The sequence below is a fragment of the Podarcis muralis genome, chromosome 2 (assembly GCF_964188315.1).
Source record: "Podarcis muralis chromosome 2, rPodMur119.hap1.1, whole genome shotgun sequence".
Classification (NCBI taxonomy): Eukaryota; Metazoa; Chordata; class Lepidosauria; order Squamata; family Lacertidae; genus Podarcis; species Podarcis muralis.
In genome coordinates, this window is record NC_135656.1 from 117,845,568 (window position 1) to 117,974,918 (window position 129,351).

A 129,351-nucleotide genomic window follows, 5' to 3' on the forward strand; every position below is an offset into this window, starting at 1 on the left:
CACAGGCGGAGCTGCGTGGGAATGTGCTTCAAACGCGTGGTGTGTACACAAAAGAACACCCGTGCAAAAGAATTTCACGCGTTTCTGAGTGGCAAGGGATTCTTTCGCAATTCCCATCAGCAAGAGAGAGGCACTTGTAAGGATCAACTGAGAGCGGAGGAGCCTCGATCTCCCGGGCACGATCCATTCATTCAAAAGCAAATAAATAAATAAGTGCAAAAGAGACCAGGATGTGAACCTAGCATAGCACAGCCCCCTTCCTGGTCTGGCTCCACCCTTGCCCGGAAACTGCCTTTTCAAAATACATGCATGGTCCCCCCCCTAACACCCCCAAAATCCTCCAGCAATATAAAGATTTAGGGTACCCCATCTGCATTGAGGAAGGATCTGGAGCGATCTGGTGAGTTGAAGGAGAGCTGGCTGGGAGGGATCCAAGGAGAATCGTCGCGTTGTCAAAAACAGGTTAAGAATGAGGCGTAATTATTATAATAACACTGAAAAAGCAAGGAGGGTGGAACATTAGAAGCCGCCTTAGACGGAGTCTGTCTAGCTCAGTGCTGCAGACACTGGCTGGCAGCGGCTCTCCTGGATTTCAGGCTTGGGATCTGGAAATGCTGGGGATCGAACTTGAGACTTCCCGCTGAGGATCCTGGCCCCATCGCTTAATAATTTCCCCCCACCCTGCCTGTTGTAGCAATTGTAATGTGCTGGGCTAGATGTCGTATGATTTTTAACCCAGTTTTTAATCACTCCTCTTATTTCTTACACATTGCATTTTATTGCATTGCTGTTTGGATTTCACGGGATCTCAGTTCTAGCCCCGCAGAAGAAATAAAAAAGCAATAAAAAATAAAATTGGGGTGGGGAGAAGAGTATTTGATGCAATGCAAAGAACAGGCTGCAGACCGCAGAAAAAGCGCTTGTGCACCAGAGCCCATTCAGTTCAATGGACGTGCTCTGAGCATGGCAAAGATTGCATGCTACCCAGTAGGATTTACTTCTGAGTAAGTGTGGGTCCGTCCAGTTCCTTAAACTGCATTTAAGCAGCACAGGAGGGATTTGGGCTGCACCTTCGGCTCTACATCCTAGCTTAGCACAAAGAATCCTGGGAATTGTAGTTTTTAAAGGGTGCTGCTGACGGTTGTTTGGAGACCCCTATCCCCCCCCCAGAACTACAATTCCCAGAGTTTCCTAGGAAGAGGAATTGATTATTAAACCACTCTGGGAATTGTAATTCTGCGAAGGGAATAGGGGTCTCTTCACAACCCTCAGCACCTTACAGCTCCCAGGGTTCTTTGGGCCGAAGCCAGGACTGTTTAAAGTTCTGCGATACTGCTTTAAATGTAAACTGCAGACGAGGCCAAGGATATTTCAGTAACACCCACCCCAACCCCACAATTCCCACCGTGGGTCATGGAAGCAATGCCCTTGCAGTGGGAGGGGGTTGGACTAGACTGCCTTTGACGTGCCTATATAATTCCAAATTTGATTTATGCATTACATTTATTTTATTTCTTAAATGTATATCCTGCCATTATTATTATTATTATTATTATTATTATTATTATTATTTGAATTTGAATTTATATACCAGGGCAGTTCACAGAATAAAATCAAGATATAAAACAAAATGCATAATAAAAATAAAAAAAACAACCCAATAGCCCCCCTGATCCCAAAGGAGAATATATGGGGAGGGGGGGAATGTATTGCTTCAAATTTGCATGTATTACATAATTTACATATTCTCTGCATATATTTAGCATAGGTAAAGGTAAAGGGACCCCTGAATTAGGTCCAGTCATGACCGACTCTGGGGTTGCGGCACTCATCTCGCTTTACTGGCCGAGGGAGCCGGCGTACAGCTTCCGGGTCATGTGGCCACCATGACTAAGCCGCTTCTGGTGAATCAGAGCAGCGCACGGAAACACCATTTACCTTCCCACTGGAGTGGTACCTATTTATCTACTTGCACTTTGACGTGCTTTCGAACTGCTAGGCTGGCAGGAGCAGGGACCGAGCAATGGGAGCTCACCCCGTCACGGGGATTCGAACCGCCGACCTTCGGATCGGCAAGTCCTAGGCTCTGTGGTTTAACCCACAGTGCCACCCGCCTTCTGCGTATTTAGCATACGTGGCCGTTATTTCTAGGAACAGTGCAGGGGTGGGGAACCTCAGGGCAGGAGGGAAAATTCAGCCCTCCAAGCTTCTCTTTCCAGCCCTGTAATGTCTCCCCAGTTCTCACCCCTCATTGCCCTGCCTCATACCCTCCCTGAGTGGTTTTGCCTGACCGGACTATGCCCTTGAATTCACGCCTCTCGCCTGTTTGGATGGAGAGGGGTTTGTGTAGATACTAGCTGACCATACGAGGGCAAAATCTACATTTGCCGCTCCAACCCCTGATGCCTCTGGGCCTGCTCAACACTCGCATGCGGCCCTCGGGAAGTTGCCATGAAAGGAATGTGGCCCCCGACTTGAAATAGGGGCTCCTGTGGGATCATTCAGTCTCCCATCCTCTTCTTTCCCCACCCCAGGGAGGAAACTCGACGTGACTATTTAGAATCTGCGCTCGCCCTTCTTCCTTCTAGAATTTCCTTCCCTGCGGCGCCCTCTTTGTGAGATCAGCCCGGGATGAAAATGGAGGAGCAAGACCCGGCGGGCGAGGGGACGAGGAGGAACGACCCCTGGGCGCTCCAGCCCGAGACTGTCAGGGAATTCCTTCCGAGGACACCGGGAGACGAGATTAAGCAGGAACCGGACGAGGGGTCCCTACAGCAGTGGGAGGCCCAGTGGCAAGAGTTCCTGAAGACAGTGGAATCCCCTCCATCCGGACGGGCGTCCCCATGTTTGCCGGAAGAGGCCTGGGACGACACCAAGGCCTTCCTGGCCTCCTTCGAGCAAGTGGCCAAAGCCTGCCGCTGGCCCAAGGAAGAGTGGGCAGCCCGGCTCCTGCCGGCCCTCAGCGGAGAGGCCGAGCGGGCCTTTGGCAACTTGGAGTCCGCGGACAGAGAGGATTATGGGAAAGTGAAGGCAGCCATCTTGCGAGGGGACGCCATGCGGCAGGAGGAGCAGCGCCAGCGCTTCCGGCGCTTCCGCTACCAGGAGGCCGAGGGTCCCGGAGGGGCTCACAGCCGCCTCCGGGAGCTCTGCCGGCAGTGGCTGAGAGTCGAGAGCTGCAGCAAGGAGGAGATCTTGGAGCTGCTGATCCTGGAGCAGTTCCTGGCCGTCCTGCCGCCCGAGATGCAGAGCTGGGTCAGGCCGCGCGGGCCAGAGACCTGCTCCCAGGCGGTGGCCCTGGCGGACGACTTCCTCCTGAGGCTGCGGGGGGCCAAGAAGCCGTCCAAGCAGGTGAAGCATGTTTGCTGTCGGGCTTGCGGTGCAGCGGCGAAACCACGGGCCCATTCAGCAAAGCTAAGCAGGGTCTGGTGAGGTTTCGAATTGGATGGGGGACGGCATGTTGAGATGGGGGTTGGACAAGATGGCTCCTGAGGTCCCTTCCAACTCTGTGCTGGAGCAGGGGTTGAGAAGGGAAGCTGCTGGCCATGGTATTATATTATTATTATTATTATTATTATTATTATTATTATTATGTGTCAGGGGCTCAGGAGCAGAGGCGCAGGGGAGAGAGGAAATGGAGAGCGAAGGGGAGGAATCTGAGGGCAGCGGAGAGCAGAATGACAGTGACCCGAGAGATTCCATGAGCCTCTCCAGTGAATCAGAAGATTCCCAGAAGGGGGCGCCGATGGCCAGGGCAAGGGGGGTCCCAGGGGGGACACACCAGAAGCAGGGGGCCAGCGGAGACTCCCAAAGCAGTAGCTGGAAATCAGGACCAGTTTCCCCACCGGAGCGTAGTGGGGGGGAAGAGTCCCATAGGCCAGGGCCAGCGTCTCCTCCAGCAAGCAGGGAGGAGGAGTCAAGCCCAGCTAGCGTTCCCGAAGAGGGGAGCAGTGACAGGAGCAGCATAACGGTCAGAAGGAAGGTGGCAGGCTGGGCGCGCGCGCCAAGTTCAAATGTGCAGGCGAGCGGGACAGCAGGAAGCCAGGATTGGGAACCAGGTCCTAAAGCTCGCCGGAGGGAGGGGGAGGACTCGGGAGAGTCAGCGTCGGAAGAGTCTAGAAAGGGGAAAGCCCCGACGGACAGGCGGACCCAGAGGAAAAGGGAGCAGAGGAAGAGGTGGAGCAAGGCTAGGGTCTTGAACTGGTGCCTGGGGGGAGGAGATTCAGACGGAGCTTCGGCGGTCTAGATTCAAGACGTAGAGCTGCGCGCCGTGGCTGTAAATGAGAGACTGAACTTTAATAAAGACTATTTAATATAACAACGGACTGGCGTTGGTCCTCTGTGAGCTGGGACCTGAGGCAGCCCTGACATTATGTTTTGCTGTTTGATGAGAGTTTGCCTAAGAACCCCATGAATGCTAACCTCCAGTTCCGTGATGAAGGAAAGGCAGGCTATTGGTGTATGTAGGGGCAGCCATTGTTAATATTAGTAGTATTAGTATTATTGAGGTATTGAGGTCCTGAGCTATGTTAGTGACTGATTTGTTTTTGGGAGGTGCACATATATGTGTACATGCAATTAAAAAGAAAGAAAGAAATTCAGCCCTTCTTTTCTTCTCCCCATAAGTTATAAAGGAGCAGCCATGTACTGGGTGTGAAAGAGGGTTAGGACGATCCTTTTATTTCTCCTCTGAATGGGTTTCCCTCTGCTGTTACAGGTGGCATTTGAGGAGACGGATACAAGCCGAGCCTTGTCTGATATCGAGCAGAAGCAACTGTGTGTGGAGGCAAAGCAGGAAGATGACAACAGGGAGGCAAGCCTGATGGGTAAGGAGGGGATGGTTTCTGGAACCTTCTGGAATGTTCTGGAACATTCTTAACCTCGGACCCCTAAGACTCTTCCCAGACCACATGCCCCTCTGCCTGAGGTCACACCTGTCATCATCATCATCATCATCATCATCATCATTATTTATTGAATTTATATACTGCCCTATACCCAAAGGTCTCAGGGTGGTTCACAAAGAAGCCACTAGCCTGGCTCCACATCTGCCTTGAATATTTTTGCCTACAATTCCCACAGTTCCCTGAGAGGAGGCATCGGGTTGTTGTTTTGAATACTTAAATGTATTTTATTCCATCATACATATGATACACACACACAAACGTAAAAAATACAGAAATATCAGAAAGAGGCCCATGTGTCTCTTCTCTTTATCTGCCAACAAAATTGGAAGGTGTGAGAAGACGTTTGTGAGCAGAAACATTAAGAGGTCCATTATTTCCCATATTGGTAGTGCCAAAGAATCCAGAATCTTCTGTCTTTGTGCTCTGCCAGCAGCCACGTTGCCAATTCTTTAGGTTGCAGTCTTTATATATTTAGAAGTGGAAGCTGCAAGGTCATTTGTCCAGTATTTCTTTAAGGTAATAGATACCTCCTGCTACACATTGGACCAGGATTTTTTTTACCAGTGGGCACTTGCAAAATAAGTGGGGGGAAATATTCCTCATGCTCAACATCCCCACCAGCAAAGATATGTCATTCTTGAAGGAATTGATTGTTAAACCACTCTGGGAATTGTAGCTCCGTGAGGGGAATAGGGCAACTCTCAGCAGCCTCAACAAACTACATTTCCCACAATTCTTTGCTACAATACTGCTTTAAATGTATAATACAGAGTAGGGCCTCTGAGTCAGCCCTAACCAAACCTCAGAGCAGCACAGCAACATTTATTTGTTTTATGGCATTGCATTTATAGCCCACTTTTTTTGTTCATGGAGCCCAAAATGGCATAATTTACCGTACAGTGGTGCCTCGCAAGACGAAATTAATCCATTCCGCGAGTCTCTTCGTCTTGCGGTTTTTTCGTCTTGCGAAGCACGGCTATTAGCGGCTTAGCGGCTATTAGCGGCTTAGCGGCTATTAACGGCTTAGCGGCTTTAAGAAAAAGGAAACAAACTCGCAAGAACTCGCAAGACATTTCGTCTTGCGAAGCAAGCCCATAGGGAAATTCGTATTGCGGAACGACTCAAAAAACGGAAAACCCTTTCGTCTAGCGAGTTTTTCGTCTTGCGAGGCATTCGTCTTGCGGGGCACCACTGTATTTTTCGCTCTATAAGACGCACCAGACCACAAGACACACCTAGTTTTTGGGGGAGGAAAACAAGACAAAAAAAATTCTGAATCTCAGAAGCCAGAACAGCAAGAGGGATCGCTGCACAGTGAAAGCAGCAATCCCTCTTGCTGTTCTGGCTTCTTGGATAGCTGCGCAGCCTGCATTCGCTCCATAAGACGCACACACATTTCCCCTTACTTTTTAGGAGGGAAAACGTGAGTCTTATAGGGCAAAAAATACGGCAATCCCCACCAGCTGAGAGGCAGTGACGGGCTCAAGGTCTCCCAGTTAGCTTCATGACCCAAGTAGGGATTTGAACTCTGGTCTCCCAGGTCCTAGTCCAGAATTTTAACCACTACACCATGCTGGCTTATGTGGTAGGTCAACATTTTCTCAACATCTTTGAGGTCCCCACATTCCTCACCCCTGCTTTAGAAGACTGGTTTGAGAGATTTAGTTTTCTCTATTGGGTCCTTTATTGAGTTCCTCCTCTTAATTTCAACAGGCGATGAGTGGAAAAGCAAGAATGAAGGGGAGCTGTGTGGGGATTTCTCAGGAAGAGCCAAGTACGAAGAGCTGAAAGAGAATTTCTGGAGCCAAGAGAGACCTGCGTCTATCCCTCGCCAGGGTGGAGACTTCCACGAAACCCTGGTCCAAAAGGAAAACCAAACAGAAAAAAGAGGGAGCGGTTTTCCCAGTGATCACTGGGGAATCCACACAGAGGAGAAGCAAAATAAGACCGCCATGTTTGGGAGGGACTTTATTGAGAGCAGACAGCTTACCAAATGTGCAACGCTCCAGAAAGAGGAAAACTCTTATATATATCTGGATGGTGGAGAGGGTTTCAGTCACAGTTCAGATCTTAGATCACATCAAGATGCCCCCAGAGGTGACGAACAGTATAAATGCTCGGACACAAACAAGAGCTTCTGTGATCAGTCCGACCTTCCTAAACATCCGAGAATCCCCAAAGGGGAGAAGCAGTACAAATGCTTGGAGTGTGGGAAGTGCTTCGGTCGGAGCGCACACCTCACTTCGCACCAGATAATCCACACCGGGGAGAAACCGTACCGGTGCCTGGAGTGTGGGAAGAGCTTCGTACAGAGCGCCCACCTGGCTTCGCACCAGATAATCCACACCGGGGAGAAACCGTACCAGTGCCTGGAGTGTGGGAAGAGCTTCAACAAGAGCACAAACTTCCTCAGGCACCAGAAGCTTCACAAAGGGGAGAAACCGCACCGGTGCACGGACTGCAGCAAGAGTTTCTCGGACAAGCCCAGCCTCATCCAGCACCAGCGAGTCCACACCGGTGAGAAGCCCTACAAGTGCTTGGAGTGCGGGAAGAGTTTCAGCCACAGGGGGAGCCTTAGCGCACACCAGAGAATGCACACAGGGGAAAGGCCATATATGTGCTCCGACTGTGGCAAAAGCTTCCGCGACCAGTCGAGCCTCATTAGGCACAAGAGGATCCACACCGGGGAGAAACCGTATACGTGCTCCGAGTGCGGGAAGAGCTTCAGCCAGAGCACCAACCTCACTTTACATCAGAGAATCCACACGGAAGGGAAGATGCCCTCCGAACCGGCCCACATGCTTAACGCGGGAATGGCCGTCTTAGTATTTTCCACGAATCCTGCCAACGGCCTGGTGGCATCGTAGAAGTCGACACGGTTATTGCGGCATGTTAATATGCCATGGACTAGAATTCCCTTAATCACATGTATGTTATTAGGACAACAGATGGATCTGATCCTTTCGGAGCCACACCCATCCTGGGTTTCTGAAGCTAGGAAGGTAGTTAGAAGCAACAGAGTCTTAACAGTAGTTGTTTTTAATGTTCTCTCTGGAGCTTTTCCCGTTGTTTGTTGGTGCATTTTGGTGGGGTGGCGTGAATCACTTCATGGTAATTAATTTTTATGTAAACTGAATAAAATAAGGATAAAACTGTGTAACTATTTGGAGCGAAAAGGGTTCCGGTCAAAGCACGTTTCTGAAATTCGCATGAAAGTACTCACATGGGGAAAATGAGTGAGATCTGCAACAAAGTGTTGCATCGTGGAGCGCCTCCTGTTCAGGGTGCCAGCCTGCCAGCCATGCCCTTTTGCAAGATACTCCATTCTAACCCTCTCCAACAGTCAGCATTCTGTGGTCCTTGAGCATTCCCAGTTTTCCAGTATATCTGAAGGAGCGTCTCCACCCTCATCATTCTGCCCGGACGCTGAGATCCAGCGCCGAGGGCCTTCTGGCAGTTCCCTCATTGTGAGAAGCAAAGCTACAGGGAACCAGGCAGAGGGCCTTTTCGGTAGTGGTACCCGCCCTGTGGAACGCCCTCCCATCAGATGTCAAAGCCATAAACAACTACCAGACTTTTAGAAGATATCTGAAGGCAGCCCTGTTTAGGGAAGCTTTTAATGTTTGAGACATTACTGTATTTTAATATTTTGTTGGAAGCTGCCCAGAGTGGCTGGGGAAGCCCAGCCAGATGGGCGGGGTATAAATAATAAATTATTATTATTTCATTGGGGTGTTTTGGGTTATCTCCTCCCCGGCCCCCTCAGTTAAGAGATTTTTCTCCTCTAAAGATACTTTGCACTTCTGCAGAATTTAGGATTACCTGAGCTTGCTTGGGCCTCCCTGTTGTGTGGTGAACCTTTGGCCCTCCAGATGTTGCTGTTTGGCTGCGGAACGGACTCCCTCATGAGGTGGTGGACTGTCCTTCCTTGGAAGTTTCTAAGCAGAGGTTGGATGGCCATCTGTCATGGCTGATCTAGTTGAGATTCCTGCATTGCAGAGGGTTGGACTAGATGACCCTGGGGTCCCTTTCCTTCCAAGACTGCAATTGTAGAAGCAGAGCGGGTGACAAATGTTCATAGGAAGTGGCCTTAGTCCAGGCCTATTTCTCATTCGAGCCTAGGACTTCCGCCTCTGGAGTGACAATGGAAGCTGGTTCGTGAGAGCCAATGGGGCACTGCCCCACCAAACTCAGTCTGCCCACAACTAGCCCACAAACACCTGTCATCCTGTCCAGAAGGTGGCCTTGGCTGTCACCTTCCTTTTCTTCACTGAGTGCTGCCCCTTTATGAACTTAACAGGGAAGCAGAAGATGGAGAGAAAACTAAAATTAGGTGCCATTGCCTCTGGTGCCACCTACTGCAGTGCACTCTATGGGGCTACCTTTGAAGGTGACCCGGAAACTACAATCCAGAATGTGGCAGCTAGACTGGTGACTGGGAGTGGCTGCCGAGACCACATAACACCGGTCCTGAAAGACTTCCATTGGCTCCCAGTACATTTCCAAGCACAATTCAAAGTGTTGATGCTGACCTTTAAAGCCCTAAATGGCCTCGGCCCAGTAGACCTGAAGGAGCATCTCCACCCCCATCGTTCAGCCCAGACACGGAGATCCAGCACCTTTTGGTGGTTCCCTCATTGCGAGAAGTGATGTTACAGGGAACCAGGCAGAGGGCCTCCTCGGTAGTGGCGCCCGCCCTGTGGAACACCCTCCCATCAGATGTCAAGGAAATAAACAACTGTTTGACTTTTAGAAGACATCTGAAGGCAGCCCTGTTTAGGGAAATGTTATGGGGAGTTTTTAATGTTTTGTTTTATCGCTTTCTTCTTCTTCTTCTTCTTCTTCTTCCTCCTCCTCCTCCTCCTCCTCCTCCTCCTCCTCCTCCTCCTCCTCTTCCTCTTCCTCTTCCTCTTCCTCTTCCTCTTCTGTTTGGAACTGCCCAGAGTGGCTGGGGATGCCCAGCCAGATGGGCAGGGTATAAATAATAAATTATTATTGTTGTTATTATTATTATTATTATTATTATTATTATTACTACTACTACTACTTATACTACTACTACTACTATTACTACTACTGTTGGGCTCCCAGTTTTCTACCCTATCAACCCCAAAAGACACCAGTCACCTTGACTGAGAAGTGGAATTCTGCTGGGTGGCCACATTCAACCCATACGCTTAAAGCGCTGTGATACCACTTTAAAAAGTCATGGCTCCCCCCCCCCCCCCACAAGAATTCAGGGAGCTGTAGGCTAAGGGTGCTGAGAATTGTGAGGAGTCTCCAAAATGCTTCAATTATTCTTTCCTCTTCCCAGGGAACTCTGGGAATTGTAGCACTGTGTGGGGAACAGGAGGTCTTTCCTAACAACTCCCAGCACCCTTAACAAACCACATCTCCCAGAATTTTTTCGTGGGCAGCCATGATAATGTAGTATCTTAGCGCTTTAAGGGGCGTATGGGGTGTTGGGGGGGCGGTACCTCTGGTGGAGGTCATGTCCTGCTCCTTCTGGGGTTGTTTGTCCATTTTTGGTCCCCACCTGCATTCAGCTCTCACCTGTGGCTCCTAGAAGCCGTCAGCACGCGACAGCGGCCACGATCCCAGGGAACGGCTTCGAATAGCCATCTAAACCAGGTGAGGGCAGCCGATGGGTCTCAAACCCTCAGTGGGTTAGGGACTTCCCCTGCATGCAGAGACAGACGGTGGCGGATGGAGCAGGTGAGATCAGTAGTGAGTCTCACAATCAAGAAGATGGTTTCTGCATGTGCTGCGGGTAGCCCACCTAGGAGAAGGAAAACTCTGATCCTAAAGCTCTGCTGCCTCACAGGATGCCTTCAGGAACAGAAAAGGCTAAGGAGTAAACCCTTTTACAAATCCAGAGGGGGGTCCCTAAGGTGGTTGGATAGTGCCTCGTTTGCCTCCTTCCAAGCTGGTGCCAAACATCTTGCTCTGCTTTCCTTTGGACCACATCAGTGAGGCGGGTGTGTGTGTGTGTGTGTGTGTGGGTGGTGGGTGATCACTGCCCAGGTTTGTGACCCGGGGAGGTCACTTCGGTGTTGTTAACGAAGCAGTTTTGCTTCACCCCCAGAGGCGCACTCCATTGTCCCTGGAGACAAACACAAGCCAACATAGAGCCTTAAACCCAGGGTGTGAATGAGGCCCAAGCCTTTCCCTTTTTTTAAAAAAAAAGATTTTTATTAAAGTTTTCAAAATTTATATAACAACAAAACAAAACAAAAGAACAAACAAAAACAAGTATAATTTCAAACCCTTATTTTCTTGTAACTTACTTCCCCGACTTCCTCATACCTCCCCTTTCTGTATTCTAATTTCCAATTGTTGATTCAGCAAATCCTCTCCCTTATTTTCCGTTTAAATTTTTTAACCTTTCATTTCTATACTTAACCATTACCACTGTAAACCACATATTTTCTAATCCAGCGTCATTCTAACATTCATTAATTTTACAATGTTTCTTAAGATAGTCCTTAAATTTCTTCCAATCATCTTCTGCTGTCTCTCTTCCCTGGTCTCGGATTCTGCCAGTCATTTCTGCCAGTCCCATATAGTCTATCACCTTCATCTGCCATTCTTCCAAGGTGGGTAGTTCTTGCAACTTCCAATACTTTGCAATGAGTATTCTTGCTGCTGTCGTAGCATACATAAAAAAAGTTCTATCCTTCTTTGGCACCAATTGGCCGACCATACCCAAGAGAAAGGCCTCTGGTTTCTTCAGAAAGGTATATTTAAATACCTTTTTTGGTTCATTATATATCATTTCCCAGAAAGCCTTAATCTTTGGGCATGTCCACCAAAGGTGAAAGAATGTACCTTCAGCCTGTTTACATTTCCAACATTTATTATCAGGCAAATGGTAGATCTTTGCAAGCTTGACTGGGGTCATGTACCACCTATAGAGGCCCAAGCCTTTCCCTCTTTCCCTTGCTACCCAATCTGTTTACAATGAAGATGGATGTTGGAGAAGTCGGAAAGAGAGAACTTTCCCCCACCTTTTTCTAACACTGGAACTTGCGGATATCCCACGAATGCTGAAGGTTGGAAGATTCAGGACAGATAAAAGAAAGGACTTCACATAGTGCACAGTTGAGTTGTTATTATTATTATTATTATTATTATTATTATTATTATTATTATTAATACCCCGCCCATCTGGCTGGGTCTCCCCAGCCACTCTGGGCGGCTTCCAACACAATGTTAAAATACCTTGTGGTACCTTGGGTTACATACATTTCAGGTTACAGATCTGCTAACCCAGAAATAGTACCTTGGGTTAAGAATTTTGCTTCAGGATGAGAACAGAAATCGTGTGGCAGCAGCAGGAGGCCCCATTAGCTAAAGTGGTGCTTCAGGTTAAGAACGGACCTCCGGAACGAATTAAGTACTTAACCCGAGGTACCACTGTACAGTAATGCTTCAAACATTAAAAGCTTCCCTAAACAGGGCTGCCTTCAGATGTCGTCTTAAAGTCTGGTAGTTGTTGTTCTCTTTGACATCTGGTGGGAGGGCGGGTGCCACCACCGAGAAGGCCCTCTGCCTGGTTCCCTGTAACCTCACTTCTCTCAGTGAGGGAACCACCAGAAGGCCCTCAGAGCTGGACCTCAGTGTCCGGGCAGAACGATGGGGGTGGAGACGCTCCTTCAGATATACTGGACTGAGGGACTCCCACAAGAGTCCCAACTTAGATAGCTTTAAGAGAGGATTAGACAAATACCTGGAGGACAAGGGCTATTGATGGCAACTAGCCACACTTGGAGGCCGTAATGCTTGCTGGAAGCTGCAGGAAGGGAGAGAGATGTCAGCAACGGTAGCCAGAACGCTGTCACGCACAGCTTCACTATCATGAGGACTAGCGACGAAAAACCAAAACCAAAAAGAAACTTTGATTCACAGGGAGATGCACGTATTCTCCCAATATTTGTTGTTCTTATGTAGTGCACACGGTGACATTTGCAATACATTGGCTTGATACAGCAGAAAAATCTTAAGGTGCTGGGGATTGAATTACTGCCTGGGAAATGCAGATCCTTTGAAAACTGCCACGCTCCCTTCTCCTTCCTGCAGTTTGGAGCCTTGCAGCCCTGACGGGGCTTTCCTCCAAAGGGTTAAGCTGACAGAGCGTTGCTTTCCTAGAAAGAGCAGGAAAGGGATGCCAAGGAGCATGAAGGAAGGGGGTGGGGAAAGGAGGGTGTCGTTGCTGCACCCCTGGCCTCCTTTGCAGCAGCAGGAGAGAGTGGAGGGCAGAAAAAATATCCTGGATTTTGGAAGGTGCATGGACAGCTGACCGGGTAAAAAGGATGGGGAGAAGCTGGTTCCAATAAAGGGGGTGGGAAGCAGAAAAGGGGAGGACCCCCAAACTCATCACACATCCCATTCCCTTATTTTTTTTGCATCCCAGCGTCAGGGGTCTACTTTTCCACTCAGCTGCTCCCTGATTTGACAAGCAAAGAAGACCCAAGTGGGTGGATAGTCCAGGCAGCGTTTATTTCTCTTAGGGCAGGTGGAAGGGTGCTTTAATTCAGCCCATGGGGTGCCACCCCTTTGCGGCTGCCGCCTAGGGGCCACTGCCAAGGGTGATGGGCAGGACCAGAGGGAAAGTAGATGTGATTATTTTTTTTATCTTTGTGTATAAGGGGAGGGGTGGTACCTGTGGTGGGGGGGCATGTCATGCTCCTGGGGCAGTTTGCCCACCTTTGGTCCTCAACCTGCACTCAGCTCCCACCTGTGGCTCTAATAATAATGATAATAATAATAATAATAATAATAATAATAATAATAATAATAATAATAATTTTTTATTTATACCCCGCCCTCCCCAGCTAAGCAATACAAGCAATAATAAAAACAAGAAGAATGATTACAACTTAAAAACAAAAATAAAACGCAACATTAAAATAATGGAACATTAAAATATTAAAATGCAGCCTCATCGCAGGAGGAGAAAAGAAAAAGAAGAAAGAAAGAGGGGGAGGGAATCAATTTGGCTCCAAGCCAAAGGCCAGGCGGAACAACTCTGTCTTACAGGCCCCGGGGAAAGAAATCAGATCCTGCAGGGCCCTGGTCTCATGAGACAGAGCGTTCCACCAGGCCGGGGCCAGTGTTGAGAAGACCCTGGCTCTGGTTGAAGCCAATCTAACTTCCTTAGGGCCTGGGACCACTAGGGTGTTGCTATTTATGGACCTTGAGGGTCTCCGTGGGGCATACCGGGAGAGGCGGTCCCGTAGGTACAAGGGTCCTAGGCCGTGGAGGGCTTTAAAGGTCAAAAGCAGCACCTTAAATCTGACCCTGTACTCCACAGTGCAGCTTGAAAAGTACTGGGTGAATATGCTCCCATGGCAGAGACCCCGTGAGGAGCCTCGCTGCAGCATTCTGCACCCTCTGGAGTTTCTGGGACAGCTTCAAGGGCAGCCCCGTGTAGAGCGAATTACAGTAGTCAAGCCTGGAGGTGACCGTCGCATGGATCACTGAGGCCAGGTCGGGGCGGGAAAGGTAAGGGACCAACTGCTTGATGCGGCGAAGGTGGAAAAATGTCGCCTTGGCTGTTGCTGTAACTTGCGCCTCCATGGAAAGGGAGGCGTCAAGGATTACACCCAAACTCTTAACGGAAGGCAATGGCACTAATTGGGCCCCCGCAAGAGAAAGGAGTTGGTCCCTCATCCCCATGCCATCCCGACCTAGCCATAGGACCTCTGTCTTCGAAGGATTTAGTTTCAATCGGCTCCCACGAAACCATCCAGCCACAGCTTCCAAGCATCTGGTCAGTGTGTTCGGGGCTGAGTAGGTGTGGCCATCCATCAGCAGATAGGATGTCCTGAAGCTGTCAGCGTGCATATATTTCATTCCAAAATTGTTTAAAAGATATGATGAAATATATGACGAAATCAAAAAGATGTTTAAAATATCTTTTAGTAAAAAACCGGAGGCATTCCTTTTAGGTATAATCACAAACGATGTTCCTGACAATCATAGGAAAGTATTCCTCTACGCGACAACAGCTGCCAGGATGCTCATAGCAAAAAATTGGAAAGGGAGAAAAAATCCATCAATGAAAGAATGGCAAATTAAATTTTGTGAATATATAAACCTGGCAAGACTCAGAGCATTCATAAGGGGACAATCGGACCAAAAATTATTAAAAGAGTGGGGATGTGCTAAAGAGTATATGAAAAAACATTGTTCTGGGGTAAGCACATCGGTATGTAATGAATGATGCTTTGCAGGGGTAAGGAAAGAGAAAAATGGTGTAAAAAGTATAAAGATAGAGGTAATCTATCTTTACAACAACCTAGAAAGAGTAAAAATTTTGAGGTCTTAGAACAAAGGAAGGACGTCAATATGTGTATATGTATGTAATGACTAGATTAGAATGATATCATTTTATTTGTAGATGTGGTTTTTTTTTGTTTTTTGTGTTCTTTTTTCTCTGTGTTTTGTTTTGTTTTTCTTGTTTGTACTGTTTTATTTTGGATTCAGTGTTTGTAATTTTTGTTGTAATTTTGCACTGAAAATAATAAGAATAAAATTTTTAAAAAGCTGTCAGCATGCAACAGCAGCCACAGACCTGGGAAACGTATTTGACTGGCCGACTAAACCAGGTGAGCGTAGCCGATGGGTCTCAAACCCTCGGTGAGTTAGGGGCTTCTCCTGCAAGTAAAGACAAGCTCCGTGGAACAGATGAGACCAAGAATGGGCCCAACAGTCAAGAAGGTGGTTTCTGCACGTGCTGTAGAGGGAAGTGAGGGGCAGATGGGGCTCCCCCACCTGGGAAGGCAGCCCATCTGGGAGAAGGAAAGCTCTGATCCTAAACCTTGCGGGAAATATTCAGAAGAAGAAAAGGCTCAAGAGCAAACCCCACACAAATCCGAAATGGAGCCCCTAAGACGGCTGGATGGGGCCTTGTTTGCCTCCTTCCAAGCTGGTGCCTTTCTTTGCTTTCCTTTGGAGCACATCAGTGAAGCCGAGAGACTGGTCTTGTCCTCTGGGCAGCCCAGGATCTTCAGACACGCTGCCCAGGCTTGCACCCCGGGGAGGTCATAGCTGTCAGTGCATAGCTGTCAACTTTCCCCTTTTCTTGCGAATCCTATTCGGAATAAGAGAATTTCCCTTAAAAAAAAGGGAAAAGTTGACAGCTATGCTTCGGTGCTGCTGACGTAGCAGTTTGACCTCACCCACGGAGGCGCACTCCATTGTCTCTCGAGACAGACGGGTGCCAACCAGCCACAGTTGCTTATCCTAACCTACCTCTGTTGGGGGGATAAAACAAAGGGAGGGGGAAGCTCATAAGCCCCCTTGCTTCTTCCTGACTCTTTAAGAATTCGGGGATCCGATGAAGACAATCTTATGTCAGACGCTGACATGTCACCTTGTGCTCGTTCTCCTTTTGCTTTCTCGTTGATCTCTTCCCCCATTTTTGTAGGTCGACGCACCTCTTTTGCGATTGGGATGGAAATGGAGGAGCAAGAACTTGCAGGTCCCACCTCAGCGGAAGGAAAAGGAAAAGCCCTTCACGTCCTCCAGGCTAGGGGTGCCGGGGAATTCCTGCAGAGGAGACCCTGGGGAGCCGTGAAGCAGGAACCGGCCGAGGACTCCCTCCGTCACTGGGAAGCCCAGTGGCGGGAGTTCCTGAGGACGGTGGAGACCCCCAAAGAAGTGTGCTGGCCATCCCCTCCCCCACCAGAAGAGCCCAGCCCCTGGGACGACGCCAAGGCCTTCCTGGCCTCCTTCGAGCAAGTGGCCGAAGCCTGCCGGTGGCCCACGGAGGACTGGACGGCCCACCTCCTGCCGGCCATCAGCGGAGAAGCCGAGCGGGCTTTTATCGGCTTGGAGGCCAGAGACAGGGAGGATTATGGGAAAGTGAAGGCGGCCATCTTGCGAGGGGACGCCATGAAGCGGGAGAAGAACCGGCAGCGCTTCCGGCGCTTCTGCTACCAGGAAGCTGAGGAGCCGAGAGGGGCTTACAGGCGGCTCCAGGAACTCTGCCGCCGGTGGTTGAGATTCGAGAGGCACTCCAAGGAGCAGATCCTGGAGCTGCTGATCCTGGAGCAGTTCCTGGCTATTCTGCCGCCAGAGATCCAGGGCTGGGTGAGGGAATGTGGCCCGGAGACCTGCTGCCAAGCTGTCACCCTGGCGGAGGATTTCCTGCTGAGGCAGCGAGAGGCCGAGAGGCAGGTAAACCAGGTGAGGCCACTTGGCAGGGTTCGTTGACAGGTTGCAGGTGAGACATATTGAAGTTAGTGGTGTTGAAAGTGCAACAGCAGTGTGGGACGACGTATGCTCCAGGTGAGGCACAACCTCACAACCTCGGAGAGCTAGCGTGGCGTAGGGGTTAGAGCAGGGGTCAGCAAACCTTTTCAGCAGGGGGCCGGTCCACTGTCCCTCAGACTTTGTGGGGGGCCGGACTATATTTTGGAAAGAAAAAAAATGAATGAATTCCTATGCCCCACAAATAACCCAGAGATGCATTTTAAATAAAAGCACACATTCTACTCATGTAAAAACACGCTGATTCCCAGACCATCCGCGGGCCGGATTTAGAAGGCGATTGGGCCGGATCCGGCCCACAGGCCTTAGTTTGCCTACCCATGGGTTAGAGTGTCAGACTAGGACCTGGGAGACCAGGGTTCACACCCCCACTCGGCCATGATGAAGTTCACTGGGCAACCTTTAAAATTCCTAACAGAAAAGCCTCTGCTTATTTTAAACATTTTTTTCAATTCATTATATATCATTTCCCAGAATGCTTTTATTACCTTACACATCCACCACATATGATAAAAGGTGCCTTCTTTTTCTTTACATTTCCAACAGATATTTGTACCTGATATTTGCTAACTTACTTAGTGTTCAATACCAACAGTATATATAATTTTCCTTCAACGTACAGCATGCCGTGAATTCACAGCACGTTTTCTGGGTATCCTCGGGCCAGTCACTGTCTCTCACCCTAACCTACCTCACAGGGTTGTTGTGGGGGTTAATTGAGATGGGGAAGAGCCATGCACACCACTTCAAGCCTCTTGGAGGAAAAGGTGCAATAAATAAAAACCATAAATTATAAATGCAATTACTCCATTAGGTTTTCCTTTATAAGGAGTTCTATTTTCTAGGAAAACTCAATCCTAATTTGTCCTTCAGGATTTTTTTTTTGGGAGGGGGGAAGAATAATTAACCCCTTATTACCTTCCTGACCCTGTTGCTTGCTTGTTTTTATTTAAGCCATTTATACAGTGGTACCTCTGGTAAAAGCCTCAGCGCCTAGGGCTTGCCGATCGAAAGGTCGGCGGTTCGAATCCCCGTGGCGGGGTGCGCTCCCGCTGCTCGGTCCCAGCGCCTGCCAACCTAGCAGTTTGAAAGCACCCCCGGGTGCAAGTAGATAAATAGGGACCGCTTTCTAGCGGGAAGGTAAACGGCGTTTCCGTGTGCGGCTCTGGCTCACCAGAGCAGCGATGTCACGCTGGCCACGTGACCCAGAAGTGTCTCCGGACAGCGCTGGCCCCCGGCCTCTTGAGTGAGATGGGCGCACAACCCCAGAGTCTGGCAAGACTGGCCCGTACGGGCAGGGGTACCTTTACCTTTACCTTTTTACCTCTGGTTACGAACTTAATTCGTTCTGGAGGTCTATTCTTAACCTGAAACTGTTCTTAACCTGAGGTACCACTTTAGCTAATGGGGCCTCCCACTGCTGCCGCTGGCGCACAATTTCTGTTCTCATCCTGAAGCAAAGTTCTTAACCCGAGGTACTATTTCTGGGTCAGCAGAGTCTGTAACCTGAAGCGTCTGTAACTTGAAGCATCTGTAACCTGAGGTACCACTGTATGCTGCTTAAATGCAGTAGTCTCTAAGTGGTTTTCTAAGATACAGTACAGGAAAGGTAAACATCAGTTAAAAGTATAAAATCAGACTTAAACTGCCTGCTGGAATTTTTTTAAAAATGTCTTCAGGGAGCACTGGAAGTTCAACAGGGTATATGTGCTGGCGGTAGTCTGTCCCCATCAACAGTCCGCATTTTACACCAGCTGGAGCCTCCAGACCAGGCCCAAGAATGTCCCCACATGGAGCACATTGAAATAATTGCGTCTGGAGGCTATCGACGCTTGGATGACTGTGGTCAGGCTACCCCTGTCCAAGAATGGCTGCAGTTGGCTTCCTGACCATAGCTGGTAAAAGGCACTGCTAGCCACAGAGGCCACCTCAGCTTCCAGTTCTCTAAATGAGCCTTTCTCAACCTGTGGGTCCCCAGATGCTGTAGAACTACAACTCCCATCACCCCTAGCTAGCAAGGCCAGAGCTCGGGGATGATGGGAGTTGTAGTCCAACAACATCTGGGGACCCACAGGTTGAGAACCGCTGCTCTAAATGCTCGGGGATGATGGGACTTTACTCTAGCAAAAACCAGAGGTTCACAGGTTCCTCACCCCTGATATAGGAGACTGAGAGGAGAGGAGATGTTGTTGTTGTTTAGTCGTTTAGTCGTGTCCGACTCTTCGTGACCCCATGGACCAGAGCACGCCAGGCACCTCTGTCCTCCACTACCTCCCGCAGTTTGGTCAAACTCATGCTGGTAACCTCAAAAACGCTATCCAACCATCTCGTCCTCTGTCGCCCCCTTCTCCTTGTGCCCTCCATCTTTCCCAGCATCAGTGTCTTCTCCAGGGAGTCTTCTCTTCTCATGAGGTGGCCAAAGTACTGGAGCCTCAGCTTCACGATCTGTCCTTCCAGTGAGCACTCAGGTCTGATTTCCTTAAGAATGGATGCATTTGATCTTCTTGCCGTCCATGGGACTCTCAAGAATCTTCTCCAGCACCATAATTCAAAAGCATCAATTCTTCGGCGATCAGCCTTCTTTATGGTCCAGCTCTCACTTCCATACATCACTACTGGGAAGACCATGGCTTTAACTATACGGACCTTGGAGAGGAGATAGCCACTTGCAAACATTTGAAGGTCTGTCCCATGGAAGATGGAGCAAGCTTGTTTTAAACTGCCCCGGAGGGTAGGATCCGAACCAATGGATTCAAGTTACAAGGAAGGAGATTCCAATGAAACATCAAGAATAACTTTCTGACAGTCAGAGCTGTTTGACAGTGGAACAGTCTCCCTTGGAAGGTGGTGGACTCTCCTTCCTTGGAGGTTTTTAAGCAGAGGTTGGGTGGCCACCTGTCATGGATGCTGGAGCTGAGATTCCTCCATTGCGTGGGGTTGGAGTCCCTTCCAACTCTACTATGATCTCAAAAAGGTTCTCTGCTGTTTCAGGTGGTCTTTGAGAAGGCAGCTCTGGGTTCCAGTGAGGCAGGCCAGGCCCCATCTGAGGTCGAGCAGAGACAGCTGTGCAGGGAGGCCAAGCAAGAATATGACGACGACATCGACGAGGCCGGCCTGCTGGGTAAGGAGGGACAAGCCTTGCTTGCGCCCAAGTTCTTCAGCACTCTGTAGTTGCTCCCTTGGCTGACTTCTGCATTGCAGGGGGCTGGGCTGGATGCTACAAAAGTAAAGGTAAAGGGACCCCTGACCATTAGGTCCAGTCGTGGCCGACTCTGGGGTTTTGGCGCTCATCTCTCTTTATTGGCCAAGGGAGCCGGCGTACAGCTTCCGGGTCAGTGGCCAGCATGACTAAGCCGCTTCTGGTGAACTAGAGCAGCGCACAGAAACGCCGTTTACCTTCCCGCCGGAGCACTTTGATGTGCTTTTCGAACTGCTAGGTTGGCAGGAGCAGGGACCGAGCAACAGGAGCTCACCCTGTAGCGGGGATTCGAACCGCTGACCTTCTGATCGGCAAGTCCTAGGCTCTGTGGTTTAACCCACAGCGCCACCCATGTCCCTTAAGTTCTTCAGCGTTCTGTAGTTGCTCCCTTGGTTGACCTCTGCATTGCAGAGGGCTGGGCTAGATGCTACAACAGGCAGGAAATTCATAAAGTGGTCAGCCAAGACCCGATCTTCAAGTGCTTCACAGGACAAGACGTTTGGGGAGTCACCCCTGCTTTATTGCTTTGTAGATCAGAATTGTGGAACAGATGTTGCTGGACTATAACTCCCACCAGACCTGACCACTGGCTGTGCTTGCTGGGAGCTGTAGTTCACCAGTATCCGGAAGGCTTTTCCATTCCTCACCTATTTGCTAATGATCACCTCTGCTAATTAGAGTCTCTTGGTTTGAACTCTTGATAGTTCTTTGCCTTTTTTTATATACATTTTTATTAATTTTTTTAAAAAAATTAATTCCAACATTCATACAGCTTAACTTCTCATCCTATACAATATTTTTGGACTTCCGTCAATGCCTCTGGTGATTTTCCGTTCTTTGTCACTTATCATGCATTTCTTAATTTCATATTACCTTTAATTATCCTTAACTAATAATTCACCTCATTGTCTTCTTTGCAATATTTCAAATAATTCAGCTTACAAAACTTCTTGCAAATCTACTAGCGTGATCTGTTCATCACAATTACTTTTCAAATAGTCCGCAAATTTACTCCAGCCTTCTGAGAATCTCTGGTCCCGCAGGTTTTGAATCCTTCCTGTTAGTTTATCTAATTCTGCATAGTCCATCAATTTCATCCTCTATTCTTCTCTCGTCGGTAGTTCTTCTTGCTTCCATTTTTGTGTCAGTGTGATATTCTTGCTGCCATCATTGCATATAAAAACAACTTGCAATCCTTTCTGTTTATATCATCTCCTACAATGCCAAGCAAAAATGCTTCTGGTTTCTTAATAAATGTATATTTCAACATCTTTTTCATCTCATTATATATCATTTCCCAGAAGTTTTTCACTTTTTTACATTCCCACCACATGTGATAAAATGTTCCTTCTTTTGCTAGTTCTTTGCCTTTATCCCAGCAGGAGCTGTGTGGGACGGCGAGATCGAGGTGGAGCCAGACGCAGCATCTTCAGAAACACTTCTGCATCAGGAGGTGGAAGAGCACTCTGAAGATCGAGGCAGGCCAAACAGGCAGCCGAGAAGGAATCTGGAACCAAACGAGAAGAGGAGGAATAAGTCTGTCGCCATTCAGGTCGGCAACTTCCACGAATTCCTCAGCCAGCAGAAGGGAAAGAGGCCGAACAAGTGCCTTGTGTGCGGCAAAAGCTTCAGCTGCAAATCGAGCCTGAAGGCCCACCAGAGAGTCCACACGGGCGAGAAGCCGTACAAGTGCTCCGAGTGCGGAAAGAGCTTCATCCAAGTGTCAAACCTTACTGCACACAAAAGAACCCACACAGGGGAGAAGCCCTACACCTGCTCGGAGTGCGGAAAGAGCTTCAGCCGGAGCGACCACCTGACTTTACATCAGAGGACGCACACGGGGGAGAAGCCGTACATGTGCGCCGAGTGTGGGAAGAGCTTCAGTCAGAGCACCGACCTCACCTCACACCAGAGAATCCACACCGGAGAGAAGCCTTACAAATGCTTGGCGTGCGGGAAGAATTTCAGCCGGAGTTACCGCCTCACTATCCACCAGAGGATGCACACAGGGGAGAAGCCGTATAAATGCCTGGAGTGTGGCAAGAGCTTCAGTCGGAGCGACCATCTCACTTCACATAAGAAAATGCACCCGGGGGAGAAATCATAAAAACGAAGCTTTCCCCACACATAGAACAGTCACAACTACCCTGTCTGAGAACCCTCTCACGGTGGAGAAACTGTATAAATGCTCAGAGTTTAGCAAAAAAAAATACCCCAGTTACAGTGGAACCTTGGTTTTCGAATGTAATCCGTTCTGGAAGACCGTTCAACTTCCAAAATGTTCGAAAACCAAGGCGCAAAGGGCAGCCTGCAATTTCAGCGGAGAAAATTAAAAAAAAACCTCAGCAGAAGCCGTTCAACTTCCGAGGCGCGTTCAAAAACAGAAGCAATTACTTCCGGATTTTCGGCGTTCAAAAACTGAAACGTTCGGCTTCCGAGACACTTGAAAACTGAGCGTACTTTAAATAAAGTCTGGCAATGCGTCTTGGAAGTTGGACGGTGTGTGTGGGGGGGTTGTTTCAAAAATTGGAATCGAAGCAGAACAGATCCTAAGGACAGCAAACATTTGAAAATATCCTCCGAGTTCTCCAGCAAGCAATTAAATTGCCAAAGGAGGCAGTATTCCAGCTGCTTTCCAGATATATAAAAGTTTTGTGTCAGCAGTCACCTTATGCAAAAACTACATAAAAAGAGAGTTTTCCTTGATTATTTTTTTTAAAAAAACATCATGTACTGTTATATTCACTTTGTATTTATTTAAGCAGGCAGCAAACTGTCCTATACAGATCTTTCTCCTCTGGATAGATTTGCATGCTGATATGTTAATGTGTTCAGGGTTGGTTTTAAGCAACAACAACAATAAACAATGTTAAAACATTTCTCAGAGGAGGTTGTGCTTGGAGTGATTCCCAGAGGCGGTAAGGCTTCTGAATACCAGTCGGTGGAAACTACAGGAGGGGAGATTTGCTACTACACTCAGGTCCTGCTTCCAGGCTTCCCATCAGGTCATTTGCTCAACCCCTGTGAGAAAGGGATACTGGACCAGATGGGCCCTTGGCCTGATCCAGCTGCCAGGCTCTTATGCAGTATGTGGTATGTGAACTGAATTCAGGTGGCCTGCGGCAGTATCTGTGGATATGTGGTTGAAGCCGGGAGGTGACACATTCCATCTCATTCCAAACATGGATACTAATAATAATAATTTTATTATTGTTGTTACGATATGGATGCAATGCAACCGCGAGCAGCAGGTGGCTTGAAAGCAGAACATAATGGGAATGTTGGAACTGTTCCGTGGGAACAGAGGGAGAGTCTTATTTCAGTGCAAAGCACCGGAAATAGCTCAGAGTGACCTGTACAGGAAGTACAGGAGGAGGAGTTTTGTCTCTCTTCTGATGGACGCTGATGAGAGAGGACGTGTTTCTCTGTAATGCTGCAAAGACAGAAATAAAGGCATGTAAATACATTTCTGTCTATCTCTCTTTCCCCCAGCCTGGGAGGGGGGGAAGAGCGGTGTGTTCTTCTCACGTTTGAGGAGGATCGCCAATCGCGACCTTGCCTGCATCTGCTGGGAATGCAGACAGGGAGGTCACAAGGAGATCGTGCCGGGAGCCTGGAGAGTGGCCAGTTTCTCCTGATATGGCTGGCAGATATCCTAACAATTTATACCCCACCCATCTAGATGGGTTTCCCCAGCCACTCTGGGCAGCTCCCAACAGAATATTAAAAACATGGTAAAACATCAAACATTAAAAACTTCCCTAAACAGGGCTGCCTGCAGATGTCTTCTGAAAGTCAGATAGTTGTTTATTTCCTTGACATCTGATGGGAGGGTGTTCCACAGGGTGGGTGCCACTACCGAGAAGGTCCTCTCCTTGGAATTGTAAAAAAAAAAGGTGAAAAGGTAAAGGACCCCTGGACGGTTAAAGTCCAGTCAAAGGCGACTATGGGATTGCGGCGCTCATCTCGCTTTTAGGCCGAGGGAGCTGGCGTTTGTCCGCAGACAGCTTTCTGAGTGATGTGGCCAGCAGGACTAAACCGCTTCTGGCACAACGGAACACTGACGGAAAAAGGAGCACATGGAAACGCCATTTACCTTCCTTGGAATTGTACAGTTGGAAGGTCAACCCATGCAATGCAGGAATAGGCATGGTTTCTGATTGCCTTTTAATATGACATTTTATGGTATTACTGTCTGAATGTTTTTATTATTGCTTGTAAGCCACTCTGAGCCCGGCCTTGGCTGGGGAGGGTGGGGTATAAATAAAAAATTATTATTATTATTATTATGAATACTTTAAAATGTAAATTAGAAAATTAATAAAAATCATAAAAAAGAAAAAAGTTAAAAACAACTATCTGAAACATCTAATAAATAAATAGCTAGCTAGCACCAAGAAGAATATGAAGACAGATCGAAACACATATTGACATCCTATGTATCTGGGTAAAAGGTAAAGGGACCCCTGACCATTCGGTCCAGTCGTGACCGACTCTGGGGTTGCAGTGCTCATCTTGCTTTATTGGCCGAGGGAGCCGGCATACAGCTTCCGGGTCATGTGGCCAGCATGACTAAGCCGCTTCTGGCGAACCAGAGCAGCGCACGGAAATGCCGTTGACCTTCCCACCGGAGTGGTTCCTATTTATCTACTTGCACTTTGACGTGCTTTCGAACTGCTAGGTTGGCAGGAGCAGGGACTGAGCAACAGGAGCTCACCCCATTGTGGGGATTCGAACTGCCGACCTTCTGATAACCAAGTCCTAGGCTCTGTGGTTTAACCCACAGCACCACCGGCATCCATGTATCCAGGCAGGATTGTCTAAACAAGAATGTTTTGAGCTGGAGCTGAAAAGAAAACAGTGAAGGCCTTGCCTGCCCAGTGTCAAGAGGCAGGGAGTCCCAAAGAGCCACACTGAAAGATGGATTTATTACAAGTGCTGAACGAGTGTTATGGGGCATTTGTAGCAGTGTCAGTGCCACAGGTTGAAGGTGCCAAGTGGGCATATATGGGGCAAAACGGTATCACAAGTGATCTGGTCCCAAGTTGTGAAGGGCTTTATATACTAACAGCAACACCTTGGGAGAAGAAATGGCTAAGGAGTAAACCCTAGACAAATCCGGAATGGAATACCTGAGAATGCTGGATGGTGCGTTTAGCAACTCCTGCTGGTGCCAAACGCCTTGTTCTGCTTTCCTTTCACACCGGAGGTCTGCCCAGATGTATTGCTCTGCTTTCCTCTGGACCACATCAGTGAGGCCAAGAGGCGGGTATGGTCATCTGGGCAGCCCAGGACCTCCATACACGCTGCCCAGGCTTGCACCTGGGCGTGGTCACTTGGGTGCTGCTAAAAAACACAGGAGGCAGCAGTTGCAAGTTACGTGTCTCTGCAGCCACAGCAGGCGCTGCGATTCCCCATCTGTTTGACTTCACCCCCGGAGGCGCACTCCATTGTCGACAGATGCCAACAAAAATTTCATTTTAATTCTTTGCATTCTGTGAGTTGCTCCGAGAGCCTTGCCAGAGCCCCAGAAAGTCATTAATTTTTTTGCAAAAGGAGCAAAACGCTGAAAGCTTGTGCGCGATCTCTCCCCCCCCCCCCCCCGGTACACGCGTCTTTACGCAGCCACCTTTCTCCCCTGTCTCTAACTAGGAGGATGTCAACACCAGACGCCCCTCCTTACGTCTCTGTCTCCTCCTCCGGAAACAGCCTTTTCACACGCTCTTTCTCTCTCCCATCCCAGCTTCTAAGATCAGTTTTTCTTCTCGAAAGTCTATTGTGTGTGTGTTTTGGTGGGGGCGCGCGACAGGTTCCCGGGGAAGAGCGAGCCGGGTTCTTGGTGAGTTACAACTCTGAACTGCAAGCGGGGGATGGAAAACAATTGATCCCCAAAGTGGGATGTGGGGAGGAAGAGGGGAATGTTGCATCGTTTCATGAAGCGGCCAGAGAGGGGCTCGATCGATGGGGCGGCGGGTCGAATCATTTCTTTGCATTGCCTCCTAATGTCACAACCTAAAATAGACGTGCGAGTCTAGGAAAGATTCCGGAAAGGATAACCAAAATGATCCGGACGATGGAACAGCTCTGCTGCGGAGGAAAGATTAGGAATACATCGAGGGCTTTTTTATTTTGGAGAAAAGGCGAGTCAGGGGTGTGGGACCTGGTTGAAGGGGTCTAGGACATAGCTGTCAACTTTTTCCTTTTTTTAAGGGAAATTCCCTTATTCTGAATAGGATTCCTCGCAAGAAAAGGGAAAAGTTGACAGCTATGGTCTAGGATTACGTATGGCTGGCTGGCTGGCTGTTGTAACCTTTCTCCTTCTAAACCAGGTTCTATTACTGCATACAATCAATGTACAATCTAAGTGCCCAAAATGCCACAAACATCAGTGTTTAAATAGTTACCGTAATTTTTAAAACATTTCTAAAATAAAACCATATTACCACTACAGAGCCGAATAAGTATTATAAATAGATGGAAAAGGTGCTTAATAATGGGAGCAGATACTTTGACGGGGCTCTGACTTGTTCTAGATTTCCTTTAAAGCTTTTTCTTGTCACTTTTCCTTAAAATGCATTCATTTTATGTCTTCAGAAATACATGCAATCAGTTCCCTGCCTTGCAACTCCTGACTCCCTTCGGATATAATAAGTTGCCAGCCTCCACTATTTTATACTTTTTCTAAAACTCTCTCCCTCCTTAAACATCTTTTAACATCATTTAACTGTCTCCCATGCTTTCCTTTATTAGATCTAATATTAGGCTTCTGATATTTCGATCTTGTTGACTTGCACTTGTCATTATTGTTGTTGTTTAGTCGTGTCCGACTCTTTGTGTCCCCATGGAGCAGAGCACGCCAGGCACTCCTGTCTTCCACTGCCTCCCGCAGTTTGGTCAAACTCATGCTGGTAGCTTCGAGAACACTGTCCAACCATCTCGTCCTCTGTCGCCCCCTTCTCCTTGTGCCCTCCATCTTTCCCAACATCAGGGTCTTTTCCAGGGAGTCTTCTCTTCTCATGAGGTGGCCAAAGTACTGCAGCCTCAGCTTCAGGATCTGTCCTTCCAGCGAGCACTCAGGGCGGATTTCCTTAAGAATGGATAGGTTTGATCTTCTTGCAGTCCATGGGACTCTCAAGAGTCTCCTCCAGCACCAGAATTCAAAAGCATCAATTCTTCAGCAATCAGCCTTCTTTATGGTCCAGCTCTCACTTCTATACATCACTACAGTTGTACCTCAGGTTACACACGCTTCAGGTTACATACGCTTCAGGTTATAGACTCTGCTGACCCAGAAATATTACCTCGGGTTAAGAACTTTGCTTCAGGATGAGAACAGAAATCGTGCAGCGGCAGCAGGAGGCCCCATTAGCTAAAGTGGCGCTTCAGGTTAAGAACAGTTTCAAGTTAAGAACAGACCTCCAGAACGAATTAAGTTCTTAAACTGAGGTATCACTGTACTGGGAAAACCATAGCTTTGACTATATGGGCCTTTGTTGGCAAGGTGAGGTCTCTGCTTTCTAACACCCCAGAGGACACGATCACACTTCAAAACGACCTTGTCAGATTAGAGAACTGGGCCAAAACAAACAAGATGAACTTTAACAGGGAGAAATGAAAAGTATTGCACTTGGGCAAAAAAAATAAGAGGCACAAATACAAGATGGGGGACACCTGGCTTGAGAGCAGTACATGTGAAAAGGATCTAGGAGTCTTGGTTGACCACAAACTTGACATGAGCCAACAGTGTGACGCAGCAGCTAAAAAAAGCCAATGCAATTCTGGGCTGCATCAATAGGAGTATAGCATCTAGATCAAGGGAAGTAATAGTGCCACTGTATTCTGCTCTGGTCAGACCTCACCTGGAGTACTGTGTCCAGTTCTGGGCACCACAGTTCAAGAAGGACACTGACAAACTGGAACGTGTCCAGAGGAGGGCAACCAAAATGGTCAAAGGCCTGGAAACGATGCCTTATGAGGAACGGCTAAGGGAGCTGGGCATGTTTAGCCTGGAGAAGAGGAGGTTAAGGGGTGATAGGATAGCCATGTTCAAATATATAAAAGGATGTCATATAGAGGAGGGAGAAAGGTTGTTTTCTGCTGCTCCAGAGAAGCGGACACGGAGCAATGGATCCAAACTACAAGAAAGAAGATTCCACCTAAACATTAGGAAGAACTTCCTGACAGTAAGAGCTGTTTGACAGTGGAATTTGCTGCCAAGGAGTGTGGTGGAGTCTCCTTCTTTGGAGGTCTTTAAGCAGAGGCTTGACAACCATATGTCAGGAGTGCTCTGATGGTGTTTCCTGCTTGGCAGGGGGTTGGACTCCATGGCCCTTGTGGTCTATTCCAACTCTATGATTCTATGATTCTATAAGATGCTGTCGAGGTTTGTCATTGCTTTTCTCCCAAGAAGCAGACGCCTTTTATTTTCGTGACTGCTGTCACCATCTTGTCATTATAGAGTCTCACAAACACAGTGGAGAGATCAGCCAAGGTGTCCCCAGGATGAAAAGGGAGGATCAAGACTCTGTGAACTGCATGGTGAAGACTGGGTTTGGAGGGGCAGGAGCCGCACCTCATGCCCCACAACCAAAGAGCGCCAGGGAATTCCACCTAAGGAGGCCGGAAGAACAGATCAAACAGGAAAAGGACGAGGGAAAGTTTAAGACAGGGGTCTGCAACCTGCGGCTCCGGAGCCGCATGTGGCTCTTTTACACCTTTGCCGCGGCTCCGGGACAGATACTAGCAAGGGGAGGAGGCGCATTGTGCGCCCCGACACTCCCCACTGTGGTGGGCGCTGTACTGGCTGTGACGTCGCATGGGGGCGGTGCGTGCGGTAGTCATGCACCGTCCCGACGTCACCTTCCCACCCGCTGTCAGATCGGAGGGCAGCGGCGCGCATGCAGGTCTATATTTGTTTTAAATGTCGCAATGGTTTTGTGGCTCCCAGGGTTTTTTTCTTCGGAAATGAGTCCAAGTGGCTCTTTTTGTCTTAAAGGTTGCAGACCCCTGGTTTAAGAGGTGGGAAACCCAGTGGGAGGAGTTCCTGACGACAGCGGAGTCTCCCCACTCAAGCTGGGGGACCCCACGGTTGCCGGAGGAGCCCACCCCCTGGGACGACGCCAAGGCCTTCCTGGCCTCCTTCGAGCAAGTAGCCGAAGCCTGCCGCTGGCCCCAGGAAGAGTGGGTGACCTGGCTCCTGCCGGCCCTCCGGGGAGAAGCCGAGCGGGCCTTCAGCAGGCTGGAGGGCCGGGACAGAGAGGATTATGGGAAAGTGAAGGCGGCCATTTTGTGGCAGGACGCCATGCGGAGGGAGAAGCAGCGCCAGCACTTCCGTTGCCTCTGCTACCAGGAGGCCGAGGGGCCGAGGGGGGCTTACAGCCGGCTCTGGGAGCTTTGCCACGGGTGGTTAAAGGTCGAGAAGCACACCAAGGAGCAGATCCTGGAGCTGCTGGTTCTGGAGCAGCTCCTGACCATCCTGCCCCGGGAAATGCAGAGCTGGGTGAGGGAGCACAGCCCCGAGACCTGCGCCCAGGCGGTGGCCCTGGCCGAGGACTTCCTCCTGAGGCAGCGAGAGGCCGAGAGAGAGGAGAAACAGGTGAGGCCGTTTCACAGCTACCTCACACTGTCAGACCATCGGTCCATCTAGCTCAGTGTTGTTTGACACGGGCTGGCAGCAGCTGTCTAGGATACTTATTTGCATGTTTTGTCTTGTATTTTATTCTGTGAACCACCCTGAGGTCTTTCGATGAAGGGCGGAATATAAACCTAATACAGTGGTACCTCGGGTTACAGATGTTTCAGGTTACAGACTCCACTAACCCAGAAATAGTACCTTGGGTTAAGAACTTTGCTTCAGGATGAGAACAGAAATCGTGCTCCGGAGGCGCGGCAGCAGCAGGAGGCCCCATTAGCTAAAGTGGTGCTTCAGGTTAAGAACAGTTTCAGGTTAAGTACGGACCTCCAGAACGAATTAAGTTCTTAACCTGAGGCACCACTGTAAGTAAATAAATAAATTTTCAGACTGGGAGTGGTTCCCAGCCCTACGTAGAGAGGCCAGGGATCAGGACCTGCACACAAGGCAGATGTAGAAGGTACAAAGTTCAGTCCCTGGCAGCATCTCCAGGTGAAGCTGGGAATGTCCGCTGCCTGAAATGGCGGAAAGCTGCTGCCAGCCAGTGTTGACAATACTGAGCTAGGTAGACCAATAGTCTGACTCTGTAGGAGGCAGCTGCCTATGTAGCCAATGTGGAGTTTGCCCCTGGCAGAACCGGCCCAATTGTGATCCCTAGCCACAGACAAATTAGTTCTTCTTTCCACCTCTCCTCCAACCCCCCCCATTCAATTCCCTCTCTATTATTATTATTATTATTAATAATAATAATAATAATAATAATTATTATTATTATTTATTTCTACCCCACCCATATGGCTGGGTTTCCCTAGCCGCTCTAGGCGACGTCCAACAAAAGATTTAAAAAACCATTTCTTATGAGGCAATAATCAATATTTATATTTATGAACATATTTTTAGCTGCTTTTGCCTAGCGCTTTTGCTTTTTACCTAGTGGGGGCCCACCTCACCACCCCCTAGCTACGGCCCTGCCTACAGGGCAAGATCTTAAATTTAAAAAGGGGGGGGAATAATTTTAATTCACAAATTTCAGTATCATAAAGCACAAAAATAGCAAAACAAACAGTTGCAGATCCTTGATGTGTTGCTGTGACAGTATATGATTGGAAAGAAGCGATGAGCATTAAAACTGGGTAAGCAGTAAAAAATACTGGTATCGAAACTGGCGGAAATGACTGGCAGAATCCGAGACCAGGGAGAAGAGTCGGTGGAAGAAGATTGGAAAAAGTTTAAAGTCTACCTACAGAAATACTGTAAAATTAATGAATGTTAGAATGATGTTGGATAAGAAGTTAAGTGGTTTTTAGCTATAATGCTATAAGGAATATGAAAAAATGGATTATTAATACGTTAAAATTTAAGGTTAAAATATTTTAAGATTAAAGATTAGGATAAACAAAGAGGGAAAGGATTTGCTGAATTAACAAATTGAATTGGAATACAAAAAAGGGAGGTGTGAGGAGGTCTGGGAAGCAAGCAAATGAAAGATAAGTAATGGAAAGATGGAATTGTTTTTAACTATTTTTATTTTGTATTTTTCTTTTTTCATTTTGTAACACTTTAAAAATCTTAATAAATATCTTTAAAAAAATAAAAAAATACTGGTATCGGACATAGCCCCTCCCAAATCCAGGGTGGGTAGTTGGACTTGTGGAACTCTCAAGAGGATCATTTATGTAAGTTGGGAATACAAACCATACTGTGTCAAATTGACTCAGTGCAGTTTGGCCTCTCGCTCTCCATGTATCAGGCAATTATTATTATTATTATTATTATTATTATTATTATTATTATTATTATTATTATTTATTGAATTTATATACTGTCATATATCCGGGGGTCTCAGGGCGGTTTACAGAATAAAATCAAGATATAAAACCACAAATTACATAATGAAAATAAAAGCAACAACCCAATGCCAATACACAATCACTAAGCCCTGTGCCCAACTCCCCATTCCCCTGTCATTTCCCCTACATTAATCCCCTAGTTTCCCCTTCCCACCTTAGGTAACTGTTGTAAGCTGCCCAGGAGGGTGGGGTATAAATAATAAAATTATTATTATTACTGTTGTAACTACTAAGCTCACTTGTCACCTTCCCAATCCCGTTTCTTCCTGCAAATCCAGGATGGTGGTGTGGCTCTACACATCCTCCAATGGGGGCTGCGTGATGACAGCCTTACTTTTTTATGTATATGGGGAGAAAAATCAGAAACCCATTTTCCAGCCACCAGCTACTGTTGAGCTGTCTGCAGCAGGGAGGGAAAATAGGAGATGATAGGAGACGAGGAGATTATGCAGATGACATAATCAATTTTAAATTTTGTATCCTGTATGCCTTCATAATCGAAAGTCACTCTGGGACGTTTTGTAGTAAATGACAAATAAACTCATGTCATCCCCATCCCCATCATCTTGCCCTTTGTCTTCCATCCAGATCCTGATGCCGTTTGTGGAGGTGGCTGTGAGTTTTTCCGAGGCAGGCCCGGCCTCGGCCAACCTCAAACCGAGGGAGCTGTGCCTGGAAACTAAGCCAGGAGGTGAAACCGTCCTTTTGGGTAAGTCTGCTCCCTTGCCCTCGAGTCTTCGGATGCTCATAGAATCATAAAGTTGGAAGGGAGAAAAACAGAAGACAGAAAAACAGTTAAAAACAACAGTTAATTGAATAACAGTCACAACAGAATGGAATGCCTCTCTCGTGTGACCCACAGTCAGCCAATCACATAAGAGCTACTGCCAAAGGAAAAACTCCATGCTAAAAACAGACAACATAATTCAACATAAGCAGCTTCTTCTTTGGCGATCACTCATAGGTGAGTAAGATTGTCTTCCAGAAACACGGTTGTAACAGTGAGTCCATAAGTGACTTTGGAGGCCAATTCTGGATCCCTATGTCCTTCCACAGTGGGAACATAGGTTTCCGGGCGGGAGTTGATCATGGTGAGGGTTTGCCAAGTATGTCTTCCTTTTAGCACATTTCTCCCTTTCCTCTTGAGTTTGAGCATCTTCAAAACCCATGACACCTTTGATAAAGGCTGTTCTCCAATTGGAGCACTCGCAGGCCAGTGTTTCCCAGCTTTTTTAGATTTGCCTTGAGACAGTCTTTAAACCTCTTTTGTTGACCACCAGCATTACGCTTTCCATTTTTAAGTTCGGAATAGAGTAGTCACTTTGGAAGACGATCATTAGGCATCCGCACAACGTGACCAGTTCAACGAAGTTGATGTTGAGAAAACATGCCCATTTTAGAAAATTAAACTGTTAACGTTATTTACAGTAGCTGGCTTTTTTCTCTCATTTGCCCCAGATTATGGACAAGGAGATGAAAGCAAAGAAAATAAATACCATCTTGAGGATCTAAAGCCCATGGAGCCTTCTCAAAGGAGAGCCAGAGAAAGCTTTCCTCAGGATCACGGGGAAGAGGGAGCCTTTGAGGATGAGCACAGACCTCGGGGGCAGCTGGCTGACCACTGCCTCGGGAATGCAATGATGGATCGATCCATTTCCTCCATGTTGGATGAAGAGGCTTTCCATGGGAGCCTCAGGTGGCAGAAATCAGACTCCCTCAGTGTCCCAGAGGAAGCTTTCCAGCAGGGCCCCATCACGCATGATGCTCAGGAGGGGTCCTACCAGTGCGCAGAGTGTGGGAAGGTCCTCAGCTGCAAGGACCATCTCAAGAGGCACCAGCAGATCCACACGAGGAAGAAGAAGGCCCACCAATGCTCCTACTGCGGGAAGTGCTTCCGCCAGAGGTCGGACCTCGTCTTCCACGAGAGGATCCACACGGGGGAGAAGCCGCACAAATGCTCCGCCTGCGGGAAGAACTTCCGCTGCACTTGCCAGCTGATCATCCACGAGAGGACGCACACCCGGGAGAAGCCCTACAAGTGTTCCGCCTGTGGGAAGAGCTTCAGCCAGAACGCCAACCTCACGGTGCACCTGAGGACCCACACCGGTGAGAAGCCCTACAAGTGCTCCGTTTGTGGGAAGAGCTTCATCCAGAAATCCCACCTCGTGAAACACGAGAGAATCCACACCGGGAAGAAGGCGTGCCGTTGCTTAGCTTGGAAAGAGCTTCCGCCGGAATGAGCTCCTTCCCGTCCGCAATGGCTGCTTTGCTGGAGGAGAGCTGGACCATAAAGAAGGCTGGTCGCTGAAGAATGGATGCTTTTGAATTTATGGTGCTGGAGGAGACTCTTGAGAGTCCCATGGACTGCAAGAAGATCAAACCTCTCCATTCTGAAGGAAATTAGCCCTGAGTGCTCACTGGAAGGACAGATCCTGAAGCTGAGGCTCCAATACTTTGGCCACCTCATGAGAAGAGAAGATTCCCTGGAAAAGACCTTGATGTTGGGAAAGATGGAGGGCACAAGGAGAAGGGGACGACAGAGGACGAAATGGTTGGACAGTGTTCTCGAAGCTACCAGAATGAGTTTGACCAAACTGTGGGAGGCAGTGGAAGACAGGAGTGCCTGGCGTGCTCTGGTCCAGGGCGTCACAAAGAGTCGGACACGACTAAACAACAACAAGAACTTCCAGGGAAGGTGTTTCTTACGGAAGCAGCCACAGGGAGGAGAACGGCACGAGCGCTTCGTCTGGGAGATGAGTTTTGGTTGTGATTTTGCCTTTAGCGAACCTCAGATAACCCACCAGGAAGAAATATCCACCCGGAGCTGCCCATTGGGGCTGGTAGGCTGGAAAGCGGGGAGGTCAACAGTAGGTGGCGCCAGAGAGCCAAAGACAGGCAGAGCCTGCTAATTCTAGCTTTGCTCCTCCCGCCCCCCCCAATCTTCTTCCCTGCTGAGTTTGACAAGGGGCAACACTGAGACTGAGAGAGCAGAAGCTGTAACTCAGTGGCAGACCTTTCATGTCCCAGGTTCAAACCCGCCGTTTTTGGGTAGGGCTGGGAGAGAGTCCGGTCTGAAACCCTCAAGAGCTGCTGCCAGTCAGTGTAGACAACGCTGAGCTAGATGGACCCCGTGGTGTGACTCAGTATAAGGGAGCTTCCTATCCTGTCAGACTGAGGAGGAGGAGAAAGCTTAAAGGCAGGGTCACCTCCTGGGCTGGGTGGTAACTAAGCCGGGTGCTGAAGGAGGGCAGGCTTAGGTTGCCCTAATCGACCAGCCTTCAGTGTGTGGGGTCAAATTGAACTCACAGCAGCCCTTATGTATTACAAAAGGCACAAAGCAAAGTGGAACCCTTCTGGAAAAGGTCCTCTCTGCGAGTCTTCAGTGACTCTGAATACCATCCAACTCGACTATGGGAAAACTATCCAGGGAGATGAATCTTCTTTTCCTTGACTCTCCCTGGGTGTTCTAATGGGATTTCAAATCTGGCTATTTGACGTGCTGGAAAGAATCTTTTTTTGTTTTCGTTTCACAAGTTCAGACGACTCCCCACTTACGCGCAGGTTTCGTTCCAGGGCCATGAAATCCTCTAAACACCCTTTAAATGCCCCCTGTGCCACACTCTCTTCGAATCCAGACGAATACTGTATCAAAAAATATCAGCAACTAGAGTTGAAGCTCTGGGGCTGGTTGAAGGCTGGAGGACGAGCAGGAAAGCAGCCGCTGATGTGGTCTCCTCTACAGCTCCCTGCCACCATTTCCGGGTTTGAATTGAATTGTTTGTTTCCCAGCGCCATATACTGTACAAGGTCGTGCATGAGTTGAACACACATAATGGGGGGGGGGTGCCTGTACTGACTTTGTAAGAAAGGTCCCACCTCCCTGCAGAGGGGAAGGGTCGCGGAGAAGTCCAGTTGCACCAGGAAGTGATCTGACCATGGCACTTCTTTTGTTTTGCTTTTACTTAATGTCAGATCACCAACATCCGTAGAGGTAAACACCAGGTCCAAGGCATGTCCGCGGCGATGGGTTGGGCCAGAGTTATTCAGGGACAGCCCCATGGAGGCCATGCTTTACACGAAGTCCCGAGCAGCCCCTTGTAAGGTTGTGTCGGCATGGATGTTAAAATCCCCCAGGACAACCAAACTAGGTGTCTCCAGGAGCACATCCGCCATGACCTGAAGCAGCTTGGGCAGAGAATCCTTGGCGCACCGGGGAGGTTGGTACACCAAAAGGAATCCTGTACTGCCCCTATTGCCCAACTTCCAGAACATGCACTCAGAAAACTGGGTCTTCCCAATAGGACGCCTGGTGCAGACTAATGACTTCCTTAAAATCACTGCAACCCCCCCTCCCCGCCCACATGACCTGGGTTGCTGTGCGTAAGAGAAACCTGGTGGACAAGCAGCGGCAAGGACAGGCCCATCTGCTTCATCCAGCCAGGTCTCTGTCACACATGCCAGGTCAAATCCTCCATCCACAATCAGGTCATGGATGGCAGTGGTCTTATTCATCATTGACCTGGCATTGCACAGCAACACTTTCAGGTCATGTGGGTTTCCCTTGCTGATTCTAGTATCCGTCCAGTCAGGACCAGACCTGGAGGCAGGGATAGTCCTCAAACAATGACTAAGCCTGCCTCCTTGGTAATGACATGGTCTGGTCTTAGCGTAACTCCTCCTCTTGCCCATGATCACTGAGATCAGGTGTCCCAGTACATCCCCCTCTGTGAAACCTGCCCCAGCCATTCTATTGGCTGAGGCCCACTCCCAGGCAGCCCTGACCCTGACCCTTAAAAAGCAAAATACAAACTATACAATAACTTAACAAAATAATGAAAGTAAAAACAAAGCAAGAAACAATTATGCTAAATTTAAACTACTCCCCACCCCGACTAAACATTCATCCCACCCCAAGCAGAAAGAAAATAATAAAGTAATATTGTAAAAAAACACCATTTGAGGTGCAGCAAATTAAGAACCCCTAAAAAATTTAAAACCATTTTTTGCCACTTGCTGCAGGGAGCTGCTCAGAGTATGTATGAGTGTAGGCCGTGGCCCTTGGGCCCAATGGAATTGGCTTGCAGGAGGGAGCGGTCTTCCCAAACACTCACCGGAGCAGCAACAGCAGCAATCTGTTTTTTGTACAACTTAGGTCCAGGGTATCTCAGGAGTCACCTGAACTCTTAGATCCCAGCTCCATCACTTAGATTCTCTGCAGAACCATTATTAGTCGTTCCCTTGGTTGTTGATGCAGACTTTCCATGCCATCATTACATATCTTTAGGAGCCAGGCGAAAACATTCCTCTCCAACCAGGCCGATTGATATCCAATGCCTTTTTAAATGTGTTCTGGAATGGGTAGAATTATTGTTTTTGTTGTTCTTATTTTTAATTATGTATTTTGTGGTTTTTGTAATTTTATGTTGTGAACTGCCTGAGATCTACAGATGATGGGTGGTATTGTAGCCTTTCCGGCCTTTCCCATGGGTCGGGTGAGTGTTGCGCCCGGGGAGGGAGGAAGGAGCCAAACGGACACCGAGGGTAGGTTCAGAGAAAGAGTTTTTTATTTCTGCTTCCCAGGCAGCAGAAAGGCACTTGCGTGGTTAGTTCACAGCAAGCAGCAGTTTTAGAGTAGACACAGACAGCCTATATTCTCTTTAGGGTCCCCTTTCCCCTCCCCAGGAATCCAGCCCCACGAGTTTGCACACGTATGTTGGCAGAAACAATCTCCATTCATGATGAATAGAAATTGCCTCTGCACTCTTATCTGGCACTCCTGGCACCATTCCCGGGGTCTGTGCGTCAGCGCAGCCAAGACAGTTGCAACCTGGTAAAATAGGTTGGATGCGCCATCCCGTCTCTTACTCGGGACTGACAAGGCCATCTTTTACGCCTTCATGGACTGAGAAGAGGAGAAGGCTTTGTTCATTTAGCTACTTTGTTTTATACAGCAAAAGCTAATACATTTTAAGTTTGCATCCTCAAAGAAAGAAATACAGCTCTAGCTAATGCATTTTAGCTACTGAATCCTCAAAGAAATAATTTGGGAAGTCTTGGGGCCTAGCTGGGGGTGACTACACAGTCAGGTTTTGGGTAACCTGTCCCTTCATTCCCCCCTCTTATTTTGGACAGCCTTCTGGCTCGTCCGAAGGCACTGGCTGGTATTCTCGGGCTAGTGCTATAATCTGAGGCCGAATCATTCGTGACACCATTTTATGCATCATATTTTGCAATCATTGCAATAAGCAAGGTACACAGGAGCAGAAAAGAAGCAAGATTATCAAAGGGCCTAGTAACATCTCTGGCAAGACTACTGGTGGGGCCTGAGTTTTCTTCCTGCTCTCTGCAGCTGATGGTGAAGGCTTCGCCAATGCTGGCAGCATACTGCCTGCAGGGGTCTCATCCTCGTACGAAGGGTAAATTTTATTTTATTTTTTAGGGGAAAAAGCCATCCTCCCATAAAACTATATATTCAAAGGGAAAGAAAAGAAAACGTCCTTTTTCAATCCATGCTGGATTCTTCTGCCATGCGTAGAGGTGCCAGCTTTGGGAAGTCTTGGGGCCTAGTTGGGGTGACTACATAGTCAGGTTTTGGGTAACCTGTCCCTTCATTCCCCCCTCTTATTTTGGACAGCCTTCTGGCTCGTCCGAAGGCACTGGCTGGTATTCTCGGGCTAGTGCTATAATCTGAGGCCGAATCATTCATGACACCATTTTATGCATCATATTTTGCAATCATTGCAATAAGCAAGGTACACAGGAGCAGAAAAGAAGCAAGATTATCAAAGGGCCTAGTAACATCTCTGGCAAGACTACTGGAGGGGCCTGAGTTTTCTTCCTGCTCTCTGCAGCTGATGGTGAAGGCTTCGCCGATGCTGGCAGCATACTGCCTGCAGGGGTCTCATCCTCGTACGAAGGGTAAATTTTATTTGTTTTATTGAAAAAAAGCCATCCTCCCATAAAACTATATATTCAAAGGGAAATAAAAGAAAACGTCCTCTTTCAATCCATGCTGGATTCTTCTGCCGTGCGTAGAGGTGCCAGCTTCCTGGGGGTGGCACCAGCAGGGCGGTCGTCTGGTGGGCGCCGAGAAATGGTGAGCTGAAGGGGCTGGTGTAGATCAGTTGTAATAGCCCAATCTGACACTGCCTTCTTTACACGAGTATGAATGAATGAACGTTATTACGGTCTCATACCAGAATTAAAAAAGCATATTGATAAAATAGCAGTTAGGATTTTTTAACCGATAATTGTTAGAGCAAATTAGGACAAGGAAACAGGCATAGGATAAAACATTTGGATAAAATACAAGATTAAACACGGATAATGGATGGATAAAAAACTGATAATTAAAACAGATAAGAACTAAAAACAAACAAAGACTCGCAGTTAAAACAACTATAAGAGGCTGCAGAGTAGAAGCTTCTTAAATAGAGGACACTCAACATTAGAAACTGCTGTGCAAATATGGTTAAAACAGACAATTAAAACAATGTACAACACTGAATTTAGCAAAAATGTACAATGATAAACTGTCCCAGGGAGTTGACTCAGAATCACCCATGGAACCGTGTTTGGGGCTTTTCATGCCGGACTATTTTGAATTGGGCGATGGTCTGCGCCTACAGATCTGTACACAGAATCTGGCAACCATCCAGGTCATCTTCTTGCCTTTGCCTAACAGCAAAAGGTCAAATTTTTGCTTTTGCGGGAGGTCGGCGAGCCTCACCAGTAGGGGATCCATGATCTTACTACGTGCCTCTTCATAAGAGGGAAATCTAAAGAACAAGTGTTCTGGGCTTCCTATCTCTCCCAATGGACAGGTGCAAAGTCTCTGAGCATAGGGGACTTTTCTAAAAGCTCCATCCAGGACTGGCGAGGGAAGAGCCGAGCTTCTGGCGAGTGTAAAGGCCCTTCTTGCAACCCTAGATACAAGAAAGAAGAGATATGCTGCCGGTGCGGCTATATATCTCTGGATTTATCCAATTCTATAGTCGGGGTACCTTGCGCAGTCCAGCTGTCTCTCGGTGTCTAATATTCTTTGCCTGACCATAGCTTTTGCCTGGCCCAAACTTAGAAGGGCTTGAGGGGCAAAACCCAGTTTCCGGAGGGTGTTCAGGACTGCAGTCTGCCAGCCTGACTGGAATTGGTCACAGAGGATCAATGGGGCTATCCCTTGGGGGAATCCTCAAAGAAAGAATTTGGGAAGTCTTGGGGCCTAGTTGTGGGTGACTACACAGTCAGGTTTTGGGTAACCTGTCCCTTCAGTATGCTACTACTACTGCTACTACTACTGCTAATAATAATTTTCAGTGGACCAATGGTTTGGAGTGATAGACAACAAAATTTGCTCCTTCTTTACGCTGTGCATGTAATGTGGTTTGCTGTTGGAAATACAGGGATTGCTGACTTTAAAAAAAAAGATGGGGCAAATTGATGGGGCCAGGCAGTCTGCCTAGCGATGGTTATAAGTTGCAAGAGCCCAAAGAGAACTTCCATATGCAGAGGCAGTGTACCGTTGAATGACAGCTGCTGAGCGATAAACAGTGAAGAAAGGTTTCTGGATGCATCTGACTGGCCCCAGTTGGGAGACAGAATGCTGGGCTTGGCGGCGATTCTCGCCACCAATGCGGAGAACGGGTTTGTCAGAGCAGGTTGTCGGATTTGTAACAGCAGGGATCATTCAGTTAGTCACCCAAGGGTTAATTCCCCCCCCGAGTCAGTTAACCAAATGGTTGCAGAGGTGTTGCTTAGCAACCAGCCATGATCTTTTCTGAAGTAACACGTACTCTGATTGGCTGTGCGATTCTGAGGGAGTTCCCTCCTGTACTTGGTTAGTCATTGTATGTCTTCCTGCTATGTACAAGGCCTGACCGAAACAAAACCCTCTGCTTATTTCTCCTCAAATTATACCCTGTTCCTATTCAGTTTACTTGATAAAATACTATCTTTTTGCTCTGGACTCCATCTGCTTTATTCAAGTCATTCCTCTAACACAGTGTTTCCCAACCTTGGGCCTCCAGCTGTTTTTGGACTGCAACTCCCATCATCCCTAGCTAGCAAGACCAGTGGTCAGGGATGATGGGAATTGTAGTTCAAAAACAGCTGGAGGCCCAAGGTTGGGAAACACTGCTCTAACAAGCTAACTTTTCATTAAAAGCCATACATGCGGTGATACGACCTCCGTCCCTGCAGTTGCACTTCAGCCACGAATCCAGTATTATTTTTATTATTACTTTTTACAACATCCAGGTATACAGGTGTCAGCGGCTGCCTCAGGTCCCAGCTCACAAAGGACCAACGCCAGTTGCTCTTTATAAACAAAAGTCTTTATTGTGGTTCATTGTTGGTTTGACATCCGTGGCGCGCAGCGCTACGTCTGAGTCCTTAGACCGGCGAAGTCCCGTCTGAATCCGCCCCTCCTTTACACCAGTTCAATACCCGAGCTTTGCTCCACCTCTTCCTTTCCTCCCTCTGCTCCTTTCGCCTCCGGGTCCTCCTGCCCTCTGGGGTCCCAACCCTCCTGGACTCTTCGGAGGCGGATTCTTCTGACTCCTCCCCCTGTCTCCGGCGGGCTTTGGGACCTGGCTCCCAATCCGGATTTTCTGCTGTCCCTCGCGCCTCTACATTTGAACTTGGCGCGCGCACCCAGCCGCCCACTTTCCTCCTAACGGCTACACTGCTCCCTTCACTGCTTTCTCCTTCAGGGAGGCTGGCCGGCCCTGCTCTCTCCTCCGCCCCTCCACTCTCTGACGGAGGCGTGGTCAGTCCTGCCTCACTCTCTCCTCCTGCAGGAGGAGGCTTTTGTTCTAATCTGTGGGATTCTTTCCCCCCCGCTGCGCTCTGGTGGGGAAGCTAGCCCTGATTTCCAGCTGCCGCTTGGCGACTCCCCACTGGCCCCCCTTGCCCTGACCCTGGGGGCCTCCTTCTGGGAATCTTCTGATTCGCTGGAGAGACTCAGGGAATCTCTCTGGTCACTGTCACACCCTCCTGCGCTCCCCTCCGATTGTTCCCCTTCGCTCTCCATCTCCTCCTTCTCCTGTGGCTCAGTCCCTGAGCCCCTGACAACAGGTTTATCCAGGGTTCTGTTGCATTCATAAAATAATAATGGGTGGTGGGGAAGTCCTTGCCCCAAGGAGCTTGAAAGCAGGGGTGGGGAACATTTTTGAGGCTGAGGGCCACATTCACTGCTGGGGAATCTTTTGGGGGCCACATGGCACTGGTATGGGGGCAGGTTTTTACATACATCCTGCAGGCAAGCAAGAGGCCTTACTGGAGTTCAAGGCTGCATTCCAGCCTAGTAAAAACACCCGAGGAGAGTGGGACATGCCAGTGAAGGATGTTGACTGGGGAGTGTTCTGAGGGCCACATGGAGATGACCGGGGGGCCGCTTTTCGGCCCGCATTAGAGGTTCCCCACCCCTGATTCATAGCATAAATCCGAAGTGTGGCCTAACCTTTTAAATGATAAAAACCGCAGAGTGCTTTCCTTCTGAGGCTGACTATTTTAAATTGCGAAGCGACACTGGATCTTAGCCAGAAGGCCGAGAATACACAGGCCCTGATAGCTGCAGGTTATGAGAAAGCTAGAGCAATAATCCGCCAACGAATTTGGGATGTGGAACTGCAATGCCACGTGAGCGAGATGAATAAACACCCAGCAATAAAAGATAATGGGAGAGGATTTACCCCAGCAAATTACCGGGTATTTGTCAAAACTACAAATACAGACGGTCATTTACCCTCACTAGATTCAACGTGCTGCCACCTGCCTTATTGCGGGGCAGATTCGAGGGTAAACCATACACGGAATGAGTTTGCCCCTGTGGCTTGATGGAGGTAGAAACTGTCTCTCATGTCTTATTATGCTGCCGTTTCTACGGGGATATACGCTCGGTATTTATCACTCCTGTTATACAAAAATCTCCAAATGGGTCTGAACTTCAATGTCTAAAACTCCTGGTAGAGGACAAGGATCTAGAGATTACGCTAAGGGTGGCCAAATTCTGTGCGAATGCCATAAAACTTAGGGAACAAGCTGTGCTACCAAAATGATTAAGGTATTAAATGATAATTTTAGGTTATATTTTAGTGATCAAGATTTAATATATTTTTTTAACTGCCGCTATATCTGAATTGTCTCTGTTATACCCAATTGCAATTCAATGTATCCCTGTTGTGTTTTATGATTTTCCCGATATTGTAAGTGACCTGGAACTGGTCTGTGACCGTAACAATAAAATTTCTAATTCTAATTCTGAGAAGCGACACAAGAAAATGCACGATTGCAAACAGTTCAAAGGGGACAGTGGAATTCCAGAAGTTCAGGATGGGAGCCTGACCTCTGCTGGGCTCTCTTCGGCGTGGTTTCTTTTGTGCAGCATGAGGAGCGAGATCTGGCAGAAGCTTTCGCCGCACTCAGAGCAAGCATACAGTTTCCTGCCGACGTGGACCCGCTGGTGCCGGGTGAGGTGCGACTTGCAAACAAACCCCTTCCTGCAGTCGGGGCAGCGGTGGGGCTTCTCGCCGGCGTGGCCGTGGCCATGCTGAATGAGGCCCGAGCGCGACCCATACTTCTTCCCGCAGAGGGAGCAGGCGTACGGCTTTTCCCCGGTGTGGATTCTCTGGTGTCGGGTGAGGTCTGACATCCAGACGAAGCTCTTCTCGCACGCGGGGCAGTCGTACAGCGTGTTCCCTTTGTGGACTCTGCGGTGGCTGGCCGAACATGTGCTTCTTGTGAGTGAACCTCTCGCTGCACTCAGTGCACTGGTACATGATGGCCCCGTCGATGTTCTTCTCCTGCTTGTAGAGGCCCGAGTTTTTCAGTGCCATGCTGATCACGACGCAGGTCTTGGGCTTATGCTCTGGCAGGGCTCCGGCAAATATCATCTTCCCTATTCCACAAGGAACAGGTTTGCTCCCGGACTGCCTCTGCGGCCTACAAGGATCCCCAGAGGCGTGGTCCTCACAGAGGTCCTCTTCTGTCCCACCTCCTGGAGACATCCCACATGGTTGATCTAGCCGGTCAGAGGTTTCCTGGTGACTGGGGCTCCTTCCATTCCCACTTGCCTGCCAAACACCTAGTGAAACAAAGAGAAAGAAAGAAAAGGATCCAGAGGGAGCCCTTTGGCCTTTTCTTTTTCTTTTAAATTGTTTTTCTTGAATTTTACATTACAAATTTAAATTCAAACATTAAACATCAGCATCCTCATTTAGGATTCTCTGAATGCTTAGACTTCCCTCCGGCCTTCGGTGGTTACCATTTTCAATCTTTTTATTTTCAACTGCTTCCCTTAATTTTCTCTAATTTTTTTCCAATAATCCATTTACAGTGGTACCTTGGGTTACAGATGCTTCAGGTTACAGACTCCGCTAACCAAGAAACAGTACCTCGAGTTAAGAACTTTGCTTCAGGGTGAGAACAGAAATCACATGGCGGCAGCGGGAGGCCCCATTAGCTAAAGTGGTACCTCAGGTTAAGAACAGTTTCAGGTTAAGAACGGACCTCCAGAATGAATTAAGTTCTTAACCCGAGGTATCACTCTATACCATAGTTTTCCGTACTTTACAAGCATTACTAAAATCCTGCCAAAGTCTTCAGTTGTTTACAATGTTCTCTTAAGTACGTTGTAAAATTTCCCCATTCCTTCTTAAAGTTATTCTCTTCCTGGTTTCTGACAAAGTCCTGACCAGAGACAAATGGCTGATGAAGATGTTGGACTACACCGAAATGGCGAAATTGACCAGGAAAATCAGAAATCAGAAACTCTGGTCTTTTCTAAGTTATAACAGGAGCCAATGTTGTGTTAGTGCTGCAAAGTGCCGGACTAGGACCTTCCGGAGCTGGGTTCAAATCGACAAAGCTCACTGGATGACCTTGGGCGCCACTGCCTCTCAGCCTAAACTACCTCACAGGGTTGTTGTGAGGAGTAAAAGAGGAGGGAGAGAACCACGTAGGCCACCTCGAGCTCCTTGGGAGGAAGGGACGTGGGATACAAGAGCAATAAATGCATACAAATACATCAACAAGTTGGATCCAGATTGGAGGAGACCCTCCTGAAAGCAACTGGGGAAGGGTTCCCCATCTTTGTCCTACACACCTCAGGACTGGGTTACTCGAGAGTCTGCTTTGATCCCTTATCTACCCAGAAGGTCCCTGAGGCCTGTAGGGTCCAAGGATCTCAGAAGCCTTCTCCACCGTAACTCAAAAGCAGTGCTTCCATTCTCTGCTGAGATACGACAGGTCACCCACTTGGCGGTACTTTCCGGAAACAGTCGGAAGCCATATTTGTTACGACAAGCTTTTCCACCTGGATGGGTTTCACTTCATTTCACTTTTAATTTGTATTCTGCAAGGAGGTGTTGTTGGCTATGGAGTCTAGGGGGTCACCATCGGTGTGAGACCCTAAAATTACTACCATTGTGCTGCTTGCCATGTTGTTTTTTTAAGTGGGGGCTTCATAGATCAGCCTACCATCAAAGCCTTAGCTTTAGATGACAACCCCACCTCGCCCTTCATGAAAATGTAAGGTTTTACATTTAGAATGTGTGTGCTGTTCGATATACTGTAATGCAGTCTTGGGCAACCAGGTTTTGAATTACAATTCCTGTCGGAGTGGTAGGAGTTGTAGTTCAAAACAGCTGGAGGCCCCACCCCAAAACCCTGAAGCTTTCCTTTTAGGGATTATAGGGATGGAAAAGAAAAAAAAAGATAATTAAGTGGTTTATGTACGCTACAGCAACAGCAAGGATTTTATATGCTCAAAAATGGAAGGAAGAAGAATGGATAAGTAAGGTGATGAACTATGCAGAAATGGAAAAGTTAACAGCTAAAATAAGAGAACCTAATGATGGCAGCTTTGTGGAAGAATGGAAGCCTTTTTTGGACTATTTAAAGAAATATTATAGTATGATGAATTCGTGAGCAGGATCTAAGGCATGATCAGCCGAAAGAATTAGGACTCGCTATACTACATTTTTACCAGACATTGACATTTTGAACAAGCCGCTACATTTTTAATCCTTTGAAAATCCTTTCAAGCGGCTGCTTCAAATTTACCTTTTCGGACAGAACTTCCCTCTGTCCACGTTCTTCACAAAGCCAGCCAAGCTGGTGGCCCTCATTGCCTCTGTGGGAGGGAGTTCTGTAGTTTAACTGTGCACACTGAGTGAAAAAGTACCTTATTTTTCCTGTCCTGACTCTTCTGACATTTGCTTCATTGGGTGCCCACAAGTTCTAGTAACCTTTGAAGGTGACTCGGAAACTGCAATTAATCCAGAATGCGGCAGCTAGACTGGTGGCTGGGAGCGGCCACAAAGACCATATAATACCGGTCTTGAAAGATCTTCATTGGCTCCCAGTACATTTCTGAGCACAATTCAAAGTGTTGGTGCTGACTGTTAAAGCCCTAAACGGCCTCGTCCTGTATACCTGAAGAAGCGTCTCCACCCCCATCATCCAGCCTGGACACTGAGATCTAGCTCTGAGGGCCTTCTGGCAGTTCCCTCCCTGTGAGAAGTGAAGTTACAGGGAACCAGGCAGAGGGCCTTCTCGGTAGTGGCACCTGCCCTATGGAACGCCCTCCCAAGGCAATAAACAACTACAGTGGTGCCCTGCAAGACGAATGCCTCGCAAGATGGAAAACCCACTAGACGAAAGGGTTTTCCGTTTTTGAGCTGCTTCGCAAGACGATTTTCCCTATGGGCTTGCTTCGCAAGACGAAAACGTCTTGCAAGTCTTGCGATTTTTTTTCCGCTCCCCCCCCTTTTTCTAAGCCGCTAAGCCGCTAATAGCCTTAAGCCTTTAATAGCCGCTAAACCGCTAATAGCGCTAATCCGCTAATAGGGTTACTTCGCAAGACGAAAAAACCGCTAGACGAAGAGACTTGCGGAACGGATTATTTTTGTCTTGCGAGGCACCACTGTATTTTACTTTTAAAAGACAACTGAAGGCGGCCCTGTTTAGGGAAATTTTTAATGTCTGGCGCTGTATTGCTTTTAATATTCGGTTGGAAGCTGCCCAAAGTGGCTAGGAAACCCAGCCAGATGGGCGGGGTATAAATAATAAATTGTGATTATTATTTTATAAGAGAGGGTGAAAAACCTCTTTCTCCAAAACCTGCAAAATATTATACCCCTCTATCATCACATTCCTCACTTTTTATTCTTCTACGCTAAAAAGCCCTAAAGGGTGTAACCTTTCCTTCGAGGAGAGTTGCTCTGGCCCTTTGATTGTTTTTTGGTTGTGTGTGCGCATACAGACAATTGTTCCAAAAAAATAATAATAAAAAATCAAAATAGCCGTGGAAAGAATGGAGAATATTCTTTATTGTGTTAGCAACCGAATGCTCCTGCAATACACAATGTCTATACACAGGACATTTTTGCGACTGAAGTTTAGCCCGGGTGAGCAATCCACTCAATCACTCATTGGCAGTACTGATCTCCTGCATCTCGCCCCGCAGCCATGGAAAAATAACCCTCCTGCAGTCCATGCCATCTTTACAGCTTAGCGCGCAGTGTGGATTCTCTGATGTCTATTAAGGCAAGTGTTGCGAGAGAACCTTTTCCCGCACACCGGGCACTCGTGGGGCTTTTCCCCCGTATGAATCCTGCGGTGCGTGTTAAGGTTAGCTTTCTGGCTAAAGCTTTTCCCGCACCGTGAGCACTCGTAGGGTCTTTCCCCCGTGTGGATTCTCTGGTGAGTGTTAAGGTAGGAGCTGCGAGAGAACCTTTTCCCGCAGGTGGGGCACTTGTGAGGCCTCTCGCTCTCGCATCTCTTGCGGTGCCCGAGAAGGTGGAACTTCTGGCCAAACCGCTTCCCGCAGTCGGAGCACTTGAATGGCTTTTCTCCCGAGTGGATGTTCTCGTGCTTAAGGAGGTTCGCGCTCTGGCCAAACCTCTTCCTATACGCAGTGCAGACGCTTGGTCTCTTACCAGTGTGACTCCTCCGCTGGTGTGCATCCTCCTTCAGATCCTGGAATGTGCCCCCAAACGGGACAGACACACCGACTTCTCGCCCCAAGTCCACTTCCTGGTGCCCACCTTGAGCGCTTCCCTGCTCGCGGAAACAGGAAACGTCCTCTCCTGCTCTCCAAACCGACGTCCCACGTGGTGGCAGATGCTCGCGATCTTCCGGGCTGTACCTCTCCGCTTCGTTGAGGTTCGTCCACCCTTTAGCTCCTGAATGGGAAAATAACATTTCAGATAGGTGCTGGAGATGCAAAGAGGTTGAGGGTATGTTTTATCATGTGTGGTGGACTTGTAAAACGGTAAAAGAGTTCTGAGAAATAATTGTATAATGAACTGAAAAAAATGTTTAAATGTACTTAAAAACAACAACAACCAGTGTTCTTTTTGTTGGGGATAATTCAGATGGAAATTCCCAGGTGCCAAAAATGGAAAACGAGTGAAGTCCCAACCAAAGAAGAATGGCAACTTAAACTGATGGGATATACGCAGCTATTTAACATACAGAATAAAAGAACATAGGTTTAAAGAAAATTGGAAAATGTTTATTGAATTTATATATTATTAAATTTTCTGTTTTACACTTTTGAATACTCATTTAAACATCCTTAAAATATCCGTGACTTCCCTTCTTCACTTTCCATGGTTCATTTTGCATTTCATAAATCCCTGCATATTTTACATAAACTAAACCATTCATTATTCCATTATTCCATCCATCAAAGCTTATTTGCATTGTTGAATTTATCTTAATGCTGCCAACGTTTTCAAGTGTACATAATTTCCCCCCATATATTCAATAAACATTTCCCAGTCTTTTCTAAATGTATGTTCTTCTTGTCCTCTTATTCTATATGTTAAGTCTGTAAGCTGCGCATATTCCATCAGCTTAAGTTGCCATTCTTCTTTAGTTGGGACCTCACTCGTTTTCCATTTCTGGGCTAACCAAACACGGGCTGCAGTAAGGTAGGAGGTTTGAAGCCCTGCAACAAGGTGAGCTCCCATTGCTCTGTCCCAGCTCCTGCCAACCTAGCAGTTCGAAAGCTAGGTAGTTCGAAAGCCAGTGCTAGTAGATAAATAGGTATTGCTGCGGCGGGAAGGTAAACGGCGTTTCCATGTGCTCTGGCTTCCGTCAGTGTCCCGTTGCACCAGAAGCGGTTTAGCTACGCTGGCCACATGACCTGGAAAGTTGTCTGTGGTCAAACTCTGGCTCCCTCAGCCTGAAAGCGAGATGAGTGCTACAACCCCATAGTCACCACTGACTGGACTTAACCGTCCAGGGGTCCTTTTACCTTTTAACTTACATAAATAACCTTCTGTTGCCATATTGTCAATCTATTGACCAAAGGGGATGTGATCCCCTTGTCCGCCCATGAATTTGTCTAATCCTCTTTCAAAGGCACCCAGGTTGGGCGCCAACACTGCCTCCTGGGAACGAGGCAGCTTAACTATGAGCTTAAGTGAAGAAGGATATTCTTTCGGTGGTCCTGAACCTTCCAACCTATTACAAGCGCCTTAAGACACACTTTTGCCATCCTCACCTGTTAAGAGGGCCTCTCCGTGGTCAGCTTCCTGCTTGGTCTCCCGGCGCATCTGCCGGTGGGCGGGGTCAGAAGGAACCAGTTCCGGCTCGCAGAAGCTCAGGACCACCTCCTCAAACGGCACGCTTACCTGAAATAGCAGAGGAGATTCTCTAAGGACAGGATTTAGGGCAGGGGTGGGAGTGGGAACCCTCCCTGACCCACAGGTTGCATGCGGCCCTCCGCCAGACTTCCCCTGGCCCTTTGAGTTCCCCTCCAGCCCTTTTCAGCAAGGGACCACATGAGCAACAGAGGAAAGCTTTGCGATTACAGATGGGAGATGCTGTCCTTTATTATTCTCGACCTTCTCAGTCTTTCAAGTTCCTTTCTCCACATTTTTACATAGGCTCGCTGGTTCTTTTTATTATAAATATATCTATATATTGGGTTTTGATCAAGATGATGATTGGTGGAATGCTCTCTCCAGGGAGACTCACCTGGCACCTTCATTATACAGCTTTGGGCATATAACGTTCCTCTTCCACCAGGGCTTTGGCTGATGAACATCCTATATCCTTCTAAATGTGTTTTTGGGAGGGGGAGAGCGAGGATTCCTGGTTTGTTTTGGTCTTGTTCGTGTTTTTATTACGTATTTTGTGTTTTTAGAATGTACAGTGGTACCTCGGGTTAAGTACTTAATTCGTTCCGGAGGTCCGTTCTTAACCTGAAACTGTTCTTAACCTGAAGCACCACTTTAGCTAATGGGGCCTCCTGTTGCTGCCGTGCCACCGGAGCACGATTTCTGTTCTCATCCTGAAGCAAAGTTCTTAACCCGAGGTATTATTTCTGGGTTAGCGGAGTCTGTAATCTGAAGCGTATGTAACCTGAAGCTTATGTAACCACTGTATTTTTATGCTGTGAACCCCTCTGAGGTCTACAGATAAGGGGTGATATATTTAACAAACAAATAATAATGATAATAAACAGTAAGAGTCAGCACAATTTTTGTACCTGTTACTTGGCTGTAGAAATGAACTGCAACATTTGGAGAATCAACCATTTCGATGGATGGCTGTGTTTTGGTTGGAAAGTGGTTGGAAATGTGTCAGCTACCTAATTGCCAACCGAATCAAGTCAAGTCATTTTATGATGGTCAATGACAAGTATCCAAACGAAACACCAATTACAAAATTTCCCGCCCATCTGATACACTATCTGCAGCCTTTATAGCCCGAGGCATTTGGCTAATTAAACAATCAATGGCCTTTTACCCTGTGGTTTTTTTAAAATTGTTTTACTTGATATTATGTTTGCTGATTATTATGTTATGTATTTTTTGTTGTTATAATATAAACAGCCCTGTGATCCTCGGATGAAGGGTGGTATAGAAATTTAATGAATAATAAAAATAAATAAAAACCTGCCCCCCCTTCCCCAGGTTACTGGCTGCTCATCTGTTCCCAACTTGGGGAAAGCAAAGAACACAGGGAGCTCACCTGAGGTTTTGGCTGCTCTGCCTCCTGCTGCCTCAGCAGGAAGTCCTCAGCCAGGGCCACTGCCTGGAAGCAGGTCTCTGGCCCCCGTTCCCTGACCCAGCTCTGGATCTCTGGAGGCAGGATGGTCAGGAACTGCTCCAGGATCAGAAGCTCCAGGATCTGCTCCTTGGAGTGCCTCTCCACCTTCAGCCACCGCCGGCAGAGCTCCTGGAGGCGGCTGTAGGCCCCTCGCGGCCCCTCAGCTTCCCGGTAGCAGAAGCGCCGGAAGTACTGGCGGTTCTTCTCCCTGCTGATGGCGTCCCCGCGCAAGATGGCCGCCTTCACTTTCCCATAATCCTCTCTGTCCCGGCCCTCCAGCCTGCGGAAGGCCCGCTCGGCTTCTCCGCTGAGGGCCGGCGAGAGGCGAGCTACCCACTCCTCCCGGGGCCAGCGGCAGGCTTCGGCCACTTGCTCAAAGGAGGCGAAGAAGGCTTTGGTGTCGTCCCAGGGGGTGGGCTCCTCTGGCGGCTGCAGGACCCCCCAACCCACATGAGGGGACTCCACTTCCTTCAGGAACTCCTGCCACTGGACCTCCCAGCGCTGAAGGAGCCCTTCCCCTCCTTCCTCTTTCACTTGGTGCTGGGACGGCATCTTTTGCAGGAATTCCCGGATGCAGCCCCTCTGGTGGGGCTTCCTCACACTCTCTGCTCCCTCCACCGGTTTGGGGGCTGCTTGGCTTGGCTCCTCCATTTTCATCCCTGGCGCAAGCTTCTCGTGCAAGATCACAGAGGGGGCTGAAGAGGAGGTCCTGGCTCCCTGTGCAAAAGAGGCATTTATGCTATTATTTATTAAATTTATATGCCGCCCTACAGCCCCAGGTCTCAGAGAAATACGAGTGATTTATTTGAAATGTTAGCAAAGACACTCAAACAAGGCAGACAAGAGTCTGGAGAGAAGTCCTGCCTCAACACTTTACTGAGAAAACTGAACAAAGTAAGCCCACAAGAATGAAAGCACTCTACAGAGTATGATCTGAGGAGAAAGAAACATAGAGAAGTCTTTTGTACTTCAAGCCTTGCCTGTAGCAGGGAGACAGTGACCCAAGCATACAGAATAAAAACTCCCTCAGAACTACACAGCCAATCACAGCATTTACTACCTCAGTAAACATCATGCCACTCTGCCTGGTTGCCAAGCTGACTTACTGGTATCAGAATTAACCCTTACATTACAAACTGAATGATCCCTGCTGTTGCACTTACAAAAAGAGCAACCTCAAGTCTGTGGGGAGGGGAGGGGGAATGTGGCGTTTCAATCTTCCCTGTCTGGTTCTTGCGACTCTTCCCAGCCTAAATCCTTTACTGGCTCTGATTTTCACCCTCTTTAGGTGTTTTAACTGATTATAATATTGCATTTTAAAACTGCTATATCCGGCCATGTGCAAGTGGCTTCTGGAAGGTTTCCCATAAGAGAATTTGCCCTTTGGGGTGAAAAAGGGCTCCATAGCACTGCAATAAAATACACCACTTGAGGTAGCAACTCCAAAACAATTGCAGAAAAGAAGAGAAAACAGTAGCCTAAAAATTAATAAATCATAAAACACCCAGAGTAAAAGTACAGTCGTACCATGGTTCTCAAATGGAATCCATTCCGCAAGTCCGTTCAACTTCCAAAAATGTTCAAAAACCAAGGCACAGCTTCTGATTGGCTGCAGGAGCTTCCAGCACTCAATTGGAAGCCGCGGAAGCAACGTCGGGCATTTGGGTTCCAAAGAATGTTCCCAAACCGGAACACTCACTTTTGGGTTTATGGTGTTTGGGAGCCAAAACGTTCGAGTCGAAGGCATTCGCCAACCAAGGTATGACTGTAGTTGCATTGGCCTGCAACAGGGATGATTTATATTTGTTTTTTAAAACTTTCAATCACTAAAATAAAGCGGTCCTAAAAATATATCAGGTGGTTCTTAAAAGAAGACCCCAATGTACAGTTGCCAACTGTCCAGAAAAATACAACCTGGGCGGCTCCTGTTCCTTTGACAGTTCTGATCCCCAGAAATCAGACAACACAGCTTTTCATAGCTTCAAAATAAACATCATAAGGTTCACCTGACACATCTTATACCTGCTGTTCCTCAAGGGGCTACATCACAAAATGGAAGACAATGGCCGCTGCTGGCTTTCCATAGCTGTCAACCTTCCCTTTTTTGGCGGGAAATTCACTTATTCCAGCGCCGTTTCCCGCTGCTTCCCACTGCTATCCCAGATTGTTAGTTATCCTGTAGACAGCTGAGGCTGCTGATCCCTTATTTTCAAATCTGAAAGTTGACATCTATGTTTCAGCCCAACCCGTCAGCAAGCCTTGTCTCATGTTCTCATGTTAGCGACAGCCCTGGGAGGTAGGCTGGGCCAAGAGAAAGCAACCAGCCCAAGGTCACCCAGCGAGCGTTGAGTCTGAGGGAGGAGGGCTGGAACCTGGCTTGCTATTATCCTAGTCTGACTTTTGCAAGAGCCCCCAGGATCAGGCCAGCAGCCCCTCTAAGTCCGGTGTCCTGTTCTCACAGTGGCCAATCTGTGGGAAAACAGGAGCTGAGGGCTGTGGTTTCCAGCAACTGGGATTTCTATGCACTGGAACCCAGGAAGCTGCACAGAGTCAGACCCCTGGGTCCATTGTCGTCAGTGACAGCCAGTGGCTTGCCAGGGTTGCAGACGGGGGTGGGTGGGGCTGGAGTGGGGCATCGTTTGCCCTAATTCTGGAGGCTGCAAATGTTGCAAGGCACCTGCTCATTGCAACCTTGGCTGTTCGTTTCTTTCCAGCCACCGAAGGAATCCCTCTCGCTTCTTAACTTCTTGCATCTCTCCTCCCGCTTAAAAAAAGCAAGCAAGCAAAAGGACAATCTGCAATTTGAAGCAATTTCTAAGAACTCACCCCAAAACCACACACTCTCTCTCTAGAAGAGGCTCCAACCAGCTGGAGAGGAAGAAATGGCACACAGGAAGTGAAATTGTGACTTTTCACGTCCTGCCTCGCCTGCCTCTCTCTCTCTCTCTTTTGCACATCCCCGCACCCAAACATGCACACCCACACTTCCGCATTCCCACCCTAGGAAGCCTAAAACACACCTCCCAGAACCCCTCTAGGACTGGCAAGGAGCTCGCTGGCTTTAACTCTTCGAAGACCTCGAGTGGGTTGCGGGTGTTTCCCTCGCTTGGCTGTGAGGCTCAGTGGGTGGAGCACAAGCTGGGAAATGTGCATTTTATCTATTCTATACATTCATTGATTGATTGATTGATTGATTGATTGATTGATTGATTGCGTTTAAATCATTCTAAACATTTCGTGCTGGTTCCTTTTGGTTTTAAATAGGAAATGTTTTTTGAATAGGAAATGTTGAAGAATTATAGAAGCATAGACTATCTGACTTTTAGAAGACATCTGAAGGCAGCCCTGTTTAGTGAGGTTTTTCATGTTTGATGTTTTGTCCTGTTTTTAATATTCTGCTGGGAACCGCCCAGAGTGGCTGGGGAAACCCAGCCCAATGGGCAGGGAATGAATGAATGAATAAATAAATAATAATAATAATTATCCCAGAATTTCAGAGCTGGAAGGGGATCCCCGAGGATCTTCTAGTCCAACCCTCTGCAATGCAGCTGTCCCATACAGGGATAGAACCTGCAACCTTGGCGTTGTCAGCACCTGCTCTAACCTACTGAGCCTGCCACACACAGAGAGACAGTGTGGTGTAGTGGTTACTGCAATGGACTATGATCAAATCCCCACTCTGCCATGAAGCTTGCTGTCATCAGCTCTCAGTCTAGCTTACCTCACAGGGTTGTTGCGAGGTTCAAATGGAGAGGTAGAGAACCACATAAACCTCCTTGAGCTCCGTGGAGGAAGTAACGCTTCTGAATACCAGGAGGGGAAAGATGCTTTTGTGCTCGGATCCTGCTCACGGGTTTCCCTTTGGAGGCATGTGGTTGGTCACCGCGAGAACAGGATGCTGGGCTCAATGGGCCCACTTTGGCCCGATCCAGAAACCAGGCTCTTCTCATGTTCATATGTATATATGCATGTGTTTGTATAATTTTATTACATTTAAATATATATTCTATTTCATAGAAACATCAAAGCGATTTACAACAGAAATACATTAAAACATTTAAAAAGTAAAAAAAAAAAAAGGCATCTGTTGTGGAAGGACGTATTCCAAATTACTGGCATGGATCTAGTGGAATAGGAAAGTCTTCAGCAGCCCTTGTTTAAGAGGTTATTGTATTTTAGTGTTTTGTTGGAAGCTGCCCAGAGTGGCTGGGGAAACCCAGCCAGATGGGCGGGGTATAAATAATAAATTATTATTATTGTAACGATGAAGCAGAAGATGTTTGCTGAATCTCTATTGGCAGAATATTCCTCAATAAGGCAAAAAAAGGTAAAGGACCCCTGGACGGTTAATTCCAGTCAAAGGCGACTATGGGGTTGCAGCGCTCATCTCGCTTTCAGGCCAAGGGAGCCGACGTTTGTCCACAGCTTTCTGGGTCATGTGGCCAGGATGATTAAACCACTTCTGGCGCAACAGAACACCATGACAGAAACCAGAGCGCACAGAAACACCATTTACCTTCCCGCCACAGTGGTAGCTATTTATCTACTTGCACTGGTATGCTTTCAAACTGCTAGGTTGGCAGGAGCTGGGACAAAGCAACGGGAGCTCAGTCCATCGTAGGAATTCGAACCACCGACCTTCTGATCGGCAAACCCAAGAGGCTCAGTGGTTTAGACCACAGCGCCACCCTCAATATTGGGCCGATGACACTATAGGCTCAGTTTCTTGTTGCCGTCAAATGAGCCTCATTAGCTCAGGGAACAGACAACGGTGCTCCTGTGTACGATCTCAGTGATCCAGCCAGGATCTAAGGCAGGCATAGGCAAACTCAGCCCTCCAGATGTTTTGGGACTACAACTCTCATCATCCCTAGCTAACAGGACTGGTGGTCAGGGATGATGGGAATTGTAGTCTCAAAACATCTGGAGGGCTGAGTTTGCCTATGCCTGATCTAAGGGTTCAGGTGGTCCCTGAGGTGCCTTGGACCTAAGTTGGGTTTTCAAAATTAAGACAAGGACCTTTAACCTGTCTCACTAGCAAATGGGTGGCCAGCACAGAAGCTTAAACCATGGTGCCACATGATAATACTAATACAGTGGTACCTCGCAAGATGAATGCCTCGCAAGACAAAAAACCCGCAAGACGAAAGGGTTTTTGGTTTTTTGAGTTGCTTCGTAAGACGATTTTCCCTATGGGCTTGCTTTGCAAGACGAAAACGTCTTGCAAGTTTGTTTCCTTTTTCTTAACACCGTTAATACAGTTGCGACTTGACTTCGAGGAGCAACTCATAGCACGCGGTGTGGTAGCCTTTTTTGAGGTTTTTGAAGACTTTGGTGATTTTTGAAGCTTTTCCAAAACTTTTCCGAAACCGTGCTTCACAAGACGAAAAGACTCGCGGAACGAAAAAACTCGCGGAACAAATTAATTTCATCTTGCGAGGCACCACTGTACTAATACTACTACTACTACTAATAATAAATTTTTATTTATATCCCGTCCTCCCCAGCCGAAGCCGGGCTCAGGGCGGCTAACAACAATAAAATAATGCAACATTCTAAAATCATTTCATTATAAAACTAATTCAAATCAAATGATAATGATATCAATGAAATCAAATTCAAATGATATCGGGCAGATGCCCCCATCAGCAGCCTGGCTGCCACTTTCTGCATGTGGACCTGGTGCAGGGAAGATGGGCAGGTGTGGATGGGCGGAGGGCAGGCTGAGTTTGGGGGAGCAGTGACTCATTCTCCCTCATGACCAGCCTCTCCTGCTGGGTGGTCCTTCTTTCCCTGATATTCCTCTGAGGAAGCCCCCTCAGTTTCCAGGTCTGGTCTCCAGACATAGACCCTCCCAGGAGCTTGTGACTGACACCTGTCTTTCTACCTCTTTGCCTTGGGTTTTGAAACTTAAGAAGTATATTTTCAGAACCCACCTTATTTTTCTGATTTTAATGTGCTTGAAACATCACGGTTTAATTGCTGCAACTCGCCCTTCACCCTTAAAACTGAAAAATCATTTATTTATTCTACAGGTGTGGTTTAAGATTATTGTTCTTATTTATTAAATTTGTATACAGCCGTACCTTGGAAGTCGAACGGAATCCGTTCCAGAAGACCGTTCGACTTCCAAAACGTTCAAAAACCCAAGCCCGGCTTCTGATTGGCTGCAGGAAGCTCTTGCAGCCAATCGGAAGCCCGGTCAGACGTTCGGCTTCCAAAAGAACGTTAGGAAACTGGAACAGTCACTTCCGGGTTTGGGGCGTCCGGGAGCCAAAATGTCCGAGTACCAAGGCGTTTGGGATCCAAGTTATGACTGTACTGCTCTATATCCGCAAGTCTTAGGGCAGTTCGCAAGAGTGTGTGTGTATGTAAAAGAGAAAAAATGAAAATGAGCAATGAGCAATGAACACAAACAAAATTCCCAAGGCAAATGTTTGGTTTTTTTTACTCTAGGAAATACTCATTTAGGGAGGGGGGAAAAACAAATACATGTTCACAATAACACACAAAATAACGTGCAAAATACATTATCACAGTTATTTACTTATTTGGTTTCTCACTTGCCCTTCGCCACAACGGTGGGATCCAACCATATAAAAATACAAGGTTAAAATCAGCTTTAAACGATATACCTATAGAACAGACTGGATGTTGCACCTCTGGCCGATGATGAAATCTGCACGACAAAGATGCCAGATGCAACTCTTGAGGAAGGAATTCCACAATTTAGGGGCTGCTGCTGCAAAGGCCCTGTCTCAGGCTGCCACCCCCCAAACGTCTGGCAGCAGAGGGGCTTCGCAGAGCAGGGTCCCCTCTGCCCATTTTAACACTCCAGAGAGTCTGCAGGGAAGGAGGTGGTCTCCCCGATATTTAGGGCTACCCCTGGGCTTACTTTTAATCTTGTTTTTAAGTTGTATTCATTCAACTTGTTTTATTATTGGTTAGCCGCCCTGAGCCCGGCCTAAGCTAGGGATGGCGGGGTATAAATAAAATTTATTATTATTATTATTATTATTATTATTATTATTATTATTACTACTACTACTATGTGGCTCCCCCCTTGTGAATCCTTTCATGCCTAGCCAGGGTGGTGTGAGTGTTGAAGCTCTTCCCACAGGCCGAGCAATGGTATCGCTTGGCCCCCGCGTGCGCGGTCCGCTCGTGGAGCATGAGCTGCTGCCGCAGGCCAAAGCTCTCCGCGCAATGGGAGCACTTGTGCGCCAGCTTCTCTCCCGCGTGGCTCTTCTTATGGCGGATGAGGCCCGGGCGGGAATGGAAGCGCTTCCCGCAGTGCGGGCAGGCGTGGGGCTTCTCGCCCGTGTGGACGGTCATGTGCGCCAGCAGCACTGACTGGTAGCTGAACCTCTTGCCGCAGGTGGCGCACTGGTGCGGCTTCTTCTCGCCCGTGTGGATCCGCTGGTGCACCAGGAGGTGCGAGTTGCAGCTGAAGCGCTTCTCGCAGAAGGAGCAGCCGTAGGGCCTCTCGCCCGTGTGGGTCCGCTCGTGGCGCGTCAGGTCGGAGATCTGGACAAAGGTCTTCCCGCACGACAGGCACATGAACGGCTTCTCGCCCGTGTGGATGCGCTCGTGCATGAGCAGGTTGGAGTTGCAGTTGAAGCGCTTCTCGCAGAAGGAGCAGCCGAACGGCTTCTCCCCCGTGTGGGTCCTCTCGTGGCGCGTCAGGTCGGAGACCTGGACAAAGCTTTTGGGGCAGTAGGCGCACTTGAAGGGCTTCTCCCCGGTGTGGGTCAGATTGTGCCTCAGGAGGTTCTGCTTGCGGTTGAAACTCTTCCCGCAGTCGCCGCACCGGAAAGCCTCTTCTTGGAGCGGGGCCCTCTCGCGTCTGGGCCGAGAGACGCTCTCCGCTGCTGTTCCCGGGTGCTCGCCATCCTGCCGGACCTCTGGACAGTCCAATCGCCCGTATTTCTCGTCACACTCCCTTGACTGGTCATCATAACCTGTCGGAATGGGGAAAAAACCACCCAAAGACGTTTTGTTAGTCTTCACTAAGGGGTCCGAACTGGAGAAAGGCCCCAACTAAAGAAGAACTGATGGAATATGTGTAGCTTGCGGATCTAACATATAGAATAAGAGAGCAAGAAGAACATACATTTATAGAAGATTGGGAAATGTTTACTGAATATATGGGGGGGGGGGACTATGTACACTTGAAAACATTGGCAACATTAAAATACAGTCATACCTCTTGTTACATTCGGTTCAGGTTATGTCTTTTTAGGTTACTTCCAGGTTTCGCCGCTTGCACATGCGCAGAAGCGCAAAATGACACCACGCGCATGCGCACAAGCGGCGAATTGCGACCCGCACATGCGCAGACACGGGTTGCGTTCCTTTCAGGTTGCCAACAGGGCTCCAGAATGGATCCCATTCGCAACCAGAGGTACCACTGTACAGTGGTACCTTGGTTCTTGAACTTAATCTATTCCGGAAGTCTGTTTGACTCCCTAAACAGTTCAAAAACCAAGGCGCGGATTCCGATTGCCTGCAGGAGGTTCCGGCACTCAAGTAGAAGCTGTGTCAGAAGTTTGGCTTCCAAAAAATGTTCACAAACACTTGCTTCCAGGTTTGTGGCGTTTGGGAGCTGTTTTGTTTGGCAACTAAGCCGTTCGATAACCAAGGTACGACTCCAAATTCAACAGCGTAAACAAGTTTTGATTGGTGTATTAATGGAATACTGAATGGTTTCGTTCATGTAAAATATGCGGGGATTCATGATATGCAAATTGAACCATGGAAAGAGAAGAAGGGAAGTCATTGTCATTTTAAGGTTGTTTAATGAATAGTTCAAATTGTAAAATAGAAAACTTAATAAAAATCATACGTGAAGTGGTGAAAAGTGAAAAGCTATTGCAAAAATACCCAAAAAATTACACACTACACTGTAATACCCTAGGAAAAAAATATTTCCTGCCATTATTTATCAATGCAGGGGGCTGGATTAGATAACAATTGGGGATCCCTCCAACTGTACAATTCTATGAAAGAGTTACCCAAGGATGGGCTTTGCGACCTCTGATTTTTTACTAAAATTGTTCAGGGTCGTTGTAGCAAAAAAGGGATTGTGGAGAGTTCCAAAAGCATGCTTTAGTTGAGATTCCTGCATTGTAGGGGTCCCTCTAAACTCTGCAATTCTATGATTTTATGATCATCCCAAAATTGGGCGAATGGGAAGCAAAATGGCAATTGCAGTTCAACGTAAGCAAGTGTAAAGTGATGCGTGTTGGTGCACAAAAAATAATCCAAATTTCATATCTGTCTATCTATGCACTTACTGGGTCTGAACTGGCGACAATGTACCATAAACAAGACCATGGGGCTGTAGTGGATAGTTTGATTAAGATCTTTACCCAGTGTGTGGGATAAAAATAAAAAGGGGAATGTTCCATAAACAGTTCTGGCTCTGGCCTTGCCCACCTCTAGCTTTGGCGCCCTAAATTTTCTTAAATACAAGGTGGCTTAAATATGGCTTTAGCAGAAATGTTATTAAGAATTAAGTAAGAATAGATTGATAATGGGTAAAGGTGTAAAATTCAAGGCTAAATTGCGTTAAGATAAATTATGGAACTAAATTTGAGAAAGAGGGAAAGGACTTGCTGAAACAATTAATTGAACTAGAATACAAAAAAGGGAGGTGTGAGGAAGTCAAGGAAATAAGCAAATGAAAGATAAGGACATGAAAATACTGGTTTTTTTCTTTTTCCTTTTTTAAATGTTTTTCCTTTTTAAATGTTTTTGTTTTTTTGTTTTTTAATGTTTTGATGTACTGTTGTTTTTTTTTACTGTATTTTTTCTTTTTTATTTCTGAAGTTTTGTAACCTTTTATTGCTTGTTTTTCTTTTTTCTGTATTTGTTAAACTCTAATAAATATCTTTAAAAAAACAAAAAACAAAAAATAAATCACTGGCTTCATCCCCCAAAAGATCAGCCTTCGAGGGAATGTCGCTTTGACAAAAAAACAGTAGTTCCCTAACCCTTCATCCTGTCTCTTACCAGGGCGGGTTTGTTGCTGGGCAGCGATTTCTGTGTCGTCTCCTCCACAAAGCAAGGTTTGTTCCTTGCTCTCCGGACAAGATTCCTGCTGCTCCTCTTGCCCAGGCTGACTTCCTGGGAGGCCTCCCTGCCTGTGACTCGGGGAAACATCCTCTTCCGCTGGCTCCGCAGATGTTCCAGTTGGATCGGCCTCCTTCAAATCCTCTTCTGCACATTTCTCCTCCTTCCTTACATTCATCCAACCTTTCGCTGCTGGAGGAAAGAAGCAGGGAGGTCGTAAATGGAAATGGGAGAGTGTCTCCTTCCCTACTGACCCTCTTGGCTGTTTAGATCACTTTTAGATCAGTTGTTTGACATCCCTAAGAAGTTTGTGACAGGGGTCTGTGGCAGTTTCTGAGATTCCCTCCCCACAAAGGCTTGCCTGGTGCGTATTTCAATTTATTCTAAGAGGTTTACAAGAAACGTTAACATTGTCCATAAAAAGTTAAAATATTTAGAAGCGGTTCATTTTTTAAAAAATGCAAATAAAAAATAACAAACGCAATCCGAAGATGGGAGTAGAAGTACTGATTTGACGTTATTACATTTTTATTTCAGCTTCTATTTATGCCGTCATGACTCTTAGGATGGATTAAAGATCTTCAGCAGAAGGCCATCTCTGCATGTCTCTTCCCTCTGGGGTGAGGCCAGCAGGGACGGTGTCTTCACGGTGGTGGCTCCTCAGTTTCAGATCACTGTTCAGAGAGTGTTTATTATATATATTATAGAATAATACTTTGTTATACAGTGGTGCCTTGGTTCCCAAAAGGCTTAGTTGTCGAACAAACTGGCTCCTGAATACTCCAAACCCGGAAGTGTTTCGGTTTGTGAACACCAGTGTGGTGTAGTGGTTAAGAGCGGTGGACTCGTAATCTGGGGAACCGGGTTCGCGTCTCCGCTCCTCCACATGCAGCTGCTGGGTGACCTTGGGCCAGTCACACTTCTTTGAAGTCTCTCAGCCCCACTCACCTCACAGAGTGTTTGTTGTGGGGGAGGAAGGGAAAGGAGAATGTTAGCCGCTTTGAGACTCCTGAAGGGGAGTGAAAGGCGGGATATCAAATCCAAACTCTTCTTCTTCTTCTTCTTTTGGAAGCAAAACGTCCGACGCGGCTTCCGCTTGAGTGCAGCCAATCGGAAGCCCCGCCTTGGTTTTCAAACTGTTTCGCGAGTCAAATGGATTAAGTTCGAGAACCAAAGTACCACTGTACTTTATTATAGGAGCCCAACTTTTCCAAGACCTCTTTGGACAAGGAGCAATGTTTATTAAATACAGCTCTTTTAAAATGCTCCCACTGTCTAATCTTGCACCTTTCTCAAGAAACTACGAATGTGACTTCAGGAGATACCGTACTTTTCCGTGTACAAGACTAGGTTTTTTTTACTTCACAGTTATGTGAAAAACTGTGGGTTGTCTTATACACGGGGCAATCTCCCCCCCCCCCCCATTTTCTTAAATTGGAGTCCCTAAAAATATGGGACGTCTTATACACGGAAAAATACGGTATTTAAGAATCTTCAAATTCCTGTAATATAAATGTAGCAGCTCCGTGTGTGTGTGTGTGTGTGTGTGTGTGTGTGTGTGTGTGAATACAGCCATAGTAAAAGGTAAAGGTACCCCTGCCCGTACGGGCCAGTCTTGCCAGACTCTAGGGTTGTGCGCTCATCTCACTCTATAGGCCGGGAGCCGGCGCCTTCCGCAGACACTTCCGGGTCACGTGGCCAGTGTGACATCGCTGCTCTGGCGAGCCAGAGCCGCACACGGAAACGCCATTTACCTTCCCGCTAGAAAGCGGTCCCTATTTATCTACTTGCACCCGAAGGTGCCTTCGAACTGCTAGGTTGGCAGGCGCTGGGACCGAACGACGAGAGCGCACCCTGCCGCGGGGATTCGAACCGCCAACCTTTCGATCGGCAAGCCCAAGAGGCTCAGTGGTTTGGACCACAGTGCCACCCCCGTCCCTGAATACAGCCATAGCTGAAGCCAAACCACAAACCTCCACAAGCCCAAAATCTAAACCCACAAGCAACCTTACCCAACAGCTCAGCATCCCTGCTGACTTGCTCCTCTTTGGCCCGCGGGCCAAACACACTCCACCCGAGGTCAGACAAAGTCTGTTCCGCCTCAGAGGACTCCGCCACCGCCTCTTCTTCCGGTGGATTCAGCCCCTGAAATTGCACCAAGGATATATGTGATGTTAACATATGAGAGTGCTGGAGGTGAAATAGTTAAACAGGTTACCCAATCAGAACCCAGGGGGTGGAGTCAGAGGGACTATAAAACCAGCTCTGGGAGGGGTGAAGGGAGGAGTTTGTTGGGTGGTTGGTTGGAGTGGGAGTGAATTGGGATAGAGTCTGTGGGTAGGTTGAGTTAGTGTAGTGAAATAAGCTGAGTCAGGAACAGTTAGGGGCTAGGAAGACAAGTAGATATCTGAGAGGTGGTTTAGTGAGTGAGAGCAGGTAGCGGAAGTTATAGGTCTGGATAGGCACCCCATGACTGTAATTGACCAATACTGTTTATGAAACCACACGCTTGTTAAACTGCAATAAATAAACAGAAGTTTATGTTCCAATTTAACCCTGACTGGACTCAGTATTGTCCCAGGTAGGGCCTGGGTGGTGGCAGCGAGAAATCAAGTGGTGGCACAGGGATCAATAGACGGTGAAACGTCCGGGGACCCTGTGTGATCGCCACAATATCTTTTTAGCGCGGGAAACAAGTTGATACTGAGAGGATGACTCCGATGCATGTCTCCAATGTCAGCTCAGAGCCACAGAAAGCGAAGCACTTACTTATTGGAGTAACGAATAAATCATGTTGCAAAACAAGGTTGAGTTGCAAGAATCAGAAAGGGACAAGTCCGCGTATGTGAAGGACGTGCAGCCATGCATGAGAATAGTGAAAGGTGATGATTGGAGCAATTACAACAAGCTTTGGATTTTGCAAGGCGTTTGAAAAACTGATATATGCATACATTAAATGTACACAACATAACCCCCCCCCCCTCATTCCAATATGCTGCAATATGTTAGGGTTGCCATGCATCCAGAATTTCCAGGACATAGCCGGAGTACTGCAGTCGGAAGCAGTGTCCGGGCGCAAATTGTTGAAAAGTCCGCAAACATCCAGACGTAGGGAAACCCATCTTGGAAGTCTAGAATTTCCTTTAAAATAGCTCAAAATAGCTCAGCTTTGGCCAAAAAGGAAAAAAAGAAAAAGAAAAGAAAGCTCAACAATTTTGCCAAAAGTTTTTGAAACATAGCAACCCTACAACGTATAATGCTTCAGAGAACACCTTGTGAACTCATGGATACAGTGGTACCTCGGGTTAAGAATTTAATTCGGTCCAGAGGTCCGTTCTTAACCTGAAACTGTTCTTAACCTGAGGCACCACTTTAGCTAATGAGGCTTCCTGCTGCCACCGGAGCACGATTTCTGTTCTCATCCTGAAGCAAAGTTCTTAACCCGAGGTACTACAGTGGTGCCTCGCAAGACGAAATTAATTCATTCCGCAAGTTTTTTCTTCTTGCGAGTTTTTCGTCTTGCGAAGCACGGTTTCCCATAGGAATGCATTGAAAATCAATCAATGCGTTCCTATGGAAACCGACTTCAGACCAGGTCCGGGGACAGTCTGTCCCCCGACCTCTTCTGAAGGCTGGGGGGGGGGACAAGGGCTTTTCTTCCCACCCCCAGCATTTTAAAAAACCCCAGGACAGCGGAGACTTCTCCGCTGTCCTGGGGCGATCTTAAAATGCTGGCGGGCGGCAGCGAAGCCTCCGCTGCCGCCCGCCAGCATTTTAAAAAACCCCTGGACAGCGGGGGACTTCTCCGCTGTCCGGGGCGATTTTAAAATGCTGGCGGGTGGTCCTGGACCTCTTCTGAAGGCCGGCGGGGGGCGAAAGTCTTTGCTCCCCCCCGCCTGCCTTCAAAAGCCGTCCGGGATAGCGGAGAAACGAAGGCTGGCGGCAGGAGGAGGTCTCTCCGCCCCGCCGCCAGCCTTCGGAGGAGGTCCGAGGACAGTGGGGAAGACGCGCTGCGCTTCCCCGCTGTCCCGGAGATTTCCCTATGGGCTTTCGTCTTGCGAAGGAAGCCCATAGGGAAATTCGTTTTGCGAAGCGCCTCCAAAACGGAAAACCCTTTCGTCTAGCGGGTTTTCCGTCTTGCGAGGCGCTCGTCTTGCGAGGCACCGCTGTATTTCTGAGTTAGCGGAGTCTGTAACCTGAAGTATATGTAACCCGAGGTACCACTGTATTTACATTGGTGAGTTCACGAGATTTGTTTCAGAACCTGGGAATCTTAAGGGGGAAAAACAGCAACGTGGTTTCCTGGAAAATGTTCTGATGCCCATTTTTTTACCACCCCCTTCTCTCCGCCACCCTCTTTATGGAAAAATACATTTCCAGAAATAGACAGGGAAAATGTCCCACCACAGAATGCCATCTGGACCTCTTCCCTTCTACATCAGGACAGGTGAAAATCTGCCCTGCCCTGATCCCGGGCTGCTCAGGATCCCCCTCACCGCCCCACCTGTGGTCGCTGCCTCGCGACCTCTGGCTGCCTCTGCAGGTAATCCTCGGCCAGGGCCACCGCCTGGGAGCAGGTCTCTGGGCTCCGTCCCTTGACCCAGTCCTGGACCTCCGCAGGCAGGACGGTCAGGAGCTGTTCGAGAAGGAGCAGCTCCAGGATCTGCTCCTTGGTGTGCTTCTCGACCCTTAGCCACCCGTCGCAAAGCTCCAGCAGCCGGCGGTGAGCCCCTCTCGGCCCCTCGGCCTCCTGGTAGCAGAAGCGCCTGAAGCGCTGGCGCCGAGTCTCCCTCCGGAAGCTGTCCCATTGCAAGATGGCCGCCTTCACTTTCCCATAATCCTCTCTGTCCCGGCCCTCCAGCCGGCTAACGGCCCGCTCGGCTTCCCCGCTGAGGGCTGGCAGGAGTCGGGCCGCCCACTCCACCTTGGGCCACCGGCAGGCTTTGGCCACTTGCTCGAAGGAGACCAGGAAGCCCTTGGTGTCGTCCCAGGGGGCGGGCTCCTCCGGCAACTGGGGGACCCCCCAGCCAGAGTGGGGAGACTCCAGGGTCCTCAGGAACTCCTGCAGCTGGGCATCCCAGTGCCGGTGCAGCCTGTCCTCTGGCTCCTGCTTAATCTGTTCTCCGGATCTCCGGTTTTGTCCTCTAGGGCTGGGGGCATTTCCTGCTCCTGCCCCCCTTTCCCACACAGGCGGTGCGACGTCCATTTCCTCGCCAGCCACTCTTTCGCAGTCTCTAGGTCAAATAAGAGGGGGATGGGGTCAGGTGCAGCAGCGGCTGAGGCTGCCACAAGGCACTTCTCCTGTGAGGGGAAAAACAGAAATGAGAGATGTTGTATACAAAATCTGCCCTTCTTCCCTTATGGGGTATCCAAGAGCCCATATAGAGTCCTTAAGTGGGTTCCCTATCGGTAGGAGAAAATAACAGAGGCCAACCAGAGAATATTGAGAAGCAAAGCGGCTCGTAAGCCTAATCTTTATTAAAGCTGTTGCAACAGGGTGCTCCCCTCACACGCAGGAGGACCCAGAGCAAAGGTGTGCCCGCCCTTATACTGACATTTTAAATTGCCCGCCCTGGAGTCCAAGACCACCCCCAGAAACATCATACCTACATCACAGAAAAGGCGGTCTACAACAGAAATCTGAGTGCGTTGTTTATCTCCTGTCTGGCAGATTACCAGTTAATGGTCACTTGACTGGATTAATTGGGGAGCCTGGCGAGTCTTTTGTAATGATAATGATATATATATCATTACCTTAAGAATTACCTTAAAATTCTTATAACAGAGACAAACAGAGATTCACCACACCCCCTGAATGTTCCAGCATTCAGCAGCTTGGCTACTGCGTCTCTTGAGCCTTCAAAACCCATCGAAAACCACCTTTAAGAACCACAACAATTTAAGTATCAGAATCCCCTTACGTACACAAGATCCCTATAATAAAACTCCCATCGTAGTGGAAAGGTCAGCCTGTCCCCCTCATGCCTGAACCTACTCTAAACACCACTCTTATTATTATTTATTGAGCTTATATACCACCCTATACCCGGAGGCCTCAGGGGGGTTCACAGAAAAGATCACAACATATATAATCAGAATAAAAACAACAACCCAATAACATACACCCCCTGTGACGAATACTAGGAGGTTTTTGAAAGCATTCCGAGTGAATTGGCACCAATGGAAAATCAAACACGTACAGATCCCTAAACTTGGCTTTTTCCTCAAGTGGGGCCACGGGTTCACCATTATTATTACACTAAAGGTAAAGCTAAATGGACCCCTGACCATCAGGTCCAGTCGTGACCGACTCTGGGGTTGCAGCGCTCATCTCGCTTTATTGGCCGAGGGAGCCGGCGTACAGCTTCCGTGTCATGTGGCCAGCATGACTAAGCCGCTTCTGGAGAACCAGAGCAGCGCACGGAAACGCCGTTTACCTTCCCGCCAGAGTGGTACCTATTTATCTACTTGCACTTTGACATGCTTTCGAACTGCTAGGTTGGCAGGAGCAGGGACCGAGCAACGGGAGCTCACCCCGTGGTGGGGATTCGAACCGCTGACCTTCCGATCGACAAGTCCTAGACTCTGTGGTTTAACCCACAGCGCCACCTGCGTCCCTTATTATTACACTATACTTGCATTAAAACAACATTGACTTACTTTGAATAAACATACTGTACACAAATTTATTGTTAACATAATAGACACATGATTTAAGGATCTTGATAATTTGATAATATGCAGAGAATAATATGTGTTGAAAAACCAGAGAGAGGAACTGAGGGAAGTCGGGGGAGGGAGGAGGGAGGGGGGAGGGGGGGAGGGAGGGTTCCTTTTTGGGGAGGGGAAAATGGGGGGAATGAAAAGAAGATATGTTTTGATAGTTTGTTATGCTGAAATTCTCAATAAAAACTATTTAAAAAACAACTGTACTATAACTATTTACAAATGGCAGCCATATGAAATTGGATCTGCTGCAGGAAGCCCTGCTAACTGGTGCAAATTCAGCTTTACAGACTTGGCAATTTTATTTTTATTTGTAAAAGGGGTAGAAAGAGGCAGGCGTGCAGGAAAAAAAGACGTTGGCAATCCTATTGAACCCAATAGGAAGGGTTGGACTAGATGACCCTCATCCGCCACGGCCAGCATGGGAATGATGGGAATTGAAGTCTAGCAATATACGCCCTGGACACAGCTACTCCTTTGGAAACTTATTACGAAACCAACTGTTATGACACCCGCTCCTTTGCCTCCTCCTTCCTTGCCAGGCAGGGACCTCCTGCTTCTGCACTCCCACTCACCCCGCCCCTGTTCCTTCCACGGACTTCCCAAGCCCACAATTGAGTCCATTTAGTTCAATAGTGCCTACACTGGCGGGCAGCGGCTCCACAGATAAGGAGATCTGGCTTATCAGGAGACGCCGGGGATCGACCCTGAAACCTTCTGCATGCAGAGCAGATGCTCTACCCACTGAACCTCAATCCCCTTCCCAAGGAGCGCGCAGGAAGCCGCCTCCTAGGGAGATGCACTGTTAGGTCCACCCAGCTCAGCACCGTCTGCACTGACCGGCAGCTGCTCCCCAATACAGCTGGCGGGGGAGGGAAGAAGAGCCCGCTCCCAGCCTTACCTGGAGGCGGCGGGATTTGAACCCGGGACCTTCTGCATGCAAAGGTGTCCTCTGCGACCAACTCCCAGCTGGAGAGCTTAATTAAAATAAACCAGTTTCCGGAGGAGGGCTTGGAGGAGGAGGAAAGCTCAGCCCAGCTTTGCAAAGGAGGACGGATCAAAGCGGAGGCGCGCTTTGTTTCCATTGCACAACGCGCGGCTCACTCCGGAGTGAAGCCGGAATGGATGGCAGGCAGTTCTGCAGAGGGGCGTCCTTTCTAACCTCCAGATCGCCATTTCCAGGGAGGGAGGGAGGGAAGGGGATCCCCCTCCCCAAATCCTGGCTCTGCACCCACACCAAAAAAGCTCCCGCTTTCTGCACCTGGTGCAAAAGCCTTTTTATTTCTCCACCTGCAATGGGGCCTTTTGGGGGAGCAGCCTCTTAACAGCCGCCTGCTTCTGGCTCTCCGTTGAACAGGCAGGACAACCGGCGAAGAAAGTGGGGGGGAAGCGGGTCTGATATGCTGTATGAAACACCCACCCATTCCTTTGGCCCCCCTATATGGCAGCGCAGGCACTTGGGAGCCGGAAGTGAGAGCACCAAGCCGCCCGAATGCTTTCCCCTTCTCTCTTTGGCCAAGGAGCCGCCACCTTTCATTGCGCGCAGGCGCGCGCTCTCTAGTGGTCCGCCTAGAGCAGTGTTGCCTGCACGGGCCGGCAGCGGCAGTTCCAGACCGGTGACGTCCTGACTTCTTTGGAATTGCTGCGCTTTGGCATATGGAGCACAGCAGGCTGCCCCGGTACTGAGCTAAACCATGGCATCCAACCGGGCTCAGTATTGCCCACACGGACTGGCAGCTACTTTCCCATGTTTCAGCCCTACCTGGAGGCGCCAAGGCAAAGCAGGCGGTCCTCTTCCTTTACAGGGATGTAGTCACACCATTGGTCCACCTAGCTCAGTAGCGCCAGCACTGACTGGCAGGCGCTCACCAGGATTTCAAAGCAACCTTCTGTCCCAGCCATACCTGAAGATGCCAGGTATGCATGGAAAGCAGGGGCCCTTCCCCAGACACTCCACCCACATAATCCCACCTGCTTATTCTCTGCCCCCAAATCCACGATCATTTTGAGGGTTCCCTACCTGAAAAGTTTCCCCCCAGTGCTCTGTGTGTGATTGGGTTTCTTTCCTCTTGGTTTTCACATACCTATGGGGGGGTTTATGGCTTGTTGACAGCAGCCACTAAATTAAAAGACGCCTGCTTATTGGGAGAAGGGCAATGACAGGCCTAGACAGCATCTTGAGAAGTAGAGACGTCACCTTGCCAACAAAGGTCTGTATAGTAAAAGCTATGGTTTTCCCAGTAGTGATGTATGGAAGTGAGAGCTGGACCATAAAGAAGGCTGATCGCCGAAGAATGGATGCTTTTGAATTATGGTGCTGGAGGAGACTCTTGAGAGTCCCATGGACTGCAAGAAGATCAAACCTCTCCATTCTTAAGGAAATCAGCCCTGAGTGCTCACTGGAAGGACAGATCCTGAAGCTGAGGATCCAATACTTTGGCCACCTCATGAGAAGAGAAGACTCCCTGGAGAAGACACTGATGCTGGGAAAGATCAAGGAGAAGGGGACGACAGAGGACAAGATGGTTGGATAGTGTTTTCGAGGTTACCAGCATGAGTTTGACCAAACTGCGGGAAGTAGTGGAGGACAGAGGTGCCTGGCGTGCTCTGGTCCATGGGGTCACGAAGAGTCGGGCACGACTAAACGACTAAACAACAACAAATGGCTTGTTTGCCGGTGCGGTTGCAAGATAAAGCAGTTAACACATTTATTAGATACAGTGGTACCTCGGGTTACATACGCTTCAGGTTACATACGCTTCAGGTTACAGACTCCACTAACCCAGAAATAGTACCTCGGTTTAAGAACTTTGCTTCAGGATGAGAACAGAAATCGTGCTCCGGCGGTGCAGCAGCAGCAGCAGCAGGAGGCCGCATTAGCTAAAGTGGTGCTTCAGGTTAAGAACAGTTTCAGGTTAAGAACAGACCTCCGGAACGAATTAAGTACTTAACCCGAGGTACCACTGTATAGGGTTGCCATATTTCAGAAAGTAAAACCAGGACACCCTGATAGTGACTGAGCTTTTTAAGACAACCCCCAAAGTTTGTTGAGCTCTTTCCTACAAAAAATGGCATTTTTTTCGATTGACTAGCCAGGACAGATCCAGGACAAAGCACCACCTTTCAGAAATCCCCCGCCCCGCCCCGCCCCGGACAGCAATTCCACCTTTAAAATCCCAGTAAAGTCCAGGGAAATCCCTAGTAAATAATAATATTTAAGAACATAACCTGCTGGATCAGGGTTCAATGGCCCAACTAGTCATGGCCAGGGTGCCAACTTGAATAAAATATATTTTGGGAGGATGATGCGGTGCACATACAACATTCAAATGGCAATGCTCATCAATTTTATTTTATTGTGGGGGCCAAAGAGGAAGAAAGGCCCCTAGGGGTTGGCTCCTTGAGTCATGGAATCAGAGAATTGCAGAGTTGAGAGGGATTCTGTTCTCCGCTGGCCAACAAGATTCCTGTGGGAAACTCGAAGGCAGGACCTGAGACGAGAACCCTCTCCCTTCTTGTGGTTTCTAGCCATCAATAGCCCACTCCTCTTTGCCCAATCCTCTTTGGAAGCCAGCCATACTGTGGGAGGGAGTTCCGCCGTTTAACTCTGCGCCACACGAAGGACTTTCTTTTACCACTGTTGCGGCTACATTCACAACTAATCTCGCAGTCCGACTATCTGACAAAGAGGGAATGATGGAAAATCTGTTGTTTATTACTATCACATCAGTTTAATAGCCCCCACCCAAAAAGTATTAATTGAAATAAAACACACACACACAAAAAATACCCCAACACCATGAGGTGGGTGAAACTTTTATTTCAGCATTTCAACATTTTTCTTCAGGAGGTTCATGTCATTGTGGAGGTGCGAAATCTTTGGCCCACCAAATGTCGCTGAACTACAACTCCCATCAGACCCAGCAAACATGGCTGACGGCCAGGCCTGCTTCTTGCCGTTTCAAGGGAACCTCTCGCAAATTTAATAATGTAAAATTCAATTTGTTAAAGGAGTACAAAGGGACGAGCCACACAATAAGTTCATGTGTGGGTGATGCCGCACTTACGCTGACTCCAGTGTCCTCCGGCCTTGGGCGCCCAAATGTTGGACTACAACTCCCATCATCACCTGCCATCTTAGCCAATGAAGAGGGATGATGGGAGTTGTAGTCCAACATGGTTGAAGATGATTATACAGATTTGAGCAGCTCACAGCTGGAAACTCTTAATTTAGTTGCTACATGTGATTTTCGAACTGCTAGGTTTGCAGGCGCTGGGACCGAGCAGCGGGAGCGCACCCCGCCGCGGGGATTCGAACCGCCGACCATGCGATCGGCAAGTCCTAGGCGCTGAGGCTTTTTCCCACAGCGCCACCCGCGTCCCACAATCTGAATTTAAACTATGCCCCCCAAAAAACATACCCCTGCAAACTGGAATTTGCTGAAAAATGGGAGTTTAGTTCAGCAACTTCTGGAGAGCGTGAGGTTTGAGAAATCTGGCTTAAGTCTGTTCTACTCTAGATCATGATTTCAAATTCCCAGTGACTATGAGATTTAGGAACATGATTTTTGTGCCACATGGCAAAGGGGGATGTTGCTGCAGGGCCCAAACCAGTGGGTTCAATCTGTTCTGTTGCACATACCTTGATGAGACTTGAGCAGCAGACGAGAGAGGATAGCACAGGGCCCTCCGGGTGTTGATGAACTACAACTCCCAGAAAGCAGCAAGATTGGGAGGGCATCAAAGGTCCCCCTGCCACCTTCCAACCCACGACTTCCAATCGGTATCTGCGACTTACAAATCTGAACAACTACAACTCCCATCATCCGTGACCAGTCAGTGGATGATGGGAGTGGTAGTCGAATGACAGCTGGGGGGACCCGAGGTTGCCAGAACACTGAGCCCCAAAGGAAGGAGGGAGGGGAAACTTTGGCCCTCCCAAAGGTTTCCAAACTACGACTCCCATCAGGCGCAGCACAAGAACATGGGAGTTGTAGTTCACCAACACCTGGAGGGCTAAAGGTTCCCTGCACTGGTATAAAGGAAGCAAGCTCTCGCAATAAGTGGCGACTTTTACCCAAAATGGGAGCCGTCCCCTGTAAAGGAGGATCCTGGATTTGGAGGCCAACTTTCTGTGCGACTTGCGCTGTGAGTGAAGTTGAGCATGCAGGCGGCTGCAGAACCCCGGCGATTTCAGAGAGGCTCTGGCAAGCACAAAATCATTCCCTGTGTGCAGACACTGCTGCTGCTCCTCTTTCTGGGCCACTTCCCATCTGGTTAAAAAACAATAATGCGAACTTGAAAACCCACATTGGAGTCCCCTCTCCTGTTGCGCACGGATCCTTTCCCATGTTTGGAATTCCAACCGCCCCATTTTCTCTCTCCCAGGTCCGCTCAACAAAGCACCTTGACTCAAAACTAATTCTCACTATTCGCAATTTAGAAAATAATAAAACAGGACCTACCCAGTCCCAGAACTTTCGACTGCTTTGATACTATCGGCAAAGCCAAGCCATAAAGTCTGGACAGCATTACTTTCGGCTTATGTGTAGCCCTGCCTCTAGAAAAGTAGCAGGTCAGCGAAGTTGTATCCCTTGCACACTACATATCTACCTGCAAGGATTTTTTTTTCTTTTTTTTCGTGGCGGGGGATGTGCACAAAATATTCCCACATCTAAAACACCTTTGCGCTGCAGCCTATAGTGGTACGGTCTGAGAATTGGTTCCCCCACCCCGCAAAAAAGGTGAGATTTCAAGTGGCAGGATGGACTTATAGGTAGCACAGAAATCAAGGCAAAAAGCAGTGGGTTCTGGCTTCAGGGAACGCAAAATCAGGTTCGCTGGTGGCTGGTAGGGCGGAACGCTAGGAGCCTAACAGTAGGTGGCGCCACAGCAGGCAAAGGCAACTCGTTTTGTCCCCATCTCCCTCCTCCTTGCTGGGTTCTAAAAGAGCAACATTGAGAGGAGGAAGGCAACAGGCAGCGCCACTCCTGGGCTGGCAGTTGGGGGCTATCTGGGTGCAGACTGAGGTTGGTGGGGCAGTGCCTCATTTGCTCCTAATGGGCTGTTTCCCACTGATCAGGTCCCTCTTTGTAGGTTTCAAAGGCTTAGCACTCTGAGCACCCCAAGCCTGGAGGGCTCCTCTATCTGGAAAAGGGGTACACATTGTGAAGAGCCAAGTGGCCGGGACATGACAGGCGTTTTGGAGAGACTTGCTTTCTCCCCACCTGCATTTTCAGGCACCTTCGTTTTATGCACTTGGAACAAACCTTCCCAGAGCAAGCGATTTGCCATGACTTTTGGCCCAGGTGGGCTTGTGACACTCCTGTTCACTTTTAAAGGGGTTTATATTGATCGGTGCCCGACTCTAGTAGCGGTGGGAAAATAATGCATCGATATTCCAGCACAGCTGCCCGAAAAATGCCCCTTCTAGAGAAGACGGGGCGCTAACGAAATGCCAAAGACCCAAGTCCTATTAAGAAAAGGGGAAGAGAGGAGGATTCGATTATCTACTAAGGTTCATCCAACCGATTTTTCAGGAGTTTCCTTCTGTGTGGATTCTCTGATGACTAATGAGGTTTGAGCTCTGCGTGAAGCTTTTCCCACAGTCCAAACACCGGTACGGTTTCTCCCCTGTGTGTGTCCTCTCGTGGGCCACGAGGCTAGAGCTGCCGCGAAAGCTCTTCCCACAGACGGAGCACTGAAAGGGCTTCTCGCCGGTGTGGATTCTCTGATGTGTAATGAGGTGCGATTTGTAGCTGAAGCTTCTCTCACACACCACGCACTGGAAAGGCTTCTCTCCCGTGTGGATCCTTCTGTGCGCGCTGAGGCGGGAGCTGACGCTGAAGCTCTTCCCGCATTCCCCGCACTGGTACGGCTTCTCGCCCGTGTGGATCCTCTCGTGGCTGACTACTTCCGAGCTGCGCAGGAAGCTCTTCCCGCAGAACGAACACCGGTAGGGCTTCTCTCCGGTGTGGGCCCTCTCATGCGCGAGGAGATCTGAGCTTTCGCTGAAAGTTTTCCCACAGTCCAGACATATAAACGGTCTCTCGCCCGTGTGGCTTCTCTGATGCTTCCTGAGGCGCGAGCTGACGCTGAAGGTTTTCCCGCACTCGGAGCACTCGTATGGCTTTTCCCCCGTGTGGATTCTCTGGTGGCTGTTGAGGTACGAGCTCTGGCTGAAGCTTTTCCCGCACTCCAAGCACTTGTACGGCTTTTCCCCCGTGTGGATCCTGTGATGCGTGATGAGGTTCGAGATGTCGCTGAAGCTTTTCTCGCACACCGAGCACTGGTAAGGTTTGTCGCCGGTGTGGATTCTCTGATGACTAACAAGGCCCGAGTTGCGCCGGAAGCTCTTGCTGCAGTACAGACATTTGTACGGCTTCTCTCCCGTGTGGGTTCTCTCGTGAGCGATAAGTCCCGACTTCACACTGAAGCTCTTGGCGCAGTGCGAGCACTTGTAGGGCTTCTCTCCCGTGTGCGTCCTGCGGTGGGCAATGAGGCTGGAGCTGACGCTGAAGCTCCTCCCGCAGTCGGAGCACGTGTAGGGCTTCTCTCCCGTGTGGGTTCTCTCGTGAACGATAAGGCGCGACCGGAGGCTGAAGCATTTGCCGCACACCGAGCACTTGTGAATTTTCTCTCCGGCTTGGTCTGAGCCCTGACTGAAGTTTTCTTCGTAGACGATGATCTTCATGGGCGGTTTGCCCTCGCCTGTCTCCTTCTCTGCCGCGGCTACACTGAGATCTTCATAACCACCCGCCAACGGGATGGATTTTTGCAACCTCTTCCTGGGCGGCTTTTTCGACGGCTTATCTGATCGCGGCGGCCTTTCGGGTAGGTCTTCCGGTTTGTCAAAGAGAGGGAAGGTCTCCTCAAGGCCTTCTTCGGATGCCTCGCACAGCCCCTCGTGCTCCCTGTTCTCTGGCTGGGGACTCCCTGTGTTGTTCTCACTAGGGCACAGGTTGCCTAAAAGGAAAAGTTTTGGGGATTAGCACTGATTTTTTTAAAAAATTAAATTTATTTATTTTTAAACAACCAAAACCCAAACAGTGAAAACAGACAGTGAAACCCCCCAGGCGGCTGATACATTGGGGATACATAATCAATAATAACGTATTCAAATCAACCATATGTACAATTCTATACACCTTAACACTCCTCCCTCCACAAGGTTTATTTAACTTTTAACATTTTAATTGCCCCAAATCGTTCAAACCTGCCCAAATAATTCAATACCTTCTCAAACCAATCCTCCTTCCTCTCACTGACCTTAAACCCTTTCATTTTATGTATCTTCACAGTTAGATATTCTAAGATTATAATATTTTTCCCTCCACTGGTTCACCCCTAGCTCTTCAGCATTTTTTCAATTACTCGCTATAACCTGTCTGGCTGCAATTACCATCAATTTTACCCATTTACATTTCTCTTTTGTTTCTAACTCAGTGCTACTCAGGCTAATAAGAAGCATTAATTTAGATATTTCCACCTTCCTACCCACAATTCCCGATATTTCTATTCCAATCTGTTTCCAGAATTCATTAACTAATGGACAATCACACCACATATGACTGTACGTTCCCATCACTCCACATTTCCTCCAACAATTCTTACTTCCAGATTTTGTGTGTATACCATTTTTGTACCAACTTCAACCCTTGTTCCTGGATTATCCTTGCAACAATTAGCACTGAAAATCATAATCGTCTGTTTTATTTGAATGCCACTTTCTCACAGAACGGTGTCCAAAGTGGCCCAAAGTCAGGAGACTTTGTGGATATTTAAGTTACAATTAGAAAAATCTTAATAATTATTAATAAAGGAAACAGTTTATAAGAAGTAAATAAGGAGGCCAGATACAGGATAAAGGAAGTCTTTTATTTGGTTGTTTGTATTGTTGTATGTTATGCTCACTGTATGTTATGTTCATGTTTAATGAGGGTGGATTTGTGTAATGGGGGTGGGGGGGGTTGTGTTATGTTGTAAATAAAATTCCAATTTAAAAAACAAAAACAAAAAGCAAAGTGGCACAAATCATATCAAATGAGCAATAACTTTTATATAAGTCGGAAGGTGCCGAGAGTGGCTGGGGCAACCCAGTCAAGTGGGTGGGATACAAATAATAAAATTACAGTGGTACCTTGGTTGTCTAACTTACTCCATTCCAGGAGTCCGTTCGACTCCCGGAACCGTCTGAAAACCAAGGCGCGGCTTCTGATTGGCTGCAGGAGCTTCCTGTACTCAATTGGAAGCTGTGGAAGCCGTGTCGGACGTTTGGCTTCCAAAGAACATTCACAAACCAGAACACTTACTTATGGGTTTTCGGTGTTTGGAAGCCAAAACATGCGCGTACCAAGGTGTTCGAGAATCAAGAATCAAGATACGACTGTATTACTATTATTATTAAGTTCCAAACATATCAGAAACAATTACAAATCATCAGTCTCAGTCACAGACCTGATAGAAATGATCACAATATCAGCAGGAACCCCAAAACAAATTTGAAAATCAAAATCAATGGCTTGGCTCTGGGACTTCAGCATTTCAGAAGCTAATATAGAGTCAGACCATGGGTCTAGTGAGTATAATATTGCATATGCCAATTGGCAAGATTTCAGGCTGAGGTCTCTCCAGCCTTAGCTGGAGATGCCTGTCTCTCTCCCCCCCCCCCCTTCTTTCTTTTCTCTCCCAGCCTTCCCCTCTCTCTCCCCCTTCTCCTCAGTCGGTCTAACAGGAGACTCTTGATCTTGGGGTCGTGGGTTCAAGCCCCACATTGCACAAAAACATTCCTGCACAAGGGGGTTGGACTAGATGACCGCCATGGTTCCTTCCATCTCTATCATTCTATGACCCTTTCCCAACCTGTCTCTCTCCCTTCCTGTCTCCCCCTTCCTTCCTCTTCTAGCTCTCCGCTTAATGGTTTGGGTCAAAGGAAGCATGTTGTGCATGCCAACATCCAAAGGAACCAATTTTAAAATTCAAATGAGTGCAGCGGCACCTTACCTCGTGAAGAACTGTCCTCCGCAGCAGTCTCCTCCTTGACCTCCAGGCCCTGCTGTCTCTGCTCAGGGTCCAAGAGAGCTCCTTCGGCCTTCAGGGACGTCTCACTGGCCTCCTCAAACAACCCCGGCACCTGGAAGACCAGGAAAGAGGCTGAAAGATGCAGCACGTGTGGCGGTGGGCAACGGCGCAGGCGAAAATGGATCCTAAGCCCACCCTGAACAACTCCCAGGCCTCCCTTACCATTCCTTGTTGGGGTATAAATAAAATTTATTATTGTTGTTGTTGTTATTGTTATACGCCTCATAGAGCTAAAGGTAAAGGTACCCCTGCCCGTACGGGCCAGTCTTGACAGACTCTGGGGTTGTGCGCCCATCTCACTCAAGAGGCCGGGGGCCAGCGCTGTCCGCAGACACTTCCGGGTCACGTGGCCAGTGTGACGAAGCTGCATCTGGCGAGCCAGCGCAGCACACGGAACGCCGTTTACCTTCCCGCCGGTAAGCGGTCCCTATTTATCTACTTGCACCCGAGGGTGCTTTTGAACTGCTAGGTTGGCAGGCGCTGGGACCGAGCAGCGGGAGCGCACCCCGCCGCGGGGATTCGAACCGCCGACCTTTCGATCGGCAAGTCCTAGGCGCTGAGGCTTTTACCCACAGCGCCACCCGCGTCCCTCTCAAAGAGCTACGGGGTGGTTTAACAATCAATCAATGTAAGGCAATAAGAAATAAACTTAGATTGATAAATATCTGAAAGAGCGTCCCCTTCCCTACAGACCCTCTCGGGTGCTGAGGTTGGCAGAGGGGGGAAAATAAAGGGGAAGGTTCTGGAGGGGCCTAGTGTGGAGGTACTTGCAGAAAGGTTTTGCCCTCCCCATGGCCTGGGCAGAGAGAGTGTGGCCAAGGAGGGGGCCTGACAGACAGGTCTGGAGGGCCACATTTGCTTCCTAGGATGGAGGCTGCCTATACCTGGATGAAAGATTTAAGAGACCCAATATCTCACTTGTGTTTCCGGCCTTTCGGGCTCTCGCTGCCTCTGGAGGAAATCCTCGGCCAACATCACCGCCTGGGCGCAGGTCTCCGGGCAGCCATCTTTGACCCAACTCTGGCTCTCCGGCGGCAGGATGGCCAGGAACTGCTCCAGGATCAGCAGCTCCAGGATCTGCTCCTTGGTGTGCCTCTCCGGCTTCAGCCACCGGTGGCAAAGGAACCAGAGGCGGCTGCAGGCTTCACGGGGCCCGTCGGCCTCCTTGTATTGGAACAGGCGGAAGTGCTGCCGCTGGACTTCGGTGCTGATGGCGTCGACCCGCAAGATGGCCGCCTTCACCTTCCCGTAATCGCCCGCTTCCCTGTCCTCAAATCGCGGCCCTTCCTCTTTCAGGCCCGGTATGAGCTGCGACATCCACTTTCCCGGACGGGTGTCAACCGCCTTCTCAACAGACGTCAAAAATATATCGTCCCAGCGCGGCGGGTCTGGAAGCTGGGGGTCGTCTGCTTCCGAACGAGACGTCACCACCATTTCCGTGACATCCCTCATGCAGACTTCCTCGCATGCGGCAGCCGCTTCATTTTTCACCAGAGCAACGTGGTTGGTCACAGTGGTGTCCTCAGAAACATCTGTCTGTCTTCTAGGGCCTCCGTCGGCCATTTTCTCACCTGTTGTATATAATTTGTATTACATTTTCTGTTTTACAATTTAAAGTACTCCTTAATATATCAATGACGTCCCTTTTTCTCTTTCGATGGTTCATTTTACATATCATAAATACCTGCATATTTTACAAAAACTATACCATTCAGTATTCCATTATTACACCTAAAGGTAAAGGGACCCCTGACCATTAGGTCCAGTCGTGGCCGACTCTGGGGTTGCGGCACTCATCTCGCTTTATTGGCCGAGGGAGCCGGCTTACAGCTTCCGGGTCATGGGGCCAGAATGACTAAGCCGCTTCTGGCAAACCAGAGCTGCGCACGGAAATGGCGTTTACCTTCCCACCAGAGCGGTACCTCTTTATCTACTTGCACTCTGATGTGCTTTCGAACTGCTAGGTTGGCAGGAGCAGGGACCGAGCAACGGGAGCTCACCCCGTCGCAGGGATTCGAACCGCCGACCTTCTGATCGGCAAGTCCTGGGCTCTGTGGTTTAACCCACAGCGCCACCCGCGTATGTTCTTCTAATTCTCTTATAGTATATGTTAAGTCTGCGAGTTGTTCATGTTCTGTCAACTTAAGTTGCCATTCTTCTTTCGTTGGGACCGCACTCATTTTCCATTTTGGGGCTAACAAAACACAGGCCACAGTGTTGGCATACATAAATAACCTTTTTTGACACCTGGGAATTTCAGTCTGAATTATCCCCAACAGGAAGGGCTCTGGTTTTTTGGTGAAAGTACTTTTTAACCTCCCCCCCCCCCCCCAAATCATTATGGACCACATATGAAAGAATGTACCCTTGACCTCATTGTATTTCCAGCACTTATCTGATTCAGTCTTATGCATCTTAGCAAGCCTACTCTGAGTTAAATGCCATCTGTAAATCTTTTTCAAGTAGTTCTTCTGCCTGCCCATTTTCTCACCTGCCCACTCCGTTGGAAAAGGTTCCTGGAGGCCCTGCGGGATGGTCCCCACCACCTCCTCCTCCTCCGAAGCCATTTTCTCTCCCCAGATCGAGGGCAACTTTAGCCCAGCTCGGCGATCTCCACTCCAGATTCAACCCCTTCTGTGTCTTCTTACTAAACGCAGCTGGGTTGGGTGTGAGAAATGGCACTTTTATTTGTTCGGAAAGATAAAATGCCCGACAATAACAACAACAATAATAATAATGAATAGATACGACCTGCGTCCACGATCTGTGCTTTCCCCAAACAAGTGAAGACCTTTTTTGTTCCAACAGGATTTCCTAGCTGGGCAAATGGGGTCTTTACTGCCAGTGTCCTCTTAGAATCTTAGAATTATAGAATCATTGACTTGTAGAATTGGAAGGGACCCTGGGGGTCATCTAGTCCAACCCCCTGCAATGCAGGAATCTCAGCCAAAGCATCCACGACAAGATGGCCAGGCAACCTCTGCTTGAAAACCTCCAAGGAAGGAGAGTCCATCACCTCCTGAGGGAGTTCATTCCACTCTGGAAGGGCTCTTACTGTCAGCAGGTTTTTCCGAATGTTTAGTCAGAATCTCCTTTCTTGTAACTTGAAGCCATGGGTCCGAGTCCTACCCTCCGGAGCAGGAGAAAACAAGCTTGCTCCATCTTGAGGTATTGGAAGATGGCTATCCTATCTCCTCTCAGTCTCCTCTTTACTAGGCTAAACATTCCCAGCTCCTTCAACCATTCCTCATCAGGCTTTGTTTCCAGACCCTTGATCATCTTGGTTGCCCTCCTCTGCCTACATTCCAGCTTGTCTTAAATTGTGGTGCCCAGAACTGGACACATTATTCCAAGTGTCGTCTGACCAAGGGTCTTACTTCCCTTGATCTGGACACAATACTTGATGTTGATGCAACCTGGAATAGCATTAGGGGTTTTTTTGCTGCTTGACTTAGGATTCTTTTGGTCTTGTTTTTTTTTTGGTTGGTTTTGTGTCTTTTAACTGTTTTTAATTATTTTGTGTGTAAATCGACTTGAGACAGTCGTTTAGAAGGAAATTCATAAAGCAATCGTAATAAAAAATATTAATAATTACAGTTAGATTGATTATTATTATTGGGATGTAGCCAACTGATTCATTTCATCAGCACAAGTATTTCCTCTTGTGAACTGGAGCTCCGCCCCCCTTTATTCTTCAGATATGGGAAGTGTGCAGGGTGTGCAGAATGCTGTGTGAGATAGTAAGTCTGCAGGCTAGAGTTTGCTAGCTGATGCAATCAGCCTGCAATACTTTCTATGGAAGTGATGGGTCAGAAAGACTCGGCAGTAATGTGCTGTCAGTTGATTGGCTGTCATCGGTTTAAAAGGGAAACCTGTCCAGCAGTAAGTGTGTGGTGTAGAAGAGTGTGGTGTGTGTGTGTGTGTGTGTGTGTGTGAGAGAGAGAGAGAGAGAGAGAGAGAGAGAGAGAGAGAGAGAGAAAGGTCTTCCTATCTGCCTAAAGGTGCAGCCAGGTACTCTGTTTGACTGTATGAACTGCTCGTGTATTATAGCCTGTAGATATTTGTATATATAGTTCACAATAAATATACTGCACTGAAGAACCTAGAATTCTGAGCATTTCTGCTAAAGCGCTGCGGAGAATTCGTGACACAGGGTGCACACTTGGTGTGAATGGGGGATGTTCCTCTGCCCAAGTGGAAATCCCTTGTGCTGATGGAACAAGTTAGCTAGATGCAGCCCATTCATAAGAATTCTTAGTAATGAATAAAGATTAATAATCAACAATGAGCCTTTTACATAGCTCAGTCGGTTGAGCATGAGACTCTTAACCTCAGGTTTGAACCCCATATTGGACAAAAGATGATTGCATTGCAGGGGGTCAGTCTAGATGACCCTGGTGTACCTTCCAGCTGACAATTCTACGATTCATTTAATCCCACCTGAGGCCAGGCTAGGCAGAGAGGCAACGATCTTCAGAGCTGAGCAAGTATTTAAACCTCAAACCTTCTTGACTCGATGGCCCACACTCTTTCCCACCACACCAGACTGGCGACAGCGCAGCAACCCTGTGCATCTTTACTCAGAAGCAAGTTCCCCTATAGGCTATAATCTGGAGTGGGAGGGAAGCACTGCAGGGACACAAATGCATTGTATTCCTGGATAAGATCTCGTGCATCTATTGAAGCGGGCTGCAGTATCCCCGAAGCAGACAACCATCATCAAATCGTTAGCCTTCCAGGTCACACAAGACTCTTTGTTGTCAGGGCTCCCTTCTCTGGAAATGACCGTCCTTGCAGGAATTCTTACATCACTCAGGCATGGATGGTTGGCTGACATCTCCTCTTTATTATTATTATTATTATTATTATTGGCAATTTCTGTCCTTAATCATCATCATTCTGTCCTTAATCATCAATAATAATAATAATAATAATAATAATAATAATAATAATAATAATTGCACATGCATCTCCCCCAACTCTCCTCCATCAGTCACTCACCTTTTGCAAAGGTTGCAAGGCTGCAATCCTTCCTTGCAAGGTGGGTGCAAAACACAGATCCCTGGGAGCTGGATGCACAATTCAGAAGGCGAATCTGCCCTCCCCCCTCCTCGCAACTCCCCTCTTTCTCCTCCCCCCTCCCGCCACAGGAAGGAACTCGCCAGCCCCCGAAAGGTCCTCCCCCAGGACCTCGCTCTCGAGTCCCGCCCCCGCCTCTCTAGCAACGGCCCACTCTGTCGCTTTAACCCCTTGCGCGCCTCGCGGCAAAGCAAACCAACCATGCGGGGTCCGCTGTCCCTGCTGGACCCCCTCGAGAGATGGGGATGGGGAGTAGGTGCCGGCGATGGGCGGGGCCAGAAGCGAAAGGGGGCGGGGCGGCTGGCTGCAAAGTTCCATCTTCTTGTTGCAATGTCCAGCTTTGCGCATTAGGCTGTTTGCTTTTTTTCTCTCTCTCTTTTTTTAGGATCATGGAATTGTAGAGTTGGAAGGGAGCCCCAAGGGTCATCGAGTACAACCACACTGCAATATAATGATGATGATGATGATAACTTTATTATTTATACCCCACCCATCTGGCTGGGCTTCCCCAGCCACTCTGGGCGGCTTCCAACAAAATATTAAAATACAGTAATGCATCAAACATTAAAAGCTTCCCTAAAAAGGGCTGCCTTCAGACGTCTTCTAAAAGTCTGGTAGTTGTTTTTCTCTTTGACATCTGGTGGGAGGGTTTTCCACAGGGCGGGCACCACCACCGAGAAGGCCCTCTGCCTGGTTCCCTGTAACCTTACTTCTCACAGTGAGGGAACCGCCAGAAGGCCCTCGACGCTGGACCTCGGTGTCCGGGTAGAACGATAGGAGTGGAGATGCTCCTTCAGATATACTGGATGATGATATATTATTATTTAAACCCCATCTATCTGGCTGGGTTTCCCCAGCCACTCTGGGCGACTCCCAATAGAATATTAAAAACACGATAAAACATGGATGCTTCAGCGGAGATTCCTGCATTGCAGGGGGTTGGACCAGATGACCCATATCGCCCCTTCCAACTCTTAAGATTCTATGATTGCAACAGAGGGAACTCAACAAGCATTCCACTGTCCGATTTGCAACCATGCCAAGCTTTGTAAACGTGCAAGCAGTTTTGCTGCACATAAAACGGAGAGAATGGTTATAACAACGGAACAAAATTTAAAAGAGGAAAATCAAACTTGGCACATAGATTAAGTAGAGTTGTGACTGCTTCCTAAAGCCTGGTGCCCTGCTTAGCTGGCTTTAGGGAGGCAGCACGAGGGCCGAGGGGAGCATGTGATTTTGGCTTTGCTTCCACCCACACAGTGAGTTCCCTGTAGGAGTACTTGTGAAGCCCACTTGTTGGGCCGCCCCGATTTAGTCACCTAGGTTGCTTTTAAAGGTTTTGCTGGTTTCATCTGCATTTTGACCCTTCTACGAATAATAATAATAATAAAAATAAATAAATAAATAAATAAATAAATAAATAAATAAATTTTATTTATATCCCGCCCTCCCCAGCCGAAGCTGGGCTCAGGGCGGCTAACAACAATAAAACAGTACAAAAAGTACAGCATAAACAACATTCTAAAATCATTCATTATAAAATTAATTAATTCAAGCCACTGGCAACCATTGGGCCAGAGCTCCGCGAAGATTGCCGAGGGAGGGAGTCAGGCTGTGCCCTGGTCAAAGGCCTGGTGTAACAGCTCTGTCTTGCAGACCCTGCGGAAAGATGTCAAGTCCCGCAGGGCCCTGGTCTCTTGTGACAGAGCGTTCCACCAGATCGGAGCCACAGCCGAAAAAGCCCTGGCTCTAGTTGAGGCCAGCCTAACTTCTCTGTGGCCCGGGACCTTCAAGATGTTTTTATTTGAAGACCGTAAGTTTCTCTGTGGGGCATACCAGGAGAGGTGGTCCCGTAGGTACGAGGGTCCTAGGCCGTATAGGGCTTTAAAGGTTAAAACCAGCACCTTAAACCTGATCCTGTACTCCACCGGGAGCCAGTGCAGCTGGTATAGCACCGGGTGAATGTGATCTCGCAGCGAGGACACCATAAGGAGTCTCACCCCGGCATTCTGCACCCGCTGGAGTTTCTGGGTCAGTCTCAAGGGCAGCCCCACGTAGAGTGAGTTACAATAATCCAGTCTGGAGGTGACCGTCGCGTGGATCACAGTGGCTAGGTCAGGGCGAGAGAGGTAAGGAGCCAACTGCTTAGCTTGGCGGAGATGGAAAAATCTTATAATATCTTATTATTATAAAATCTTATAATAATTTTGCGGCTTTTAGCTGTGTTTTATCCTACAAATTTTATAATGTACACTAAGGTTGCGGCCCTCCCTATGTCGGTGGGCTTCATCTCCCATTAGCCTCAGTCAGTATGGCCAATGGTCAGGGATGATGGGAGCTGTACTGAGGGGGTTGGACTAGATGACCCTTGGGTTCCCTTCCAGCTCTATAATTCTATGATTCCTGCAGCATCTGAATGGCTACAGGCTCCCCATCCCTGGTACGCACCGATTGAAGGGCAATTCGATTCAGCAGCTTACTAATCTTTCTAAATCAATTAATGAAAACCTGGCTGGTTTTATGTGTGTATTATTGTAAATGCAGATGATTTTGTGTGTGTATCATTAGTAAATTTTCTGTTTATGCACACCACTGAAAGATTACTATTTTGATGGTGCATAAAAAGTTTTCCAGATAAGAAATAAGATGGAAGCCTGCTATCTGGGGTTAAAAAAAACAAAAACAGAAGCTGAAGTTCTCTAATCACAAAAGCAGGCAGGCTGAGAATATGCTCCTATGAGAAGCAGTGATGGCCACCAACTCGGATGCTTTTAAATGAATATGGGACAAATTTGCAGAGGATAAGACTATCTGTGGCTACTAGCCCTGTCAAGAGGCAATATGCCTTTGAATACCAGTCACTGGGGATCAGAAATGGGGAGCGTAGGGCTGTTGCTCTCGGATTCTGCTCTGCGGCCACTGAGGCATTGACAAAAGTGATCCAGCAGTAAATCACACCAAGCAAGTTGGAGTTAACTCTTTATTAGCAAAAACAGGATATGAACAGGAGTGTCCAGCCTAATGAGCAGAGCAACTGATCTCCTCCATGAAGCAGTGGCTGAGACTGAAGGCCTCCCCATGGTTGCCTAACTCCCCTCCTCTCCAGGGCCTTTTCCGAGCAATCAGAGACTGTGCCTGTATAAAGCTAACTGCCCCTCCGTCCTCTTCATGCCTCTCCTGGTTCTGGGAGAACAAGGGGGAAGGGAACTTGTTGCAGCAGGAAGGTGAGACATCCACAACTCTTCACAAGCCAAAGTCCTCTCTCCTCCCACCCTCCTGCTTCAGCTTCTGCCTCTGATTCTGAGCTGCTCTCTGCCACACACTCTCCCCGCTCACTAAGCCCTGTTACCCCTTCAGCTTCCGACACCTCCTCTCCCCAGTCTGCTCCCTCTTCTCCCTCATCGTTGTCCCAACACCATTCCACAGGCCCTGAGCCTTCTTTCCTTGGGGGTTCCCCAGCTGCCCAACTTGTATGTTGGACTGCAGAGACCCCCTTTGGCATTCTCCAGCATCGTTTGCAAGGGAAGAAAGTGAGGCAGACGTGAAGATGGAACAATGACAAACTCCACAGATTGAAATCAATAAGGAAAAGGAACGGAACAGGATGGCAGTGGGACCCATCTGGTCAGACGAGAAAGCGTGGGGGACTGCAAAGTGTCGCTCAGTCACAGTTTTTCCTCTTCTGGCTCTGCTTCGAAGTGGCACTGGGGTGTGTGATGGGAGCTGGCAGCGAGGTGGCCGGTGAATCTCCGGGACTCTGGTTCGTTAAGGGAGGGAAAGGCTCGAGGCTGGTGGAGGGACACAGGGGGCCTGGCGCCGGGTTGGGTCCCGGAGCCAAGTCTTGTGCCCCGGCAGGAACATGCATCCCAGGTTCGTCAGCGGTGGGAGATGGCAAGGGCATCGTGCTGCTCCCGGAGGCGCTGGCCCGCCTCTCCCCAGAGTTGGGAGCGGCCTGCTGGGCGGACCACGGGGGACTGAACCCCGGAAAGAGGCTGGGAGAGGGGTATCTTGGTGCCGAAAAGGCCGTCGCAATGGCCTCCATGGCAGAGGTCTGCCTGCCCATGAGGTCAGCCAGGGTCTGGTGGGAGCGTTCGATGGCTGCGATCATGCGGTGAGTGGTAGCGCGGTCCTCCTCCCGCTCCTGCTTTTCCTGACGCCTCTCCTGCCTGTCCTCGGCACGCTCCTCCTGCCGGGTGTTTTCGAAGGCCTGCAGGTCCTGCCGGTGCAGCTGCCGCAGTGCGTCCACGAGGTCGGCATTCGCCTTGGAGGAGGACGCCATCGCCGGGGAGGATGAGAGGTCCGCAGGCCGCCGGACGGACTCCAATCGCTGGCGCCAGTTGCGCTCCCGCCGGAAGCGCATGCGCTCCACGTTGCCGGCGGTCGGCCTCCTCGGCTCCTCCGCAGCGCCTGAGGAGAGACAAAAGGAAGGAAATAAAACAGCCACCAGCCCTCGTCATAGAATCACGGACATTCGAGGCCTAAAGGAAAAGACGCACGGAGACACAAAACACACGTCTTATCTGATGCCATTTTGGTGTAACTATGGTGCTGGAGGAGACTCTTGAGAGTCCCATGGACTGCAAGAAGATCAAACCTATCCATTCTGAAGGAAATCAGCCCTGAGTGCTCACTGGAAGGACAGATCGTGAAGCTGAGGCTCCAATACTTTGCCCACCTCATGAGAAGAGAAGACTCCCTGGAAAAGACCCTGATGTTGGGAAAGATGGAGGGCACAAGGAGAAGGGGACGACAGAGGACGAGATGGTGGGACACTGTTCTCAAAGCTACCAGCATGAGTTTGACCAAACTGCAGGAGGCAGTGGAAGACAGGAGGGCCTGGTGTGCTCTGGTCCATGGGGTCACGAAGAGTCGGACACAACTAAACGACTAAACAACAACATTGTGGATGAGAATCTTTAGTGAAACTGGGGCAAGTTCAAGGTGTTGGCACTAAAATACCCAATGCAGCTCAGGACCAGTTTCCTCCACAGCAGGGCTGGGCAATTATCGGCTTTCCAACATTGTAATATGTTGCCAGCTAAACTTCATGATATGGCAGTTAATAATAACAACAGTAATAATAATTATTTTATTATTGATACCCTCTTTCACCTGACTGGGTTTCCCCAGCCACTCTGGGCAGCTCACAGAATATATCAGAACACACCAAAACATCAAACATTAAAAACTTCCCAATACAGGGCTGCCTTCAGGTATCTTCTATATCAGCGGTCAGCAACCTTTTTTCAGCAGGGACCACTGTCCCTCAGACCATGTGGTGGGCCGGACTATATTTTGAAGGAAAAAAATGAACAAATTCCTATGCCCCACAAACAACCCAGAGATGCAATTTAAATAAAAGGACACATTCTATTCATGTAAAAACACGCTGATTCCTGGACCGTCCGTGGGCCGGATTGAGAAGGCAATTGGGCCACATCCGGCCCCCGGGCCTTAGGTTACCTACCCCTGTTCTATATGTTATGTAGTTCTTTTATCTCCTTGATATTCGAAGGGAGAACATTCCACAGGACAGCATTCCATGACAGATGGACAATCAGCCTCTGCTTAAAAACCTCCAAGGAAGGAGAGTCCATTGCCTCTCGTGGGAGCTCATACCTGTTTACATTCGCTTGCTTTGATATAAGCTAATTGGTCTACTTTGATCCTAGGCTTGGAGCCCAGAAACGGGAGCTACCTGTAAGAGTTGGGTATTTGCCCCCTCTGCCCTCATATTGGCGAGTGAAGCGATGGGAAGTCCTGGCCAAAGTGAGGGCTCAATAAGCAATCCCTAAATGGCTGCTCTTAACTTTTCCTTTTAATTGGTAATTTCATGGTTTTATTCTTTTCACAAACTGCTTTTTAGGTTTGGTCGTTTTCTTTTTCACAATATAAATTTTGAGAAATAAATAAGCGAAACACACATGCTGCCTCCGACAGAGGAGGGAGAACGTCAGCATCGCACCCCACAGCCATTATACAATGGTACCTCTGGTTAAGAACTTAATTCGTTCTGGAGGTCCGTTCTTAACCTGAAACTGTTCTTAACCTGAGGTACCACTTTAGCTACTGGGGCCTCCTGCCGCCGCCGCCGTGCGATTTCTGTTCTCATCCTGAAGCAAAGTTCTTAATCCGAGGTTCTATTTCTGGGTTAGCAGAGTCTGTAACCTGAAGCGTCTCTAACCTGAGGTACTATTGGACAAACAGGCCAAACCTTACGCCAAAGAATAAACGGACATAAATCTGACATCAAGAATCACAAGACAGAGAAACCAGTAGGAGAACACTTCAATCTCCCAGGACATTCTATACAAGATCTCAAAGTAGCTGTTTTACTACAAAGGAATTTCAGAAATAGACTGGAAAGAGAAGCTGCTGAATTGCAACTTATTACCAAACTTAAAACCATGGAGAGACCTGGTCTAAACAAAGACATTGGATTCTTATCTCATTATACATGACAAAGCCATTTTTCACCTTCTCACCCCTTGCTTTTTCCTGTAAGACCTATTGCAGTCGTTAAGAGTCCTCAACAGGCTCATCACAGCTATCTGCCAATCACCCATTCCCACCACCCTTCTGAGTAATACCCCTCCCCACCTTCTCACTATATAGAAGGATCTGGCAACTTCTGTTTCAGTGTATCTGAAGAAGTGTGCATGCACACGAAAGCTCATACCAAGAACTAACTTAGTTGGTCTTTAAGGTGCTACTGGAAGGAATTTTGTTTTGTTTTGACTATGGCAGACCAACACGGCTACCTATCTGTAACTGAGGTACTACTGTATGCCACAAAAAGACTGTGCCCAAGCCACAAAGCGCCACAGATAAAAGCGCCACTCACTTGACACCTGAGGTTCAGCAGGGGTCTCTGGGGAGGGCAAGGGGACACTACTGCCCCGCGGCGGCTCCTCTTTCCCCATGATCAGCACGTCCTCATCCTTGGACGGCTTTCGGGCCTGCCTGCCTGGTTCGACGGCCGCCCCCTGGAGCTCTTTGGGAGGGGAGGCCTGCGGCAAGGGGAGGACATACTGCCGCTCGTTCGCGGCTGCCTCCGGGGCGGTGCTGGCCGCTTCCCTGGCGATCCTGGTGGCGGCCATGGGGTTGAGGGGCAGCCTCTTGCGCCTCTTGTCCAGCCGCTCCACCACGCCGGCCCCGCACACCTTCCCACAGACAATGCCCTTGCGGAGGCAGAGGAACTGCTCCAGCAGCTTGAAGTAGGGGGCGGTCTTGGGCGCTCTCCCCGAGTGGAGGTTCCCGCACTTGATCTCCTTGTAGCCGCGCTTGAGGTCTTTGGCCCGGCTGCGGCACTGCTCGGCGTCCCGCTCAAAGCCCCGCTCGCGGAGGCGGTCAGCGATCCAGGCAAAGAGCTTCATGTTGCGGTACTGCTGGCCCAGGGCGATCTGGACGTCCTCCGCTTTCCAGATGTCGATGAAGGCGATGGTCTCCTTGCGGGACCAGGCGTCCCGCCGTCTCCTGGGCTCCGGGGAAGGGAGGTTCACATCTGGGGGGCTTGGGAGAGAATCCGCCAGGGAGAAAGGCTCTGCAGCCAGCTGAGAGCTCTCTGGGTTGGCCGTCATTTCCGCATGCTGTAAAGAAAAGAAAGGGGGAATGAAACTTTGGGCAAATGCGGCTCAGTGGTTGGTTTATTTTTTAAAAAAACAAAACACTTGTATTTTGGCTCCCAGTACATTTCAGAACAGATTTTTTATATATATAAATATTTTTATTAGTTTTTTAACATATCGTTTCCAACATTCATATAACGTAATTTCTTATCTTACACAATATTTTTAACTTCCGTCAGCTCCTCTGGTGATTTTCCATTTTTATCACTTATTCTGCATTTCCTAATTTTTCTATTACTCTTAATTATCATTAACTAATAATTTTCTTCATAGTCTTTCTTGCACTATTTCAAATAATCCTCCTTACAAAATTTCTTGCAATCCTACTACCACAATCTGTTCATTGCAATTACTTTTCAAATAGTTCGTATATTTACTCCAGTCTTCTGAGAATCTCTGGTCCCGCAGGTTTCGAATCCTTCCTGTTAGTTTGTCTAGCTCTGCATAGTTCCAGAGCAGAATTCAAAGTGTTGGTGCTGACCTTTAAAGCCCTAAATACCTTTGGCCCTGCATGCCTGAAGGAACACCTCCACTTGTCTCAGTTCTGCCTGGACACTGAGGTCCAGCTTCAAGGGCCTTCTGGCGGTTCCCGCAATGCAAGAAGCGAAGGTAACAGGGAACCTGGCAGAGGGCCTTCTCGGTAGTGGCGCCCGCCCTGTAGAACGTCCTCCCACCAGATGTCAAAGAGAACAACAACTACCAGACCATATTACACCAGTCCTGAAAGACCTACATTGGCTCCCAGTGCGTTTCCAAGCACAATTCAAAGTGCTGGTGCTGACCTTTAAAGCCCTGAACGGCATCAGCCCAGTATAACTGAAGGAGCATCTCCACCCCCATCATCATTCAGCCAGACACTGAGGTCCAACTCCAAGGGCTTTCTATTGGTTCCCTCATTGCGAGAAGTGATGTTACAGGGAACCAGGCAGAGGGCCTTCTCGGTGGTGGCGCCCGCCCTGTGGAATGCCCTCCCATCAGATGTCAAGGAAATAAACAACTACCTGACTTTTAGGAGACATCTGAAGGCAGCGCTGTATAGGGAATATTTTAATGTTTGATGTCTTACTGTGTTTTAATTTATTGTAACCCAGTCAGATGGGCATCATATAAAATGAAATGAAATAATAAAATAAAAATAATAAGCATCAGCATAAGAAAAGCTGTTTACATCAACAGAAATAAAAAAACCAAACACTATTGACAGGAGCGAGCCAGTAGCAAGTAACACCAAGCAGGTTGGAATTAGCTCTTTATTAGCAAAAAGGATCAACACGGGAGTGTCAGACCTAATGAGCAAAGCAACGCATCTCTGACAGGTCTCGCATCCATGAAGCAGCTGCCGAGGCTGAAATCTCTCCATTTCTCCAGGGTTTTCCCCAAGCAATCTGAGATGGTGCCTACCATCCCCGTTGCCCTTTTCATGCCTCTCCTAGTTCTGGGAGACCTGATCTTAGGAAAACAGAAAGATGCTTTCGGCTAAGTCATGCAGTTTGGTTCCGTCTTCACTGACTCTAGGATTTCAGACCGGGTTCTCTCCCAGCCTGACCTGGAGATGCCTGCCTCACTGCCCCTCTCAGCCTCTCCAGCCAGCCTCTCTCTCCACCTAGCTATCATCCGCCAAGCTTCCGGCGCCTTCCACGCGAGCCACCTCTCACCTTTTGCTCCTGCCTCTCAGCCTCTTGCTTCATCTGCAGGAAATCCTCCGCCAGGCCCACTGCTTGGGCGCATGTTTCCGGGCTGCTCCCCGTCACCCAGCTCTGGAGTTCGGTGGGCAGGATGTTCAGAAACTGCTCCAGGATCACCTGCTCCAGGATCTGCTCCTTGGAGAAGCGCTCTGGCTTCAGCCAGTGGTGGCAAAGGTACCAGAGGTGCCCGCAGGCTTCCCGGGGACCCTCGGCCTCCTGGTAGCGGAATTCCCGGAAGCGCTGGCGGAGGGTGTCCCTGCTCGGAGCATCTCCGCCCAGGACCTCCTCCTTCGCTGCCCCGAAGGCCCTTCTTCCAGTGTCTGGGACGAGCCTGGGGGCACCTTCCTCGCGAGCCCACCGACATCCTTCCACAGCTCCCTTGAAAGATGCCAGAATCTCCTTCGCGTCGTCCCAGGGGGTGGGTTCCGGCGACTGCACGTTGTTGCCTCGTCCGGACGGAGGGGACCGCGCCGCCTCGGGGAATTCTTCCAGCTGGGTCTCCCAGCAGTCGGAAAGGCCCTCGTCCGGCTCCTGCTTGACCTGCTGTGATGGTGCCCAGCCAAAAAAGGCCCTCGTGGTCCTGGATGGAGCCGGGTGGGAGCCCCTGACTTTCCCTTCCAGCCCCGCTAATGGTTTGAGCCCTTCCGACTCCCGGCCCTCCATTTTCATTCCCGTCCGAACACACCGTGTGCAACGGGAGGTGTGAGGAGGCCACACTTGCCCAGTCGTCACCCCCAAACCATTGTCCTCAGGCGCTCGTGTCTCCAAAAACAATTCCCGGCCATGGGTCACTCTGTTCACATTCGCATGGGCATCTCTCAGCAAAAGCTGAGGACATTGGGATGCTGAAACCAGGAGGAATCTTACACGGCAGTGGGCAACGTTCGAGGCCTGGAGGGCTAGCTTTTTCTCCCCCTGAAGAAGAAGAAAAGATAAAAATTAATCATTGCGACTACAACAGAGAGCCCATCAATTTGTGCAATGTTTCCCAAGCCTTTCCCCCACATGGATCTCTTGGAAATTACTGAGGGTCTCAGGGGACCCTATCATTATTTTTTCTGCCTGCTGCAGCAATTGTAAAGCACTGCGTTAGGTGCTGTATGCTTTTTAACTGAATGCTTATTGCTTTGTTTCTTTCGTATCTTGTATTTTGCTGTATAGTATTGCAAAGAATTCTTGATTATGTGTTTTGTGTTTTTAAATTGTGATTTTTATCTTGTGAAGCGCCATGAGACCCGCGGGTATAGGGCGGTATACAAACTTAATAAATGATAATAATAATTATTACTATTTCCAAAGATTTTAGACTGTGTTTTTCACAGAAACACCATGGACCACTTGAATGAAGCTTGAGGGGCGCAGTTATCTGAATAAGTTAGCTTTGTTAGTCAATAGCAGCAGCAACAACAAATAAATATATGTAAATAAATAATAATAAGAGTAATACATTGCTTATTAACAGTACTTTCTTTGTCATGGTTCTCACTAGTACGGAGCACCATCACTTTCTGTTGCTGTCTACGGCACCATTTGGTGATGTCACCCATGGCACTTTGATCAAAATATTGCTACTGTCACTACATTATTTTTATTTTTATGAAAAAAAACACTGCTTCTGCTTCTTCTCATTATCGACTCAACATCTTACCAGCCCTGCACCGTAAAATCCCTGGGCTGGTTACAGCCATTTTAAAAAACCACAACATTAAAGCCAGTTTGAAACAAATCATAGTCAACTAGGAGTGTTTTGTTGCTGTTTACTTTCACAAAAGAATAAAAAATATTAACAACCCAGGATTGTTGGGTTGTCTTTATTTTTATTATGTATTTTGTGGGGCATATATATATAGAGAGAGAGAGAGAGAGAGAGAGTGATTATTGTGGTGAACCGCCCAGAGATCTATGGGTATAGGGCAGTTTACAAAATAATTATTAGAGTGATCAATCAATCAATCTTGGAGGACCCCCACCACAATTAACTAACTAATTTTGATACATAACTTTTATTAAATTTCCTAATTTACATTTCAAAATATTCATTAAATCAATGACTTCCCTTCTTCCCTTTCCGTAGTTCATCCTGCATATCACTAATTAATTAATTAATATTGGGGGGGACACCCCCTCCCCACCCCCACCGCAAAGGAGCAGGGGAAGAAACTTCTTAGAACTGAGGGCTAAGGGCACGCGGCGGCTTCACTCACCCCTCCCGAGCATGCTCCGAAAAGGACCCCCCCCCCCCCTCCACGCGCATGCCCGGAGGGCGCGAGTCAGCGCCGGGCTTCCCCCAGCCGGCAGGCGAGCGTCACGGGACGGGGACCCCACCTTCCTCCCCCCCCCCCCGCCAGCGGCGCCCGCTTGGTCTCCTCTGCGCGGGTGGCGCCCGCGGATCTTTGCGCGGCTAGGCATGCCACGCGCGGATCTTTGCGCGGCGCTGCTTTTCTTTTGCAAACAAACAAACGACAACAACAGTGCATTGGGAGGGAGGGGAGGGGAAATGGGGGGGGGAGGGAGGAATAAAAGGAGAGGATCGGGGCCAAGAATGGAGGAAAGGGAGGTGGGGAGGAAAAGAAGGGGGCCTTACCCCCCAAAAAAATAAGATCCCCCCCCCGGCCCTGTCTCGCTCACCCCTCCTGCAGCCCAGCCCAGATGCCAAACTTCACTCCTGCGGCTCCTGGGAAATCCGGACTCCAGTTTCCCACGCACGAGGGGAAGGAGGGAGGGAGCAAAGCAGGAAGGGGACGGATTAGCCCCTGACATCAGGAGGCTTGGCCTCACATGCCACCCACACTGGCCTGTCTAGGAATCCGGAGTGAGCCCTCGTTTAAACGCTGGCCGATTTGGAGCAGATCTCTCCATCCATCCATCTATTGCAGGGGGGGGGGGGTAGTGGAAACTTTATTTCTCTTTCTCTCTCTGCCTTCCTTATATCTCAGGTCCCTTTCTGCCCATCATTATACCTCCATGCTGGGAAAGGAAGGTTGAGCTGCACCGGGTGGATTTCTGCCTGCCAGTTTAGTTCAATCAAAGGCGCAGCAAGATACCTGCCCGCTTTTAAAAGGGCGCTAACTTACATCCCACCCAGTGGCCTCTCCAGGAATCTGGAGTAAACCCTCATTTAACTGCAGGCAGTTTTGAAACGGGGTTTTTGGTTTTTTTTAGGGGGTGTCACACTCCCCCTTCTCTGCCCTTCTTGTGCTTTTAATAGGTAGTAGCTGTTTCTTCCCATCTTGGCACCTCTGTGGAAGGGAAGGGACATGAGCTGCATCGGTTGGATTTCTGCCTGCCATTCAGTTAAATTAAGGGTGCATATCCATCTTTAAAAGAGGGGAGATATTTGCTGTGTCTTACATCCCACTGACTGGTTTCTCTAGGAATACAGAGGAAGCCCTTTTTCTGTAGCTCATCTAAACGCAAAGAAGTCCAGATCTGGGATCTGGTTTCCGCGGCCTCGTTCTCTCTACCTCCCAGGCGGAAAGATCCAACAGTGGCAGTTTCTCCCTATCACTTCACTTCCTTGCTGCACCTGGTGGGTTTCTGCCTGCTACAAGCTGGTAAAGTTGAAGCAGAGCTCAGCCATTTTTATTTAGGGAATGGTAATACTATTTCTTTATTATCTGAGATTGCTAATGACAGGGCTGCCGCCTCTTTAATAGGTGCGTGACAGTAGGAAACTCCACAGGTGAAGTTTTGCTCCAGATGGATTTCTGCCTGCGATGTATCATCACTGAAGCAGTCAGGTACAACAATTTCCTGTTGCCTAGAGTGGACCCACAGGGGAATGTGGCTCCAGAAAAAGGAGGACTTCCTGCCATACCTGTTCTGGAGCCCCCTCCTCTTGTGTGTGACCAGGTAGGTAGGTGTGGCCCTAGCAGACCCTTTAAAAGGGCTGAGCACATGGCCATCTCTCCTTTCTCCTTTCAGACTTCTCTCTTGGACCTCCTCTTCTAGCAGCACATGGTTTATCCTTACAGAGGATAGAAGCCACAAGGTAAGTAAACTTTACTCCTAAAGAAGACTCCTGTGTTGTTGTTATTTTAAGAGGGAAATACTAAGGGGAAACTTACCAGGAACAAGCAAGGCTGGATTGCTTAATTTAAAGGATTGTAACGAATCACCAACTTGCAAGGGAATGTGTTTTGATGGCTTTCTCACTGGCGTGAGTGAGGAGGGATAATATTTAATCAATACATCTTCTCCTCCCTTCCTCAACATCCCCACAGATTCTGGGTTCTCTATGTCCAGTAATTCGCCTTTCTAGAGCTATCCGATTTAGCCACTGTGGAAAACAGAATGCCCATGGTCAAGCTAACATATTATCACGGTCAGAAATATTTTTTTAAGGAAACCACAAAAGTTGATGGCATTACGTTGACAATATGTGAAACCGAGCCACAGTTTTTTGAAAAATGAAACAAGAAAGCTATTAAATCCAAGTGCGAGAGGGAAAAAGGGGATCTTCCTCTCTGTTGTTTAATTTCTCTTTTCGGATCAATCTTCCTCCCTGGCACAGTTTTTCTGTGAACTCCCAATTCCTATCAGCCTTTGCACTTCCCACATAAACACCTGGCCCCCTTTAGCTGAGCAAACACCCAAGTGGGACAGGGAAGGGGCTTGAGATGAAGAAGGAAAGTCTGTGAATTCACCACTGCCTGTCTGAAGGGGTGGGCTGGAGCCTATTATTATTATTATTTATTATTTATCAGTGTATCTGAAGAAGTGTGCATGCACACGAAAGCTCATACCAATAACTTACTTAGTTGGTCTTTAAGGTGCTACTGGAAAGAATTTTTTTTGTTATTATTATTTATATAACTCTGTTATAAGAGAACCTGCTCCCTTTCCCTTTGGAAGTATCCAAGAGCCCATATAGAGTCCTTTATTAAACTGTTGCAACAGGGTCCCCACTCCCCACACGCAGGAGGGAGGAGGAACCCAGGACAGAGGTGCACAAGCCCTTATTACAGAAGTTTGAAATTGCCCACCCTGTAGCCCAAGACATCTCCCCCCAAAAACATCATACATACATCACAGAAGGAGGCAGAAATCCTGCCTGCTAAGATACTCAGTGGTCACTGATTGCATTAGCTGGGCAGCCTGGCCATTCTTTTGTAATGGTAAATACTTTAATTCCTAAATCCAGGTCACAGGCTCACCCTTATTCATACACAAATATGCCCTTAAGACTGGATTTGCAAGCAAAGAGACAATGGGAAGGCTTTTCCATTTCCTTTCTCCTTGCGGAGAAATATTTGAGGTCAATTTGGGAGAGTCAAAATGTTTTGAGAGAGTCAAAATGGCTTCTGGATTACGCTCCTGTACTATTTCAGACACGTGGCTTATATACTTACGTGTTTGCCTTGTACATTTATGAACGTTTATTTTCTATTTGGCACCTTAGAATTCTTATAACACCGCCCTATACCTGTAGGTCTCAGGGCGGTTCACAGTACAAAATCAAAATACAAAACCACAGAACATATAACCAAAATAAAAACAACAACCCAATAACCCCCCCCCCCAGCACATTTTAAAAGAGCATAGGATGAAGTAGGATTTACTCATGAGTAAACAAGCGAAGGCTTCTGCTGTTCCACACTGTTCTCAATGTTTACCTCTGCTTTTAGTGTTTATTGCTGCTGTCTACAAGGCAGTTAATATTTGTATATTTTATTTAACCTGTTTTATTAGTTATCGGCCTTCGCCAAACAGCCCTAAAACATTAATTCTGTCAAATGAAGACATAATTAATCCCACCAGGTAATAAAATGCGTTGAACCAACGAAACACATGACATTAGTGGATTTTCTAATATTAACAATTCAGCCCGGTATTGGCGCTGCAAGTGCTTTGCACTCTTTAGACATCTCTTGTTATTTTTTCACACAGGTAGTTTCCTGCCCTCCATAGTGAAGGCGGTGCTTCCAGAGTGACACCAGGACCTTGGCCAATCAGCCTCTTCAGAATTTGTGACACTGCGTCCGAAAGTTCCCTTCTCTTGGTTGGCACATCTGGAAATGGTAACATTGGCGGTTTCCTTTTTATTTTTTTAGTTGGTGGTTCAGATAGAGAGGGTGAGAATCACTCAGCAAACCGTGGGCCCGGATCTGAGCTTTCCATTTGCGCACGTCCTGAGTCCATTTTAATGGTTTCGATTCTCTCCCCTGGATTTATAGCTAATCCAGAAAGCTCGCAGGCTGGAATCGGGACAGGAATGGCAGGGAAGCCCAGATTTAAAAGCCGCTGCATGATTATTGCTCTGGGCCTTTTAAGAAACAAATAAATCGGGAGGCGACATAGGATTGCAGCTGTTATGAGCAACCTTATCCAACTGGGGAGGGCGAAAGATTTAAAATACACGCACACATGTATATAAGTATGTTTCCAAGCACAATTCAAAGTGTTGGTGCTGACCTTTAAAGCCCAAAACGGCCTCAGTCCTGTATACCTGAAGGAGCGTCTCCACTCCCATCGTTCAGCCCGGACACTGAGATCCAGCTCCAAGGGCCTTCTGGTAGTTCCCTCATTGCGAGAAGTGAGGCTACAGTGAACCAGACAGCGGGCCTTCTCGGTAGTGGCACCCACCCTGTGGAACACCCTTCAGATGTCAAGGAAATAAGCAGTTATCCTATTTTTAAAAGACATCTGAAGGCAGCCCTGTTTAGGGAAGTTTTTAATATTTAATGCTGTGTTGTTTTTAACATGTGATTGGGAGCTGCCCAGAGTGGCTGAGGAGACTCAGCCTGATGGGCGGGTTATAAATAATAAATTATTATTATATTATTATTATAAGTCCAGTTATCTCCTGCTTGGACTACTGCAATGCGCTCTGCGTGGGGCTACCTTTGAAAGTGACCCGGAAACTGCCGTATTTTTCGCTCTATAAGACACACTTTTTCCCTCCTAAAAAGGAAGGGGAAATGTGTGTTCGTCTTATGGAGCGAATGCAGACTGTGCAGCTATCGCTGAAGCCAGAAGAGCAAGAGGGATTGGTGCGCACCGATCCCTCTTGCTCTACTGGCTTCAGGGATAGCCATGCAAAGCCACTTGAGCGCAGCTGGAGCGCTCCTGCCTCTTCGCTCAAGAGGCTTTGTGTTGCTTTCTTGTTTTCTTCCTCTAAAAACTAGGTGCGTCTTATGGTCGGGTGTGTCTTATAAAGCGAAAAATACGGTACCACTAATCCAAAACGCAGCAGCTGGCCTGGTGACTGGGAGCGGCCGCCGAGACCTCATAAAACCGGTCTTGAAAGACCTACATTGGCTCCCATTACGTTTCCAAGCACGATTCAAAGTGTTGGTGCTGACCTTTAAAGCCCTAAACGGCCTCAGCCCTGCATTGCAGAAGGTTGCAGGTTCAATCCAGACAGTACTAAACTAAGTGGCCAAGATTCCTATTCCCTTGTGTAGGTGAGGATCATGAAGGAAATATTATATTGTGAGCTATTTTCATAAAACAATAACACTGGGAGTGTCAGAAATGCAGGGTATGTATGCGGCCCTCGAAAGTACCCTCTGAAGGTGGAGCTGCTTATCTGTATTTCTTCTTTCTCAAGATTCCTTATTTCAATCAATCTACTTTCCTAAACAGGCAAAGAGAAACTGGCAGCCAGGAGATGAAGCCGAAGATGCCTGTGCCTCCGAAGAAAGTTGCAAGAAGACCACCTGGACCACAGCCAGGATGATGATGTTTGATACTTGCAAGGAGCAAGACCTGTGCATTGTCTATGGGGAACCCATCCGGCCAAAGCCCCTCATCCACAAGAGAATGGGGGGTCAGCAAAAAGCCCACCCAGTCGAGGAGGAGGAGGAGGAGGAACCCCTTTTTCATGGAGGAAGTTGCAGATCCCCCTGGGAAATCCCAGTCTGGAAAATTCCTGGTGCTCCTAAGGAGCAGGATGTGTGCATTGTGGGTGAGGAAAACATCTGGCAGTTCCCCAAAACCGGCGAGAGAAAGGCATGTTTGCAGAAAATCAGCTCAGGGGAGGGTCCAGTTCACAGCAAAGGAGACTCCAGTGTCCCAAGTAAAACTCCAGCTCAGCCCGTTGTTGCTGCCACAGCCAGGATGACGATGCTTGATACTTGCAAGGAGCCAGACCTGTGCATTGTCTATGGGGAACCCATCAGGCCAAAGCCCCTCATCCACAAGAGAACGGGGGGTCAGCAAAAAGCCCACCCAGTTGATGAGGAGGAGGAAACCCTTCCTCATGGAGGAAGTTGCAGGTCCCCCTGGGATATCCCAGTGCAGGCAATTCCTGTTGCTGCTAAGGAGCAGGATGTGTGCATTGTAGGTGAGGAAAACATCTGGTAGAACCCCAACATCTGCGAGAGAAAGGCGTGTTTGCAGGAAACGCTCTCAGTGGAGGGTCCCGTTCACAGCAAACTAGACTCCAGAGTCCCCAGTGAACCTCCAGCCCAGACTGTTGTTGATGCTGCCAAGGGACAAGACATCTGCATTGTGCCTGAGCAAGTTGTCCTACAAAAGCCCACCGTCCATATCAGAATTGGGTATCCTGAGGAAACACACCCAGGGGAGGATGAAGTTAAGCCTATTGATGGTGGAGGAGATTGGAAAGCCACATTGCAGCCCACTGTTGGTGCCCCCAAGGAACAAGACATCTGTGTTGTGTATGGAAAGATGGTTAGTCAGAAGCCCATCATTCAAGCAGCAGCCTGCATTGAATCACAGCCCCTGTCTCCCACCCCTGTGGGAACAGGAACTGACTAATGAGGAAGACCTTCTATTTACATCAGTGTGTTATTTGATTGATTGATTGATTGATTGATTGATTGATTGACTGGTTGCATTTATATCTCACCCTTTTCTCCCAGGAGGTACACATGGAATTCTCACAAGAACCCTGCAAGGTAGACTAGGCTGAGATGCAATGACTGGCCCAAGCTTCTCCAGAGAACTTCTGGGCTGAGTAGGGATTCGAACCCTGGTCTCCCAGGTCCTTATTCAATACTCCAACCACTACACCACATTTATTTTATGAGCTGTCTGGAGTGCAGCAGGCTCGCAATGTCATTGTCTCAATTCTCCACAAGAAATGCAGGAACGAAAAGGATAGCGATTTCATACAGCTATTTCTGTATAATTAGCCTAAAATCCCTAAGATCAGGAACGCGTTTCCGCACATGTTTTCCACCTACTCAAATTTATCGGTTTCTCTCTGCATGCATTCTTTAATGAGCAATGAGGTCTCAGCTGTTGAGGAAGCTTTCCCCACAATCCAGGCACCTCATAGGCCTCTCCCCTGTGTGGATTCTCTTGTGCGCCATGAGGAAGGTCTGTCCCTGGAAGGTTTTCACACACACCAAACTCTTGTACGGCCTTTCTCCGGTGTGGACTCTCTGATGTGTGATAAGTTGAACCCAGACCCTCTTGGGGTGTTAATGCTGTGAGCCCCTCCACTGTAAGCTCAGGTTTCATGTATGTGCAAATAAACCATATATCCTAAAAGACGCCACAGTCTGTCCCTCATTCCAAAGGAAAGCGAAGCCAAGATAGGCACCAGGAACACCTGGAATCTTGTAAAAAAAAAAGTTTTTATTCATTTTTCTTTTTCATTCATTACACATTCATATTCATAACATTTGCTATGCAATATTATTTCTCTATCTTCTACACATTTTCTAATGCTAACAATGTGAATGTTTATTTAAAACCTGCCATCAAGTCTTTAGACTTTTGTTTGTTTCTGCAAATATAATATAAATGGTTCCCACTCTTTTTCAAAGTCACTGTTGTATTTTTCTCTTAGTCTATCTGTCATTTTTGCCAGTTCTGCATAGTTCATCGACTTCTCTTGCCATTGTTCTTTAGTTGGTATTTCTCCACTCTTCCAATTTTGTGCAATCAACATTCTCGCTGCTGTAGTGGCATACAGAAATAGTCCTCTTTTCTTTCGGTATGTCTTGGCCTAAGGAACCCCTGGAATCTTGCACTGCTCAGAGATGGGGGGCGTGCCTGCGACAATACTGCCTTCAAAGAGATGTTCCTCTTTCTCTCTCACACACACATTAACACCCTAGAACAGGCATGTTCTCTCACACATGCACATCTTAAAAGAGCCAGTCCCCCTCTCCCTCGTATGCACATCCAGAGAAGGGCATCCCCTCTCTTTTTCTCTCACACATGAGAGAGAGAGAGAGAGAGAGAGAGGAGGGAATGCCTCTTTCACAAAGAAGGGAATGCCTCACAACCTCACATACAACAATCTTTATTGTCATTGTCCCATACATTACAACGAAATTGAAAAAATCTACTTCAGACATTCAAAAACCAACAACCCTGGTTAACCCCCTAAAAACTCTGATACCCCATAATTAAATACAATATACTCCCACAGAGACTATCTTACACTGCGTTTAAAACCAAAATCGCATTTGGATAAAAACTGTTTCTCAGGCTGCTAGTCCTAGTCTTTAGAACCCTGTACCTTCTTCCAGGGGGACGCGGGTGGCGTTGTGGGTTAAACCACAGAGCGTAGGACTTGCCAATCAGAAGGTCGGCAGTTCGAATCCCCGCAACGGGGTGAGCTCCCGTTGCTTGGTCCCTGCTCCTGCCAACCTAGCCGTTCGAAAGCATGACAAAGTGCAAGTAGATAAATAGGTACCACTCCGGCGGGAAGGTAAATGCCGTTTCCGTGCGCTGTTCTGGTTCGCCAGAAGCAGGGGTCCTTTTACCCTTTACCTTCTTCCAGAAGGCAGAAGCTGAAAGAGATTATTTCTGGGGTGCGCACTATCCTGCGCTATCTCTGCAGATTTCTTATAGCACCTGGCAGCATAGATTTGATCCAAGGTGGGAAGAGTGAGCCCAATTATTCCCTCCGCAGTCTTTACAACCCTGGACAGCATTGTTTTCCCCCAGACGGTGCAGCTCCCAAACCACACACACAGACCATAAGTTAATACATTCTCAGCAGTACAATGGTAAAATACCATCAACAGGTCCTCTGAGAGATTATTTTTCTGGAGGATTCTCCGAAAATATAACCTCTGTATGGGAAGAAGTCAGCCCTGTTTAGGGAAGTTTTTAATGTTTGATGTTTTATTCTAATTTTAATCTGTTGGAGCCACCCAGAGTTGTTATTATTACTACTACTATTATTATTACTACTTTTCCTACCAATGAAACCCTGGGCCCTCCAGCATCATCCAGGCAGGGCCTTCTCACCTGTTCCTCAGCCAGGGCTGCCAAAACACGGGCATTCTCATTTCAGTGTCAATTAAATTACGGTTGCCATATTTCAAAAAGGGGTTTTTGGGGGGGGGGCAGAGTTGTTGAGCTTTAAAAGGGGGGGGGGAGTGTTTTTGAGCTATTTTTTAATGAAATTTGCCCAAATCTACACTGCCCACGTGGGCTGCCATACGTCCGGATTTTCCCGGACTTTCCAGCGATTTCTGCCCAGATGCTGCTTACGGGGGCTAAATGCCGGCTATGTCCAGGAAATTTAGGCCTTATAACGGGGGAAACATCCATTTTTAAAAAGCCATTTGGGACACAGGACGCTATCTCCCTGGCACACTAGATTCCTGTTTATGGATTTCAGTAGTTCTTCCAGGGATTCCGACACGATCTTTCTGTGAGGGAAAGAATCCAAAAAGAGGGTGTCGGCGAGGGGGGAATAAAAGGCCTCTCCTTAGACATATCTGATTTCCTGTCCCTGAGAAAACCCTCTGAAGGGTTGCTAGGCAGTAGGATTAAGTGAATTGCATTTCAGTTCAGATGAGCCCCCTCAGGGGTTAGTGCTGCCAGCTGAACGCAGGGCGACACGCCAGCAGTGCTAAAATGAATATTATTTTTTTGCGGGGAGAAAGGCAACACTGGAACCGTTCAGGAGAATAGCAAACTGGGCAAGGGAGCTTATTCTCTGTGGAGCAGGGTCTCTGTTTGGGATTAGGCTGAAGGAGATAATCCAGCCTAAGTCACACTTCCCAATTCCTTACACTTCATTTGTTATTGCATTGTTTTGCCACCTTTCCTCCCAAGGGCCCTCAGGTGACATGCATAATTCTCGAGCTTCCCCATTTTATCCTCACAGCAACCCTGACAGCGGAGGTGGAACATGGCCACTGAAGCTAGGAGCCATTGACAGCCTTTCCCTTCTGTTTTAAAGCCATCCAAGTTGGTGATTGGGCTCCCTCCTGTGGCAGGGAGTTCCATAGTTTAACTAAGTGCTTGGTGAAGAAGTTAAGTCCCCAAGGAACATTCACCCACCCAGCTCAGGGAGTGTCCCATTCAGGGCTTTATAATGAGGGTGAAAGCTCATTAAGTAGCAAGGTAAAGGTAAAGGTACCCCTGCCCGTACGGGCCAGTCTTGCCAGACTCTAGGGTTGTGCGTTCATCTCACTCTATAGGCCGGGAGCCAGTGCTGTCCGCAGACACTTCCGGGTCACGTGGCCAGCGTGACATCGCTGCTCTGGCAAGCCAGCGCAGCACACGGAACGCCGTTTACCTTCCCGCTAGTAAGCGGTCCCTATTTATCTACTTGCACCCGAAGGTGCTTTCGAACTGCTAGGTTGGCAGGCGCTGGGACCGAACGACAGGAGCGCACCCCGCCGCAGGGATTCGAACCGCCGACCTTTCGATCGGCAAGTCCTAGGTGCTGAGGCTTTAACCCACAGCGCCACCTGCGTCCCCATTAAGTAGCAATGCCTGCATCAAATCTCCCTAAAAACAACTCGGGATGAGAGCCTAATGCACAAATACACATTTACTGAGAGCAATCTGATAGTGATTTAGATCCTTTAGCCATATAGCCATTACAGTATCTGCGTTTGCCTAACAATGAGATGCTTGCCTGCTCTGTTTACCTAACAATGAATATACCTGACTGGACCTTTCAAACGCATTTTCTCACATCTTGAAGCCTTATTTACCTAGGGATCCATCAGCCACGCCATCCCCGGACCTTGGAGGGAACAAAAGTACCAGGAAAGCAAAATCTTCTTTGGAGAAAAAGAGTTTATTGAAATCTGTGCACAGGGACAGCCAGCAGAATCGCTTCTGAAATCTGGCTGTGTCCCAAGACACTTCAGCAGACTCTCTTATACTTTTCTGAACATCCTTTCCCCCTCCCCTACCCTCCTAAAACCTACCCAATCAGTTGGCAAGTTTTCAACTTATTCCTTATATGGCACATTGCTTGCTAAACACATCTTATTGCTAGCTAAGCACTTCCCCCCCCCTCTTGCTTATACGTGTCTTTTCTCATCTTTGCATTAGTAAGCATAAGACAGGAAAAGGGGCCTCTTTATCAGGCCTGGTTAAATTTGCAGACAGCAGCTATAATATTCTTGCAAGCTAACAGGGTAGGAAATGAACTTTTGACCTGCCAGCCAAATTTAGCAAACAGTCACTGGCGGTGTGCTAACCATCTGGCCGAAATTTGCAGAAGTAAGATTAGCACAGGATTAGCACAGGAATTTACTGCAGATAATATTTGAGAGTAACCTTTCTTAGATACAAAATACAGAGCTCAGGTGCAGATTTCTTAGGTAACTGGGTGCTGCTTAGAAGTTGGCGTTGGGGCCCTTCTCATCCCCTGCATATATGTCTTGCATTCCAAAGCATTTTTTAAAACAGGTAACACAAAACAGGAAACAGCTCCCAGTCTGCAGAGCTGGAAACAGGAAGCAGCTTCTGGCCTACAGAGCTGACGCATTTGCGGTTTCTGCTAGCTGCCTAACCACAACTGCAGCCCTTTAGCGTCTTTGCCTTATAATATTCTTGTTAACCCTTCCTTCTCCCTTCACTCCCTCCTCTTTTTTTGAACAATCTACTACTTAGATTCGTTCTGGGGTAGGGGTCTATATTCTCTCATTACAGCAATCACGCGAGGTCCCATCATGCGGGACATCATCTTCTCCATCATATTTTGCAAGCATTGCATCAAGCAGGGAATACAAAAGCAAAGAAGCAATAGAAGCATTATTGGGCCCACCAGCATGGTAAATATTCTCCCCATCCATCCACCATCGGGCAACCAAGAATATAACCAATTCCACGGATCACCTTCTGTAGTTTTTAGCGGGTTTTCAGCTATCATTGTTTCCATGTGGTCAATTGTGGCCGAAATGCTGACATTATTATCTGGGATAAACATGCAGCAATGAGAATGAACTAACGCACAAACTCCTCCCTTCGAGGCCAACATTACATCTAAAGCATAACGATTTTGCAGAACGACCTCCCTCATAGCAGACACTTCTTGATTTAGGTCTTTTAATGCCTTAATGGTATCATTAAATAGCCCTTCTGTCCAATTGGCGAGCAAATGAAGATCTCTATAATTCATGGCAGCCCCTAAGGAGGGTAGTAGGGCTCGCGATACCTGGGTCCCAACATAGTGGTTAATAGGTGTATTCACTGCCCTGCGGTTACGCAGTCTGAGAGATGTTGGTAACTCTCCTATCTTATATAAAAGGGGAACCACCATTCCTAGGGTACAAACTCCAGTGAGATCTCGGGGAATGGACTTGAATGCTGCATCGCCACAAATTAGCCAGAGTTCTTCCGGAAGGAGGTGACTGATGTTTCGGTGCTGCTCTGACCACTTGAAAGCTTGTGAAAACAGAAGGCTTACGTGCCATAGCTCCTGGGTAAAATTTAATAGGGTCTGAACAGAGGAATTGGAACTAGAGCTTTTGTGGAGGTGGTGCATATCAGTCATTAGCTTGGCGCTAGTATCGGATTGATAACACCGGGAGGTATTTCCATAATTAACGAAGGCAGAGCAGGCCTTATCAAATACAAAATTCAATACATGTAAACAATCGGGGTAAGTCCCTCGTGGGGGTGACCCTTCAGAAAATTTTAAACAAATAAAAGCTGGCTCAGACAGGGCCAATTTTACGGGCGGCCACTGAGCTTCTTCAGGGTTTTGTCTATTTTTTATATTGAAGATATCATCGATGGGAATTCCATGTAGCATCAAACCTGGCCTTTTAGCATAAGGTGGTATGTGCATACACAGCCAACAATTGGAAAGATTTAACATTGTGGTGAACTTAAACATATCCTTTATGTAAATATTGTCTTTCCACATCTTATGATAATTTTCTCCTCGTGATATTTTACTCAATAATCTAGTCTCCATCTGACCATGTTCACCAGGTGCAGCACCTTCCTTGTCTCCTGCAACTAGGAGAACGAGGAACACTAGGAGGATCATCAAGGGGATAGAAGGATTACGTTTCCTCCCACAAATACGATACCGTTCATGCCAACAAAAATACGAGAGTATCCATATGACAAAAGCGGTACATATCACTCCTACCCACCAAACCCAATATCTCCATGGTTCCTCCCACCAATATTCAGGGGGTGTGCTCATTGTTGAAGAGCCCACTGATATTTGTGCCCGACTACCTGTTGAGCCTCAAGGATGAGAGCCCACCGGTGAGCTGATGCTCCCACTATGTGGGTCAATTTTTCTACTAACCCTGTTGGGTGGATTGAACTCTCGTGCTGCCTCCCTACTGACCAGAGCATATGGAAGCTGAAATCCTGGGGTGGCAATTCTTACTGGCACTTGTTTAGCAATTTCAATGCACACTCGGTTAAGGCTCCCACCCCTGCAATACTTGCATTAAGATAGGTTCCGTCCCATCTATCGCCTGGATTAAGAGTAGGACCTGGTCTATCAAATGAGGTTGGTACAGTGCTCTACCTCCCAGATAACAGTTGATTACCCTCCCACAACAGCAAGAGCGGTCCAGAACTCGATAGATTTCGATCGTCTCTGCAACTTCCCGTATGAGCACTATCCACGCGTGCTGGGCAGTGGTGTGGGAGAGGAGCCACAACGGGGCAGTGGGGTGTTTCAATACGGCAATCTCATCAAACCCCAGTTTCCAATAGCCAAAAAGCACGCCATCTCTTACCACCGGCAAGACGAACCAGTCGTAGCAGAGGCCAGCAGGCCAATAAGGGCGGTATGGCTCAGTGGGGTCAGGGCTGTGGGGCATAGAGCAGATAACAGAGAAGAAAAGAGAAAAGAAAAAAGTCCTTATGAAAGTATTAGATGTCCTGGTGGACTTCCTGGATCAGTCCCGGCACGGGTTTTCACGTTGGGGACGCTGCCCGCGGGCGCCCCTCCCATCCAATTCTTCAGCCGTGCGTAGAGGTATTAGCCTCCGGAGTAATACCAGCAGGGCGGTCGTCTACCGGGCGCCTGGAGATGGTCAGCCGAAGGGAGTTCTCTGGATCTGGTGTTACTGTCCAGTCGGAAATGGCTTTCTTCACTCGAGTATGGTGGACCCACGGGGTGATGCCAGCAACCTTCACAGCAGTAGGTGTAGAGAGTAGCACAGTGTATGGTCCCCTCCAGCAGGGCTGTAGGGGGGTTCGCTGCCAGTCTTTCACCCACACTTCGTCACCTGGCTCGAACTGATGGAACGGTTCAGTTAACACACATGGGGTGCGAGCCTGGGTCCACCTGTTGAGATAAGAGAAAACTTGGGAGAGTGACTGTACATAGTTATTCAATTGCACATCTTGGCTAGCATATGGAGTTAACATTCTAACATATGGAACTGGTCTCCCAAACATAACTTCAAAGGGTGACAAATGGGTCCGTTTTGACGGGAGACTGCGGACCCTGAGTAACGCCAAGGGCAACATGGTCACCCAATTAGACCCGGTCTCCTGTGTCAGCTTGGACAGCTGATTCTTTAGAGTTCTGTTCATTCTTTCTACTTTTCCAGAACTCTGGGGTCTATAAGCAGTATGCAGCTTCCAGTTGATCTGGAGCGCTTTTGCCAGCCCCTGTAGGACTGCATGAACAAATGCTGGTCCATTATCAGATCCTATGGACCTTGGCAATCCATAGCGAGGGATGATTTCCCTAAGCAGGCACCTGGTTACTTCAAATGCCTTTTCAGTCTTTGTGGGCCATGCTTCGACCCATCCGGTGTAGGTGCACACTGCTACCAGCAGGTAGCGGTGCAGTCCACAACGGGGTAATTCAGTAAAGTCCACGACAAGATCTTCCATAGGTGCCGTTCCACTGTGCTGAATCCCTGGGGGAGCCAGTGGTCCGGCTCTGGGATTATTCTTTTGACACAGCAGGCATTTCCTGGAAATCTGGGCTGCCAGTTGGTAGAGGTGGGCTATATAGAAGCATTTCTCCAGCTGCTTGGTTGTAGCATCGGGTCCTATGTGGGTTGAATCATGGTACCTCTGAATTATTTGCCGCGAAAGAGACTCTGGAATCCATATCCTGTCATCAGGGGTAAGGTACCATCCTTCTTTGGTCAATGTCAGTTCCTGGGCGTCTGCAGTGTCCTTTTCCTGCTTTGTATAAGCTGGCTTGTCAGCGGTGCTTAAAATCTCTTCTGGGACTAGTGCTCCGATAACCGAGGTGGGGGCTAGTTCCCGAGCTGCTTCCTTGGCCACTCTGTCTGCCAATCGATTTCCTCTGGCCACTTCCCCTGGTCCAGTCTTGTGGCCATAGCAATGGATAACTGCCACTGCCTCGGGCTCCCATACAGCATCCAGAAGGTTCAATAAGGCTTGTGGGTGGGCCACCTGGCTTCCTCTGGAGGTAAGCAAACCTCTTTCTTTCCATAAGGCTCCATGGGCATGTAAAGTCAGGAATGCATACTTAGAATCTGTATAAATGTTTATCTTCTGTCCCTTTGCCAGGCTCAGGGCTCTGGTAAGCGCAGTTAGCTCTGCCAGCTGGGACGATGTTCCAGGCGGGAGTGATTTTGCCTCGATCACCTGGTCTTCCAGGGCTACCACTGCATAGCCTGCTTTCCGCTGTCCAGTCTCAACAAAGCTGCTTCCATCTACAAACCATGAAGGCCAGTGGGGGTTTGCCTCATCTTTTAAATCAGGTCTGCTGGAATATACTTCATCCATCACTTCAATGCAATCGTGCGTCTGCTCCTCACCTTCTCCTACCGGCAACAGGGTAGCTGGGTTGAGGGTGGTGGTAACCTGGAACTTCAAACGCGGGTGCAACAATAGCATCTGGCACTTTCTCATTTTTGCTTGGGAGAGGAAATAGGTACCCTTCATGTCAAGCAGAGCTGGGACTGCATGCGGGGTTACACAAACAGTGTCTTGGCCAAAAGTAAATTTGTCTGCTTTGTTCAGTAGGGTGGCTACTGCCACTACTGCTCTCATGCATGGCGGTAAACCTTGTTCTGTAGGCGTCAGGCGCTCAGATAGGTATGCCACGGGCTGCTGCCAGCTTCCCAATTTTTGGCATAGCACTCCCTTTGCTGTTCCCTGGTCTTCATCCACAAACAGGGAGAAAGGCTTTTCAGGATTTGGGATGCCCAGCGCTGGTGCTTGCTGCAATGCCTTTTTCAGATCCTTGAAGGCATGCTGTTGCTCTTCTCTCCACACAAAGGGGTCCTTTTCAGTTCCTCTGGTTGATTCATGCAGAGGCTTGGCGATTGTGCTGTAGTCTGGTATCCATATTCTACAGAATCCTGCTGAGCCCAAAAAGCCGCGAAGTTCCCTGCGATTCTTTGGCTCTGGAATCTGGATGATGGCTTGCTTCCTTTCTTCCCTTAGGGTCCGTCGCTGATGGGATATATCAAATCCAAGGTATTTTACAGTGGGTTGGCATATTTGGGCCTTTTTCTTGGATACTCGGTATCCTGCTTCAGCCAGGTGATTTAACAAGTCCTTGGTGGCTTTCATACACGTGTCCTCGTCTGAACAGGCCAAAAGGAGGTCATCTACGTACTGCAACAAAACCCTGTGTGGGCTGGTGGGAAAGCCAGACAGATCCGAGGCCAATGCAACCCCAAAAAGGGTTGGAGAATTCTTGAAGCCTTGTGGAAGCCTCGTCCACGTGTATTGCACCCTAGTGCCCGTTCCTGGATCTGTCCATTGAAATGCAAACAGGGGCTGACTTTCTTCTGCCAGACGGCAACAGAACAATGCATCCTTCAAGTCCAATACGGTGAAATAACATGCGGTGGGAGGGATTAGACTCAACAGCGTGTAAGGATTGGGCACATTGGGGTGGAGGGTCTCCACGGCCTGGTTAACTAATCTAAGGTCTTGGACCGGGCGATACGAGCCATCTTCCTTCTTCACCGGCAAGAGTGGGGTGTTCCACTGAGATTGACACTGCCTCAGGATGCCATGGCGAAGTAACCGTTCCAAATGTACCCATACTCCTTCCGCAGCTCTTCGGGGGATAGGATATTGGTTCACAGCCACAGGGTTGGCGAATGGCTTGGGCTTGACTATTATAGGTGGGATGTTCTTTGCCATTCCGGGTGGGTTGCTTTCTGCCCATACTCCAGGGTTAACTTCTTGCAGGAGGTCCTCTGGGATAATCCCCTCCTCTTCTTTTACCATCATTAAGCGCCAGTGTTCCCTCAAGGGTACCTCTAAGGAGAACTCTCCTGCTTGCCCTGTAGTCATTGTCACTTCTCCTGTCGGTTGGAAGGAAATCTGGGCTTGCAATTTTGATAGCAGGTCTCGGCCCAATAATGGGATGGGACACTCTGGTATATACAAAAACTTGTGTTGGACCACTTGGCCGCCCAAGCGACAGGCAACAGATTGCAAGAAGGGGGCTTTTTGTGATTTGCCTGTAGCTCCTATTATGTTAATTGTTTGCTTGGTGGGCTTGGACACTGGTACTGGCAAAACAGAGTGGGCGGCTCCTGTGTCAACCATGAAGGGGATGGTTCGGTTCCCTGTTTGTATTTTGACCATGGGCTCACGGGAACCTAAATCAGCTGGGCCCGGTCTGTCCTAGTATTCTTCCTCCTCCTCTCTCAGGCTCATCGCGCCGGGCTGTCTTTGGGTTGGAGGGTGCCAGGGAGGTCCCTGTCCACGTCCTCTACCCCTGCCTGCATTTGCCGATGTCCAAGGTCTCAGTTCCTGTCCAGGTCCCACGGGGATTGTGCCTGGGATTCGTTCTCCTCGTCCTCTTCCACCTGAGTGAGCCTGTGGGCATTCTCTTTTCCAGTGCCCTTCCTGCCGGCAGATGGCGCACTGGTTCTTCCCCAGACGGTCTTGCCCTCCTCCCCGGGCACTTCCTCTTTCCTGAGGGGTGGGTGCGGTAGCCTGTAGCGCCATCAACTTCTTTGCTTGATACTTCTCCTTTTTCTTTTGTGCCTCTTCCTCCCTCTGATTATAAGTGGTTTGAGCCAGTTCTAACATCCACTCAAGGGTGTGGCCCATGAACGCTTCGTGTTTCTGGATTTTTCGGCGGACATCGGGCGCTGCCTGAGCTACAAAGGCAGTTTTTATGATAGGGGCATTGGCCACCTCATCTGGGTCCACAGGAGTATACTGGCGGTAAGCTTCCTTCAACCTTTCCAGATAGGCTCCTGGGGGCTCCTCACTCCCTTGCATTATTTCCCTGATCTTGGCAAAATTAGTAGGCTTCCTGGCTGCCCTTCTCATGCCATTTAAGACATTCTGGCGATAAGTGATGAGGGTATTTTGCCCATCTGTGGTCTGATAATCCCAATTTGGTGTATTTTCAGGATATCCTGTTGCAACAACTTGCTCTCCTGCCCCCTGCGTTCTCATGTGTGCTCGGGCTTCAGTATGAATTCGCCTAACCTCCTCTGTAGTTAGCAAGGCATCCATCAAATACTGTACATCATCATAGGTGGGATTGTAGGTTTTGAAAATTCCCTCAAACAGCCTAATTATTTTTGCTGGGTTTTCCTCAAATGAAGGGTTTTGGTTCCTCCAGTTACAAACATCTGCACTAGAGAAGGGGACATGTTGAACTGTATAAGTTCTATTGGGTACCACCCCGTTAGGTCCCGCGGGGGCCGGTGGGTCGTATACTCTGCGGAGAGGCATCACTCTGGCCGCGCCCTTTTCCTGTGCTTCATGTGCCCTATGGAGGGCCACTCTTTTCGCTGCCTTTCCCCATTCTCTCTGCCACTTCCTTTTCTGTTGCCCTGTACATTCCGCCGCCTTTAACAAATGGGGGCTGACATCCACTTCTTTTACATAAGGTTCCACATACTTCCTCAAACGCTCTGCCTGTTCCTCTGTCCATGTCTTATTATCCTTTGTCAACTTAACTAATCTTTCTACAAATTCTTCATCCTCATCATCCTCTTCTGATTCATCAGTCTTGGGTTCGGGCTGGGGGCCAGCTCCTCCCAGTGCCTGGGGACCTGGGTCTGGTGGATTTGCCTGAGGGGTAGTTGGTGGAGCATAGGGTGGAGGTGGTTTAATGATTCCCCCTTCCCTATCTTCTGGATCTTGTATCACTGGGGGCCTTTCTGACTTCCCTGCCGGTCGAACTGCACAAACTGTACTTTGTGGGGCATCGCCTTGGCAGGCTTTCAACCACGGTGGGTTCTTTTCTACATTGGTTTTCCAAGTAGAAATATAAGGGATCTGGTCTGGGTGGACATTCAAGATGTTCTGGTATAACGGGCTGATTAGTTGCAAATCAAAGCTCCCTTCTGAAGGCCAATTAACTTCTTGTAAGGGCCAATCAACTTCACACAATGTCCTCATTCTCTGTCGTCTCAATTTAAATCCCCAATCATCATGTTTTGTGGCTGCTTTCCAGTTGTCTAAAAAGCATTCCAGGGGACTACATTGGCTTGCCCCAGACCCCATTTTTTTTTTTTTTTCAGATACTCCGCTCCTAACCGGGTTGTAAATTCTTTCACACTCCACACACTACAGATTGTGGCCTGCACGAGGTCGCCCTGGCAGAAAACGCACAACCCTGCAATCGCTCGGCCAAGGGGCACTAATACCCCGGCCCACACTTGACAACAATTCAGTCACTGGAGTATCTGACATGCAACATAGCAACATACAAATCACATCAATATAATTTCAACATGTAACACACTAAACACACCAAAATAACTTCAGCATGCAATACACAAAACACACCAAAATAATTTCCCCTCCTTCTTCTGTTCCAAATTTTTGCTGGTGGCACTCTCCTGCACAACCAGTCCCCTTTATTCCTGGTGGCTGGCACCCTACTGCGCAGCCAATCCCCTTTTTACCAAACCTTACTGGTGGCACAACACTGCCACGCCCTTTTTTCCCTTCCTGGCTGCACTCTACTGCATGACCAGGTGAGGCTGATTAGGCCTCGCCCTTTCCGTCGGGCTGCCCTTTCCGTCGGGCTTACCTTTTCCGCTGCGGATTCCCTTCCCCTCGGCGCCGTCCTCTTTGTTTTTCTCCCTCAACAAGATGTCTCCACTGCAGGACAGTGTGGCTGGCTCCCCCCACGAAACAGGCGGGGTGCGCACGGGAGCCTGCAAACGCTGCTGAGCTGTTCACCTTGGTTGAGCCTGGCCCTCCGGTCCGTATTGGGGAGAGGGCTTATCCCGGCACGAGCCCCCAAAGAAATGAAGCCTTATTTACCTAGGGATCCATCAGCCACGCCATCCCCGGACCTTGGAGGGAACAAAAGTACCAGGAAAGCAAAATCTTCTTTGGAGAAAAAGAGTTTATTGAAATCTGTGCACAGGGACAGCCAGCAGAATCGCTTCTGAAATCTGGCTGTGTCCCAAGACACTTCAGCAGACTCTCTTATACTTTTCTGAACATCCTTTCCCCCTCCCCTACCCTCCTAAAACCTACCCAATCAGTTGGCAAGTTTTCAACTTATTCCTTATATGGCACATTGCTTGCTAAACACATCTTATTGCTAGCTAAGCACTTCCCCCCCCCTCTTGCTTATACGTGTCTTTTCTCATCTTTGCATTAGTAAGCATAAGACAGGAAAAGGGGCCTCTTTATCAGGCCTGGTTAAATTTGCAGACAGCAGCTATAATATTCTTGCAAGCTAACAGGGTAGGAAATGAACTTTTGACCTGCCAGCCAAATTTAGCAAACAGTCACTGGCGGTGTGCTAACCATCTGGCCGAAATTTGCAGAAGTAAGATTAGCACAGGATTAGCACAGGAATTTACTGCAGATAATATTTGAGAGTAACCTTTCTTAGATACAAAATACAGAGCTCAGGTGCAGATTTCTTAGGTAACTGGGTGCTGCTTAGAAGTTGGCGTTGGGGCCCTTCTCATCCCCTGCATATATGTCTTGCATTCCAAAGCATTTTTTAAAACAGGTAACACAAAACAGGAAACAGCTCCCAGTCTGCAGAGCTGGAAACAGGAAGCAGCTTCTGGCCTACAGAGCTGACGCATTTGCGGTTTCTGCTAGCTGCCTAACCACAACTGCAGCCCTTTAGCGCACGGGTGTCAGACTCAAGGCCCGCGGGCCAAATCCGGCCCGGCAGACCTCCTCATGCGGCCCGTGTAGCCGCCGCCGGCCGCCAGCGCTTTTTTTTATTCTCGCTTTTTTTAAAAAAAGGAGAAAGCTTGTGTGTATTCATTGAGGGAAAGACTGGGGCAGGGCGGGGTGGCAGCACCGCACATTCAGAGAAAAGGTGGCCGGCCCTGGGGGGCCGGCTGATGCTTTTACGTGACTGACTGGCTCGAGGCTGCTGCAGTGCCGCCTCTTCTGCAGAGCTTTCTCCGAAAAGCAGTTGTTGCGGAGAAAGAGATATCAAGTTATAGGTTCCTCTCTCCGCGCCTCCCCGGTTGGCACCAGCGGCAACCACGCGAAAAAGCGCGCTGGTTTCTAAAGAAGTCTCGTTCCTCCCAAGGCACGTGTTCACTTTTTGCAGAGAGGCAGTTGCAAGGCGAGGAAAGCTCCTGGTAATCTTAAAAATCCCATAAGGATAATTAAATTGGGATGGGGAAACTAGCTGGGAATTGTATTAGGGCCACGATCCGCAAACCGCTTCCTCCGGAGCAAACACTTAAATAAATCCCAGTGGAACTTCGACCTTGCTTTTCGACATAATAGAGTGGTTACTCCTGTCGCAGGGTTGGTCTGCGAGCAACCCCTCGCTGGGGAGAGGCTGTTTAGCGCGGGAAAGACTCTTGCCTTAACCCTTGCAGAGCCGCTGCTAGTCAGCCGTGCTCAGCCCTCACTGTCGCCAGATATGGCTGGGAAAGACTCTTGCCTCAACCCTTGCAGAGCCGCTGCTAGTCAGCCGTGCTCAACCCTCACTGTCGCCAGATATGGCTGGGAAAGACTCTTGCCTTAACCCTTGCAGAGCCGCTGCTAGTCAGTGCCTGGCAGTACCGGGCTAGATGGACCAATGGTCCGAATCGAATTGTTACAATACTGATGAGACAAATACACCAGTCGATGGCAAGCCTTTATTCTGAATGTGGCGGTGATTTGGAATCACTACCCTGCTCCAGTTTCACCTTGTCAGTCACTAATGTGGATTAAAATGCCACCCACACACGCGAAAGCACGTATTGGAAATCAGGCTTTGGTAGTTACAGCACGTTAACCAGTCTTGAGTAAGGTATAATAATAATAATAATAATAATAATAATAATAATTTATTATTTATACCCCGCCCATCTGGCTGGGCCTCCCCAGCCACTCTGGGCGGCTTCCATAAAAACCAAAAATACAATAAAATATCACATGTTAAAAACTTCCCTGAACAGGGCTGCCTTAAGATGTCTCTTGAATGTCAGGTAGTTATTTATCACTTTGACATCTGCTGGAAGGGCGTTCCACAGGGTGGGCGCCACTACCGAGAAGGCCCTCTGCCTGGTTCCCTGTAGCTTTGCTTCTCGCAATGAGGGAACCGCCAGAAGGCCCTCGGCGCTGGACCTCAGCGTCCGGGCAGAATGATGGGGGTGGAGACGCTCCTTCAGGTATACTGGACCGAGGCCGTTTAGGGCTTTAAAGGTCAGCACCAACACTTTGAATTGTGCTCGGAAACGTACTGGGAGCCAATGCAAGTCTTTCAAGACCGGTGTTATATGGTCTCGGCGGCCGCTCCCAGTCACCAGTCTAGCTGCCGCATTCTGGATTAGTTGTAGTTTCCGAGTCACCTTCAAAGGTAGCCCCATGTAGAGCACATTGCAGTAATCCAAGCGGGAATTACTTACATTATTACATTATTACAAAAAACAGTAATAATTGAATGCAGTGGCAATAATTTATGATAATAAAGAGTGGACACATAGTCCTACAGATACAACCGGCCCTTTGAGGGTGACCAAACTGCTGATGCGGCCCCCGATGAATTTGAGTTTGACACCCCTGCTTTAGCGTCTTTGCCTTATAATATTCTTGTTAACCCTTCCTTCTCCCTTCAATCTGGCTTTCAACAACACACATGTGTTTAATGCAAATCTTGCAAGCTTCTGGACCGGGATCAGAAAGAGATTAGCAAACTAGGGAGAAATATGGTGTCCCGAGAGTCACCTTGCTCCCAGATTTTGCTTCAGTCACCAGCAATGGATGACAGCCTTGAACTCTGATCATGTTTCTTGGTCATCTGTGCCAGAACAGGATCTTGAATTAGATGGCCTAGCAGGCCCTTCTCATGTCCATAATAACGGCTCCCCACCCTGGCGTGAACCACGGTTCCCAGAAGCCCTCACAAGACCCAAAGGAGGTTACTGACCAACTTTTTTGTTTGTGCAAAGCCAATGCTATATACCACAACGTGCATTTAAATCACACCGTTTCTCCTAAGGGATCCTGGGAACTAGTTTATTAAGGGTACTTTGAAGTGTAGCTGTGTGGGTGAGAAACTACATTTCCCATGATTATTTGGGGGAAGTCATGTGCTTTAAAAGGGTGGGTTTTTTGGTGTAGTTTACTTCTAAGTATGGGACGCGGGTGGCGCTGTGGGCTAAAGCCTCAGCGCCTAGGGCTTGCCGATCGAAAGGTCGGCGGTTCGAATCCCCGCCGTGGGGTGCGCTCCTGTCGCTCGGTACCAGCGCCTGCCAACCTAGCAGTTCGAAAGCACCCCTGGGTGCAAGTAGATAAATAGGGACCGCTTACCAGCGGGAAGGTAAACGGCGTTCTGTGTGCGGCTCTGGCTCGCCAGATGCAGCTTTGTCACGCTGGCCACGTGACCCAGAAGTGTCTCCGGATAGCGCTGGCCCCCCGGCCTATAGAGTGAGATGGGCGCACAACCCTAGAGTCTGTCAAGACTGGCCCGTATGGGCAGGGGTACCTTTACCTTACTTCTGAGTAAACATGGGTGTAGCCAGGGGGGCAAGGGGAACAGCTGCCCCCCCCATCAAGTAAATAAATAAAAATACTTAACTAAAAGAAGAAATTGTAGAACAATTTCAAAAGATTTTTCTGAACGCTTGGGGTCAAAAGAAAGTAATTTAAAATCCTGGTTGGGCCCATGGTAGACGTTTATAGGATTGCACTATGGTAGACGTGTACATGTTAACCCTTCAAGGTTCACAAGACTTCTTTCTTCCACAAACTTGCACCACCTCCTTTCTCTAGGCCAGGCATAGGTAAACTCGGCCCTCCAAATGTTTTTAGGACTACAACTCCCATCATCCCTAGCTAACAGGGCCAGTGGTCAGGGATGATGGGAATTGTAGTCTCAAAAAACATTTGGAGGGCCAAGTTTACCTATGCTTGCTTTAGAAAAACATCAGGGTTGTTGTTGTTGCCTTTGTTGTGAACTACATTTCCCAGAAGCCCTTGCAAGCGCCAAAGCGGATGCTAGCCACCTTTCCTTTGTGGGGAAACCAGCCAATTTTAAAACAAACAAAAGCCCCAAATGCACAAGCAGAAAGAAAAAGAGACACACACGCCCCGAAGCATTGCAAAGAGATAATAAGTAGTATCTAGACTTGCAAACTATGCACAAGCAGGATGAAACCCAAAATAAGGACAGGGGTTAGGAAGAAGGAAGGAAGGAAGGAAGGAGAGGCTCTCGATGTGTTGCAAATAAATAATAACAGATGCACAAGCAGGATGGAACCCAAAATAAGGACGGGTTGGGAAGGAAGGGAGGAAGGAAGGAAGGAAGGAAGGAAAAAAAAGAGGCTCTCGATGCATTGCAAATAAATAATATCAAATGCATAAGCAGGATGGAACCCAAAATAAGGAGAGGGGTTGGGAATTAAAAAAGAAAAAGACACCCCCCCATGCACTGCAAATAAATAACCATAATTCCTGGACTTGCAAACTCTGCACAAGCAGGATGGAACCCAGAATAAGGATAGGGGTTGAGAAGAGCAATAACAAAAGGAAGACGCCCCAAACCCATTGCAATACTAATACTAATATTAACGTGATAATAATATCCGGGCTTGCATCCACCCTTTGCTTTGCCAAAGAGGAGGGGGGAGAGCGAGAGCAGATTCCTAGAAAGGAGCCCCAGAGAGTTAGTCTGGCCTCTTCCTGCTGTATCTCCTCCCCCTGCAAACGGAGTCTTGTGAAGCCACTTTCCCCCCGTCGCCTTCCTTCGCCTCCGGGAGTGGCTGCAGATCTGGGGGGTCTCCGGAGTTGGGGGGGAGCAGGTCCCTTCCGGAGGGGAATCTGGGTAAGTTGCACCCAAAGAGGAGGCGGAGAAAGGGCACGATCCTGAGTGGGTGGGGGAAGCAAGAGAGGGAGATCTGGCGGGGGATCGAGTCGCTCTCTTCGCTCAGGAGGGGAGAGAGAGAGAGAGAGTTCGTTCCCTTCCTCCTCTAGCCATAAGTCATAAGGAAGAGGAGCAAGATCCTGGGTTCAAATCCTCCAGAGCAGAGGCTCTTTGCAAGAAGGGAGGAGGAGTTGAATTGCATCTGTGCATGCTGAGCTCGTTTAGGGTGCACTCAGTTTGGGAGAGGCAGCCCCCTTGAAGCCAGGAGGGCTTACTTCCGAGTAGACCCGGCCAGGATAGCCGCTTCATAGCCTGCTTTGTTTTCTAAGGAGCTCAAGTCGGTGTGTGTGTGGTTATTTCACCACCATTGTCTGATCCTCACTACAACCCTGCGATGTAGGTCGGGGTGGGAGAGGATTGAGTTGCTGAGACACAGCCAAAGAGTTTCATGGCTTGAAATCGAATTGAAGCCTGCCCTGGTCTGACGCTTTTAACTGGGCTGCTCTGTTAGAAAGAACTATCTAAACAAAGTATGTACCTATACACACATGTGCACATACACAAACACACACAGAAAAGTAGAACGGTCTCCCTCTGGAGGTGGTGAACTCTCCTATCTTGGAGGTTTTTAAGCAGAAGTTGGATGGCCATCAGTCATGGATGCTTCAGCCCAGATTCCTGCATTGCGGGGGGTTGGACTAGATGACCCTCGGGTCCCTTTCCAACTCTTACCATTGTTCTATGATTCTATGTCTCTTAACGTGCCTTGGGGCTCCCAAGAAAGACTGCAGCCTTTAACCTTTCTAATGGGCTCAACCCCATTCCTCGCCAATTGCTTATACAGTAACAAAAAAATAATTAATAATTTCCCCCCCCCTCTACAAAAAATTAATTTTTAAAAAGCAAAACCTACGCGTAAAAGCTAAAGATGGCACAGGGTGTCTTGGAAGAGGCGTTTCTCCTGCTCCCCTTCGCTTTTACAAAGCACGTATTTCATTTGGAGATTGTGTGCGAGTATATGTAAATACATATATGTATATGTATTGTTGTTGTTGTTGTTTAGTCGTTTAGTCGTGTCCGACTCTTCGTGACCCCATGGACCAGAGCACGCCAGGCACTCCTGTCTTCCACTGCCTCCCGCAGTTTGGTCAGGCTCATGTTTGTAGCTTCGAGAACACTATCCAACCATCTCATCCTCTGTCGTCCCCTTCTCCTTGTGCCCTCCATCTTTCCCAACATCAGGGTTTTTTCCAGGGAGTCTTCTCTTCTCATGAGGTGGCCAAAGTATTGGAGCCTCAACTTCACGATCTGTCCTTCCAGTGAGCACTCAGGGCTGATTTCCTTAAGAATGGATGCGTTTGATCTTCTTGCAGTCCATGGGACTCTCAACAGTCTCCTCCAGCACCATAATTCAAAAGCATCAATTCTTCGGCGATCAGCCTTCTTTATGGTCCAGCTCTCACTTCCATACATCACTACTGGGAAAACCATGGCTTTAACTATACGGACCTTTGTTGGTAAGGTGATGTCTCTACTTTTTAAGATGTTGTCTAGATTTGCCATCGCCTTTCTCCCAAGGAGCAGGCGTCTTTTAATTTCGTGACTGCTGTCACCATCTGCAGTGATCATGGAGCCCAAGAAAATAAAATCTCTCACTGCCTCCATTTCTTCCCCTTCTATTTGCCAGGAGGTGATGGGACCAGTGGCCATGATCTTCGTTTTTTTGATGTTGAGCTTCAGACCATATTTTGCGCTCTCCTCTTTCACCCTCATTAAAAGGTTCTTTAATTCCTCCTCACTTTCTGCCATCAAGGTTGTGTCATCTGCATATCTGAGGTTGTTGATATTTCTTCCGGCGATCTTAATTCCAGCTTGGGATTCATCCAGCCCAGCCTTTCGCATGATGAATTCTGCATATAAGTTAAATAAGCAGGGGGACAATATACAGCCTTGTCGTACTCCTTTCCCAATTTTGAACCAATCAGTTGTTCCATATCCAGTTCTAACTGTAGCTTCTTGTCCCACATAGAGATTTCTCAGGAGACAGATGAGGTGATCAGGCACTCCCATTTCTTTAAGAACTTGCCATAGTTTGCTGTGGTCGACACAGTCAAAGGCTTTTGCATAGTCAATGAAGCAGAAGTAGATGTCTTTCTGGAACTCTCTAGCTTTCTCCATAATCCAGCGCATGTTTGCAATTTGGTCTCTGGTTCCTCTGCCTCTTCTAAATCCAGCTTGCACTTCTGGGAGTTCTCGGTCCACATACTGCTTAAGCCTGCCTTGTAGAATTTTAAGCATAACCTTGCTAGCGTGTGAAATGAGTGCAATTGTGCGGTAGTTGGAGCATTCTTTGGCACTTCCCTTCTTTGGGATTGGGATGTAGACTGATCTTCTCCAATCCTCTGGCCACTGCTGAGTTTTCCAAATTTGCTGGCATATTGAGTGTAGCACCTTAACAGCATCATCTTTTAAAATTTTAAATAATTCAGCTGGAATATCATCACTTCCACTGGCCTTGTTATTAGCGATGCTTTCTAAGGCCCATTTGACTTCACTTTCCAGGATGTCTGGCTCAAGGTCAGCAACCACACTACCTGGGGTATATGAGACATCAATTTCTTTCTGGTATAGTTCCTCTGTGTATTCTTGCCACCTCTTCTTGATGTCTTCTGCTTCTGTTAGGTCCTTTCCACTTTTGTCTTTTATTATGGAAATCTTTGTACAAAATGTTCCTTTCATATCTCCAATTTTCTTGAACAGATCTCTGGTTCTTCCCATTCTATTGTTTTCCTCTATTTCTTTGCATTGCTCATTTAAGAAGACCTTCTTGTCTCTCCTTGCTATTTTTTGGAAATCTGCATTCAATTTCCTGTATCTTTCACTATCTCCCTCGCATTTTGCTTGCCTTCTCTCCCCCGCTATTTGTAAGGCCTCATTGGACAGCCACTTTGCTTTCTTGCATTTCCTTTTCATTGGGATGGTTTTAGTTGCTGCCTCTTGTATAATGTTACGAGCCTCCATCCATAGTTCTTCAGGCACTCTGTCCACCAAATCTAAATCCTTAAACCTGTTCCTCACTTCCACTGTGTATTCATAAGGGATTTGACTTAGAGTGTATCTTACCGGCCCAGTGGTTTTTCCTACTTTCTTCAGTTTAAGCTTGAATTTTGCTATAAGAAGCTGATGATCTGAGCCACAGTCAGCTCCAGGTCTTGTTTTTGCTGACTGTATAGAGCTTCTCCATCTTTGGCTGCAGAGAATATAATCAATCTGATTTCGATGCTGCCCATCTGGTGATGTCCATGTGTAGAGTCGTCTCTTGTGTTGTTGGAAAAGAGTGTTTGTGATGACCAGCTTGTTCTCTTGACAGAACTCTATTAGCCTTTGCCCTGCTTCGTTTTGAACTCCAAGGCCAAACTTGCCAGTTGTTCCTTTTATCTCTTGATTCCCTACTTTAGCATTCCAATCCCCTATTATGAGCAGAACATCCTTCTTTGGTGTCACTTCTATAAGGTCTTGTAAGTCTTCATAGAATTGGTCAATTTCAGTTTCTTCAGCACCAGTAGTTGGTGCATAAACTTGGATTACTGTGATGTTAAAAGGTCTGCCTTGGATTCGTATCGAGATCATTCTATCATTTTTGAGATTGCATCCCAGTACAGCTTTCACCACTCTTTTGTTGACTATGAGGGCCACTCCATTTCTTTTACGGGTTTCTTGTCCACAGTAGTAGATATGATAGTCATCCGAACTGAATTCGCCCATTCCCGTCCATTTTAGTTCACTGATGCCCAAGATGTCAATATTTATTCTTGCCATCTCATTTTTGACCATATCCAACTTACCCAGGTTCATGGTTCTTACATTCCAGGTTCCTATGCAATATTTTTCTTTACAGCATTGGACTTTCCTTTCGCTTCCATGCATATCCGCAACTGAGCGTCCTTTCGGCTTGGCCCAGCCGCTTCATCAGCTCTGGATCTACTTGTACTTGTCCTCCGCTCTTCCCCAGTAGCATGTTGGACACCTTCTGCCCTGAGGGGCTCATCTTCCAGCGTCATAACTTTTATATGCCTGTTGTCTTTGTCCATGGAGTTTTCTTGGCAGGGATACTGGAGTGGCTTGCCGGTTCCTGCTCCAGGTGGATCACGTTTGGTCAAAACTCTCCACTATGACCTGTCCGTCTTGGGTGGCCCTGCATGGCATAGCTCATAGCTTCTCTGAGTTATTCAAGCCCCTTCGCCACGGCAAGGCAGTGATCCATGAAGGAGATGTATATGTATATGTAAATACAAAGTGCAAGGCACTTTGCCAAAAGTAAATTAATGCAAGGCACTTTGCAAAAAGGCATGGTAAAGTTGTGATTTATTACTGGGGTCCCCAACATGACGCCGCAGTGCCCTCAGGCCCCTCCTCTGACTCCCGCCAATGTTTCTTGCCCCTACCAATTTGTTACTGAGGGTTTTGGGAAAGGTGGGCAGGTTATCTTTCTTTTTGGATCAAAATAAAAAAAATCCTTCCAGTAGCACCTTAGAGACCAACTAAGTTTGTTATTGGTATGAGCTTTCGTGTGCATGCACACTTGTGTTACCTGCTTCTTTTGTCTAGGTTTTATTTGTTCTCTGTTTTGATGCTGCTTTGCGCGTGAGAATACTGACTACTGCAATTTTCCCCATCTGTGAAATGGGCATTTTGTCGCACTCAATAGTTCCTGAATTGCCTGATGCACACAAGTGTACCCCACATGTACCCCACACCTTCTCAAAACAAGGAAAGTACAGTTTTCTTTTATTTAAAGAAGAAAACACAGTTTCTTGAAGAGAAGGAGAACAGTGTCTCTTCTACAGATAAGATCTCTGGGTGATGAGCTGTAGATTGGCAGTGGTACTGATTTCCCAACTGTCTAAAATGAATTGTCTTAAACAGGGGTCAGCAAACTTTTCCAGCAGGGGGCCGGTCCACTGTCCCTCAGACCTTGTGCAGGGCCGGACTGTATCTTGAAAAAAATAATAATGAACAAATTCCTATGCCCCAGAGATGCATTTTAAATAAAAGCACACATTCTACTCATGTAAAAACACCAGGCAGGCCCCACAAATAACCCAGAGGCATTTTAAATTAAAGGACACATTCTACTCATGTAAAAACACACTGATTCCCGGACCGTCCACGGGCCGGATTTAGAAGGCGATTGGGCCGGATCCGGCCCCCGGGCCTTAGTTTGCCTACCCATGGTCTTAATGGCTGCCAAAATGAAGAAGGCTAAACCATTAGTGGACATTTTTTAAGTGTGTGTGAAAAGACTATGAGTTCAGCGCTGTTCTGGTACTGACAGAAAAAAAAGAATCTGGGTTCAGAATATGCTCAGAGGCACCCTGCTGTAACTGAGCGTCTTTCGCACCTGGTTCTGGTTGGTGGTGGGCCTGAGAAACATCAAATCTGCCCCACCCTTGGCTTCGGCCCTACGCAAACATGTATGATTCATATCACTGAATTGTGATGTCCTGACAGAAGTAGCTTTTGGGGAGGCAAAACCTGTTTGCCACAAAATGCAAATGAAAAACTGTTTGAGAAATCAATCTGGCTACCCAAGTGCGGGGTACGAGAAACGTCAGCAGCAGAAGGGCAGTGAAATAAATAAATTTGTGTTTAAAAATTGGGCATGGCATGGCAGTTGAATAGATCTGGGATGGACGGATGGACACTTAAGAGTTCAAAATTCCCACTTTGGCCATAAGCTTGCTGGTCTCTATGGGCCAGTCACTATTTTTCTGCCTAACCTACTTTGCAGGGTTGTTGTTGAGGTCGGGGGGAAAGCAAGGACTGTGCATGCTAAATTCTAAGACCACTATTCTCCTTGGCTGTTTTGAGGGGTCCCCCACCAGCCTTTTATTCACGAAAGCTTTTTTGTTTTCTAAAGGGTTTGCAAACCTCGGGTCCCCCACCCCACCCCAAGCCTGGGGGTCTCCACCTCCCCATCCACGTCCCTGGATATTTGTCCATAAAGTAGGGGTGCTGTACGTCCAGAATTTCCCAGATGTAGCTGGGAGTCGCCTGCTGGAAATTGCGTCTGGGCGGAATTTCCAAAAATCGGCAAAAACGTCCCGGAAAACCGGGGGGTATGGCAACCCGTGTCTGGAAGTGTAGATTTTGTATCCTGATTTTCACTTTTTGAAATATGGCAAAAGACCCCCTACTTGGAAATCAGTGTTTGCTCTGAGGGTAGAGAAAGCCATGCACAACAGCTTATGTGGCATTTGTGTAGCGATGTTTTTTTTAATTATTTTTTTGCAGGGTGAGGGGCTGTGTTTGTAAGATAATGGCATCTGGGGGAAGGGGCAAAATTGGGGAAGCTTCTTGCCAGGGAGAGTGGCTTGAGGTTGCCATAATGGCTACCAAAACTCCTTAAGGAAGAAAATGAGATGGGCTGCTTTCGTTACAATGCAAGGGGATGTGGTCTGAGCTCACATCTGAGGCTGAGTTTTCCGAGGGATTTTCTTTTTCCGGAGAGATAATATGTGTTCTCTCCTAACCACTTCCTCCTCTGCTTTTAAAAACGCTCTGTTCTTTTTCTGTCGTTCTTGGTGTGCAGACGTGGCTGAGGGACTTGTGCTTCCTGGCCCAAATTTGGATGCCATCACCCCGCCCCTTTTTTTATAACATTTTTTATTGGTTTTACGAAATTTTGTACATTTTAACTTTAACCATTTCAAACATTAAAATAAAAGGTTCTGTTGGACCTTAGGACCTCCTTCCCTCCCTCAATGGGTTCCACATTCAAGATAAAATTCCCTGCATCTTTTTCCTTTATCCATCTGTTCAATGTCCCTGACTATGATTTTAACTGTTTACGATGGTCTTTTAAGTGAACTAAAATTTTGCTCCGGTCTTTTGAGAATACTTGATCTTCCTGGTTTCTGATCTTCCCTGTCAGTTTCGCCGCTTCTCTTGTGTACTCCATTGGTTTAGTCTGCCATTCTTCTTTTGTTGGTATTTCTCCTTCCTTCCATCTCTGGGCTCATAGCTGTCAACTTTTCCCTTTTCTTGCGAGGAATCCTATTCGGAATAAGGGAATTTCCCTTTAAAAAAAGGGAAACGTTGACAGCTATGTCTGGGCTAGAAGCATTCTCGCTGCCGTCGTTGCATACATAAAAAGTCTTTTTTTAATCCTTAAGGCCAAACTCATACCATACATTTAAAGCACCTTGATACCACTTTAAACAGTCATGGCTTACCCCCATTTTTTTGGGAGGGAACTGGAGTTCGTAAAACAGACTGTCCCCACCCACCCCGAGCTACAATTCCCACAGTGGATTCACCATGAATCTATCTTCGGGGAATTGTAGCTCTGTTAGGGGAATAGGGGGGTGTGTGTCCTAAAAACTCTCAGCAGCCTGAACAAACCGCAACACCCAGTTTGTTGAGGGTGGTGGGACTATGGCTAGCAAAAACTACAGTTCCCATGATTATTCGGGGGGAGTCGGTGACAGTTAAAGTGGTATAGGAGCGATTTAAATTTATGGCGTAAATGTGACCCTAGAAGTGACTGGGTAGTCCTAAAGTTTTGGGGGAAACTGCTTTATTTTTGTTTTACCAGTAACCGCAAGTTTCTAGTAAAGACAGATACAAAATGGCGGCTCAAGGGGTTGGAGCCAATGGCAGCTGCAGGCCCCACACCCTGAGGCTGCATCTTGCACTCTGCTTTTGAAGCAGTACGGCGGCACTAGAAACCGTCATGGCTTCCTCCAAAGAATCCTGGGAACTGTAGCTCGCTGAGGATTCTCAGTTGCTAGGAGACTCCCATTCCCCTCACAGAGCCACGATTATCAGAGTGTTTTAGCAATCAGCCCCTATTCCCAAGGAAATTTGAGATTTGTAGCTCTCTGAGGTGAATAGAGGTCTTAAAGAGATGAAATTTCCATTCCGTTACATCTAGGCCACTGTTAGAAATTAACCAGGCGCCAGGAGCGTTTTGCGCCTGGCACGGGTCCAATTGCGACCACGTGGAGATCTCTAGGTGCTAAGTTGGCTACTGACATCTCCATCTGGCTGGCCTCTCCAGCTTTCCTAAGCAGCTCAGCAGAAGAGCTTATTTATTGCATTTACATCCCACCTTTTTCTCCAAAGAGTACATGGTTCACCCCCCTCCTCAGTTAATCCGTACAACGACCCTGTGAGGTAGGTTAAGAGGCTGTGACTGACTCCCAGGTCATGCAGTGAGCTTCATAACAGAGTAGGGATTTGAACCCTGATCTCCCACATCCTGGTCCAACACTTGCTGCCGTCATTGTATGAAAACAACTTACAGTCCTGTCTATTAATATCATCTCCTACAATGCTAAGGAGAAATGCTTCTGGTGGGAATGTAAAAAAGTGAAAAACTTCTGGGAAATGATATCCAGTGGTACCTCGGGTTGCGAACGGGATCTGTTCTGGAGCCCTGTTCGCATCCTGAAGCGAACGTAACACACAACCGCGTCTGCGCAGGTCACGTTTTGCCGCTTCCACGCATGCGCATGACGTCATTTTGACCATCTGCGCAAGTGGCGAAACCTGGAAGTAACGCACTCTGTTATTTCCGGGTCGCCGTGGAGCGCAATCCGAAAATACTTATCCTGAAGCGTATTTATCCCGAGGTATGACTGTATATAGGGACGCGGGTGGCGCTGTGGGTTAAAGCCTCAGTGCCTAGGACTTGCTGATCAAAAGGTCAGCGGTTCGAATCCCCGCGGCGGGGTGCGCTCCCGTCGCTCGGTCCCAGCGCCTGCCAACCTAGCAGTTCAAAAGCACCCCTGGGTGCAAGTAGATAAATAGGGACCGCTTACTAGCGGGAAGGTAAACGGCGTTCCGTGTGCTGCGCTGGCTCGCCAGATGCAGCTTTGTCACGCTGGCCACGTGACCCGGAAGTGTCTGCGGACAGCGCTGGCCCCCGGCCTATAGAGTTAGATGGGCACACAACCCTAGAGTCTGTCAAGACTGGCCCGTACGGGCAGGGGTACCTTGACCTTTTACCTTTATGACTGTATAATGAGATGAAAAAGATATTGAAATATACATATATATATATGGGTTTCTAAAAGTGATCTAGGTGCAGGCTGCACATGTCTGCAGGGCCTCTGGGATCGCTTCCCACTCAAAATCTACTCTCTGTCTCCCTCAGGAAAAGCACCACGTTTTGCGGAGGACCGCTGCTCCCTTTGTGCCGACGTGGAACGACGGACGCAACACACCACGGATAATCCGAGTCCGGGAACGTCGGGACGAGGAAAGGAAGAGCTGGGCGAACACCTAGGCGCATTCAGGGGATTTGCCGCCTTCGGGAGCGAGTGCGAGGGAAATGTCCGCCGAGCAGGCCCCGCGGATCCTCCAGGAAAAGAGCATCCGGGAATTCCTCCAGAGGAAACCGGGAGAAGAGATCAAGCAGGAGTCTCGCGACGGCCTCCTTCAGCAGTGGGAAGCCCAGTGGCAGGAGTTCCTGAAGACGGTGGAGGCCTCTCAGCCGCCCGAGGAGCCCACCCCCTGGGACGACGCCAAGGCCTTCCTGGCCTCCTTTGAGCAAGTGGCCGAAGCCTGCCGGTGGCCGCGCGAGGAGTGGGTGACCCGGCTGCTGCCGGCCCTCAGCGGGGAAGCCAAGCACGCCTTCGGCAGGCTGGAGGGCCGGGACAGGAAGGATTATGGGAAGGTGAAGGCGGCCATCTTGCAAGGGGACGCCATCAGCCGGGAGAAGAACCGCCAGTACTTCCGGCACTTCCGGTACCAGGAGGCCGAGGGGCCGCGAGGGGTGTACAACCGG

At 48.2% G+C, this 129,351-nt stretch overlaps 7 protein-coding genes and 1 long non-coding RNA gene across 10 annotated transcripts in view; 5 read left to right on the forward strand and 3 right to left on the reverse strand.

The window, feature by feature from the left end:
- Positions 1–262: 262 nt before the first annotated feature.
- Positions 263–23,258, forward strand: LOC114592200 (uncharacterized). Of its 2 annotated transcripts, XM_077921703.1 has the most exons (5): positions 263–400; positions 2,535–3,348; positions 4,715–4,823; positions 6,618–7,671; positions 21,967–23,258. In XM_077921703.1, the coding sequence occupies exons 2-5, from the start codon at positions 2,632–2,634 to the stop codon at positions 22,484–22,486; spliced, it is 2,400 nt and encodes a 799-aa protein (XP_077777829.1). In that variant the 5' UTR covers positions 263–400; positions 2,535–2,631; the 3' UTR covers positions 22,487–23,258. The 2 variants fall into 2 exon arrangements, with proteins under 2 accessions (XP_077777829.1, XP_028576020.2); XM_028720187.2 differs by lacking the exon at positions 21,967–23,258 and having other exon boundaries at positions 272–400; positions 2,589–3,348; positions 6,618–9,764.
- LOC144324895 (uncharacterized) lies at positions 12,542–20,468 on the forward strand. Its single transcript, XM_077922541.1, has 4 exons — positions 12,542–13,207; positions 14,218–15,514; positions 16,336–17,096; positions 20,172–20,468. The coding sequence occupies exons 2-4, from the start codon at positions 15,307–15,309 to the stop codon at positions 20,349–20,351; spliced, it is 1,149 nt and encodes a 382-aa protein (XP_077778667.1). The 5' UTR covers positions 12,542–13,207; positions 14,218–15,306; the 3' UTR covers positions 20,352–20,468.
- Positions 23,259–26,073: 2,815 nt separating the features above from the next.
- LOC114592211 (uncharacterized) lies at positions 26,074–40,815 on the forward strand. The gene is made up of 5 exons (XM_077923075.1): positions 26,074–26,218; positions 28,838–29,049; positions 29,396–29,974; positions 32,449–32,569; positions 33,319–40,815. The coding sequence occupies exons 2-5, from the start codon at positions 28,882–28,884 to the stop codon at positions 34,098–34,100; spliced, it is 1,650 nt and encodes a 549-aa protein (XP_077779201.1). The 5' UTR covers positions 26,074–26,218; positions 28,838–28,881; the 3' UTR covers positions 34,101–40,815.
- Positions 40,816–41,933: 1,118 nt separating this feature from the next.
- LOC114592253 (uncharacterized) lies at positions 41,934–53,925 on the reverse strand. The gene is given in 6 exon segments (XM_077923072.1): positions 41,934–43,573; positions 43,575–43,939; positions 47,796–48,041; positions 49,370–49,499; positions 50,845–51,639; positions 53,749–53,925. Coding segments are annotated over 6 exon segments (2,073 nt in total). The 5' UTR covers positions 53,896–53,925; the 3' UTR covers positions 41,934–43,183.
- A 3,426-nt stretch (positions 53,926–57,351) lies between these two features.
- On the reverse strand, positions 57,352–82,926 carry LOC114591098 (uncharacterized). Its single transcript, XM_077923580.1, has 9 exons — positions 82,804–82,926; positions 80,294–80,459; positions 78,721–79,373; positions 77,725–77,854; positions 74,261–75,687; positions 65,501–66,232; positions 63,009–63,141; positions 60,937–61,188; positions 57,352–58,883 (listed from the first exon to the last, which is right to left on the reverse strand). The coding sequence occupies exons 2-9, from the start codon at positions 80,367–80,369 to the stop codon at positions 57,970–57,972; spliced, it is 4,317 nt and encodes a 1,438-aa protein (XP_077779706.1). The 5' UTR covers positions 80,370–80,459; positions 82,804–82,926; the 3' UTR covers positions 57,352–57,969.
- Positions 82,927–85,847: 2,921 nt separating this feature from the next.
- LOC114592276 (uncharacterized) lies at positions 85,848–94,939 on the reverse strand. The gene is made up of 4 exons (XM_077921213.1): positions 94,823–94,939; positions 92,165–93,109; positions 89,726–90,470; positions 85,848–87,288 (listed from the first exon to the last, which is right to left on the reverse strand). Exons 2-4 carry the CDS (start codon positions 92,861–92,863, stop codon positions 86,543–86,545), a joined length of 2,190 nt encoding a protein of 729 aa, XP_077777339.1. The 5' UTR covers positions 92,864–93,109; positions 94,823–94,939; the 3' UTR covers positions 85,848–86,542.
- Positions 94,940–95,181: 242 nt separating this feature from the next.
- LOC144326606 (uncharacterized) lies at positions 95,182–101,659 on the forward strand. Of its 2 annotated transcripts, XR_013391621.1 has the most exons (4): positions 95,917–95,934; positions 96,119–96,185; positions 98,084–98,214; positions 99,782–101,659. It is a non-coding gene; the product is annotated as an uncharacterized LOC144326606 (long non-coding RNA). The 2 variants fall into 2 exon arrangements; XR_013391620.1 differs by having other exon boundaries at positions 95,182–96,185.
- A 17,710-nt stretch (positions 101,660–119,369) lies between these two features.
- LOC114592238 (uncharacterized) overlaps positions 119,370–129,351 on the forward strand; it is a 19,873-nt gene continuing 9,891 nt past the window's right edge. Inside the window, exons 1-2 of the mRNA XM_028720270.2 lie at positions 119,370–119,519; positions 128,719–129,351. The exon at positions 128,719–129,351 is cut by the window's right edge and continues 213 nt beyond it. Of these exons, the coding sequence (XP_028576103.2) occupies positions 128,896–129,351 (456 nt within the window). The 5' untranslated portion in view covers positions 119,370–119,519; positions 128,719–128,895. The remainder of the gene's footprint in view (positions 119,520–128,718) is intronic.

Bases quoted from the DNA above. Each gene is read 5' to 3' on its own strand.
- LOC114592200 (XM_077921703.1), top strand. From the start codon at position 2,632: ATGAAAATGGAGGAGCAAGACCCGGCGGGCGAGGGGACGAGGAGGAAC. The intron at 3,349-4,714 runs GTGAAGCATGTT...CTGCTGTTACAG, and splicing joins CCAAGAAGCCGTCCAAGCAG to GTGGCATTTGAGGAGACGGA. The intron at 7,672-21,966 runs GGAAGGGAAGAT...CAGCCAGCAGAA, and splicing joins TTACATCAGAGAATCCACAC to GGGAAAGAGGCCGAACAAGT.
- LOC144324895 (XM_077922541.1), top strand. From the start codon at position 15,307: ATGTGGTTTTTTTTTGTTTTTTGTGTTCTTTTTTCTCTGTGTTTTGTT. The intron at 15,515-16,335 runs GTGAGCGTAGCC...CCATTTTTGTAG, and splicing joins TGACTGGCCGACTAAACCAG to GTCGACGCACCTCTTTTGCG. The intron at 17,097-20,171 runs GTGAGGCCACTT...CTGCTGTTTCAG, and splicing joins CCGAGAGGCAGGTAAACCAG to GTGGTCTTTGAGAAGGCAGC.
- LOC114592211 (XM_077923075.1), top strand. From the start codon at position 28,882: ATGAAAAGGGAGGATCAAGACTCTGTGAACTGCATGGTGAAGACTGGG. The intron at 29,050-29,395 runs GTCTGCAACCTG...CCCTGGTTTAAG, and splicing joins AGGGAAAGTTTAAGACAGGG to AGGTGGGAAACCCAGTGGGA. The intron at 29,975-32,448 runs GTGAGGCCGTTT...TCTTCCATCCAG, and splicing joins CCGAGAGAGAGGAGAAACAG to ATCCTGATGCCGTTTGTGGA.
- LOC114591098 (XM_077923580.1), bottom strand. From the start codon at position 80,369: ATGGCTTCGGAGGAGGAGGAGGTGGTGGGGACCATCCCGCAGGGCCTC. The intron at 77,855-78,720 runs GTGAGATATTGG...CTGGTCTTCCAG, and splicing joins CCGAAAGGCCGGAAACACAA to GTGCCGGGGTTGTTTGAGGA. The intron at 66,233-74,260 runs TGAAAAATCGGT...CTTATTTGACCT, and splicing joins TCCACACAGAAGGAAACTCC to AGAGACTGCGAAAGAGTGGC.
- LOC114592276 (XM_077921213.1), bottom strand. From the start codon at position 92,863: ATGAAAATGGAGGGCCGGGAGTCGGAAGGGCTCAAACCATTAGCGGGG. The intron at 90,471-92,164 runs GTGAGAGGTGGC...TTTTCTTTACAG, and splicing joins CTGAGAGGCAGGAGCAAAAG to CATGCGGAAATGACGGCCAA. The intron at 87,289-89,725 runs GTGAGTGGCGCT...GTCTCTCCTCAG, and splicing joins TGCTGAACCTCAGGTGTCAA to GCGCTGCGGAGGAGCCGAGG.